Source organism: Caloenas nicobarica, chromosome Z (genome assembly GCF_036013445.1).
Source record: "Caloenas nicobarica isolate bCalNic1 chromosome Z, bCalNic1.hap1, whole genome shotgun sequence".
In the NCBI taxonomy this organism is placed as follows: Eukaryota; Metazoa; Chordata; class Aves; order Columbiformes; family Columbidae; genus Caloenas; species Caloenas nicobarica.
This window is the reverse complement of record NC_088284.1, coordinates 53,204,166-53,348,344: the sequence shown is the minus strand read 5'-3', so window position 1 is coordinate 53,348,344 and position 144,179 is coordinate 53,204,166. Positions and strand designations below refer to the sequence as shown.

At 41.2% G+C, this 144,179-nt stretch overlaps 1 protein-coding gene and 1 pseudogene across 1 annotated transcript; both read left to right on the top strand.

Moving 5' to 3' along the window:
- The first annotated feature begins 33,212 nt into the window (after positions 1 to 33,212).
- DAPK1 (death associated protein kinase 1) lies at positions 33,213 to 123,396 on the top strand. Its single transcript, XM_065656186.1, has 26 exons — positions 33,213 to 33,265; positions 33,681 to 33,831; positions 74,547 to 74,768; positions 84,479 to 84,617; positions 86,562 to 86,691; positions 86,975 to 87,023; positions 87,171 to 87,197; positions 87,619 to 87,771; positions 87,915 to 87,960; positions 89,296 to 89,385; positions 90,647 to 90,739; positions 92,285 to 92,404; positions 93,788 to 93,886; positions 94,704 to 94,802; positions 95,968 to 96,066; positions 97,571 to 97,768; positions 98,720 to 98,917; positions 102,261 to 102,359; positions 106,184 to 106,261; positions 109,000 to 109,222; positions 111,623 to 111,811; positions 113,598 to 113,795; positions 116,062 to 116,197; positions 118,655 to 118,775; positions 120,295 to 120,483; positions 121,101 to 123,396. The coding sequence occupies exons 2-26, from the start codon at positions 33,770 to 33,772 to the stop codon at positions 122,331 to 122,333; spliced, it is 4,290 nt and encodes a 1,429-aa protein (XP_065512258.1). The 5' UTR covers positions 33,213 to 33,265; positions 33,681 to 33,769; the 3' UTR covers positions 122,334 to 123,396.
- Positions 123,397 to 129,777: 6,381 nt separating this feature from the next.
- LOC136001293 (histone-lysine N-methyltransferase SETMAR-like) lies at positions 129,778 to 130,807 on the top strand (annotated as a pseudogene).
- The last annotated feature ends 13,372 nt before the right edge of the window (positions 130,808 to 144,179 follow it).

The window sequence follows — 144,179 nt, the reverse complement described above, 5'->3', positions numbered from 1 at the left end:
TCATCGTTATTCTGAACTGGCTGCTTTAGTTTTAAGTAAATTATTTTTTTAAAATATAACCTGTGATTTCAAAAGATTTTTTTCCTTTCATGTCTTACCTGCTTAATGAGACAAAAAGATAGGCATAACAGTAGATTTCTTGAGATCCTGAGACAGAAAAATACTGTGAGATACTGTGTTGGCTATGTCTTCTGAGGACTTATTGTATACAGCGTAGCGTGAAGCACTCTCACTAGGAGACTGTGTGACCAGTCTTGGTTTTGCGTGCTGAGCAGAGCAGATTGAAGGTTTTCCACAGACTTTTTCTGTCACTGGAGCATTAGATATTAAACTAAGCCCTGATTTCCCTGAAATAAATTCAATTTCTGTGTTAAACACTGAAAATACTAGCTCTTAGACACTCTCATCTATATACCCGCAGGAGGGATATTTTTAATGGACATCCACATTTTTCCTGGGTACAAAAACCCTGTTCTGGTTTTGAACCTTAAAATATAAGAGGTTCTTTCATATCTTTACCACAGGCAGCTGAGTTTCTGCACCTCCCAATTTCTGTGGAAAATATTAGCTATAGTTATAGTCTATGTCTTTTTCCTTCCTCCTCTTGCTTAAAGACTTTTTAGTTGTTCTTCCTACTCTTCTTTATCCTGAAATATGTGGTACCTTGCAGGGTGCTTTAGTAGCAGAGCAGAAGAAGTTCAGTAGAAAGACCGAACTGCATGCATGTAGCAGTCTACAGTGCTTTTTAAGCAAGTAAGAAAAAGCATCTTTCCAGAAATAAGAAAGATCATTTAGCTGAGAAGTCTATTCTGTCTTGAAGGGAAATCAGTATTTAAGGAAGGAACAGAGCTACATTTCTGTGGGGTGGAGCGGTGACATTGTCCTGTACGCTTCAAAAATACCTTTACAAGATGTTTCTCTGCAAAAATGCCCATGAAGAACAGTGTCTTTACCTTACACTAGCCCTGTACACAATTGCAGTACACAGGCTGCATCCCTCAAAGCAAGAATGCCCAGGTACAAGTGGAAAATGCTACAGAAATTCCATTTGTCAACATAAATCGTCAGAGAAAATATGTCGTATTAAAACAATTTCAGTAATGCAAAGTGACTTTTTCCCAAGGTTCATTTCTCAAGGTTGTTTCAAAAGCCATTAAACAAGGATACTCTTTTTCTCTTCCAGTACTGGAAAGCGTAAATTTCCAGTAAGCCATGCATTGAGAAATCCACTTAGAGAGATCATTAGGAGCAAAATACACAAGTGTTCTTGGACAGCAGCCGTGCCATGCAAGTATAGGTGATATATATCTAAGTCAAACTGTAAAAAGGAATTTCTAGTTTCACTGAAGTTCTTCAAAAGTATCAGAATGAAATTTGGAAACAGATTTTCCGGGTTTGATATAAACAATAATTATATCTCAGAAAGGAACCAGCCAAATAACAAGAAAAAAGCTTGTAAAAACCCTAGCGATAATAGGAAAAAACTGTGTGTGTATCACATCACATATCTTATCATATTATATTATACTATATTAATTATCTGAAAGCAGACTCTGGACCGTATGACCTCGCCAGCTGCCTACAGTTAGAGATGGAATGACTCAACTCAGTGATCACTTTGAGAGCAGAATAGCTATAGGAGATCCTGTACAGAATAATAGATATTAATGACCAGAAAAGGGGACAGTTTAACAAACATACTTTGATGTTCTTGCTTGGGCAGAACAAATCAAATGCAGTAAGGTATGGCTGACTCATTTCCAAGGGAAGTATGCAGTCTTAGAGATCTGTAGCAAAGGTTGTATTTTGAAACCAAGAATTCTCAAGTTTATGTAGCTACAGCTGACAACAGCTAACTGATCCAGTAACCTGGATCTTGCTTGCTGGAATTGTCATGTTTTTCACTTTAAAGAAGTTGCAGTTAATGAAATTAGACTTTAACCTTTGATATTCCACTTACATTAAAGATTCCTCAAAGTCCTATGAGGAGGAAGGCACAATTTATTGGTTAAAAACCTACATGGTCTGATTTGCAGTTCAGCTAAAGAATTTTATGCCACCCACTTTCACACTGTAACAGCACAATTAGCATACCTTGCAATGAAGCACATAGACCATAAAATGAAGCCAGAGAAAACAACAATGCTACCTAAAAATATGCAAGTATTGAGGAGTGTGGGCCCACTGAAAAGACTGACATAATAGAAACATGCCCCTCCAGTAGTCTCATGGCTTAAAAATTACTTGCATATCATCAGCTGCCATTGCCAATGGCAAAGATATGTTACCAAGACATTTCAGTTGTCCTTTTTTATTCTCTTATTGCCTTTAGGCCATTTAAGAAGCCTTCAGTATAAAATTAAACAAAAACAAGCTTTGGCCCATATAATAGCAGACTGCACTTTGTAAATGTTGCACAAATATCCTTTGATTAACCCATACAGCAGACTTCAGAGGCAAGTAATAACTTGTATCATTTGCTGTTCAAGAATGTGCAGAATCTGAGCAGGACATTTTAATTCCTAGCTGAGGACTTTGGTCTCCACTTTGCAGATTCACAGTCATATATCCAGTTTGTCAAGGCTAGAGATGCTCATACAAGAATTCCACACATTAATTCTCAGAAACTTAAGGAAATTTTGCATGTAGAGCACCAAATGAGTGTGCAAGGCTGCTTATGACTTGCTTTAAGTCTAGATTGTGATACACAAGATATGAACACCAGCATTCCTATAGCATTTTTGTGTGTATTTCATTATCTTTCTGAGCTGACAAGCATTTTAGCCACTATTTTGCAAATGGAAAAAAGAGCTCTGTCTCTCCAATAAATGGCAATTAGTGGTGTTTCTAAAAGAGGAAAAGTATCAGCTATAAATAGTCTAAAATGCTCTTCACCTTGATTTGTAACCTTTATCCTCAGCATATACAGCTGTTCTTTTCACCTCCCTTGTGCTCTGTCATGGGAAGAGAAGAAACGAGAGTATCTTTATGTTTCAGGAAATTTGCAGTAAGGTTCCCCAAGGCAGTTGGCTAGCCAGTGTGGAATATTAAAAACAAACCACGATGTGACACACGGAACAGATTCAATAGCTTTTGTCAGCTGTGGAACAGGCTGTGACTAAAGCCTACTACAGAGATCCTGTTGAAGGACTGGCAGAAAGTTTTTCCTTGGAGCTGGGCAGTAGGATTACAAGAGACGCAACCACAGCAGAGTAGTTTACCATTTTGGTAGCCGTTTCAAACCTGAGTTAGGTTTCACTTTGTCAAAAAAAGCCTTCTTTACATCTATAGTAGTACATAAAATTGGCCAGGGACCATTCTCTGGCCTTGAAGACCGGAGGCATGGCTTGGCTTAAATCCTTACAGCTAAGCCCTCTTATTTTCCAGAGTAGTTTATCTTCATCTGTACAGCCCCTTGAGAACATTTAGTGTCCTATGATTATTCCAAGGCATGCCAAGACACTGCTTTGGAAAGGGCTAGCTGGTGGCAGCCAGAACCATGCCTTGGATCTCAGACCAATGTTCATTCTAGACACACATGCCCCAGCCTTTTTATGTGTACTGAATTGGGGGTAACGTTTTTGACCCAGGTCCCACTCTGTAAGTGAATATAGTATATAGAGTGGATGCAGTATATATAGTGAACATCATATATAATTCTCTTTTTTAATCCTTTTATTAAAATATTTTAAAGTGTAAGCTAAAAAACTAAGCCTAAGAAGGAGCAACACCTACTAATCTTTCCGTTCATAACCTTTACAGTCAGACTGAAGGTCATAAAACTGGCAACAAGGGCTTTTCAAAGTATCTCCCCAGGGTAGGAGCTATTTGGCTTTAAAGAGCAAAAGTGGATAACTTCCCCTGTTAAAAAACCTCAAGACGATCTTGCACAATTTTGATGTGTTAAATCAGAATTTTGTGGACACATACAAGCTTTCAGATGGGGATATGAGTACCTGTGTAAAAAATTCCAGCTTTCGGAAAATGGGCATATTTCCCTCACCTTTTGCAAGTCCTTAGAAATAGTCTCTAGGTCTTCAAGGTTAAAAAAGTCTTATAGGACTAGACCAGACCGGAAGGGAAGGGAAGGGAAGGGAAAGGAACAGAAGAGAATAGGATAGAATAGGATAGGATAGAATGGAATAGAATAGGATAGGATAGAATGGAATAGAATAGAATAGAATAGAATAGAATAGAATAGAATAGAATAGAATAGAATAGAATAGAATAGAATAGAATAGAATAGAATAGAATAGAATAGAATAGAATAGAATAGAATATTTATGTTGGAAGGGACCTACAATGATCATCTGGTCCAACTGCCTGACCAATTCAGGGCTGACCAAAAGTTAAAGCATATTATGAAGGTCATTTTCCAAATGCTACTTGAACACTGACAGGCTTGGGACATCAACCACCTCTCTAGGAAGCCTGTGCCAGTGTTTGACCACCCTCTTGGTAAGGAAATGCTTCCTCATGTCCAGTCTAAACCTCTCCTTGCACAGTTTTGAACCCTTCCCACACATCCCATCACTGGATCCCAGGAAACAGAGCTCAGCACCTCCCTCTCCACGTCTCCTCCTCAGGAAGCTGTGGAGAGAAATGAGATTGTCCCTCAACTGCCTTTTCTTCAAACTAGAGAAGCCCAAAGCCCTCAGCAGCTCCTCACAGTTCAGTTCATGCCTCCCAGCCCTTGCACCAGCTTTGTTCCCCTCCTCTGGACACATTCAAGGACCTTCACATCTTCTTATGCCATGGTGCCCAGAACTGCACACAGCAGTCAATGTGAGGCTGCACCAATGCTGAATACATCAGGGTAATCACCTCTTTTGTCTGGCTGGTTACACTGTGTTTGATGCCCTCAGGATGCAGTTTGCCCTCCTGGCTGCCAGGGCACAGGCTCTCCCTTGTCTGCTTTCTCAGCAGCACCTTCAAGCAGGAAGAAAGGACAGTGAGAGATCAGAACCTCCTCCAAATGCAAGAGCATGAGCAGCCAATCTTGTGGAAGATGAAGTTCGGTTCAGGAGCAATGTTGTACCAGTGCCGACTGGTACTGAGCTGCTGCCAACCAGCACCCCCAGGTCTCTTTCTACACGGCTGCTCTCCAGCCACCCCTCTCCCAATTTATACTTGTGCCTGGCATCACTCGATCCTATGTGCAGTATCTGGCATTTGGACTTGTTAAATTTCGTCCCATTAATCACTGACCAGTGCTCCAGTCTAATAGCTCCCTCTGCAAGGCCTCTTGTCCCTCAAGAGCGTCAACAGCACCTCCCGTTTTGTGTTGTCAGCAAACCTGCTAATGGTGCATTCAACTCCTTCATCCAGGTCATGGGTAAACCTGTTGAACAGAACTGGCCCCAGAACTGAGCCCTGAGGAACACTGCTGGTGACCGGTCACCAGCCAGATGTAGCCCCATTCACAGCTACCCCTGGAGCCCTGCCTTTCAGCCAGTTCTTCTCCGAGTGCACCATGTACCTTGCTCATCCCACAGCTGGACAACTTGTCTGGAATCATGCTGTGAGGGATAGTATTGAAAGCCTTACAATCAAACCATCTGGAGGGCTAGGAATATAGGACTACACTGGACTGACTTTTCAAACATATTTTTCTGAATTAGCAAAACAAAGAAACCCTCATGATTCATCATCCATCATGTTTTGTTAGGTTTTTCTCCTGACGTTGTGCTGGGAGCAGGGTCTGGCAATATTTTTCTCAAGGTGCTTAGCTTTGATTTTTTTTCTCAAGGAGCTGTTTAATATCTGGCTGCCCTTTCTTGTTTTCCTTCTATATTACTGACCAAACAGATGCTCTCAGCCAATCTAAACATTCAGATAGATTTTTATTGGTGTTGATTCTGAGAGGAGAGATGGTATATGTCCGTATGATTCAAGAACAAACAGGAGTTGATTTGATCTCAGGCATTAACCAAGGCACTTCGAGAACTGCTGAAACACAGGACTCCAGAGAATGTCTCTGTAGGAAATAGAAAAGCCTTCACCGATGATGTAATAGAAATGGCTTTTCAACATTAGCAGTGGACTTTCTTCATCAGCACTGTTCTCCATTCTTCCTTTACATTTCTGATCAAGCTGTCAGAAAGCAGCAGGTTTCTTTCGTATCTTCCTTTCAGAATAAGATTCCTGTTCTCCTATGAACTCGTCATCTGCAAAACAAATTCCCTGACTGAAGGTACGAGATGATTAAGCTACTCACGAAAGAAGGGCTTAAAAGCATAAATAGCACCTTTTGTTGTGTCCCTCTGACCAACATTGTGGAAGCTTCTGGCAATATAAATTTCAATAACATACCATAGCACCTGGTATATTCTATTTATGAGAGCCATCATTCTTCACAGTGAAATAGGCAGATGAAAAATTGTTCCAGAAAAGAAGTTCAAGGTATTTTTCAATGCCTTTGGTGTCTGCTCCAGAGTCCCATTGCAAGGATTATGCTAAACAGGCCCAGTAAAACCCTGAGAAAGAGAACACAAGATCAAGCTCAGTGTTCATACAGAAAATAATGGCAACCCTGCACCAGCGATCCAAGAAACTATGCAAGCCATTAAAACAAGGCATTCCATAATGTTTGACTCTTGCTGATCTTTTTTCCCTCTTTGCTAGGACTGGTCTAACAGAAGCTCATGAATGTTTGAAGTATTGCTCTTCTACCAGTTTCTCCACAGCTTTCTCTTTGTAACCCAAGTTCTTCTGATATTCAGGTCCTCTGTCATGAGATATACCACATGCCTGGAGAGGAAGAGTAACACAACAGTCTTGGCCCAGCACTTTCTACTGGAGCCCATGTGAGCATAGCTCCTGATATGCCTTGCATGGCTGCAAAACAGAATGTGTTGTGGTCCCGTGTTGCCCCGGGTAGCCAGCCTGCCCTGTTGATGGTCTGCTGCGTTTGGCAGCGTTCACAGAACAGGAAAGAGAGTATGACTCTGCAAGTATAAAAACGACTCTGGCCAAGGCAGCAAATATTTCTGTCTATCTGCACCTTTCCAGAAATTAGCTGGTGTTCATATGGGATACAGGGAACCTTGTACATCATAAAAGGCAAGGTCCCGGACATGGAGACAGCTTCCAAAGTAAAGAATATGGAACAGGAAATATGGGAAATGGAGGAAGAGGAGCACGCATGGTATTGAAGTCATGGTTTAGGACAAGGCAGGAGATTGTGGGTAAGTGTATGGGGTCTGAGACCAAACGCTTAGTTTGGGAAGATGCGGCATATGTAGCTAGGGCTGATAGATAGTATTTGCTTTTTTTCACAAATATCTGTGCAAGTTACATGCCTTAGCAGCAAGGGTTGTTTGTCAGCAGGGAAGTAGCCCTTGAAAGGATTTTGCTCCCGTGAGGTTTTGTCTAACTTTTCTCCCATTGTTGTGGACAATGACCCAAATCAGGAGAGATTATGAGCACTGCAGTGTGACACCCTGTAAAATCACAGTGATTTAATGAGAAAGTAGTCTACGAAATGCAAAAATAGAATAGTGACAGTACAAGTAGAAAGTAAAGCAGTGTCCTTTAATCTAACTGGAGATGACTACATGCTCAAGCTACATGTTCTGCAGAAAAAGCAATTTATACCATGTAAAGCAGAAGCACTTATGTTGAAAGCAAATTATTTGTATAGCTTTCATCTCTCTGCAACTTCAGACCTTTCTTGCACTTTTATCGCCTTACTCTTCTGAATTACTTTCTGTCCAGTAGGGTTTTTCCAGACCAGATCTGTCATAATAACATTTTGTATTGACGCGTACAAAGAATTTAGTTTTTGTGATAATATCTCTTAAAGGCAAAGCACACACAATGCTGCGTTTTTTTTCCTTCTGCCTGCATTTTTTAGCAACAAATAAAATGCTAGACACAAGTATGAGACTGGTAGGTCTTTAAGGGAGAAATCCCTAACCCAGTGAACATCTTAGTCCTTGCATCTATCTATTAAACAATGAAGTACAACATGTGTTGTAGCTTATGGTTGCAATTCTATGTGGAAGAAAACCTCTTGTAGAATATTACACAGAAATTTCCAGGTAAAATACAGGAGCCTGTAACTCCATGATTTTTTTTTTAAAGCAATCAAGCCAAAATACCTAGCCAAGAGACAGGCAAATGTGTGCCTGAACCAAGTGGTCACTCTAAAAGTGGAAAAGTTAAAACTGGGCCAGAATGCAAAGTTAAGTGGTGAAAAGGCACAGCCATAGTTACTGTTACCATGGTTTCTGCTCAGCTCAGAAGGGAAGCTCTCACAAGGCTTTCACACCTCCAGGCACGCTGTGTCAGGACAGTCAGGGAACTGCTACAACTCTTGGGACACTGCCAGCCAGACTCTGACACCTTGGTTTCTGCTCCCTCTCCCATCTTGTAAAATTACACATTTCCTATGGCCTATTTCCTATGGCCTGCTGCTGGTGTTGATATCATTAGGGCAGAAGAACCACCGTCCTCAGAAGTGCCACGTGATGGCTGACGATGTGGTTCGCCTTCTGTCGTTGTTTTGTGTGCATCTTCTGTGCTTTATGAAGGAGAGATAAATGGCTCCTACAGCAGTTTGCAGTAATCCGTGCTAGCGTACAACAACCTCCAAGGAAGGACAGGACCACAAAACAAGAGCAGACCTCAGCTAGTCTTTCAGAATAAAAAGGCACAGTCCAGGGTTTAATTTCTAATGTAAAGCGTAATCCCTGTGTTATGAGCTGGGTGAGTGGGGACAGAGCCCAGTGAGGGTTCCCTGTGCTAACAGAGACCCACACAGGGACATCCACCCAGCCAAGCACCTTTAACAGGCTTGAGGAGCGCATAGCAAAAGCTGGATTGTGTGCCCATGTTTCCAGCATGCCCACGTTTCCAGCCTGGTTTGTAGGCAGCCCGCTCAGATCAATCTGCATGGCTCTTCCTGCAGCTCAGGGAGGTGGGAGCAGGTTGTGGGTCCTCTCTGGTACTCCCCAGCTCCCTGAAATGTGCACAGACCTTTTTGCTGGGCTGAGTTCTAGGTTTGGCTATTTGTAATTTTGGCTTTCTGGCCTTCCAGAGAAAAGGCTGGAAGGTCTGAGGTGTTTCAGTTATGCAGTCTCTTTGAGTTTTTAAGAGAGGATTATTCTTACCTGCTTTTTTTTTTTTTCTTCGAGTCAGCATTCTCTGGCAATATTAATAAAATGAATACACTTCTCTTCCCACATCTTAACAAAGTCTGACTTCAAAATATGACCTTGTTACAGGCAAATGCCTTCCAGAATGCAAGCTACTAGCAAACACAAGTGAGAGCAATAGGAATCAGACCAGTTTTTAGAGCCAGGGCTCCCAAACTTCAATTCATGTGGGACTGCTTCCTGGATAATAGGCAGAGTGAGCACCACATAACAGAGTTAATTTGTAGCACAGCACCTTTTATTTAATGTTATACTTCAATGAAAATGTTCATTAGCAAGCCAGATGTAAATGCTTCTTTGCATGCTAGTGAAAGGTTGAGAAGTTTTTGAGGAGAATTTAGGTGGGTAGGCAAATGGAGTTTACCCAGTTTGATCCCTAATGCTGCTGCATCTGTCAAAGTAGATGGGAGGGAACTGCAGGGTCTATTTCATGGCTATTATTAAAGCATGGCAGGAAACAGGAGATCCTCTTCTCTTATCGTATTAGCATGTAAAGTTGAGTAGGTTCCTTGCAGGGGATTTTTTTTTTTAATTACAATATGCTCACTTACAATTTTCCAGCCTTTTTTTTTTTTTTTTTGCTCAGTATAGGCAAACAGCATCCTGGGGGCAAAGTAAATTTCCCCAGCATCTTGGCTGACAAAACGGATACTCCATTATAAAATAAGATCCCGAAAGGGAGTGTTTCTCTACATTTTGATTGCCACAAATACTGTTCACAATATGCTGGTTACAACCATCACCATGTCCTCTCTTAAAGAGAAAGAAAGCAAGTAAAAGAATACTTTGCTCAGTATCCTCCAATAACTCTGCAGGCTGCAGGAGGGCGGCTGAGGAAGCAGGACATGGGACAGTGACAAATACAGCAAGAATCCTTGAAATAGAAGGATGGCAATGGCAGAAGAGCTGGTCCTGTCCTGTGCAATAACACGCTGCATTTGTCAGCATACATTGCTGGACCAGTGGTGTCTGCACAGCTGCTGCCGTATTTCTCTTCTTGACCTTGCACAGGGAACAAACTTGGCTCTCGAACTTCTGTAAGAATAACAAAAATGTCTCTGTCTGCATTAACTGTGTATCTTAAAATAAATTCATCCCTTTGATTATGGTAGAAGATGTTGTTTCCAGGAGGGAGAAAATAAGATGTCTTGCTTATTTTATAACTGAAGATCTGTGATAACAGGGAAATACAAACAGCTCTAAGCAGGCCCTAATATGCTATTACATTTTTGGAAAAATGACTATGTAGGAAATTCACTATCATTTTAATTGAAAGACACTGTTTTTCCTGATGGCAGCTGCACTATATGTACTTACGGATCAAAAAATACCCATGTTTTAGGGTTAAAAGATTCTACTAGCTTCACTTTTCATGAAAAATTATCTTACCTCAACAGAAAAAAAAATCTCTTGAATGTGTCACCTTTTGATATCAAACTCTGTTGAAAAATCTCAGTGGACAATATTTGAACCTATGTAAAATGCCCATTCTAGCCTTTTTTTTTTTTAAACTGTAACTTGTGCTTCCCTGTAGAGATTTATGTGCAGCAAATCTCAAAAAATAGAAAGAAATAAGTATGCCTAAATACTAGCTCAGATACAGTACTATTCTGTTTCTAGTGTGATTATTGGAATGCCAGAATAAAAGCATTTACTTAATTCGATAGGAGTATTGACTATCAAGGTAGAGGGCGCGACACAGGAAACAGAAGCAGCATTTGGCTGTGTAACTCATTCTTACTCAAATATCCTTCTGGAAAAAGGAATAATCAATAACTCGGAGGAGAATATCAATTGTTCAAAGGTAAATTAACTCAGCATCAGTCTCTTATAGTTTTAAAAGCAAGCTTGATACAATTAATTAAATATTCACACTCCAAAGCAAGAACTTGTGAAGAGAGTTGAAGGAATGCATGCCAATGAACACTAATGGAATTCAAAGCATTTTCTCTGATAGAAACTGATAATCCTACCATCTTTAATGGCAGGGTTATAAACAGAGACAGAATTGCACAGCTGGTACCTTATGATAACAGTCAGACTGAACGATGGAGGATCAGATAAACTCCATTTGCAGAAGAGGGGCCCGAAAGCGAAGAAAAGTAAAAAACCTACCTGGTGTCTTTGTAGTAACCGTGCTTGCAAAGAGAAACCTTAAAGCTGGTGGTTGCACAGACTGTTTGGACCCCAAAAGAGAACGTGCAAAGGGTTGATGCTCCACGTTATTTGCTTCCCTCTAACAGACAGTGTCCACAAGACAGGTAAGGACCAAAGGACCAAAGGGCTCATTCTCTCAGTTCCTTATACAGGAAGGAGGCAAGAAGAACTGCTTACTGGGAGCAGGGAGAAGGAGGCAGAGTGAATAGAAAATGTTGTAGGTCTAGAGAGAAATAGCCCTTCCTTGGTTGAAGAAGTACTTTAAAGCATGGAATGAGGAGTACTGTGGACCCCTAGTCTTTTGCATCCTTCTCACTTTTTAATGTATGGACATCAGAGCACTGTTTTTATAAAAACAAAGCCATCTCCAGTGAGCTGTGATTCAGGCAAAATCTCAGAATCTTACTGCTATTAAGGATTTTCTGAATTCAAGCAGTAGAAAATAAAACAGTGCTTATGTAAGAGTTTTCCAGTTTTACATCAGGCTTATTAATGAAATGTTCTATTTACTAAAAGTAGCAATTACAGGGCAATAATCCACCACTTAGTAGAGATCAACCTGACTCTGTCCTTATGTTTTGTTTCTATTCACTTGCTCTGACTTCCACCCAGGAAAAAGTGTAAAGGCTTTCTTATTTCAGGTACCAATGTTCTTCCAATTACGTGTTTATACAATGAAATGCATAGAAAGACAGTATTCGAAAGTTTGGTTACTTGCAAATAACACTCAGTATGTTTAGGAAGATCCCACATAAGCACATAATAACTGATAATAACTGTCTAGTTTATTACATTAGTCTACTAAATAGTCATTCTATCCTGACAGTAGGCAGACTATTGTATCCATGTGTTTTCAATATGTAAGAATATAACTGAAATCATACCTGAAGTGAATCCTGGTTTATTGTGAACTGTTTCTGTCATATTCAGCAACCTTTGCTTTAGATTTTTGGAAATAAATATTTAGTATGAAATTATGGCATGAAATATCCACACAAAAGTTGCCACTTCATGATAGTCCAACCACTGTTTTCCAACCTTTGCATCAACAATACTGTAGGAAATGTTTTGGACTTATGTATATTTTTGGTGTATTTCATGTACTTTCAGAACAGCTGAACGCCATTAACGTGTACCCTTTCATAAACCTGCACAGCAAGCCAGTGAAGAAAATAACAGCTCTGAATCTCCAAGATAAATCCTCACTCAAGAACATCTGGAACTTGTCCTGGGCAGTTTGTACACATGCTTTGCTGTCCAGCTATCCCTTTTCTGCCTGTTAAGTCTGCAGTGGGATCCACAGTTACTTTGCACTGCCGAGGTCATTGGCTAAGAAAGCTAACACTTTCTGAGACCTGCTCATGTAGCCTTAAACCGACCCTCAGCTTTGGACTTGTGGCAGGAGATTTTCTCTCTTGTCTTTGTCAGGACCTGTGAGGAAGGGGAGTGCTAGTTACACTGCTGTGCTTTGCTTCTTGGGCATTTTTAAGGTAGCAAATACCTCCTGCTGCACAACCAACTGGACGTGCAGGGCAGCAGGCTTGCTTTTCAAGGCAGTGACTCCCATCCCTTCCCTCCAGGGAGGCTCCGGAGTGCCTGTTTGCAAGCATCAAGGAAACACACAAGGCAAACGTTTTACAGAAGGCCTCACTGACCTAGCAGTGCAGCTTTTCTGGTCGAGGTTAACCCTACATGATCAAATGTATAATAATTTGCAAAAAAGCAAGTCTTGTTCCACCTTCATTTGTGCCCTAAGCTACCAAACAAGAACTCATGCAGAGTTCTTTTAGAAAGAGCGAACAGTTTTTCATAAAAGGCGTGCCTCGATATGTCAGAAGATCTTAGGAAACGGTAAGTGAGCAGTTTATTTCTGCCTGCCTGCATAAAAGATCTGCACTCAGGGCTGTGCTTCACATTCTTTCAGACCCGTACAAGCACAGTGGTGGTTTGGTTTTTTTCTCTTATCAAAGGAAGCACAAATTCAACACCAGGTTTTAAGCTGTGGGCTTTAGGCCATGACCATTTTTGAAACATACTGTGAATTGTAACAACAGAAAAGATTATGCCTTCTCCTTCTGCAAACCTGAGTTGAAGTCTTTCCCTAGGCTACAAGCAAACATGAACATGGGGTTCTGATCCTGTTTTTCCTCTTTTGCATACATCACAGAGCTGTTGCAAACTAGCCTGACTTGCAACTTCTGTCAAAGGGACCAAAAGCCAGAAAAGAAAGGCAGTTTGTAGTGGGCAGGATGCAGCTGTAGTGAAATGCCCTGAGGGAGGGAAAGTGGGCAAGGAGGCTGAAGGTATAGTAGAAGGGACGTACAAAGTAATTGCTTGTTCTGTGCCTTCCATCGTAAATGTTTAGTCCTTTTCACCGTTGAATAACCAATTTTAATACTTCAGTCAACATCCAAACCTGAACAATCTGTGCTGGCAGCAAATACTGCAAACTAGTTTAGATTACAGAAATTACAGAGAACTTACTTTCAAATTTTGCCTGGTAGCATTTAACTATTGCAAATATGAAATCATGTGACAAACATGAAACCATCTGAACACTAAAAGAAACTTGTTAGCAATTTGCCTGAGAGCATCAGTGCTTAGCCTTGATTCTTTATGTTCTGGGCAAACTACAGGGTTAGGACCCATGTCTGGCCATGCAGAAGCTATGTATGCATCAAATTGGATGTGCACTGCTTCGTAAGTGACTCTGCCATTTTGAAAAGGGAAAAAAGCTGCTAGATTATGCATTCTGCAATTTATTTGACTCTTGGTTTCATGTTCTGGAAAAATCTAAACTCGGGAATATACATGCAACTATTAGGCCCAACGCTCAAACCTTTTCAGGTTTCTGTGTCCCAGCTGATTTCAGTTACACACCTGAAATACACTGGAATGGGAATCTGGAAGCCACAAGAGCAGAATTATTCTGAGGAGGAGTAAATGGTATTTGATAAGGAGTAAATGGTATTTGATGGGAAGTTTAGAGGGAAGAAAAAATGCCATAGTAAGCAATTTTTAGCCCTTTGCCCACCACCAGAACTTTCCCTCTCAGAATCTCACACTCGTCAGGAGAGAACAGACTGAGCTCATGGGAATGGCTCTTCTCCTTATTTCTTACCCACCAAGGTGGATTAAAGGCTGCTAGAAGTATGTTTCACTCTTTTGTAACATTGTGTTTCTTTGTAAGTAATCACTGGTGTTGCCATGGGGATGGTATACAAGGGTGAATGAGAGCAAAAGAGATCCTTAAATCCAGAAAGTAAAATCTCTTGCTAAGGTATCCATCACAAGTTTGAAAAACATGCTGTGCCTTTCCCCATCACTACCACTTGTTTCTCTGTTCTGTAAAAATGCAAACCAACTGCAGGATTGCATCTTGGGTCAATAGTCAATAGTGAAGACAGAATATGCTAAATATTTTCTTTAAAAGGCTGTTATCCTGAACTGGGTAAACAAATCTGATGGTATAACACTAGAAGCAACAGACGGGAGCAGGATGACCCAGTTTCTGGAGAAACAACTGCTTTCTTCATATTGTGCAATCTCATCAAGACACACCTGGGGTATCATTTCTTGGAAGTCAAACCAACTACTGGCCATGATAATCCCATGGGCAGGATGGGAATCATGTGCCCCCAACCAGCACCAACAAACCTTTGTCAGCCTGGAGGCCAAGGCTAAGCACAAACACTTTCACTGGAGATCTCTCCTTCCCCAGCTGTTAGGTCTTCAGACTGTATTGCCACCTTGCTGCGCTCGACCTGGAAAGATATATAAATAACTCAGACATAGAACAAAGTAGCATCTAGCAATACGCAGACATGTGCAGGGGTTTGAGCAAACCTCTAAATGAAGTCAATAGATCCCAGTGTCACTACAGCCCAGACAGCTAATTGTGTCTTATTTTCCATTGCACACATTTAAATAGGTCTTACACTTCCCTGTAGGCACTCCTCAGTCACTGACTGTTTCCCCAGCAGGAAGCAGAACCTTTGTGGCATACAGATTATCTATGTTTACACAGTCACACAACTTAATTACTGACCACAACAGCGTTTCTTTCAACTGACTACCTTTCTTACATGCATTCCCCTTCTTCAGCAGGATGGTTTATGTGTTATGTGTATTAAGACGTCTTCTGTCAGCCTGGGACATAGGACTTCTTGAGCCTGGATCACTATCCAGAGGCTAATGAATGGCCCACAGTTTCCTAGGGTGTCAGCTTCCTTTCCACCTCCTCAGAAGCAAATACATATGTCTCAAATCATCTCCATGGAAGACTGTTCCATTGCCCTTTCCCACTTCTCTGCTTCTTGTATCACATAGTTGTCAGCTCAGAAGGGTACGGTGCCATCCCCTGTGATTCTGTGAAGTTCAGATCCATCACAAGACAACAGAGCGTGGGAAGTCTGCTGTAAATAGAAAGGCACTGAGTTCAGTGCTAGTGAATAACTCTGCAGTTGTAAAGTATTTGTCCGAAAACAACAACTAAGATTAGCTTTCACAGGAGGAAAGGACAGGGTGACTCACCATTGAAAGGCAAAGGTACTAATCAAAGGCAACTTCAGCAGCCCTGAAATGCAGTTTCCTCAGCGAGCGATATTCTTTCCTGCTGGGAGAGAAGTATAGAGCCTAACATACTCTACCTCCTTTAGAAGTGAACTGCATCTCCCAGTCTGAACTACACTGAAAGCAGAAGTAAATACAATGTAAAAAGTGTAGTTCAACTGAATGGAGAAGGAAGCAGCAGTTGTGTGTTGAAGTAAAGGATATAAGCTGTATAACAGCTATCTGCGGTGGTAGTTTCCCCTAATTTCTAAGTGCCCTGAATCAAACAATGGAAAAACTTTACTTATCAAGCCTAACTCCAAGGAGAAGTGCTCTGCTCCAACAGCCCTGTGAACAGGCATCAGGGGTCTGTTACCAGCAAACCTTCTCCTACAGGCTAGAAGGCCATTACATCTTCCAGGTCTAGAAACAGGCAACAACCACAGTCTCAGCCTGGAAAAGAAAGACCTTTCCAGCTCCATCCTTCCCACTTCCTCACCCTACCTAATGAATGAAAGCAGATACTTGTTTTCGTGAGGGAAGGCTTGTCAGCTTTTCCTAAGTGTCAAAAATACATGAATTATTTCTGTTACTGCAGCCATTAGATACACTTTCCACTAGCACCTGCTCAAAACAATCAAGAAGGGCAAATGTCTGAATTAGAAAGAATGGGAGAGGGACATTACCATTCTTTTTTCTTCACAGAAGTTCTACTGGGGCCTTTTAAGACCTACGTAGGAAGCTCTGCTGAGGAGGGTGATGTCAGGGTTGAACCCTGGCACCCACAGTTACTACTTCTGTTATCGTGTTCTTTTGTCAAGAATCTATACAGGAAGGGGCTCTCTCTTTTATGTTCTGCAAACTGGATGGTGTTGTGGAAACACCAGAAGTAATCTTTTATGCCAAGAACATTGTGTTAGCTGTTGATCTTTTCTCTTCTTATGCTGGAGGCGCCAACTTTGTTCTTACATGAACGCTCACATGAAAACATGAGGTTCGATGTTCTGATTCATTTATGAATGCCGAACTGAGATTGATCTTTGTGTCCTTTACTACTACATCTGAGGCAAGGAATTCCCCAAAAAACAATTTTGCTGTCAAAACATGTATAACCACTATGGAAATCTGCCTCATTTGATGGATTTGCTTTTGTTACCAGCTTCCTGGATACCATCTACTTTGTTCATGAGACAAAATTTTTTCCATGGTCCCACCTTGTGAATATCACCAGTATAAGCACCTGTTCATCTGATTTCCATTTATCTGTCAGTGGCATTGCTCCTGTGTTTCCCTTTAGATTCATAAGGAGCCAGCTGCTACAGTGTACCCTCAATCTGTGATCAAGGACACCTGCTTCATATGAGGCAAATAGGTTTTCAAGAGCTGTAAACACATTATAGCTTCAGAGTGACTGTCAAATGTCAGGAGAAAAAGAAGGTCAGGTATATAGTACTGCTGAGCACTGCCAGGTCACTCTAATGAGCCCTGTTAACAGAAGTAATCAGAGATCAGGAATTCATCATTATCTTCTGGAAATAATGACAGGAACAGCAGGATTAAAATAGGAAAGGACACAACATGCTTTGTATGAGGTTTTTCCCAGAAAATCTGGACAGATGCCCTCAGTCTTTTTTCTAATTTCTAGTGTCACTGAAAAGAGGAAGAGGATCCCAGCCAAAGCTTCAGGTTCCTTGACAGACCAAGGGCAGTTTGTAACTGATGGTCTAAGGCTGGAGGAAGGGAGCACAGGGCTGTACCAGGCTGCAGCTCTGCCCTGGTCTGCAGGAGGGACCAGGCAGCTCACTGAGCCTCAGCTGCCTGGACAGAGCCCAGCTGCCGGGGGTGGCCGAGGTGGAAAGAGCTTCTAGCAACCAAAAATTGGAGGGTATGGGAAACTAAGCAAGATGAAGAGAGTCAAATGGGGTAAAAGAGAGGTGAGAACAAATATACTATAGAAATAAAAGAATAAAGGATAACATGAAGGAGACTTATACTGTATTAGGCTCCTCTAGATAGTGCACCTGTAATTCCAGAGTGAAGAAATCCCAGCCGAGTCAGGAAGAATACATGTTCCTCCCTGGAAGACTTCTGCCACCTTTACCAGTTCCTCAGGGTGTCCCTACCTTGCTGAGAAATGAGAAAGGTAGTTCAGACTGTAAGGAACTACAGTTTACCTTCCACAGCTACCTACAATATTTAATAAATAAAAATGATGCAGTAGATATAACAGACACCTCCATGTAGGTAGAATTGCATAAGCAAAATGTTTCTTTTACCAGTTTCACATTGAGGTGAGGGGGAAAGAACTGCTAAAAAAACAGAGCTGTGACTACACCAGAGTGCTCAGCAGTGAAGAATGTTGGTATTTCCCTGGAAGCAAAACACTCAGACACAATCACCGCATTACTCACATCTTTGGCCTCTCTGTTAACACCACAAATGAAAGTGTGAAGTGTGGAGGTGGCTTGTACACTATATAATGGCAGGACCAAAGTTTAACTTCCCATAGGCCAGCTGGCCTGAAATCCTGGAACTGAGGTTAATGCTTGCATATGTGGAGCCACCACCTATCTGTGCACAGGAATGCATAGGGCAATCTTTCTTGTAGCACTGACAAGAGCATCTATATTTCTCTTTGGGTTCTATAGTTGTGGTCTGATTTTTCTTTTTTGACCTAGAGTGATATTGTGTGATCTTCATCTTTACAGTTCATTTCTGAACTCCTGCAATTTAGCGCTACTGTCTGCAGTATCAAATGTAGGTTCTTGTCGAAAGGCTGCATTTTGAATCAAGATTACAAATGTTCAAGTTCCCGGCAACCACAAAATATTCTTCATCCAGAGAAGGATGTACAAGCATCTCTGAAGCTCTTCCGTATTTACAGGACTTTTCACTTGGTAAGGTTATGAGCTTTTAAGTTAGCACTAGCTTTCTCTTTGCAGTAGTATTTGTGTTGCCATAGATCAGAACCAGTAACTTACATTTTAAAAGGCTCTATTGGCTTGTGAAATCTTAAAAGATATTTAATGTAATACTCAAGATAGTCACTCAGCCCCTCTTTTATTTCAGAGAAGTCAGCATGTTTTTATTGTCCTATACAGAACTTCAAGAGTTTAATGGATGTTCTTCCTTTTCAGGCCAATACCATCTAACTGCAGTGGCTTTAAGAACTGGTTATTTTCCATTTTGAACAAATGCATGAACTAATACTAATGACAGCAGAGAAAATGAAATAAGTAGGGATTTATGGCTAGCGAGTCCTGTTCTGCTTGGTCATAGTGATGATGCACTCTTTCTCTCCTTGTTCTCCTCTCTGTGCAATATTTGACACTACGGTAGATTATCTTTTCACAGGAAAACTGTTAATGAAAGCATTTTCTCTTGCACAGAAATTTCAGGGCCAAATGGAAACAATAGCTTGGCCAAAAGTTATAAGTCCAAAAACTTGCACTGCAGTTATTCTTCTACACGTCATTGTCTTTCTGTGTTCCTACACAAGAGCAAATGCTAGCACCACCTTCTTTGTGTTTACTTGCCAAAGCAGAGGGTGAAAAAAAGCCTCATTACATCAATATCACCCCTTTGCTTGCTCGGTGGGTCTGGTTTCGACTCAAGTCTCTGTTCCCTAATCCTACTGCAAACGGGCAGGAAGGAGGGAGGAATTGGGGCCTGGTGAGAAGTGTGTAGATGTAAAGGCACCTTCTTCAGCCTGAGAAGATGGCAGTGAGCATAAGCAAAGTAAATCACTTATTGTCAGGCACTGAAGGAATTTGTGTTCTCCTGAGCCACCTCCTTCTCAGTGGTGCATGAAGCGTGACCTGGTGAGCAGAAAGAGGAAGGCCAGCCACACAGCATTACTCTGTGCAAGCACAGTAACTCCTTAAATTCTTTCTTAGAAAAGCACACTTGGGAAGGATTGTTTTAAGTGATATTTCCTTGTTTTCTGTGCTATTGAAAAACTAAGCCTTTTCATTATTACAACTGCGTAGATGTCAGAAAACTCAGTGGGTGCTAATGCCTGTACAGGCACCTGGCACAAAGCAGTCCCCGACACAAAGAGCTCGGTACAAAAGGAGACGATCCTTCCCCGGTAACTCTCGTTGGAGCTGATGGAACTGTTTCTGCAGTCCTTCTCTTCACTGCAGTGAAGAGTGGAAGGGCAGGCCCCATGCTAGCGGTGTTTTTTATATAAACAAGTCACAGAGGAGCAAAGATCGTGATTCATGGAGGTTGCTATGATACCTTAGTGGGGTAGACTCAGTGTCATTCACAGGAGTACAATCCCTGAATGTACAGTAGGATTTCCTTCTGCAGCCCACAGGCAGAGATGATTCCAGCACTTACACTGCAGTATGTATGAAAACCCACCAATCTAATAATATGTCCATTTGCTGACCTCTAAGCAGCACCCAATGCTGCAGTAGTGTAGCCATGCCATATAGCGTGGAATATGTTGCTGATTTGGAGTTTAAAATGAGAATGAGGATCCCATTTCTTTTCTCCTTTCTACCAGGGTAAAGCTGCAATGAATCCCCCCCATTACAGCAGCAGTGCTGGGTAAGTGCACCACCATAATGGAATTCAGGTTTTGGATTGCCTTGTGGTCCCAGAGGAATGCGAGCTATGTAAGGCAGACTAAATGGTAACTTTTAGTAGTCCAAGAAATGGATGGTGCTTTCTAACCCTTAAGGTCTACTTCCAGTGCCCCAGTAGCTCACAACTCAGCATTTATGGGAAATTCCTATGGATTTTAATAGGGAATGAGAAGCTTTCTATAGAATGCTTAGAACAACCCAGAGAGCATTACAACAGGTAATTCTCCATTAAAACCTATTAGCTCCTAAATCTATCTGGAATCTTGCTGACTTCTTCCCTGTTCAATTCAATAAAGCTTTTCCATAGAAAAATCCTGTACCTTTATTGCAGCCTACACAGATATAAGACAGAGTAAGTCTGTATTGTTTAACAGGAGGTAAAATTGCTACTTTTCTTTTCTGTTATATACAAGGTGGGAAGTCTCTGCTGCATAAATTCCAACCATTTGATACGGAACAAAAATCAGTTCATAATAAACACAGCTTGTTTCAAAAAAATATCATTGTAAATTAGGCTTAACTAACAGGAAACTAAAAGTACTCCACAGTATTCACCGAGTTCTCTCCAATAACTATCAGCCTTCGAAGAATACAGAGGGTAGATTTATGCCTGCCACAAAATTATTGCTTAGGGTAGAGTAATAGAGCAGTTGAATTTAGCTTCTGGTCATTAGTATTAAAAAAAAAAAAAAAAAAAAAAAAAAAAAAAAAAAAAAGAGGAAAAACCATTCCAGAAAAAACAGTATGAAGTTACTGTTCGAACACACAGAAAACCGTGCTCATTTTAAGCTCCATTAGCAACACAAAGGGATAGAAGAAGCTGCCAGCAGCCTGCTGCCACTAGCAGCAGTGCCAAGGCTCCAGATCACTTCAGAGGGGCTTGTGAGCAGGAAAACTGGTAGTGGTGTTGTGTAAGCAAGAAGAGCAAAGAAATATTGAAGATAGATGCCAGGCCAAAAAGAAGCACAAGATTGCCTCTGTTCTTTACACAGCAAGAGCTCTGAGACCGATTTTAACTACTTTGGTGTCACAAAAACATAATTCAGTCACTCTCCATCCAGATATAAGTGTTGTGGTTTCTGTAAACAGTAATTATGTGGTGGAAGCTTTGTCTGCTGGACAGCATCTTTCGACAGCAAATTGATAATTTATAGGCAAGACACTTGAGGAGGAAAGCAAAAACTGGTCTCAGAAAATTTCTCAGCACCACTGCTCCTTACAGGTGGATCTGCCAGCCAGAGTGCCACATCTCAGTACAACCTAAGAAGACTTCCCTCCTTCTCCTCTCTTCTCATCTCAGGACACACAACATATGCTAAGGTTTGTTTGCAGCCTCGTTTGACAGAAAAGATGAGGAACTGGGTGCTGCAGAACTGAGTAAGGTCAATGCCAACCACAAATTCCCATAAGTAACAGAGGTCCCCAGCCAGCTTCCCAAAATGGTCCAAAGGTGAACAATGCCTGGCCACCTAATTTCGTATACATGTATGCTAAATATAGTCAAAGTATGGGACAAGAGTTTTTCAGCACCTTCCAACTTGGTAGGTGCTTCTAAACTGACTTTTAAATAGAACAGCATCCTTGTCTCCTCCTGTATGCACATTGGAGGGAAAAGCCCTTAGGTTCCCCTCTCTGTGTTTACCTTGTCTTCTGTCAAAATGAGTCCCTGATTCTCTTTCATTTCTTTTCTGTTTCTTTTTTTAAATTTTGAGTTTGGTTGGTTTGCGTTTTGTGCAAACTAGTCATACAGAGAGAAATTGCTTTGTTTGATTCAATGCCTCTTGCTGTAGGCATGCTGCCTGTCTTCACTAAATTTGTAATTTGGCTATCGATGTTATTGATGTTCCCAGAGGTTTTGTGCATGCAGCTCAGGGTATCTCACCGCAGCAGTAATTTCTTTGGCAAGTATAATATGTCAGAAACAAGGTGTGAAAAATTAATTTTAATATCATATGAAAAGCCTGCAGATATTGTAAAATACATGATCAATATAATGGAAAAAAATGTAATTATGCCTGCTGTAGAGCTAAAGTAGTGTAAACATGGGTGCGTAATTGAAATGAACATCATGTCTGAGCGGAGAACGAGCAAATGTGATTACCATAGTGCAAGCGTTAGGAAAACAGGGTGGCATGAACCCTAAAAGAACAAAATGAGGATGTCATGAGGGTAAATGGAGGAGCAGATCTTGGGTACGAGCTAATCCTTGGCTAATCTAGCTAGTAACTCCTAGTTGTCGTTCAAACCCTGAAGAGAGAAAGAAACTCAGAACTGGTCACTCACTATTTCTTGTACCAGCAGCTTGTCTCCAGCAGACTCAAACTGGTGATCCCAGGGGTTTGGCAGGCGACGCTGGCATGGAGCCACGCAGCATTCATCTGGCTCCTGGATTGCTTTTTTGGCCTTCTGACAAAAGCTGTTACTTCTTCCTGCAGAGGGGTGATTAGCACTGCTCCTTCATTTAATGTTACTGCAGAGTTTAAAACCTTTCTCATGCAGAAAATGTAGAAGATTGCTTCCTTGAGCACCGCTTCACCAGCCCAAGCCACTGCAGTTCCCAAAGTGAAACGCTGCGGGCAGAGTGTCTTGTAATGGCCATCAAAACCTACTTCAGCGGCTTTAAGTAAGAGTAATTATTTTCATTAATTCTTTATTTACATGGAATAGAAAATGGTGCGGACTGAATTCTGACCTCAGTTACATCTTGTTAAATCTGGAGGAACAGTTTGATATCTGTAAACGGAATTCAAGTGTGGTCTGTAGACTGAACACACCACAAGGATTTTTGCTGTGACTTCACACCAAGCCAATAAAGCTAACACAATAAGACTTTATTTCATTTAGGGCAAATGTCCGTGGGCCACAAACACTTATTTTTCATGCTTACAAACATTTCAGTAATAACACAAATGAATAAAATACAAGCAAAAAGGATAAAAGGTTTGTTAAAAATCATATTTCTGCTTTTGTAATACATTGTATTGAACAGTATTAAAAAAAAAAAATCTGTTCTTTGTTGCCATAGCAATAGATTCCCAGGGTGAAATTATATCATACTGCCTTTCTTCTAGGTTTCTGCAATGTGCAATCACCACCCACTCTCCTTCATTACCGTCAATAATCAGCAAACCCTCCCCACCCCCATCCTCTATTCATCTGCATGTTTTGGGGTGGAGGACGTAATTGTTGTTGTTTTGACAGGCATAGGGAAGGCAAGTGAATTCTCAGCGTGCTAAGGAAGCACAGGAGATGCTGTCTGAACTGTCTCCAGCCCAGTCCCAGTGCCCTCCGACGAGTGCCGTGAGCGCTGGTCCACCCACAGCCCCGCACCTTTCCCGCACACGTGCGGTTGCCGGTGCCAGCGACACAACACTGCACGGCGATCTGCTGGCAGGGGTGGGAGCAAGCACCCACGCTAGCCTGGCATTGCCAAGGCCATGTCCGGTTTGAAGGAGAACCCTGATTTCCAGAAGTAAAATGCTATTGCATTAACTCAGTGTGCCACCTCACCCTTGCACCGCAACCACTTCAAAGTGAACATGTCTGTAGCAGATCAACAGGCCAAGCTGAGCTCACAGAACATGCACCGTGGTCTGAAGAACACAATGTAATGTAGTTCAACAGGCTAATACCGGGAAAAAAAAAAAAAAATTCTGGCCTTCGTGTAGTTATTCTGAAATAATGTACAGTTACCACTCTCTCACTGAGTATCTAGCCCTGCATTTAGCTACGTGGATATTTCTCCAAGGTTAGATTCACACATGCTTTTTTAACACTACATCCCCAAAATCAAAGCAACTGGTTAAGTTAAACAGATAATTCATGTTAAACACTCACCTTATTTTAATTATCCTGGTCCCATTGCTTTAGAGGACCCGGCCAATTTATTCTATTGATTTACACTAGCTGAAGAATTAGCCCTGGGTAGCTTTATGACATCTAATATTACTGAACATTTTTCTCTTTATTTCAAACAGAGGCTAGTGTTCTCTATTGTTTCTTCACATTCTCACCACTTAGAAAAAGCAATGCAACTGCAAACCTGCCAAGAGCACTGAAGGTACATGAGCTTCCTCCTCCTTCAGTTCCAGCCCTTTTTCTTCAGCACTGCTTTCGCTCTAGGGTCAGAGGTCCCAGTCACTCGGCTGAGCCACCAACCCACCCACCCCCCTTGCTGAGATTCAGAGCTGCCTCTCCCCTTGAGCAACATTCACAGGGTTTTCAATAGTAATTTCTAGTTTCTAATACGAACTGCTTGGTATGTCTTTGTTGTTCTTTCCCACATCCTGACTAGATCTTTCTCTCCTTAGCCAGCTTGCAAAATATTTTTGTTTTCTAAATATTGGTATTCTTTTGCAGAATAAAAATTGATTTTTCTAATAAAAATAAAAGTTTCTACTTGGCTAAACAGAATGTACTGCGGGAAAAAGAAGTGTTTTGCACAGTTCATGCATTAGGTCTTTCCAACAGCATGATAGCTGAAAGTCTAAAGAAAAAAAGAGCTGCGTGACAAACTCTTTCTCCTTGCCTGTCACTTAAATTAGCTACTAAATATGGTTTCAGGTACAAGACACGTCATTGTTAATGCGTGCCTTTGTTAATTCAGGAACACGATGTTTTGAGTGCTTACTCCCCATTTACTAATTCTTTATGGATACAGCAGTATCTGTTTAAGCAATATGCATATAAATACTGTATCTTTTTTATAATGTGAGTATAAATTAATCATATGCTACTTTTATGCGGAGAATACTAAAATAACATTCTGTATTTTAATGGACAAACCCATGCTGCTCTGTCTTAAAGTCAGAAGACTCTGGATTTGAAAAGCAGTACCTTTATTTAAGCATTTAATTAAGAATTTCACCCTTTGTTCTGCAGGGTGCTGCATGCTCGGATGCTCACTCAGCAGAGTAATTACCAATTCTGCAGCCTGCACCTATGTGAGCAGTGGTCTGCTCCACCGGATTCAGAGTACACAATGCTGTGCCTAGCATCCGGACCTCCAGATCTGCTTTGCCAAATCTCAGCTATGGATTCCTGCAAGAATTTTCCATCCTAATGGCTGACCGTGGCAATCACTAAGAAAAAGTACATTGCTTTTTGGCAACAACAGCAGTAGCACCACTTGTCACACCTGCTCTGTTTGTGGCTGATAAGCCTCGAGGGTATTTGGAGAAGGAAGGTCTTTGACTCAGGATGTAAAATCCTACTGAGACAGTTAAGTACATAGGCATACAGCAGTCTGCTTTTCATTTGAAAATCACACAGAAGAAAAATAATCACCAAAACACAGAACAAATAATCTATCCATCCTTGTAGCTGAACTCATTAAGTAACTTGTTCAGATTTATCTGTGATAAAATAATAAATCAATTAAAGGGATACAATATGAAATTAATTTAAGGCATACTGGGAGGGATTAATTCAGCTGGGAAAATGGATTCTACCCCCCTTTTAACATACTCTGCATCATACTACATGTGAATTGCTTGCTGTTTGCTGTCCACATCACAGTGGCATCCTGCCTTGCTTTGGAAATTACTATTTTGGCCCAGAGCCCTTCCTCCACCACGTTTACTCCCAGTTTACTCCCAGCAAAGATGTGCTATCAGGGAAACTGTCACAACTCCCTTATCCTCAGCAGGCTATTGTAGCCATCCATAGCAAGGTGGGACTTAGGTTGTGTTACCTTGAGCTAACAAAGCAACTAGGGGAAATAAAGGGAGGGCCAGGGAACCAAAATTCAGCAGGCAATGGCTGGGCATCACAACCATTACTCTTTACACCTGGTGAATTTAGAGATCAACCTCAGAAACTGGCATTTCATCAGGACAGGTTTTTCTATATACCACAGGGAACTTCAGGTGACCGGATTACAGTACTTGAACAATATACAGTATCTCTTAATCAGCCAGCCAAGATTAAGTGTCACTTACACAACAGAAGCCTCTTGTACTTTTCTCCATAACCTTTAGCTTGATGAATCCACCAGTTTGCAAAAGCTTAGTTGTGCTCCACTCTATCAATCTGCATGGCGTGCACACAGAAGCACTCTGCAGGATCTATGTGTCGTGGGCAGTACCTGGGCAAAGGAATCACATGCAAAAGAAAGTGAGCACAAACTTCAAATTTCTCTGCAGAAATTACAGCACAAATGTTTCATTGCCTGCTGTACATGTAGGCAAGATAGGCAGATGGAATGTATGTGCATGAAACATGCCAACATGATTACTCTATCTTGCAAACACCTCGATGACAACTCCATGCAGACATACTTGTAGGTTCATGCTTAGGGATGTTTTGGTTTTGGAAATGCCCAAATACACTGAGCAAATGCTGCAGAACAGTCAAACAGATTTTTTTTTTTTTTTTAAAATATGTTAATAATTTCACACACAGGAATTTCACCAACAGCTGGAGAGTGCTACTCTCTTAACACTCCCCCTATATCTGGTCAGGGTGCCAGGCAGCTGATAAGTTCATCCCATCTCATTATTTTCAGACTGCTGCTCTTGGTTCCCCAGTATTTTGAGGAACCTGTATCATGTACTAATCCAACAAAAGAAATCTCCTACACTTTCACCTTTAAGTATCTCCTGCTGTATCTGTTCTGGTTTAGCACTAGTCAAGACTCGCACTATGAACTATTCTCCTACAAAAACTGTGATAGGCATGTGCAAGCATCAGTATGAAGACAGAGTTTTGGGTCAGCACAGTGTACAGATTTTGAGATTCCCTTGGTAAATGTTCTTTCAGAACAGAAGATGCTATAATGCTCGCTGTAGTAATGAGTTATTTAACGTGGACTCCACACCACCTTATCTGGCATGCCATAACTACTGAGATAGGAAAAATCTGGGGCAGCAGTTAGAACCATTAATGACATTACAGTCAGATTTTCACAGTGCATCCTCAAAGGGAAGACCATCACACAGGTGTCTTGGCTCACGGGAGCTGACAGAGGCAGTCTTAGGGACTAACTGGAACAAAGAGTTAAGCGTTAGGATACTGTGCAAGTCAGACTGATCCCACAGACATTCTGCATGTACACTTCAGTCACATTTAGCTAAAAAGAAAAATTCCTTCCATAATTAATGGGTTTGGGGTTAAACGCTATATCCAGCCTGCACTTCCAATGCCTTATCTGAAAAATGATTACACTAAATACTACTCAGCATTTATTTCTAAGGATAAAGCTATGACTGCCATATTACTGTACCATGCCAAAGGAATTTGAACCCATAAGTGGCTTTGCCAGGCAGCGAGCCAAGGCCGAGCATCAGCAAGAACGTTTCCCTTCTAACAGCTGACATCGGCAGAGAAGCGGTGTGAGAGGTTCGGCTGATTACAGCACCAAAAGATGCCGCCACAGGCGCTGTCCCACCGGCCTCCTCTGCCCTCGACGTGGCTTTCTCTAAAGCTGGTTCTTATCCCTGGCAAGTGCAGTGAGTGCCTGTTCCGCATCTACGAGCATAATTACTTAACAACCCTCACTGCCACAGAGGTGTAGCAAAGGATAATTAAAGCAACCGATGTTTGCAAAGCTTTCGGGGAGTGTTAAATGAAAGTCGTTATATAAATTTAATTACTCTTATCAACTTTTTTTTTCCTTTTATATATCCACTTTGATTTTTTTGTTTGCCTCATGATTCAGATTGTAGAGCATCTCTCAGAAAAAGAAAAAAGAAGAAATAGACATAAAGACAGGACAGCAAGTGCTACCTCATCCTGTCATAAATTACCTCTGGAAGCTTACCTATCTGAGTAAATACGTTTTCATAGTATCATATATTACTGATACGTCTGCTGAACTTTTACATTTCAAAGCTGAGCGATGGGAATTCCAGTGCACGTTGTGCAAGAAGGTGATGCAAAGCCTGTTGTTTGATGATAGTAAATGCTGAAAATTGTTGTTATTAAACATGTGTATCACAATACTGAGAAGTCAGTCAAGTTCAAAGTTTATAGCACAATATACTGTACAAATAAGCCCTTCAGTTTCCCTGGAAAATTTTTGAAGTGGTTTGAAAATTACAAAGGACTTCCAGCAAGTGCTTTCTTCATTTCTTCTTTCAAATGTAGGTTTGGAGCATTCTTTGGTCTGACTGAAGCAAATTAACCAAACATGCTGTTACGTGTTTGATTGGTTTTGTTTTCACAGAAAGCCAAACTCTTTGAGCTCAGAATTAAAAAGCAAAAGTCCAAATCACTTTCTCATGCTACTTTAGAATATATATTTTGTCTCCTGGATTATGCATTGTTATATGCAACATAAAGATATTTTATATTATTAGAAGTAATATTTTAACTAAATGTAAAAAATTACACATTTACCGTACTGAAATTACACGTTAACAAAATCTTTGTCAAAATGTTTTGACTTGGAGTAAACCTTCTTTTACAGAGAGAAACAGTTCTGCTAAAAATTTAATCATTTGCAGTTTGTCTTCTATTAAGTAAGTACACAATAACACAAAGACCAAATCTACATGAGCAAATAGTTACGGGAAATCTAAGTCAAAGAGAGGTAATTGATATTTAGTTCTGATTGTGGTTAGTGGTTATCCTTACATCATTAGTCAGAGGCTTTCATAATCTTAATTCAGCTGCAGGGAAAGACTGATCCACTGCAGATGTGAGTCTTTCTTTTTCCACTGACTGCTTGACTTCTCCAGTGGAGAAGAGCTGCCTTGCGAGGGCATTGTCACAGAAGGAATGGCATTCGGCTTCGTAACCCAGACTCCAGAAGCGCTGTGCCCATGACTCTGGGTCTGGGCTTTGATTCAGGGAGATGCTGAAACATACGTGTTCAAGCCTCCACGTCATTCAGAGAATCTGCTGTTCACTGGTCCAAGTCAGGCACCCAATTGCCTTGCCAAATGGAGGCTTCATGCGGGGATGTACGTGATATGGGCCCCTGATGAATAAACACATGAATTGGCAGATTCTAGATTAGCTGTAACTCTCTTGGGAGATTAAACACATTTTGGTTTTTGTTGGTTTTGTCTGTGGGGTTTTTTTTTGGGGGGGTTGTGTGTGTGTGGGGAGGGTTTTTTTGTTTTATGAGGAATTGACATAAATACCTAGAGAATGTAAGAGGCACTAGTTTCTCTGTGGTGCTTTCAGGAGAGCGATGCTGGTAATTTTCCATAAATTTGAGCTTCTATGTGGCTTCCTAACACAGCAATTAAATGAATTTTAACAATTTTTAACACAATAGTGGGGGTTTTTATTGATTTAAATGCTAAGGAATGATTTTTCCAGCCTGCAAAATTTACTCTGCACCAGTTAGCTGAGTCTAGTGACAGTGCTAGAAGTATTGTCTTGTGAAGCTACAGATCCTGCCTCCTTTCTTTGTCAGCAGCTTCAGGCCTTTGTGAAAGACATCGATGGATTCAGTCTCTTTCCTGAGGGATATGTGCCCTAATCATGAAAGTCACTGGCAAATCTGGAGCTCCTTTTGTAGGAAAAATGCTTTGCATTTACCAAAACTGAGTGGCTCTGTGACACTAATGGTCACACTCCCATCCTGGTGTCATCCCGCGTTGTCTCTGATATGGAAGAGCAGCTTTCAGGGGCAGTAACTAGTTTGCCTTGTGAGAAATTAAACTAGCTATGAAAAACCTGTGAATCAGCACAGAGAACATCACACACAACCCATGAAATTGCTTTTACAGTCATATTAAAAAAAATACGCTCTCTTAAAAAGAAAACTATCCACAGAAGAAATAATAGCCAGCATAAGTAATTTATGTTCTTTGCCATAATTAGTATCTTACATTATTAGGAGAGATACCTTACCTGGATGACAGAAACAAACCAGACAGTGATCTTGGAAAGATTTATCCTGATACGATACACTTAATATGCTTCCTTGTCTGTTAACTTTATGTAGAAATGGCTGTGTATATTCAGTAGCAAAGTGGCTGAAGAGTGCTATAAATCACTTCAGTTGCAGAAGTAACATAGCTTTCCTTTCACTTAACACTGCTTATGGATACAGATGTTTTCTGCAACTTTGAATTCTTTGTAATATTTATTGAGAAACAGAAGGCTTGTTTTTCTACATAGCAAAATATACATGAACCACTTGATGTTGTAAGCTGACATGCACCAATCACTCTTTTGAAAACACATTTGCTGTTATTAATCTTGCTCCTGATCCTCTTTCACACTGAAATAATCTTACTGACATTAGTATAACTCCTGATTTACAACAGTATAAGTAATGGGTTACTTTCACTTTATTTTCTGTTATGTTACAATAAACAAAAACCAGCTTGAAATCACAGTACCACGAAATCATGGAGATTTTGCTACTGAGTTTATTAGGGTTGGATTTCATTCAATGTGCTATCAAACCTCTAAACATAAACCACAATCACAATTGCTGAATCACAACCAACAGCAATTTAAAATTATTCTTCCCATTCACTACACGTGTGATCCAACACCATTGTCATGGAAGTTAACGAGCATTTTGAAAGCATAGCAATGGGGCTGGGTTTTCACCTGGAGTAAATGTTCCCAGACTGCAAGACGAGTGCCACCGGGAGGAGGCAAGCCCTTTCAAAGCGGACTGCATCAAACACAACCAGTCGAGTATTTCTCTGAACGAACAGGAACAGTGCTTCAGTTGGCAAATGTCTTCTTTTGCACCCGCGTGTGTCACGGCACGCTGCGGCTGTCTTGAGCGGAGCGTGACCCCTCCTCATGCACACGACACGGTGATGTGCTGCTGCTGCTGCTGCACACAAGGGTATTCAAACACAACTCCCAGGCCCACCGAGGGGCCTGAACAACAAAATTCTGGCATCCCAGACCTAGATGGACAGGTGGCAGGAGCAAGACTTCTCCCTTCTGATATACCTAGCAAATGAAAGGGAAAACAGAAATATTTTAAGTAATGCAGTTTTCGGTTGACCCTATGCATCTCGGTAATTATCTCAGTTATGCTGTAATGATTCCAATGTGGGCCTGCTCTTACTTGAATCAATAATGAGATTTCAATTGCTTCAGCTAAATCAGGGGTGGGTCATAAGGAGTAATTCTGAATTGCATGTTTGAGAAATGCTTGCAGTGCAAAACACATACAACAGATGTTTCTCTTGTATGAGCTCAGGACCATCATAAAAAATACCAAAACAAAGAAGTGAAAAACATCTGAAGGTCAAGCAAGGTTAGAGTGTTTCAAATTTCATGGTCTGGCTCCAGCAATTGTCTTCATTTCCGGCAAAGGAATCAAAATGAACTTTTGAACCTATATCCAGCATTTGTTAAAAACCTTGAGCTATGTTGAAAATCCAGCAACCTAGAAGTGTGTGAGCCATGACTTCAAAAACCTGAGATAAATACATAGAAGATGGGCTGTAGACAAGGCAGAGCATCATACCCCTGCATGTCTGGCTATAAATCAGACGGGCAGACGCATAGTTCTGGCTGTAACCCAGTCTGAGGAGACACCACTATGCTGCCCTCTTTGGAGATGGCTTTACATAACTTCACATCCAGCCATCCATTCAAATTCTCTCCGTTATACAGATGACATCAGTGGAGGTACAAAATTTTCTGACACTTGCCCAAGGTCGCACCATGACTCACTCTGAAAATTTCAGGGCTTCTGTACTTCTTGCCCTGTACCTGAAGAAGGCCAGGCTCCCTCAAGTGCTAAATCAAGTAAGTGTAAAATCACACAACCGCGTTGAACTTTTTTTCACCTTTGATGAGCAATTCTCTTTCTGAGAGACCTCAGAATTTAAAAGCCGTTCTGTTACCCCACATCATGCACTCACTCGAAGCTGAACAGCACAGATAGGAGGAAAGTAGAGCAACTAGGAAAAAACTCGCTTCCAAAATGTAAGCAGTGGTTGAAGCTCCAACTTGGCACGGGACCAATACTACCGAAAACATCGCTCACTGGGAAAGCAGAACCTGAGCAGCAGCACATGCAAAAATAGGAAACGCTAAACCAAATACAAGGTGCGACACTCTGCAGAAACAGAATCACAGAATGTTAGGGATTGGAAGGGACCTTGAAAGATCATCTAGGCCAATCCCTCCGCCGGAGCAGGAACACCTAGATGAGGTTACACATTAATTAACAATTTAATATACCTCGTATTTTGAAAAACGATCGTCGTTGTTCGCTGGCGCTAAGAGAATACCTGCGGACTGTACTTAATCGCTTACTTCGCGAAGTGCCTGCAAGCAGGGCGGGTGCCCGGGGCTCCCCGCGGCGGGCACGCTCCCGCGGGGCCGGGACGCCCCGCAGCGCCCGGGGCAGCACCTCCGCACGGCCGCAGCGGCCGCGGGCACCCGCCGCTGCCCACGGGGCCCGGGGCAGGCCCTGCCGCAGCGGACGCGGGGCCTGCGGGGGGTGCCCGTCCCGCGGAGGCCGCTTTTTGGCAGAGCAGGACGGCGGGAGGCGAGCAAGGACCGCCCGCCCCCGGGCTGCCCGCAGCCCCGCCTCACCCTGCCGGGGCCGGGGCGCGGCCGCCGAGCGGGCCGGGGAGAAGGCGCGGGCGGGCGCGGCCGGCGGGAGCGCACACAATGGCGGCGCCGGGACCCGCCCCCAGGCCCGCTGCCGGGCGGGGCGGGGCGCACCTGGCGGCGGGGCAGGGCCGGGCAGAGCCGGGCGGGCCGCGGCGGAGGGCGGGGGGCGGCGGGCGGCTTCCCATTGGCCGGGCGGCGGAGCCCCGCGCGGCGGCGTCGCGCAGTGTCTGCGCGCCGGGCGGGAGCGGCAGCGGCCGCGGCGCTGTCGCCGCCTCACAGGTCGCGGAGTGGCCGCGGCGCCAGCAGCGGGTGAGGGGCGAGGGAGCGGGCGGGGGGAGCGGCCCCGCGAGCCTCGGGCCGGCGGCGGGGGGGGGGCTGAATCCCCGCCTCGGCATCCTGCCCTCGCCCGGGGTCAGGTGCGGGGATGCCCGGGGGCTCCTGCCGCAGCCCCGGCGGCACGTCCCGGTTCACCGGGCAACGGAGCCACGGAGGAATGCGGCGGGCGGCTGGGCGCCGGCGGCCGTCGCGGCGACTGGGCGGCGGTGCGGCTGCCGGGGAAGGGGCGGGGGGCGCCGCTTTCTTCTCCCGCCGCCCGGGCGGGGGCAGGGAGGCGCCCTCCGGCCCGCGGTGCCGCTTCCTCCGCGGGGGGAAGGGCGAGGGGCGGCAGCAGCGGGGGCGCCGCCCGGCCGCGGCACCGGGCGTTCATCTCCGCGCTGCTCCGCAGGGCGCGCAGCCGAGCGCGGGGCGGCTCCGGGGCGCTGGCGATGAGGGCGCCGAGCAGGGACTGAAGCCGGCGGCGGCGAGGCGGCCACCATGACGGTGTTCAGGCAGGAGAACCTGGAGGAGCACTACGAGACGGGCGAGGACCTCGGCAGGTGGGTGCGGGCCGGCGGCGGGTTTGGGCGGGAGGAGCCGCCGCCGGAGATGCCCCCGCGTTGCCTTTCCACCCCTCCGAGCGGCCCGAAGACAGGAAAGGGAGTTGGGTTTTAAGCTACGGCGTGTTTGCGCTTTTAAGACGAGTGTGATGGGGTTGTGGATTTGGGCGGTTCCGAGCTGGTACCTTCTCGGCGTGGTGCCCGTCCGGGTGCGGTGCGGCGGTACCTGCTGCTCGGGGCCGCGGCGGGTGGGAACGGCGGCTGCTGCGGCGGGGGGAGTAACTGGGAACGTGGTGGGTGGGTTTGTAGGACAGAAGTTTGCTTTGTGTTGGTGGTGAGGGGCTCCGTTATGTGTTGCGTGTCGGTTTTGCTTTGGTAACACGATTGAAGAAGAGAGAGAAACTGTTTGGGCAGTGGCGAAGATCGCTGTCGGAGCTGCAGTCGGCTCGGGGTTGTGTTTCAGGCGCTGCAGATGAAGTGCTGCCTGCTTGAACCTTGGTTCTTGAGTGCCATACAGTGATCTCCTCCGAGCTCAAGCTGTTTGGCGTGCCTTGTTTTTTCAGTGCTTTCCCTGTTTTAAACCTGTTAGTTTGACACTGAATTGTGTTATGTGCGAGTCCTTTTATCTTCCTTCCCCCTCATTCCAGGGGAATCTGATGGCATTTGAGCACACCAGTATGGCAGAGTCCTTTTCTAGTGTTCATCTCGGCGATTTCAAAGCTTAGGATCAGTGTTTAATTACCACTGGGCAGTGTATGTGGGGCAGATCATCTCATGTCTGCTTGGGTGTCCCTTTCAGGTGGAGGTTCCTGTAGCAGAAAGCATGGCAAACAAGGTACTGTCATAGACAGGAACTTAGAAATACAACACTGTTTCTTAGGAAAAACAAAACCAACACATTATCAGAAAGTTTATTGGATTGTGTTTAAAATACACTTCACCCCACTTATGTACAAGCTTGCTGCCATGACTTGTACAGGTACATGATGGATGTGTTATTTTTATATAGTGTTCTGGGTTGGCTTTTTCATACACCTGGAACGACAGGCTGTGTTGGACAGTGAAGTTATATTAACTTATTGGATGTCTTATTAGAAAGACATGTTATCATGCTAAACTCTTAAGTTTAGGTTGTGTGGTCTAAATATTCTGTTTGGACACATAAAATTGTTGGATTTGATTTCCATCCTTCTAGGCAACAACACGTAAAGTGTTCTGAAATTCAGTTGTAGGTTTCTGGATTCTTGATCAGAGAACCATACTTGTGCTTACAGATCACAAATCACAAATCATATGTGATTTACTTTATAGAAAAAAATACAGATCTAGAAGTCACCTGTTGTGGGTTTTTTTAAGGTTCTTCAGGGAGATAGTGATGTCAGCATGGTAATTGAGAAAGTGTTAAGGTTTATATAACCTCTCTTGTATTTATTTTGAAGTGTCAATGCAGTGTTAGGTCCCCAATACATATTTGTGAAATAGAACAATTGCCCTTAGGCCAGTTACATAAGAAATATTTAAATATATGGGGATTTTTCCAAACAAACAAGCTTTGGAAGTCACATGTTAGCTTCAGAACACTGTAGTGAAGACCAAGTGTTTCATTTTTACAGTACATGGAAGTGCAAACACTGAATAATGTTACATAGTTAAAAACACCAAAGGAAAAAAAATTCAAATTGCCAGAATATTATGTAATGGAGTTCAGTAAAAAACAGGTATATTAATGTGATCAGTTACAGACAAAGTATTACAGTACAGAGTTTGTTTTTATTCATCTTAATGCTATGTAAGTTTGGCATGCAATGTAAACCTATAACATTTTAAGAGTTTAAAAGTGTTGATCTCTACTCTTGTTTTTTTTCTTGAAAAAAAAAAAAGAAGTAGAGAAAACTGGGCAGTAAAACATTGTGAAGTGTTTGTCAGGGCTTTTGCTTTAAAAATGGAATGCAGTTATTTAAAAGGGCCACAGCTTTCACTCAGCATCACTTTGAGAAAACAGGATTATGCCACTGCCAAGTGTTGCCATAAAAGCATAGGAGTAAGCAAATCTCAGGATAGTTGTTGTATGATTTAGTTCAGTGGTGGTTTTAACATCTTTTTAAACTTAAATCTCCAGGGTTGATGAAATACTCTCTTGTAAATCACATCACTTTCCATTCCTCCTTTACCCCTTAGGTAGGTTTCTCACCGTTGTGTTTGCATATAAATGTAGTTGCAAATGCCAACCCTGAGGCTCAAACTCAGAAAGCAGTGAATATTTAAAACACCTTTGACTTTAACATTTCTTATGTTTGTTTGGGAACCTGAATTGTGATTTAATACTTTAGGTAAGTAATGATGAAAGGTTTCATTTTGCAAAGTCAAATTATTTTTCCCCTTCTTAAGGAATACGGCTTCTATTTCCTCTTACTTAGCTGCAGCTGTGCAGCAAACAAGCTGAATAAATTAACAGATTAGGTTTTTTTGACAGAGGGATGTGTGTGAATGGATCCTGAAGTTCCTAGGCCAACCTGCATTTTGAGAAAACTCGGTAAAGATGCAAATACTCAAAAATCTTAATAATCTTCACTATTTTCCCTTGTAAATTATTTAGCAGTCTTTACTGCCTTATATTCTGTCAGTAACAGGAATAACAAATTATTTGAATAAGAAGGTGGTCTAAGAAAGATTTCTTGCAGAAAGACAACTTTGGGTTGTATAAATGAAAGTTTTTATTAAAACTGATAAAGGTTGTTTAAATATTGCTTAACGTAAAACCTGGAGTTGTTGGAAACAAGGAGAAGGGATAATGGTGTGCCTGGGCTGAAAAAAATACACTACTACTTTTTCTGGTGTTTCACAGTGCTTTTGCACAAAAAGTAATAAATAGTCCTCATGCTTTTACCAAAATATTTCGTTCCATTCTTTGGTTTGTTTTGATTTACGCCTGGGGAGAATAAGAAAAAAGGAATTTGGGATTGTGGATACTGACAGGATCACCCTTATTGGTCTTGCCTGTGTGTGATATCTTCTGACATGTTCATGGCTGATCAGGTTGGTTTATCTTAAGCTTTTGTACCAAAACAGTCTTGTAAGACTTGTGGATCGAATGTTGTCTTCAGCACAGAACATATAAGAAGGTTGTGCTCTTGATCACCATGCACTTTGCACTGCATAACACTTTTTTTCTGCCTTACATATTTGAAGTGATGTGTATTACTTGCATTGTTCAGATGCAGGCTACGTGCAGATTTAAGGAATCATCTAACCATGAAATTTCAAGGGGTGGTAGAGATCATCATGAAAGAGCAACAAATCTATTAAAGCTATTTTGTTCATTTTCATTCTGCCAGCAGTTCCAGGTGGTGTGACTGTGCATTTTAAATACCCTGCTGCAGTGCGTTTACTTCAGTCTGCCCGAAAGACAGGAATTCAAGTTCATTAGTATTAAAAACCTCACCACGGTAAGCACGCAAGTAAAGACCTTGGAAACAGATCAAACTAATCAAAATATTTTTTCACCCTTCTGCGACTGGCCTTACTTGAGAGTTACCACAGTACTGTGAGAAATGCAGCATTGCTTAAATAATTGCAGGGAGAGGTACCCAAACAAAGCTATGTTATAGATACATACTGTGTCTATTTGTATGAACTGAAGGGATTTAGTTCCTGGTCTTACAAACAGCTCCCTACGCCCCATTTGTTGTTTTGTTTTTTTTTCTTTAAACTTTTATGGGCTTTCTACAATATGTGCGGATTGTTGAAATAAAGTTTTGTGATTGAAGAATGGTATTTTGCATTGCACTGTGGTTTGCAATTTTTAGATTCCTACTGATTCAAAAAGTAGGAAGAGGTATCTAACGATTTTAAACTTCAAGCTTGTTTGGACCTGTTCGACTCAACAGGGAAACACTTGCAACTTGTTGAATAAAAGCTGTGAGGAATCTTGTCAATTTTGGAAACCAGTGCTTGGTAGCTCACTAGGCAGAGACGCTAACAGTAAAAAGCAGTAAGTTAACTCTGCTATCTAAGATATCTAATTGCTTTATCAGTTGTGAGAGAAAAATGCATAGGGAAACATGCTGAAGATGCTGATAAGAAAGAAGGAGGAGTTGTGCCAATGTGTATTTACAATCTGAAAAATGTTCTTTTACCTTTGAGTGTTGACTGAAAAGAGACTTCTATTTTTTTTTCCGCCCCAGACGCTAGAAACGGATTTCTGTAGTAAGCAGGGAGTACGTAGGCAGCACATACAGAGATATATATATATATATATATTTATATTTATATTTATATATATGTGTGTGCACACATTATTCACATATCAGTTTTCAGACATGCTGCTTTTTAGAACTGTGAAGGCTGTCCATCATCTGTCCACACACAACTGTAACTACATTGTGCTCCTGTATTAGGAGGAAGATAAAAACCCTGAACAAAAAATACTTGGATGGCAACTAGAATTTTAGCTTTGTGGCACTTTGGAGGCTTGACAACCTAAAGTAATCTTGCTGGCTAGCCGATGTACTAAAATTGTGTGAGTGTTGTCAAGCTCTGTAGTGAGATGTATGGGATGTGAAATTCTTTTGAGATGATACTTCCTTTCAAAATAGTCACATTTAAAACCCCTGCCAACAGTCTTTAATAATGTTTTAGTGTAACATTTCTTACTATGAATTATCAGATTAGAAAGTCGTATCGGAGGGGAAGGAACAGTGTGAAAGGTGGTCTGGTAGGGCTAAAAGTATTGAATGTAAGGTATAAAATTTCTAACTGTGATACACTGAAATTTCTAGTTTTTGTTTCCCTTGCCTCATCTCCATTGCTCCATTAAAAGGCATGTGTTAACCTTCTTCTTCATACAGAGATAAAATGGTTAAGTACTGAAGATGCAGAAGGTGCAAACCTCTGCAGTAGCATTTCCTGCGTCATTCGTACCAGCAAAACGATAAATACTGCAAGTATGGAATTCACTGTTTCTATAACTACATGTATGCAAATTCCATTAGAACATAATAATTAATTACAGTAAGTTGAGTTTTTCAGGGACAAGGACCTGGGAAGGAACCCTGAAAACGCTGGCCACAAAGCCACTGCTTGAGCAGGAAACTTGGTTGGTTGGTGGGTTTGTGTGCCTTTTTTTTTTTTTCTTTTTCTTTTCCCAGAGTTGAACATTATGAAATTCAGATTACAGCAAAGAACCCTTTCTGTGCTGTTTGTGAGCGATGTAAATGTTGTATCAGTCGTGTCCGCTCTCAGAGAAGTTGGTTATTCCATGCTTGTTCTGCAAGTCCTGGCCCTGGCGGTTGCGTGGGTACTGAAAAAGGTCTCTTAACTGAAAAGCATGGTGGGAGGAATTATTCTTCTGTGTCTCAAGTCACTTTACCTCCCAGCCGTGCCTCAAAATGCCTCCTTTTTGAAACGCATAATAACCTGCAAGCTGCTGATTGCGCAGGCTGCAAGAGGCTGTCACCACACAGTGCCACTGGTGACAATTACTGCCTTATAAAATGTGCTGAGAGGTGCGCTGCATGTAAAGCACCAGGGGTGCAGATGTTTTTTGGGTATAACTGCTTGGTCCTGCTAAGTTTATTTCTCACTCTGGGGGAGAATAATGCCTGCTTTGTAGATCTTTTAAAATGATGTGTAATTAAAACTAGAGCTTGCTGATTATTCTGTGCCTTTAGTTTAGATGCATGGATCTCTGTAAATCTAAACTCATCAGGAAGCAGATAAAAATGCTCGTCTTTGATTTCCCTTCTAGCCAGGCTCAGTAAGGCATGCTCAGTGCTGCAGCTGCTATGTTAGGGGTGTGCTGAAACTTTAATTCCATCTTTCCAGGCTTTGCTGCTTTGTCCTCTTTGTTTATAGATTTTTGGAGGGGGTTTTTTGTTTGGTTGGTTGTTTTTTTCTTCTTTTTTTTCCTTCCCATTATCTCCCTTTGCAGATATTAAAATATGTCACTTCCTCTGCTGGAGCTGTGCGTACTGGACAGAAATTGGCCCCTTTAGCTTAGGAAAACAGAGGCTGAGGCTGGGTTTTTATGAGAGCTGTGTGCCAAGCTCAGTCCATGCTGTTGGTGGCTGAAAGGAGCAGTAAGACTTTCCCCAGCTGTTTCTGTGTGTAGTGTTGGTGGTTGTTTTTGTTTTCTGATGCAGCGGTGCTGTCAAAGGGAAAAAAAAAAAAACACCTTATATCTAATCTATGGCAGCAGTGCACACTGAGATCAACTGGAAGCAGTGTGAAATCTCAGCCTGTGTGCAGTTGTGATTGCCTCCATAAATCGGCCTCAAGTTAAATATATAGGAGGGACACAGATAAAGAGTTGCATCACGACAAAGGCCGAAGAACATAAACTGACAACAGGGAAGTTCAGGTGGAAATTGGGAGAACGATGGATGATGCAGTGGCTCTGGAATAATCTTGATGAATTGTTGTTCCAGTTGATCACAAGTATTCAAAGGCGTATCAGTTTTTGGAGGAAATTGCGTATTTCCTGTGAGACCCACAGCTGGGCTTAACGACCGGGTGTCCTGTTTTTAACTGGTTTAGTTGGTGAACCTGTGCAACTCATTGGTACAAATTTATATTCTGAAGAAAATGTGCCAGTTAAAGAAGTGGCTCAGTGGTTTCTGTTTCCTGGATGGTAGTGCCTTGCCCAGGAGCTCTGTCTCAAATAAGACTGTTGTTTCTCAAACTGTATTTTTACCCCACTGCAGGAAGATCGGTGACACAAAGGAGGATTATCCAGCACACCTGAAAAGTGTTCATCAAATTACCGTGCAGTGTAGTAGATCCTACTTAACCATCGCTATTTCGTGGCTGAGCTAGGCAGAAACTGAAAGAAGTGCGGACAAAGCCTAAAGATTTCAAGCCTAAACTATTTCATTGCGTGTCTTCGTTATGCAGTGAATTTTGGAGTGACGTAAATGGTGTGGAATTTAGTAGAACAGGGCACAAGGGGCTGCGCAAAGGAGTCTAGCACAGGTAGTGTAGTTAAACTCTGAGATCTCATCACTTAGGGGGTGACACAGCACAAGTGGAACCTGTGCGTGTGTTGGTCAGTTGTTGGGTGGCATTCCTGTTATGGAACAGGCTAATACCAGAGGTGAATTATAGGGGTGGGTATCTTCCTATTACCTTCTACAGTATGTTGCTACGTTGTCCTTTACATGATACTCACAGCTCTCATCCCTCTAACTCAAAGAGATTGGAACTGTTTTTTTCTAAAGTGAAGAAGAGACACCAAGGTGGTGAAGCTGTGGGAAGAAGCTTTTTAAGAGAGGGGACTTAACACTTATGATCACAGATGCATCTGCAGGCTGGAAATTGAAAGGTTGCTTGCCTCCAGTAGAGTGAAGCAACTCCAGTAGACTTGGCTTTGAAATGAAGCCAATGTGAACAGGGAACCTAAATTATATCAAGACTGAGCTTGTAAACTTAAAGGAAAGGATTGCATGCTACTGTCCTGGGGAAGGAAGAAGCCGGTAAGGATACACTCATTGTAAATACCTTTGATCCATTTTAACTCTCTCTTTCAGAGTCTCCAGGCATACTGTAGCCCTTGAGGATGTTGTTCTTTTGTACTAAAGGTATTATATTTTTAGCATGTTTGGTGGCTTTTTTGGTTGTGGCACACATTGATGTTGGGAACAATGTCTTGTAACAGGTGTGTTTCACCCAAATCCAGAATAGTTCACATGGTTTAAGATTGCTTTAAAACACTGAGTAATCCACATGATGGCCTGTAACGTTATACTCTTGGTTTTGATGCTTTATTTCCTTCCCCTTATTCCTTCCTGATTACAGAAGCAGATGTGACAGAGTTTCCGCTTCAAGAGGCAATACTGCTCAGGAGGAAACATCATTGCAGGGCTGCCCGGACCATGTGCATGCATTGACCACTAGCAGCAGGGCCCTCGCAGTGCACTGGTGGACCACTCTTTACTGGAGCAAGTCCTCCCTAGTACCATCTGTCTCCAGGTGCAAGTCCATTTGTTTGTTAGGAAGCTTAGATGGTCTTGCCCGTAAAGAAAAATATCTCTTACTGGGTGGTCACAAGCATAAGAGGACATATCCAAAGCTTGGAAGAGTTCACAGTCAGTGTAAATTATAATTGTGGGTACAACCTGATTGAAGGGTATAGTTAAATTGAATTTTCTGTTGAACTATGCAGAGGAGTGAGCATTCGGAAAGGAAGAAGATTGCTTTGGGCAGCAACATTCTGGCTTTGTGCTTCTTGCTGAAACAGGATGCTAAGTTAGCCTGTAACCAAACTGGCATACTGGAAATATTTGATTTCCACTTTATTTGTGAGCAATTATACTGTGTTTCTAAGTTTTCACGAGTCACTTGAGGAGCCTTGCTTTCTGTCTGGTATGTAGACAGGCCTCTGGGCTCTTGTCTGTTTTGGTGTTCTCTCAGGTATCAGTAAGTAGTTGTTAAGACTTGAGGTGCTGGGTGGATGTACCTGTAGAAGTGTTTGCTGAGTACCTGCTCATGTGCCATGGGAGCTGATAGTGGAGGGACGTTTTCCCCGGGTCACACAGTCTGTTGAGGCTGTGGTGGTTTGAAATTGTTGTTCTTACAGGACAGAGAAAGGATGTTCATTTTCTGGAGTCTTGTGACTTTTAACTGTCTTGTGATTACATAGAAGCAGTCTCTCATCTCTTATTTCTCTGTTTTCTGAAACTTTTAGTCTTGTTGTCTACAGCTTAAGAGGATTTGGCTTCATTGCTGAGATGGTCCTTTGTAATCCTGTATCTCTAAATGAGACTGAGAAAGCCAGTGCTTAAAACCTGGAATCATATGTACTCTGTGTGTTGTGTGTTATTTGGTACTGCCCTTACTATGCTTAGTTATATAGGTATAACTAGGTGGAACTAACTTTTATGTTGATAATATTGTATTCTGTTCTGGCATGGTTTACACCTAAATTGTTCTGCCAAGTTTGACAGAGATTGAGGTGTGGGCTTTTTTACTCTTCATCCACAGAGAAAAATAATATTAGTGAGTGTTTTACTTGGGTCTAACAAGGTTCTGGCCAAGAACTCAGCACTTTCAACAAAACTGGCTGTTTATTAGTTCCTAAGGAAAAACAGTACACGGGAGTCTTGGATAGTAGTAAATTTTAGCTTTCTTTTGATATCTTTCTTCTTGCTGACTCTGATTCCTTCATTGGGACACTCGTCTCCTGTTACCTTTAATGAAGGTGATGCAGATGTAATTCCAGGGATGGATATTTCACCTTGTCACATTCTGCTTTCTTTACCTTTTTGTGTTTTTGTGTGTGTGTGTGTTGGTGTTTTTAGGTTGACTGGGTCGGGGCAGGTGGCGGGGCGGGGGCGGGTGGTCGGCTGCTATCATATATTTCAAACACTTTGGTGTGGGAGTTAGGACTTTTTTGGTATGTTATCTGTCTGGCAGTATTTCCTGATCTCCATGAGCAGGGCCATCTGCGCAGAACTGCTGTTGATTCCCTGGGGAAGGAAAGCGCATCAGGGAATAGCTTAGTTCCTTATGTCTCATCTTTTCTCATTGCTTTTTATTTGAAAGGGCCTTCTGATACTATTTACTTCACATTCCTGCCTAAAAGAAGGATGGCTTTTCCTTCTTTTGTTATAACATCAGTTACAACATCAACCGGAGGACGAACCATTCCAAATTGTATCTTGTAAAGCTGGTCCGGTTGTGCTGGGTGCTGGCCCAACACGCCAGCCCGCGCGGTAAAGCCCGTGTGCTCGGTGGCCGGCTGGGACCGCGTGGAAGAGCTGCTCTGAACTGGGATGCAAAACCTCACTGTCGATCAACCCTGGACAACGAAACTGGTGACTGCACAGTCTGAGTATGTTTTCCCTCGGCTGCAGCCGTGGGGTAGCCAGACAAGCCATCCTTTGCGGGGAGGTCATAGGGTACACCCTGGGATAATTTATTTTTTAAAGTGCTCTAAATTCCTAAGTGCCCAAGCTTGTCTGCAAGAGTGAGTAGTTGTGAATAAAGGCTGAAGAGCTGGGGAAGCGGACAATTATTTGGCTGTGAATAGCAGCTTGTAAAACCACAACGTATATGGACAGTTGCTAAGGCACTTGGTATGAGATTTATGTATGTGATACAAACCGTGCTTTGTTTGTAATGCTGCGTCTTCTTAAAAAGCTGTCATCTTCGGTCAAGGAAAAACAGTATTTTCATCACTGGCTCGATCTTTCTGGCTTAAATAATGTGTTTATAGATCGTATTGCTTGGTGAATTTCTCATGTATTTAGCTAGCATCAAATTAATAATTGGAGGACAAAAACCCAGAAATTACCTCACGCAAAAAGTGACTTTGCTGTCTTATGTGGAGTATAAGCTTGAGGTACGTTTTTCCGTGTGTTCTGGTAGGTTAGTGAGATGCTTGTGGACTTCACAGTGATTGTTCATACCTGATGGGAAGTAATGAAATGTGGCGAAATCCATTCCACACCTTTAACTGTATTGTTTCTTGGGAAAGCTGAGTCATGACTAGTTTGGGGCTCTGCTTCTGCTTTTCAGTGGTTAGATTTTACTCTTTTTCTAGCAAGTGTTTGGTGAATGATCCATACCCCATTACCACATTAAATGTTTTTTCAAATATACTGAAAAAGCAACATTTTCTTCCATTAGCATAATTTAATATATCTAACCCGTGCAGCTGTGCTGCGAATGTCATACATTTGTGTATTTTTATTTGTGGCCATTCAATGTAGTTATTTTCCAGAGTCACATTCTGCATAGAAATGCTGCCTAGGGGCACATTGTTACTGCTCATTAAGATCATAGGTCATATGCTATAAAACAGGGAGGTTCTGAAAATGTGAAATAAAGAGAAGCTGCTCATTATGATGAAAGAGTGAATGGCGTAACTGAGATCTGATAAGCATTATCACTGGGCTCTTCCTCCCCAAGCTGAAGGACAAACACCCACTTTGGGTGTGCTGCAGAAGAGAAGCAGAAAACTCAAAACATTTTATTTATGAAACAATAGCAACAACAGTCTCTGGCATCACCAAAACTGAATTTTTGTTCTGTTCATTTGTTTTAATATTCAGCCCAGACTCCTGGTTTAAGAATTTTTGAGCAACTGGTGACTGAGCTTTTATGTTCAGTTCTGAGTCAGATGTACATCACATACATCTTTTAACATTTAGCAAGACTGGCTGATGATTTAATGTTAATTGCTGAGCTGGTTCACAAATCTCATGAAAAGCCCAAATGAAGGGGAAAATGAAGTACTTGAAGAACAACAGAAGCATTAAGACTTGAACTCTGACGTCAAGTACTGGCATGGTATATTATGTTCTTTATTTATACGGGTATGTACTTAGGCATTGATCATTAAGTACCTGTGTGTGCAAGCTGCTTTTTAATACTGTAAATGGCAGTAAGGGTAGCACTTGCCTTGAAAATCTGCATTTCTCTGCATTATCCCACCTTCTTTCTGGCTTTTTCTTTCCATCATAGATGTAGTTATTGAACTGTTCACAAGCGTGAGCACTCTGCTATTCATATTATAAGATGTTTTCTGAAAAGGCTTTAGCAGATGTCGATGTGTACAGACCAAATGGTTTTCAGCAAGCTCCAGCCCAAGCATCATTAATAGGAAATGGCTGACATCCAGCTGCCTTGGAAGTTTTACAGCCATACGTATTCCCCCAGCTTATAAAATAAATACCACTACATCTCGGCACAGACTTCACATTGGTATTTCAGACCACCCTATCTATGAGTAGACTTCTGTGTGAAGCATTTTCTTGAGTAATTGCTTGAGTAAATAAGATACTACCTGGTTCTTCGCATTCTGTAATCTTATAATCACTTAAGTGCTTGTGTTGAGGGACTTGGGGCATGGGACCTTCTCATGTTTTCACTTTTTTTTTGTTTTTACAATCTCTAGGTTTTACAGGGATGATATATGTGTGTATAGACTGAGTTAACTTTCATACTGGTTGTGTACGTCTTATGTTTGTCACAATATAACTGACACCACATTGATGATTTCCCCCCCCCCCCCCCCCCCAACTGCATATTGACAAAGGACCAGCTCCAAAGTCCTCTAGAACAGGTTACTACCTTTCCCCTTTTGTTACAGTGTTATCAATGCACAGGTCAAAGCTCAGTGACTTGGAAGTGTTCATTGCAGGGGAACCACAGAATACCAAGGTTTGGTCAATCTGACACTACACTTGTGTGTTTTGTGACCTGTGGAGAGATAGTGGGAATGTGAAAGTGTGGTTGAGCACTGCTGTCGCCTGTGTACTAGGAAGCTAAGAGCTCTTGAGCTTTGCAGTATGGCTTAGTTTCATATTAAAAATACAAATTAAAAAAAAAAAAAAGGAAGATGGAACATACCATGGAGAAGACTGTGCATAAATTAAAGTTTTCAAACTGTATGTATAATACCTGTGCACTTAAGCCATCTCACGATGACATATATTAGAATACATTTGAAAGTGAAAAGTAATCGTATGGTAAAATGAGTTTTCAACAAGGACCTGTGAAAAATTTTTTATCTCTCAAGCAGTGAGGAGTTTTGCAGCTCTTAAAGAGACTAAGTCACAGCACTTAGATGTTATGCTTTTGCTTACAAAGGAATAGCCAACAGCTTCCCCTTCCCTCCCCCAATAATGTTGTAATTGCTGTTCCTGCCTAGGCAATTACTGGATCAGAGAGCAGAAAAAAAAAAAAAAATAGTGTCTGGCCATTGCTCAGCCTCTTGTATAAAGTTTCAGTGATGTTGATAACTTGCATTTCTTGTCTCGTCTACTGGCACAGTGACAAGCACGCATGTCTGGTGTTACTCAGACTGTACAAGTGAATGCTGGATAGATAATATGAAACCGAAGACAGAGCTGAATTGTTTATATACACACAGGAAGCAGGGAAGGTTTTGTCTGTGCCTGTCTGGTGTTTGCCTCTCACCCAACTATACTAACCGTTCAAAGCACTATAAAAAGCAGGAAAGAGAATTTAGTCTTTGGCTACTTTCAGACTTAAATACTTTAGTCAACTTCTTATAGCAATCTGTAAAGTCGTTAATATGTCTTTGTTTTGTATCTGCAGTAATTCCTGGGTTTTCAGGAGGACAGGATCATGAAACCTTCAGTAAAGCTACCAGCTTTTTCAGTGTGCCTTCTCTTCTGAACATCTGCTGCCAGCATAGGCCCAGAGTACTTTATTCATTCGAATTTGCATTCCAAAGCCCAGATCTGAATAGGAGAAAAAAATCCAACATCAGAATTCCTGCTCATGCAAGAGAAACTGTTTTAAAAAAGCAGAATTACAGAAGTATGTAAAAGCATGTAATATCTTTTTGTTCTGGTTAACAGCAACAAAAATCTGCTTATTTGCCAGACTATTAAGCCACATCAATCCATTGATAAAAGTGTAATTTAGAGTGAACAAGACAGTACTGGTGAGCACATTGATGTAAAGTAGTTCCTTTTTTTTTTTTCTATGTGCAGCTTGTAAGTTGGAACAACATTTTTTCTATTTGTACACCGATGCTAGTTTTTCAGAGCCAAGAATGTTCTTTTCATACACTACAAAAGTTCTAGCAACAGTGCAACTCCTCATCCTGGCAAGGGCTTTGTACATGCTTGAGAATTAAAATAAATCGTTCTACTCCTTTTCTGTCTCATCTCCTCCCCTGCAAGCTTTCATTCCTTGACCTGCAGCTGCACTATAACTAATTTTCAAGAGCACGATTTGACCTAATTGCTTAGCAGAGTATGACCATGGAGAAATCACATATATTGTCTGCTGACCTTGTGGTCATAACTTCTTTAAAGTCATGTGCTCCTTTGAGAGAAGACAACCACATTGATGGGAGGGAAGGCGGTGTGCTGGCGCTCTCTGAGGAGGATTTAGCAGCGAGCAGCAAAATCTCTCCTTTCTCTTCCATTGTCTGAAATCCCATTGTTAGTGCCACCTTTTCTTCTTGAAAACCCTTATGCTTCATGCTGCATGGCACTTAAGAAAGAAGGCAGCAACTCTTGAATCGGTGCCTGGTTGAATCATGAATCCGTATTTTCTCCAAATGAAAAACACCTGGTCGTGCATTCCTGCACGTTGTTCCTTAGAAGGCTTACGTGCAGGCACAGCGGAAATTTGAAATGCTCTGATGATTTGGAAACAGGTAAATAATAAGAGACTACAAGACAAAGTAAAGAGGAGATGCAGTGGTATCTGTTAGGTCCTTTGTCCTGGAAACCTTCAAAGCACAAGTCAAATACAAAATACACAAAAAAAAGCAAAAGTAGTGGGAAGAGAGGGAGTGCAACTGGCTCCTGTCCATGTGGTGCCTTCCTTACCTGCACCTCGCTGAAACCCTCAGCCATCTTTTCAGTACTGGTGGTACTGTCTCTCTAGCTATCAGGGCCATCTCTAAAAAAAAAAAAAAAAAACCTCGAAGCCATAGACTGCCACAGAGCGAGTCCTTGGTCTGTTGAAACCTGCATTTCCTGCCACTGTTGGTCACAGCGATGAATGCGCATCTGTGCTGTGAAAACTCTTAACATGCTTCTGGTTCAAGCTGAGCATAACGGTAACATAAATGAGAGTCAAGTGAAGAGATGTTTTCTCTGACTCCTTTGTGAGGCAGATGGAAATAATTTCTGAATTCCTTGCGTGTGTCTACCGGTACTGAAACCAGTCCCAAATTAAGTGGGGATGCGGGAGTTTTTCTGGCCTGTGGAATAGCGTAGTGACAGTAAAATCTGCTTGCTAATAAGAAAGAACTTCAGAGTCAAGTGTGAATTTTTTAAGGGTTATTGAAGTTAATGGTATGCAAAGTATGGTGCAAGGAAAAAACATCAGTGTTTCCTAGCTGCTGTTGGATTCTGTAGCTAAATAAATTAATTGTGAGCTATTAATTTTTGTCTTTTCCTGGAGGACTGATTGCGCATCTGTACCAGACTTCTCTATCATTGTGCATCTCCTGCTTAATTCAGAGCTTGTCTGTTCTAGCACTTGGTAGTATCTTTCATGCTTTTTGCTCTTGCTTTTTGAGAGGAGAAAGAAAGTTGAGGTGGGGGAACTCTTCTGACGGTCATTTTCAGTTAAAAATTAGAAAGCAAACTACATTGATTTGTTTGTTTGTTTGTTTGTGTTCCGGTATTAGTAATCCCATTTTTCTGTCTTTTTTGGTAACAACTTTAAAAAATATATATATTTTGGGGAGGGTGGGAGGAGGAAGGTAACTGATATTTCAAATGTCACATGTGAACTGTATGACATGTGTTGTGAGGGATGCATTTCAAATTAATATTCTTTTTATGCAATTTTATGGGCCTGTAATTTATGCTGTAAAGTTTTACAGCCCAGGGTCCTTGACTATACAACATTAAGTCCTCCTGTATTAGGTAGGTCTTTTGGAGGTAATGAGAGTTAAAGGTAAATGAGAATGTATTTGTGAGGGATGTTACTCATTTTTTTCTTAAAAACAAGGGTGGAGGGGAAGAGGAAAAAGACTTTGTGTGCCTGTTTGTGGGGACATACAGGATGTATGGTCTTTTGGTTCCTGTACTTGTTTTTTCTTCCATTTTTACCCCACACATAGATTGTATTATAATTTACATGTTTTGAGAGGTCTTGTGTTTAGTCAGCTGCATAAAATGGCGTAATAATAAAGTTCTGTTCCCTCACCCAATTCTCTTTCTCGTTTTGGGGGATTATGAGTTTTTAAAAGCCTTTTAAGCTATCTCATTTGAACGCAGCTTTCTTATATCTACTAAGTGATGATATCTTTAATAATGTTTCTGTGCTTTTTGTGCATTCTCAAGAATGACAAACTCTGCTGACAAAAGAGATATTGCACAGAAGCAGTTTCTCAGCTACAGTTACAGCTGAAACACTGGAAAAAATAAGATAACGTGATGCTTCTTGAACTGAGAATTGAATCCATTCTTTAGGGAAAGGGATGAGCTTTATGGATGTGATATTTAATACCACTCTGGTACTGGTTATAAAATGTGCATGCATGTGTTTGGGTGGCAGGTACCTGCATGGAGGTAGCCGATAATGCACATTTTTCACATGCACCAGGTAGCCTTATGCTGGCGAGCAGGCGTGCTCTAGTTTTACAGTAGGTGTATGTGATGGCTGTGTGCTTTTGCACCGTGGAACAGGGTGCTTGCTCTGACAAAACCAAAGCAGAGCTGGAAGTGTTGGGTGTTGCTGCCTACCTTACCTTTTCAATCGCTTTCCCGTGTTTCAAGGCTGCACAGAGAGAGGCTGGTTAATCTTCGGAAAGCTTAGACCGGGTTGTTAAGTATATTTGACAGCTTGATTATATGTATAGCTTTGTTTGGATCAATTGTTTTCTACCCTTTCTTCTCCATTCTCTCTTTCTCATTGTATCAAGGTTCAGTTGTTTCCATATGCCATTAGAAACAACACAGCACTGCATTCTGGCCTATGTCTTGGGTGTTATCTGGATTTGCGTTTGTTTTTTGTCCTTGCCAGCTAGTGTCTTGCTTCCTGCTGCCTGTCGGATTTTTTTCCTTTATTTTATCTCCAAGTCTCAAAATCTACCATGCTATCCTTGATCACTTAAACATGCAGAAGCTGGGATTTTTCAGGATATTCATAGTCATAAAAGGATGGCAACATCTTCAGTTTCAGTCTGCGTCTTAATTTGTCATCTGCTCTTAGCCTTTGTCCAGCATCCTGACTGGACCATCTGCCTCAGAAAGTTGGTTTTTTGTGATTACAGGCTCACCTTGATACGTGGTGAACTCTCATAAATTGATTTTTCTGTTTTTTTGGTTTTTTGGTTTTTTTTAGTGCAGTCATGGCCGTTTTAACAGAACGTTGCTGGAATACTGTTACTTTGGCTTAAAAAGCTGTCAAAACAATAATGAGACTGGGATCATTAGTATCAGAAGACATCTTACAGTGAATTCTTGCATTCATCTTAGTTAACGTTGCTAATTTTTAATATTTATCTTGCTTATGCATATGTAACTGTGATAGAAAGTTTCGTTGCTCTGTAGCCATTTAGAATTTTTATTCTGAAAATTGTGCGGTAACTGTTTTGTAAATAGGGTAGGAAGATGTTGAGAAAAGACTTAGCGTAATTGTCTTAACATTTTTTGTCTTCAAGTACTTTTGAGAGGGGCCACTAAAGGTCAGTTTACTGTCTCTTGCAATTTGCAATAGCTGCATAGTTTTTAAGCTCTTTTTTAGGTGTTTATGATGTGCAGTCTTTTGCGTTTTGGGTTAGAGGAGGTTACTCTGAATCTGTTTGAAGAACTGTTTCACAGATGGGTCTGTAATGTGACCTTATTATCTGCTTATAATGAAGCAACTATTGGATTAATAATTTTTTTTCTTTGAAGACACAAAAGTTGGTCCTGCATACAGTCTCACTGTTGTCCGTACAAACCTTCCTGCTGAAATTCCCAAGCTTCCAAGCTGCACAACAATACTTTTCTGGGACAAGACTGCATAGTAAACGACTAGGTATTTGTTATATTATGTGTTTCTGCTGGATTTTAGGTTACAGGGACAAATATAGGTTTAGACCATTCTCCTCACTTGAAGTGGCCTCCACAGCCATTGCAATGTGACCCTTTTTTTTTTTTTTTCCTGTGGAATTTGGATGTAGTTTGCCAGCAGTGAAAGCTGCTCTAAATGTTTGGTATTAACTGCACTTCTTAACATATGTAGTTTGGTGCTACTGCTGGAAAGTTAGTCTAACAAAGTGTAATGATTTCAATTCTGTCCTCTCAGCTTCATAATTCAGGGAGGAAGTCATCTGCAGGCAAAATTTTCAGACCTCTTTTGGGTTTTTTTGGTCTGTATTGATTCAAAACAGTAAGCTTATATTTCATTTTAGGTAATCCATATCTGTAAATGCCTTACATAAAAATCAAATTTGACATTTCCAAAATAGTATCCCAAATGTAGTGAACTAGCTATAATTTATTTCAGTTTTGTGTCTTAATCTGACAGTAATTATTTTCTGTAGTTGGAAGAAACTGAGCACTGTGGAATAGTACTGGAGCTTCTGACTGAACACCACGTAAGTGTTAGTAAATCTCTCCTTAGTCACATCATATTGCATGACAAAAAAACCTCACCTTTGGCTTCAGGGGAGCTCATATGCCACCTCTAAAATATTTCCTCTGACTTCTCTGTCTAGTGTTAATGATTGGCATATGGCTGGCCAAGCAGAGGGCTTGTATTAGAGGTTTTGCTATCATGAATGAAAACTGAGGGAGCAGAAAATGAGAACTCCATAAGTATTTGTAAGCAACCTTTCCTTGTTTTATTTTCAAATAGTATAAAATAAGTTGAAAACAATATCGGATATATTTATGTTCTCGTCTGCCTACTTTTCTAAGGTCTCTCCTGCCTCTTTTAAAGTATTGTCTTTCCAAGTCTAGCTGCAGGATAGAGGGCAATGTTGGCTTGAAGAATTTCAGCTCTTTGCTACTTCGTCCTAGGGCACGTGCTACCACTTTCCTCCATGACTTGTGTGAACACTTTTCTTAAAAACTATCTTTTAAACTGAATCATTGGGCTTTAATGGTTAGAAGTAAAACATGATTTTTATGAGATCAGTTGAAGAAGAGGTGTGACAACAGGAACAAGTAGTTGGGCATGCAGGTGGATAGATAAGGTGTACAAAACCACTTTTGCACCAGTTTCACCATGAGATGGAGGAGGAACATGTTGGAGACCTCCTTCTGCAGTGCTGTGTGCTGCAGAATTATCACTGTGCCAGCAATCCAGCTGAACAGACATGTAAAGTGTATGATGTTACTGTGAAGATTAGTTAAACTGAATTATGGAAAAATACTATGTTGGGAAGATGATGATAAATTGCATAGACTAGTTTCCTGTTGTTGTTCTTCATAATACTGCTTTTTAAACTAATTTTATGTGCTCTCCTGATTTACCGAAGATGTTTGTTTAATGTGTGGCCTATATAAGCTCTAACTTTGGAGCAGAGCTTTAGAAGTCAAAACAGCTACTACTTTCCTTGCTTTCATTTTTAGAGTTCCAGTGTTGGCCTTCTTTGTGTTGCCCTGATGGTGTTGACTGAAGGTTATTTCTTCTGCTGGTCATGTGGCAGATGAGGAAAAGAGTTACAGCATTATAGCACAAAAAAATCATGTGAGGCTAGAAAAAGAGTGCCTATTTCTTGGTGGTGGTGTTGTTTCCATGTGGTTGTGGGTTTTCTGTAACATCTTCAGAAGAGGGCCATGTCCCTTGTGCTCACTGTAATTGCAGTGCCCTCTGTTCTTGTGGTCATGAGAAAGCTGTGTTTGTGCATAGGTAGTGCTAGTGGTAGCATCTATAGCCGCCTCAGCAAAGATCACGTTGTCTTTCACGTGGGTGCAGCTTCAAGCCGTTCTGTCATCTAGTTTCCTCTTATTGTCACTTTCCCACCGTCGTCTTTCAGCACCACGGTGAAATGTTTGTGTGCAGGGTTGTTTACAGCTGTGTGGTAACTTTTCAGCTTCCCATAAAGCTGCTGCTGTGTTACATCTTCCAAAAGGACATGGATATTTGAGGAACCTTTGTTGGGAGGGGTTTGTACTCGCCGTGAAGACAGTTTGTGTCTGCATCCCTAGCAAAAGTAGTGTCTGGACGCTTGCAGCAATGCCTGTGCTTCTCCTGTTCACTACCAAGTGGAAGCCTGAACCCACACACCTATCAGGATTTCACCTTGTTTATTCAAATATTCTTTGAGACAAAGCTTGAGATAAACTTCCTCTGATCCTGAAGGGTTTTTTATTTCTGTGCTTTGAGAAAGCTTTCAAAAAGAGCAATAAATATCTTAGGTTGTACCAAGTGAGTGTGTTGAGTGACAGTGAATTTAAGTCTCAGAGGTGTTATAAAAGAGGCAAGGTTCGCTGGTATGTCTCTTGTTGTTGCCAAGGTAATGAAAAGCAATTCAGAAGCTTTTCTGCATCTTCGGGTGTGATTGTACGGTTCCAGATGGGAAGGTGTTTGGGGATTCCGTGTTCCGTTTGACAAGACTTCCATGTCAAGCCTACAAGTTGATTTTTGACTGCTAACCCCACAATAGTTGCTGTGTGCTATGGCAGCTGAGCTCTGCTCTCGGTCTCTGTCACCACCAACACGCTGTCACTTCAACCTTGTTCCTGCCAGCTAGAAAGCCTTACAGTTACTCTTGGAGTAACACCTGTGCAAACTCCTTAATTGCGAGAAAAAATTCACTGGTGTCACTCTAGGAAATAGAAAGAGAGCTGTCTTTATTTGGTGAGACAGTGCTTTTCTACTTCTGGCAATCCTTTTTAGTTTTGACTTTCTTTTTATTTCCCTAAAACTCGCGTTGCTTCTGGCACATCGTTGGTGTTCAGCTGTGAGGAAGCTGTGATGCCAAACTGGCTCTTGCTATCAGTATGAGAGAAACACCTGCCCTGTGTGAGAAGGTGGACTTGACATGCAACTCTTGCTTTGCCGATGCAAACTCAGGTGCCCCCACGTTTTCTGGATAGGCTACCAAGACCACAGCTGGCTTTCGTTAATTTTTTCGTGACCACTGAGGAGTGTGCCACATATGTTTGCTCGTATCTTGGCACAGTGGATGTACTGTACAGGTTTCCATAACAAACCAGTCTTTCCTGCAGTGACAGTCCCATCCAGAATGCTGTTTGCACACCGTCACGCTTGCATTGACATGTGAAGCGTTTCACCTCCAAGCGCGAGACAGCTGAGGGCAGTGGAAGAAACCAAGACTTTCTGGGGACGTGGGCTTTATCTCTTCGAGCAAATGTGGTTTGGCTTTTGGCCCCACACTCTTGAACTACATAGTGATAGAGACGTTCTCCCTGTTGTGGGAGCTGCGTGCTGCCCCAGGGCCAAGCGCCACGGTCACGCCGGAGCAGCCATGCCAGTGGAAAGCTGCCCATGGGACACGCACCGAACGCTGGTTGCATTCCCCAGTGCTCTCTGTGGTCACCCCAGCAGGAGGGAGCAATTTGGGGATGGTACCGACCCCATCTGTGTGCCACCTCTTTGCTGCTGTTGGAGCGGTCTGCCACAGGACCCCCAGGGGTGACACTGGCTCCAGCAGCTCTCCATCCACATTTCGGCAGCATTTTCTGGCACCCAGCATTTTGGCACTTGGTGAAATCGAGTGAGCAGCCAAAACAGTTTTGGGAACACTGGTGGGGTAGAGGGGATAGCAGGACTCTGATTTGAAAGGGAGAGTTTTGCACACTGAGCAACTGAGAAGCAGAAACATGGGGTGTTCTTGAGACAGGTTACTGAGATGACATGAGCAGAGAGGGAGCCATCCTATGGAACACCGGGCTGTCCCCCAGTTTCACAGATCTGCATTTGAGTGCTGACCTACGGGGCAGCCACTGCTGCCTTCTCTGTCTGGGCATGAGACCTTTATGGGAGGTTAAACAAGAAAATGCTGCTCACCAGACTCTGCCTCTGGCAGCACAGGTTTTCTTGCCAAGTACAATAAGGCCATCTTAAAAGACCTCTTTCCCCACAACAAAAAAAGGACAATTAAAATTTTTTGTTCTTCGTCAAACTATTCTGCAAGGTCAGCTGTGGCAAATGCACCACCACGCTGATCTCTTGCTCTGTTGTAGTTCCTCATTGACACTTTTTCCCCTTGTAAAGAGCCGAGAGAAGCCCCCCATCAGCGTGATTTTTTTCTATCTGATGCTTTAACATGAAAAAGAACAAAATGAAGCATGACACTGGGGGAGAGCGCATTGTGCTGGCCTCCCTGAGACAATTTGTATTCAGCTGAAGAGCTGGTGGCAGGAGAGGCAGGCTGCGTTCAGCTCCATGGCACAGGGGTACGTGCACAGAGCTGTCGAGGTGCGTGGTCATCAAACATAACAGGTTTTTTTACAGATTTGTGCTTCTGTGAAAGAAACCATAGCAGTCCCTGCTACAAGAAACCAGTCAGTGCTAAGAGAAACCTTATTCCATGTAACATTTCAAGTAGATGCAACTTATGCAGATAAATGCTGCTTTATGACAGAAAAAAAGGAAGGAAATGCATAAATGGAATGCGTTCTTGAGGCCAAAATAAAATGCCTCTGTGAACTGGCTTTGTAACAAAATATGCAGCAAAAATCAGTTTCAGCTCTGCTTTCAATACTGGAGCTTGAGTAATTTCTGTCTGTTTCCTTGGGGAATACACCTTTGTCAAGATGGCAATAGATACAAGAAAATTTCAGGAATTAGTGTTGTTTAATATTTGAAGTCTTTACTTGAAAAGTCTGTATCTAGAAAATCAAAGATCAAAGTAAGCTATGGCTTGTGAACTGAAGTACTTCAGGATTGTCTGTCATTTTTTTCTGTATGCAAAAATACATAGTAACTAGAACAAATATATCTTCCATAAGGCAGGCTGTCTCTTGTGGGCAACTTTTTGTATTAGAATACCATGTAATACAGAAACATCTGACCAGAACTTTCCAAGGAGAGCTTTGATGCAGAGTTCAAAATTAATCAAAAGCCCTTCATACCCCTCCAGCAGGTCAAGACTACTCCTCCCTAAGCTTGCGAAATCTATTAAAGAGTTAACACTTTTGGGAAGTGAATTTCTTGTGGTATTTTTCGGGAAGTCATGGCAGCAAAGGGGGTGCAGGAAAATACCTCTTGAAGGATGGAGGGAGAAGTGCTGTGCAGGGAAGGCTCATTGGAAATACTGAAATGCTGCTGGGCAACTGGTTCTGCTTTTTCCCAGGGCCCTGCCTGTGTTCAGCTGGGATGCAGGGAGGCCCCAAGTAGAGGCGAGGTGAGGAACTGAATCTGGGGAGCGCACTGCTGGTGGTAGCAGTGGGGAAGAAGCATAAATGCCCTACTTGCTTGTTTGTAACTCTCCAGAGCAGAGCACGGCTGAGGGATAGACTCAGATACTGCTCTCTGTCAGGGTGCTACCCTGTCTTTTGCCAGCTTGAACTGGACAATACCAGCTTTCTGGAAAAATACTCTTGTTAAAGCTCCATTTACAAAGTCATTTGTGAATTCAGAAATAGTCGCTTTATTTTGGAGCTGTGTTTAGATGTGCTTCATCCCTTAACCAAGTGTCTCCAGGTTATACCACTTGTTTTATTTCTGGTGTAGCATTGCATACCCATAATACATAAAGCAAGAGGGTGGAAGGGGGCAAGGCGAGGTTATGTATGACTGTTTCCAGTTCTGCAGTGCAAAAGTCTACAGAAATGCCTCTTCATTAAGACCATAATTTCTAAAATGTTTCCTGCAGTTTGCTCTCTCCTTTCCTCTCAGCCTTTGTAGCTGAAGAAAGGATTTCAAGCGCAGTGTGCAGTGACTGTTATGCTGATGTCCATGCAACTGCATTTTTATTCTGATGTCTAACTATTCGTCTGTGTAGAAAGAGCTGTGTCACTGAAAGCTGGAACTGATGCATGTGAGTCTTTTGTAGACTGGCTGAATGATTGTAGGAAGTGAAACTTTTCCAGTGCAATGTTAGTGATTATAAATACACAACTGCTTTGAATAGCAAATCTCCTGGCATCCTGTTAGTCAAAAACAAACTTAGAAAAAAGCTCTCTGTTTTGGCACAGCAGCTGAATTTTAAGAAACAAATCTTTTTAGTAATACTGGTATGGAGTTGGAACTCTTCTTTTTTTCCTTTTTTTTTCCTCCTCCATTGTATTCTTGTTGTCGATATTACTTGAGCATACTGCTTTTATTAATTTGAGTATATGCACTGCATTTCTTACAAGAGTCTCTGACTTTTCCTTCGACGTAATAGTTTTCGTAACTTTCATGAAGGTCGTCAAAGTAGGCATGTGGACTTTGGACTGCTTCAAAATACTGACTGTTGAAGTAAGAAATCGAGCTGTTATTAGGTCAAAGCTTACAGGAGCGGGTTTCTATGTGCAACATCCACTTGCAGAAGCGTGGCTGAAGTAGAGGAGGCATTCCACACCTGGAGAAGATCACCGAGAGATGGCTGCTGCTTGGAAAAGGCAGTGGTCTGCACTCACATTGCCTTGCAGCATGACCTCAGTCCTGCTGTGCACAAGCAAGGTGCTTTCTCTAGCAAATTTAAGCTTAGGAGCTATGCAGTAGATAAGTATTTCATCCCAAGTCCATCTTGGAGTGAAAATAAGGCACCACTTGCCAGCTCAAGGAACCTTAGCCCATAAGTAGGTTGTATTAATATTAGAAGCATGAAAGAGCCCCAGATCATGGGATTGAGGTAAGTTCTGGCTGTTACAGAGTACTGCTGTCTCCAGAGATTGTTTAGTTCAGATGACCTTAAATCTGGATCACTACATCTTCCCTAATCTTCCTTAAGGCACAGTAATTTTTGTACCTACATTGAGTAAAATACAGATTTAAAGCATTTGGAAAAACATGCATTTTTAAAAATGAGCTGGTTTATGTGAAGTATAAAGCTATAACATGATGACATATCTAGACTTAATCCATTTCTTTATTTCAAAAGAAGATTAACTCAACTGCCTGCAAGTGTAGAAAAAATGTTTACGCTCAGCATAGCAGCACTAACACTGAAAATGAAGCTTTTAATGCTCTTTTCTTAACTAAATGCATATTGTTGGCTTTTTCGTGATGGGTCAAAGTAAGTGCTTATAGGCAGAAAGCATGTTAAAAACTGTGCAAGGAAAAAGATGTTTTTTGAGAGGAAGTGGATGCCATTAATAATGTGGAACACTTTTAGACAACTAAAGAGAGCCCACAGATAAATAAAATGATGATGCATCTGATTCTCTTACTAATTTGATACAAGCTTTTTAATTTTAAGTGATCTTTTGTTACTTCTCATTTTTAGGTTCTGTAAAAGTTAGCTAATCAGACCTCCAAAGACTTGATGTTTTCTCCTCTTCTCAAATTCCGTCTGTAAGTCTAACTGGAAGCCTCATTCTTGTTCTACGAGGAGCACTCATGCAAATAAAATGCACACTTAACCTGAGCCTCTAATTATTCAGCAGTCATGTTCCAAATTTGGAGTCTCTAATGCTGCACAACAGCACTTTCAAATCCTACCAAAGGAAGAAAACACTGTGTTTTTAATGAAGGGAGCAAAGCGGCTGGTTTTGGCATCAGTGGTTTTCATCCATTGCTTCTGAAAGTACACTGTGATTGTTTTTGTAGCACAAAATCCTAAACCAAAATATTTCCATGTTAAACAAAACCAATACCAATGTAACAAAGAGCAGCAATCTGTTTGGCATGTTTCAGCACTTCTACATTTCCACACAAAAATGCATAGATTGAGTTGCTAATTCACAGGTTTTGTTTTCCCTGGAAGGAAGGGGGTTGGAGAGTTATGTGTTATGTTAGAGAGTCGTGGAGGTTTGGGTAGAAATGGCTAAAAAAGAGCTTGTCACTGTTTTATCCATCTAGCTATTGAATCTGTACTGTGCACTCAGATTCGGCCCCAGCCCTTTCTGTCTTTGGAGTAACTTCTAAAAAATATCTTGGTGCTGTAAGTTAGAGCTATATGCAGTAACCCAAAGAAATATTAATTTGCTGTGTTTTCAGATAATTATTCTGTTTAGTACAGTTATTGTGAGACTGTTGATACCAGTACCTAGAATGATTGGGAGTGAGAGAGAAAGGATGTAAAAAGCCTGAAGCAAACCAGTAGAAATTACGTTTACATCTTTGGAAGAGTAGTGGATTGAAATTGGTAAAGAGATGTGAAACTTCATGCGTAACAGAATTCTTCGAAGTGAAACATCTTGTCAAATACAGGAACTTCAGCTGTTTTATACTTCAAATAGGCCAGTGCTTAAAATGGACTGTCCTGAGCCCAAAAGCAAATGGATGGGTAAATGTCCAAGAATTTCCTACTAAAATACCATTCCCTAAGGAACAGAATTTTTTTTTTTTGTGCATGTGAGATGGGGCGGAGGGAAGAATACAAGGGTGGGTGCGAAGGCAGATACTTTCTGTATTGACACTGGTTACGTAGCAGGATTTGTAGATTAATCCTTTTGCCAATGCTGCAGATTGATCGTAACCACATGATGTGCCATCTGCCACTTAGCTGTTAAGTTAAATTTAGATTTTTGTGCATATATGTTTTTATTTTTTATTCCTTAAAACGCTTGTTGCAAGTGTTATTCAGCTATCTAAATAAAAGACTAAATAGTTTTGAAAGCAGATTAGTATTTTTAATGAGGTATGTAGCAACTTTAAATATATAACTAACATTTTACTTCTTATTCCTTTATTTAGATTATAGTAAAGAATTTGAGACAGTGTTTTGACTTGAACATGCTATGAGTGCACCTGTTTTCGTACATCCGTAGTTGAAAACTTTGTAGTTTCTGACTAACTGTTTCTCTCTGTAATAAATAAGCTCTACTTAGTGTTAAAGGTACTTGGAAAGCGTGAATGCCATGTTTGGGGTGCAGCTTTCTGTTTCGTCCAGAAAGGAAACATAATGGTCAGGGTTGTGTTTGTCTTTTCCCAGGTATGTTTCTTTATTGTGCTATGCCGTTTTATTGTAAAGGTAAGCTAGGCAAGTTGGAAAGAAACCTAAGTGTTGTGCTCGGGGCTCAGTATATGCAGCAAGAGGGTGTTTGGAGAAGGGCATCTCTCCTAGGGGAGACTTTGTGGGGAGCACTGATTAATTTCTTTAATTGTGCCACAGGAAGAGACCTGAGCGCCTGGCCATCCCACTGGAGTCAAGTGAATATGTAAGGACAGGGAAAAGCAATAAAAAAGCGAACAGAGTTGGAAGGAGTGAGGAGGAATTTGTAGTTTTTCCAAGTTATGGACACCATGGCTTAAATGCCTGGATCTAGTGAAGTACAGGAGAGGTGGACTGGAGAGTGCAGAGGCTGGAAACTAAGGTGGAGATCTTAAAAATCTGGATTTAAGGGGGCTCAGTGAGTAAAATACAGTGAGCTGAGAGTCGTGAAAATAACAAGAAAGAATGAGAAGAACACCTTTTAAAATATATTAGAAGCACACAGCGAATGGGATGAAGAGTGCTGAAGGTGGTAAAGAATAGAGATAAAAAGCCTATGAATCCATGCAACTGATTAAAAAAAAAAAAATCAGTGTTTCAAAAAAGGCAAAGGGCAAACAAGCAGTGTTTCATGTGTATTGTGAAACTTTGGCCAAGAAAGACTACGAGCAGCACAGCAAAACGAGCGGTGCACGTTGCACGGTGTTGCCACAGCGGGCCACCTGGTGACAGCAAGCCTCGTTAATCAGATGTATCGTAACCAGGAAATAATTCATGGCTGGCGTGAAATAAAGGAAAAGAGGGTGAGTAGTAGGAGCTGCCATGCTCTGAACTCTCTTAAATATTGGACCTGTCAGTTTTATTCCTCCTGCCATTATTTCTAGTCAGGATGTGGAGTAAATTCATGAGGCGGTTGCAGCTGTATGTTTAAAGCCATGAAACATTTTATTCAAAGGTCTTGACTGGTAAGCAGACACAGTATTACATTTAACAAATGGGAGCTATTTCCAGGAGTCTTCAAGTGTTTCCCAAAATGGTTGTACTGGTGCTGAAAAGGTAAATAGTACCCAGAGAAAAAGTTTGAAGACTTCTGCGTGAATGCTTAATTCTTCTAAAGTATCCGTCAGTATTAATGACACATTTACATCATGTTTTGTATGAGATTGTTCCGCATCGTGTCTCGATCATAAGATAATGATTTAATGTGTGGGGTTTTTTCGGTTATTTTTCATTCGAATTGTGTAAATCCATCTTTTATTGGCTATGAAAAAGAAAAATATAAGGGTTATTTTTAATTTAGTTAATGAATTAATTTAATTTAAGAAATTTGAAGACAGCATGAGAAAACAGAACTTAAATTAATTTTACAGTTACCTAAATTGAGGGAAATTGAGTCACAATTTTTCTTTCCCTTAAAAAAAGATGAAAAATCGATAAAAATGATAAGCTGAATTTAAGACTAATGTAGGATATATGAAACACACAACTTAGGCAGCTTCAGAGGTTAAGCTTAAGGACTGTGCAGAGGCTTTAAGATGTATCTTTCTTACAAAGCATTTTCTTCTGAGCAGGCAGCTTTTGAAGGACTTACTGAAATCTTTATTACACCATTGAGTTATCTGCCAATTTGCGTTTACGAATGTTAACTTTTATGTCAAGTCCTAAGTGTACTTTTTGTTTAATATTTTTAAACAATGATGAAATGCTGTCATAAGCTTTGACAGTGTCTCACAATTACATGCTTTGTGTGGCAATTGAGTTTAGATAACAAATATTTGTTAAAGTATTGTATATACAAGAGACTCTTATTTGGTTTGTACAGAGCTTTTGGTTCTCTACTGTAACTCCCGTATTCTTCTTCCTCGTTATTTTGAACTAAGATCAATGGTGTCTTCAAATAGAGACAAATGCTTGTTCAGTTCAGATAAAGTCTTCAGACGTGATGTTCTTAGTGTGATTTGTTTGTATTAAATTTGCTATACATGTTTCTGTTTTAATGCTTGGTTATAACTTAATATCTTTGCCTTTACTTTGGGTAATTAAAATGTTCTTTAACAACATTTACTTTTTACTATACAGTAATGTGTAATGCATCATGACTCAGGTACTTATCTAAACTTCCCTTTAAAGTGGTGAAGTAAACCAGAGTTCAGTTACATCTAATTAAATATAGAGGAGGCGAACTACGTAAGGAAAATACAAATGGTCTCTGTTTCAAACAGAACCTATGCTGTTTGTTGGGTTTTTTTTCTTTTTCGAAGTGTTTGCATTACAGTTTTCACATTTAATCACACAATAAAGCTTCTCTGACTTTGCTTTTTGTAATTCCTTCCACTCTTCTCCCTGCTCCGAGGTCATATGGTAGCATTCAGGAATCGTGCATAGATTTATTTGCAGCTTCGTGGGGAAACCTGGTATTACCCAGTCAGAACACATTTTGCACACTGAAATCCTGCTCAGTTTAGAGCCCTGACTTAAAACAAGGCCTTCCTTAAAGGGAAGAAGGCTAAAAGCGTTCTCCTTGGATAAGAGAGGGTGCAGGATGCAAATGTTGCAGGCTTTCTGCCTCTTTTGATTTCTTTTTCAGGGTGCTGTATTTCTAATTAAACCTGTTCCAAGGACAGTAATTCGGCTATTGCTGACAAAGATAGAATATATTGAATATCTATCTACTCACTTCATGGTATACTGTATATAAAACAAACTATGAACAAAATACCATGCAGTTGTGTTTTATTTTTCTATCCTGTTTTTACAATGCTCTTGTTGTGATGTATAGAGAGATACTGACATATTTATACGTACACAGAGAGTGGGTGAAAGCATTTACCTATATCACAAGTAAACAGGAGAGAAAGCTGTTGTTTCGGTTTGGTGGTTTTGGGTTTTTTTAACTCATCCTTTGTTCAACTTGACAAAATTAATCCTAATGATCACAATATTATGTTTTTTCTAAACTTGTTCCTAAATGTGAACGGTTCTTCAGTCATTTGCAGTTGAAGTTTATAGTCAGATCATTGATATGTAGGACCCACTTTAATCATCTCCGCATGATGGACTGTACTGGTTAATAAGTGCTTTTCAGCCCAGCAAATGTATGCGCAGGTGTGTGCACGCGTGTATGCTCCAGCAGTTTAACTTGTTTGGCATTAACTATGTTGGAAAAACTTTATAATTGTTCTCTGAGTAGAATAGGAAAATCCCAAGCAGGTCAGCCCCTTTCCTTTAGGTGAGGGTGCTTGGGAAGGGCCATGGGAAGGTCTACTGGTGTGCTGGGTCTTTCGACATGTGGGCACAGGATGCTAAAAACGTTCCAAATCTGGCTGTCTTTTCTTCATCCCCTTTGAGCCAGCCAGAGCAATCTGATTAATCTGCTCATGCTTAACAGTAATTACTGTTCTGGGCAGCTGTGTTCAGTGAGATGCAATCTTGACTGAATCTGTACATGGATAATATTAGGTCTGTGTAGTGGTCTGTGAAGGTCTGCCTTTCTAAATGTGTGGCCCAGAAAGTGATGTAATACTATAACAAATAAGTGGTGTAATACTATAATCAGCTGGTATCATGAAGACACTTTGTAGCATAATCTTCCATTCAGTACTGGATACACATGCATACCTGTACACAGACAAAGAAGTAGTCTCCTCTGTTTCTACCTTTCTAATCCATCATGCCATGTAATTATTCTTCTATTTTTTTTTTCACACATGATTCAAAGCATGTAAGCATAAACAGTAAACAATGTGGTATCTTTCTTGTGCTCTGTCATAGATGAAGTTCTTTATCATGCTGTTACGTCCTCCCTGAGGACTAGTGACTCCTCTGGGTTTCTAGGAAAACAATTAAGAGACTGAAAAGTCACTTTTCTGTAAGCTTAGTAAACACCTGGAGAAGTCTGTTGGCGAACTAATGAAATTGCAGAAAGCAGCAGAACAACAGAGACCTCCAGTTTCATCAGCATAATGTGCTGAGGTTGACAGCATGAGAGGATTTCTGCAGGACGTAAATAAATAGCTGAAATGGCACAATGAGTTGCTTTTAAAATAACCAAACAACAAAAATATGAGGCATGAGCTTATGGGAGAAAAGATCAGATCGGACAAAATCCCTGCTTCTGTGATTCTTCACTTTCTGGCCCATCCTGCAACCTGATTTCAGTTATACAAAGGTATGGTAGGTACTTTAGTCTGTGCATATGATGGAGCTAACTGCATATGAGAGAGTGCTGGGGGTGGAAATCGCCTCCTCAGTTGGCCTTCCCCACTGCAGTTCTCTTATGGAAAGACAGAGGTGTCCACAGTCTGCTTTTTTGGGGGGAGACAAATGGCTCTGTGGCTCAATTGCAGTTTGTTTCACTGGCTAATCTAATAGTACTATGTAAGGTTTTGTTGTGGTTTGGGTTTTTTTTTTTGCTTGGATTAGTATAACTTTAAAAAGTAAAGCAGTCAAACAAAAATAGTAAAAGCACTTGTACCTTAATAAATTTCATTTTCAGAGTTGAGTAGTGAATACCAAATTTTTTAAATAGAAAAAAAAAAAGTGCCTAAGTGTCAGAGACATACCAAGACATCTTATTACTCTGATGTCAGCATGTTTTCCCTATTCCTATCCCTGCTTCCATTAAACTTTATCTTTTGAATACAGTCCTCAGAAGATGGCATGGAGAATTCCCCTGTTCTTGCTCTAGTGTGGCAATAAACACTAGAAAATTGGTCCCTGGGGGTTACTTGATGTCAGAGAGGCACCCCGAAAGTCAATTTAGACAGGTGATAAGCTCCCAACAGACTTTATGCTAACCAGAACTGTTTAGCAAAGAACCAGCTAGAAACAGGGTTTATCCAAAATTATTCAGCACTCCAACAGATTGTAAAAGACAGGTTCCAGTTAGGAGTTCAGTTATTACGCAGTGATTCAAACTTAAGGGATCAGATTCCCAAAACCCTAGAGTGATTATTCCAAATGTGCATCTTCCCACTCTTACAAAGTGAGGTCTCTCAAGGGTGCCCAGAAGATCACTTATGAGTTCATCAAGGTGCCTCAGTCCTCAAGGGATGTTTCTTAGGTGGCCAGTCTAAGGAGGAGAATTTTTGACTGCAGACCCACTGCTCTGAGGAAGATGAACTGAATGGGGGCCTCTGGTGGGCTCCATTTATACCCCAGTTTAATCTGGTCTGTGGTAATTTATGGTAGTGGTCCAGAAACATCTCTCAACCAAGGCATTTCAGTGGTCCATCAGCCTAGAAGCTCCTGTTGCTTTCAGGGCATGGCAGGAGGGGGGGTGGCATAGGGAACTGGGGAAGTGCATCTGCTACACATCCACCTCATGACCACAGTCAGTATTCAGCTGGTCCCTCTGGAGTGGTGGTACAGTCACCTCTTGCCTTCAGAGTTAGAAGGGAGCACAGTTTCAGTGAGTCTTACTGCTCACTGCAAATCATCATTTCCCACTTATCTTCCAACTATTACAAATACTATCAGTAGTCAATAATACAATATCAATCGATAGTTAATCAACAATAGAGTTGTAACAACAGTCATTGACGCCTATAGGAAGCATTCTGTGGTTGTAGAAGGCCGGTTGGCCCTCCAGGCAAGGAAAAACCAAACATAAAAACTTTACCCAACCAAATAGTCCCCTGTGTGGCAACAATTGCTTCTGAAACCTTTGCTGCTGTCTTCATTTTGTGAATTTGGTCCTGCAGTGGCATTGATACATTTGAGATGTGGACGCATCACTTACCTGTTGACATGTCCAAGACTTTGCATAATCACGTAATTGCATCTGGCTACTGCTGGTTCTTCTACCACATTTATGCTATTATTCTGCATTATCTCTTGCAACACATTAAATAGCTCCTCGGCCTTGATAACGTTTAAAGGCAAAGATTCCTTGTCCAGTTTCATGCATTGTCACTTTCAGAAGAGAAGAGATTTGAGTCATAGCAGTAGTGACAGAAGCAGAGGTAGTACAATTTTAGAGAATCCCCTTTATGGCTGTACAAGGTTAGTTCTGTATCTGTAAGTTCCATTATGTCAGAACCCAGTTCATTACCATCACTGTGCACATGAATAACTTTAAACTTGTTTCAGTGGTTTTCTGAGACAGTTTCTTTATCTGGACAGTTACAATAGCTACCCATGACTTCTTCAGAAAACCATGTCATCTCTGGATTTGGCAATTAATATTTCCAGTCTCTGCTGCAGTATCAGGGCTTTTGTTGTACTTCAACATGTCCGTGTTTGCTGCTGTCACCACGGCTAGAAGGAGTGACAGAGGGTGATCCATTTCTCCATTATCCTGTTAGAAAACACAAAACTTGCCTTGGGCTTTGAAACAGGCCTTTTGGTTAGAAGTCTGACTTTACCTACCAGACACTAATGTGGAGTTTTCCCACTCCCCTCCAGAGCTTCCTAGGCATTTAAGCCTCTGGGTTTTGTCAGGGTCATTGGCACAAAGCTGACAGAGGGCAGCTTCACTATAACAGGTTGTCCCACGTATATTTTTAGTGGAGGCTGATCCTTTCCTGCGTATGTGTTTTCTCTAGTACCCCAATGTGCCAAATAGCTGTTGCAACTCTGCTTTGCTGTGTGGAGTCTGCTCCTTCTCAACAGCAGATAGGTCGTCACCAGGTACTGCAACAGATCCTGCTATCCTCCAAGCCCTTAGGAATTTAGCTTCCTGGCCGGGACGTTGGCATTCACAAGATGGAATATCTAATTCATTATTTGTCAATAGGTTCCAGATAATCTCAGCTACCCGCCCAACCTGTTCCTTATTGTCTCCGACCACCAAGATGTCATCCATATATTGATATATGTGAATGCCCAAGGTTATTTTCACAGTGTTGAGGAGTAGAACTAGAATGTTGTGGGCAATAGTGGGAAAGTGTCTGTACCATTGTGCGAGCTGGTTGAAAGTGTATTGTGACCCTTCCCAGGTAAAGGCAAACTGGAGTTTGTCCACCTCCCTTAGGGGAATCATGGAAAACATATCTTTGACATAACTAAGGCAGCCATCCACAGATGGGTTGCTGCTTGTATTGCAGTCACCACTGAAGTTATGTTTGGGACAGCAGCTGTTAGGGGTGCAGTGTTACTATTCAGTTCTCGATAATTGATAGTTAAGCACCACCACCGCTTGCGAACTGGCCAAGCCGGAGACCTATATGGAGAATGAGTGCAGCTTCTTATCTGTCTGTTTTTCAAGATCGTTAATTATGTCTGTAATGCCCCGTTTTGCTGCATTTGGCGGAGGGTATTGTGGAGTGCAGGTTGTTTTGAATGGCGGCAGTCCAGGGACAAACTGAAAGATCCTGATGATCCTAACACCCTTGTTAGGCTGCAGACCTGTGGGAACAAATTGCAAAGTCCTAAAACCAGCAGCTTCTTCAGGCTGTAGCAGCATGGGAGTGAACTGCAAGATCCTAATGTGAGTAGCTTCCACTCTGCAACTCCTGTATTAATACCAAAAAAGCCCACCTCTCTTTGTCAGTGGACCATTGGCAAGAATTTACCCTGTGGCATGAGTGGCCCACGTCCCAACCTGTGGCTTCTAGTTTAACTCATTTTGTTCCCCCTGCATAGGCATGAAGGGTTCAAGTTCCCCTTCCTGAGGGGCACGGGGGGGCAATTCATTCCCTCCTGGATCATAAATTTGACCTGGTCTACCTCGAGGAGAGGTTCAAGCTCCCAAGGCAGGGGAGGGCGAATGCCGGCACTACTTCTGTGTTCCCAGGAGCCATCCATGGACCAGCATTCGGGGTACCCCTAAGGCTAATGCCTCACACCACAGGTTGCCTGGCTCTGGGCTGCTGGTCCAGTCTGACCAGCCATGCAAGGGTTCAGTTTCCCAGGACAGGGGTGGCCATCCAGCGTGGAGCTCGCAGCTGGGCTGCTGGATCCTGCTGCCCCTGTCTGTACCACCTGCATCATCCCATTACTTCGCACGCCTGTGAGTAACTATATTAAATGATGTCCCTGCCCTCACGAGCATGTGCACAGGTGGCTTTTGTATGCACCAGCACGATCTCAGTCCTTTGTTCCAACATGTCTGCCCCCTCTCTCTTTGCATTTCTACCTTTACAAGGTCTATCTCCGCTTGTCTATTAGAATTATCCTGTTCCAGTTGCTCATGGTATTAATACAGGTCCCGTGCCTGTTTTAAACAGACACACAGGACAGCACACGTGGTTGTGACCACACTAGGATCAAACCATCTTTCTTTCACTCATTGTATATGGGGAAGGAAGGATTACAGCTTTGACTCTATAATTTCTTAATTTTTGATATTCAGCCAACTATGCCAATTTAAATGTCACAGAGGCACCCCGAAAGTCAATTTAAACAGGCAATAAGCTCCAAACAGGCTTCATTCTAACCAGAACTGTTGGGTGGAGAACCAACTAGAAACAGGGTTTATCCAAAATTATTCAGCACTCTGACAACTTTATAAAATGCAGGTTCGGATGCTGGTTTGGAGTTCAGTTGCTACACAGCTGATTCAAACTCAAGGGATCAGATCCGAAAACTCTAGAGTGATGATTCCAAATGCACATCTTTGCACTCTTACAAAGTGGGGACTCTCAAGGTGTCCCCTCCCACTCAGTGGAGGGAGGGCAGAGTTAACTTTTAAATACTCAGTGCGGCAACCAAGAGTAATGACAATTACTTGAGAATTTCAATTAAATCATGAATTTACTTAAAACTCAGCAGAATTACAGCGAATAGTGGCTTGGCCAAAGTTTGTAACTATATCATAAAACTTAAGACTTCAACAACAAAACTCACAACAATATTACCCTTATGTTCCCAGAATAAAGTTAGAAGGAGAGATAGATTAAGATATCACAAAAGAGAGATAAGATTTCACCACTCCAAAGGTCAGTCGATCCAGCAACAATCTGTGTAGTTCTCAAGTTGGTTGGTGCGATGAAACTTTACACAATGCCACACACCTGCTGTCCCAAGTGGGAAGTTTTTTTTAAACTTTAGTTCATTTGCATAGGAGAGGGCGGCTCATCTCCCTCTGCTCATTCCTCATGCAAATTAAAGAGATTGTTCCAGAAATTGGTCAGTGGTTCCCAGAAGTGAGTTGGTTGGTCCTCTAAGGGTAACTGGTGATTGGTGGTTTCCGCTACCACCAGGTCAGTGATCGCTCCATGACCCTGCTTTTATGCAAGCCCAATTAATGAGGCAGGCCTCAAGGAAGAGATACCGCTAATGCCTTTATCTCAAAGATTGATGCCTTTGTTTTGCAAATAATAAGTAGGCCTCAAGGAAAAGATACCAGCCTGCCTCCGCAGCACTTATCTCTTCTTCCCTGGCAGAAGTTGCAAAACCAGCTCTTTAAGACATAACAAGGTACACACCATGTCCATCACACAAGGGAACCCGGGTGATTGCTTACCAATAAGGCAGGATGTCTCAGTCCTCAGGCAACATGCCTTAGATGGCCAGTCTAAGTAAGAGAGTCTTCTGCTGCAGACCCACTGCTGTGAGGAAGGCCAACTCAATGGTGGCCTCTGGTGGGCTCCATTTATACCCTAGTTCAATCTGAGCTGTGGTAATTTATGGTAGTGGTCCAGAAACTTCTCTCAGCCAAGGCATTTCAGTGGTCCAGGGCCCTCTCTGTTGACCAAGGGGTACGTGCATGACCATAGTGGTACATTAGCATAGAAGTTCCCATTGCTTTTGGGGCAGGGGAGTGCGTCTGCCCCACTTGAGCACGTGTGTGTCCAGCTTGGACGTCTTTTGGAGGGTTCTTTGGGTAAGAGTTTCATTTCACACAGAAGGAACTAGCTGGTGCAGAGGGCTGGGAGTTGAGAGGAATACAGGGTATCTGCCACCCATAATCACTGTGATCATCCTTCTGGAAAAAAATGAGAGGACTTTTTGTTTTTTTCCCTTTGATTTTAAAATGTCAGTCTCCATAGTTAAAATTGTAGTTAAAATTCATGCCAACGAGTTTTGGGATCCTAAGCCAGGACTGATAAAAAGTGGAGTATAGGAGCTTCATTGGTGATTCCATCACCTCTCTGCATAATTTTTGCATATACGTATATATATCTATGTACTGTAAAGAGCGGCATGTGTCATGATTTAAAAAAAGATGGAGAAATGTAATGATTAGGTAATGGGATAAGCACTTTTTCTGAAGCAAGTCTGAAAAATCACTGGATGTGGTGATATCACGTCAATTGTCCCAAAAAGCATATATTTAGGATAGTAATTATCTGCTAGTTGAGTAAGAATTACAAGATCACAAAACAAATTACTGTTATTAGCAGAAGTATTTGTTCTCACGTCAAGCCGTCATCCTGCTGTTTAATATGATTCTGCCATGTGGAAAAAAACCTGATGTCAGATACTTTATTAAGTCCAAGTTTATGATTTACCTTTTTTTTCAGTGTCTTCTAAAACGGCGATAATTATTTTGACCCCATCCACTTTAAATCAAACCTACAAAAGCAAGGGAACTTAAAAACCTGAGGGGCTTTTCTGGCTTTAAGGATGCTGGGATCTGAAATGGTAGGATCTGTGGGAGAATATTACTGGATATCAATGTATTGGCCCATACAGAGCTGACCTACAAGAGCTCTTTGCTGCAGTTTCTACAGGTTAAAGCCTGGTAAATACCCTTTTATTTATACCTCTCACCTGCTTTTAGAACAGGAGTTTAACAGAGTTGTAAGATGATGTGGCTTACGGATCTGACGCACAAAATAGCCCCTTTGATTGCAGCTTAAGTGTGATCTGCATGTACAGCATTTAATAACAAACAGCTAATTGTGGGGTTTTGCACTGAGTACCACAACAGCAACAATAAGAAGGTTGTTTGGTGTATAACCGACGCTTACTCTAGATACCTGTTAGTTGATAACTTTCTTGTAGTCTTGAGCAATGTCAAACATTTCTGGAGCCTGAGATCGTAGTAAGCCGTGGATGGGACCAATACATAAAGTCAGGTGGTTTTAAACAATGTCTTTTGATAACACTTTTATATTGAGTTGTGATAGATAAGGACATCCTTCAAACAGGTGGTTGTAGTTGGAGAAAAAAGTAAAAGACTGAAAAAATTAAGCTCCATAGCTCAGAAGAGGAGGAGAGAGGAGATCTTCTTGTCTTACCTGGTTCCCTTTGTTTCAGTGGGTCAGCCTCATGCTATAATGTCATTGCCAAAATAAGATTAAACAGCCTTAGCCTTAAAGGCATTGGAAGCACCAAGTGGCTTTGAGGAGTAGTGTAATTCAAATACAGATAATACTGTGGAAAAATCATCTTTCTTTAGCTTACAGGTCCACAGCCAGTGCATGTTTGAAAGTGCAGAATGTTTTTCATTTAGAAAGATTACTAAAATGCATTACTCCCTTCAGTGAAGAAGTGCTAAGGGAAAATATCTATTACGGGCTAAAGATGAGAAGTTCAAATATCAGAATTTTTCAAAAGTCAACGATTCTCAGTGAAACTCCTAGTCAACTTTTATAATTAAATCCTCTTGCATTTCAAAATGTATTGTATGTTGCCATACTTCAGAGTTACTTTTCAGTCCCAGCCTCTCCAGAGCTGATTTTAGTCTTTTGGGATTTGTTGTTTTTCAGTCTTTTGGGTTTTGTTGTTGTTTGTTTTGGTGTGCATTTGGTTTTGTTTATAAATGAAACAGTAGCTTTTGCCAAACTTACAAGGTGAGCATCAATAATACAGTGGTTAGCCACATACCATTCAGGCCCATGGATGAACTGTAAGCAGAAATATTTTTCTTACTCTATCAGGCAGTTTAGGCTTCCAGTCTGGAAGCCAGCCAGGTGACCAAAAGGCAAGCAACGGCTTTTTACTTCCTTCTGGTGCGTGAACTTGCATAGCTGTTTGGAGTTGTGGCAATGCCATAAAGTCTGTGTACTGCCCGACTTGGCAGTTTCCCTGGGACTGTGAACTTTTGGAAAAGCTGATTGCTTTTTAAATAAAGCTGAATATCTCTGTGGACATCTGCCTGTTGCGGGGGAGAAAGTGAGGGCATCACTCCTTTCCACCCCTGTCAAGCGAGGGCCAGAAGATGCTGTTTGCACCTCTCCGCAGCAGTGCGAATGCCTGAGTGCAAGCTTCGCTCTGGCTGGCTGTCCCACGGTGCAGAACTGTTCAGACCTTGGAAGTCAAGTTGTAGAGTTGAACTGAACCAGGCAGAGGGGGTCGATGTACCTTGTCTAGCCCTCTGGTGCCAGTTTAGGATAACACAGATCTTCCAGATGTACTGTGCCTTATCTCCCAGTCCCATATGAATGTCTTTGGTGTCCAAGCGCATCTGAGATAGGACTAGGTGACCAAGCCTAGGCAAGTGAAGCAGGTCTTCCAGCCTCTGTCTGATGGGGAATAGGTTGTGGTCCAGTCTAAAGCACTGCTCTTTCCACTGCAGTTAGTAATAATAACATGTTGGGCCCTGTCTGGTGACCCTGGCCCTTGACAGCTTTGTGTGGAGTTGTGAGTGGTGGGTGAGAATTTAAGGCAAGGGTTTTTTTCATGCAGTATCAAGTCATCTCACAAGTTCTTAACCTGATTTCATGAAATAATGAAGAATGAAACTTGAATGGTGATCATGACATTGGAATCAAACCTCAAAAAAGACTGTTGACTGCTTCTCTCAGTTTACTTCTCTCACTGCCTGTGGCTGCATTCAGAGGCGTCCCAGCTCGTGGTGGCTATTCTAGAGTCCCTTTCTAAGAGTCCTTAGGAGAGGATCCATGTCTGCCCTGTCTTCTGCAGGTAACAGTCATTTAGCCCTGCCCAACTGCATGTCCCTGTTCAAGACAATTTGCCACTCAGGGTTCTGTATGGGGTCAGCATAGTAATTGTGGCAGTGGTAACCCAACAGCGTATTCCTAGCTGATCATCCCACTAAATTCAAAAATCATGAGTGTGGTTTTCCCTTACAGCATTTTATTATCTTTGTTTGTTGCTTACCACTGTTGCTGATCAGTTATCATCTTCTATTTTCTATCTGTCATGCATTCCTTAATTGCTTAATTACTTTGGTGTATTTGGCACATGTTCATTCTCCAGTAATAAAGTAGTATTGTGCATTGAATTCATGCGTGAGATGTGTAGCTTTGAGTGATTCCCACTTGGCACTTTGTCATTATGTGATACCCTTTTTGTGGGTGATGCATCTTCCTAGAGATCTCTCCGTCAGTTGTAATTAATTAACCACTAGTACAGGTTAGCCCCTCTTCCAGGTACTGGGTGAAATTACATGTGCCTACATGTTAAATTGCTGTGTAGATGGTCAAGCCTACTAGGCTTAGCTTTGATTTGACCGCTATTCTGAGTCTACTTTAGGGGACACCACTTCTGCAGTTAACAGGGTAGGCTATCTTAAGAAAATTTTTGCATTGGTATCATCTTCTATTTCTGCGAATTCTTCATACAGTGAAACAAACCAAGAACAGAATTGCCAGAGAATCCTCCGCGAGAGATGAAGAAAACTTAAGAGGAAAACTCTGCAATATTAGAAATCCTGTTCTTGCTCTAACTCAGCATGAGAGTCCCGGAGATTTCTGATCTGAGTCAGTGTGTACCTCTAGTAGCCACAGCCTTGTACGTCAATGATAACGTACTGGAGTCAGCAGCTTCCTGGAGTTTCTTCTGGTTTGTAACACAATCACAGGATTTTCTTCCTCAGTGCCTCTGTATTTTTTTCACCTTCAAACTCTTCCTACTTAGCAAGATGATACAGTAACTGTAATTCTTTATATTACTGTATTTAGTTAGTGCTTTAAAAACCAAAGCTGTGCCTTGAAACCCAACATTGTTTTAAAAACTTCTAAAAAAACAAACTCGATGATAGAATAAGGTTAATATTGATAGATCATGTAGATTGGAAGAAATTAAGGACTGTCTATCCTGCAGAAGAAAAAAAAACCCACCTCAGCATTCTGGAGAAATCCAGAAACCTTACCTTTCCTGGGTAATCTCCGAGCACATATTTGTCCAAAATCCACTGATCTACACAAGGTGTTATCTTTTACTTACGGATATGCTGAAAGCTGTATGTATGTACGTTTGTGTGATGTAAAAGCGATAATCTTATCTTACCTTTTCTGCCTCCGCTATGTTTTTCTTCAGGTATTATTCTAGGTTGCCTAAAAAGCAGTAATGTGCTTTAGCCGAGTTGATAATTCAGAGGTACAGCTGTTTTCCCCCACCGTAGTAAATAGAGGCTACTCTTAACTCTAAACTTCCTTGAACTGAACACTCATCACTCATCTTCATTCTTTCCCTCCTTTTTTTTTTTTCTTCTTTTCAGTGGGCAGTTTGCAGTAGTGAAAAAATGCCGTGAGAAAAGCACTGGTCAACAATTTGCAGCAAAATTCATCAAGAAACGGAGAACGAAATCAAGCCGGCGTGGAGTGAGCCGGGAAGATATTGAGCGCGAAGTTGGCATACTGAAAGAGATTCGACATCCTAATGTGATCACCCTGCATGATGTTTATGAGAACAAAACTGATGTCATTCTTATTCTGGAACTGTAAGTAGCTCTAGAGACCTGAAAAGGAGTAGCAGAATGTTTGTTTGTTTTTAAAAAAATGGACACTTTCTCTGAGAATCAGAGTGATTTAATGTCTGTTCTTTAACCACCCCAAAAGGAGATAGATAATAGCCTGAGAATTCTTTAAGTCGGAGTGGTAACTTTCTGATTTCTACACATAATTTTCACTGTAAATGTACTACAAAGCTTAAAAAAAAATCCAGCATATTTAGGAATTTTTTCCTCCTTGTTACTTTAAACACTGTTGATGTTATTGGTCCAGAAGAATAGCCTGGAGCTAGATAAACTGGTTTTAAAACAAGAGCAGCGTGAAACAGAGATTCTAAGTGGAGTACAGCAAATTTTTCTGTGTTATATGTCGGTGTAAAGTAAAGTAGCATCGCTGAATGCTTTTTCTCTTTTCTTAACCCACATAACAGAGAACAGAATTTTCCCAGTTCTGTCCTGTTGAAATGTGAACAACTTTCATATCCTTGTTTTAGTTCACATTTTTCAACCAAGGTTATTGCTAATGGATTGAGGTAAATACATCGACAGAGAATACTTCTGCATTGTTTCAAATCTGACTTCAAGTTCCTCAAAGGTTGCAAGTTTACAAGTTAAGCATTACTCACCCATTACAGTTTGGTAGCATCTGCTGATGGGACATGCATGTCTTTACATAGTTTGCATGCCTGACACTGTATTATTGCCATACTTGCTCTGTATCATTTATATGTGCTATGTGCTTTAGAATGTGTATTTTGTGCAAACAGATGATTTGGTACCAGAATGCTGGGCAGCACTTTTGTCATTTCCTTGCCTGTTTTTGTGATTTTTCTTACGTAGTTTATGTCTTCCTGTATGCTAGCTTTCGTAAGTGATATTTCCACTTACCTTATAAAGTTACTTTAGTGTTGCATGCTTTCAGTAACATGTAGATTTACAGTATAGAGTGAAAAGAAAACTGGGAAGTAGCTTTTGGAGTTTCATCTTTTCTATGGTTTATACATGCACGACACTGCTTTGTCACGTTACAACATCCTTTTACACTCCTTAGTCCAGCACGTGATGGTTTACTGTAATATTTGTTGTAGTCTGAGTTGAGGTTTTTTTAGTTCTAGAAGTATACACTTACATTAGTTTGTCAGCTTTGGGTAACTTAAGCTGATATTTTTTTTAAAAGCTAAATTATCATCCTTTATGAAGTAAAGCTTCCTTAAATTCCTGTCAGAGTATCTGCTGCTCCTGGTTTTTGTTCAGAACTGTTTAAACGTGTTGTGAATACACAGCAGAATTACTGTGATGCTGCTTTCTCTCCGCATTTGGTACTAGCTCTCACATCCTTCCTGTCTGTGACCTTACTGTCAGCGTATCGCTGCTTCTGCAGTGCTTGCTTTCTGCTCTGTAGTCAGTCCAGACTAAGTCAGGCTGGTGTCTGGACTTGAAAGCTGGACAGTGGTAGGAGGAATGGGGCCGTTTTCCCCCTTGCACGTGGGATAGGAGCTCTTTTGGCAGCAAGGTTGCTGTGTGTGTCTGTGTGTACCCACTAACGTTCATCAAATGGAAGCAGATATTGCTTCTGACAGTGTGTTTTAGTGTTTTTATTATAAGCTCAGCAAACGACTTGTGTTCCAATATCGCTAATTGTTTTGCCCGTGTCATTTCAGTTGAAGATTATTTTTTTCACTTTTCCAAACTGCTATGCGAGTCTTAGTTAGAGGGCAGAAGATGAAAAGATGACATGTTAGCAATCCCTTTGTAAACTGAATATACTAATTGCTGTGAAGTCTTGTAATTCTCAAAATCACTGTGATATTATGTAAAGCTATTGTAGAGGCAAAAGATTGGAGTTTTAATTGTATGCTTAGACACTTAAATATGTAATCCCTTTTTTCTGACATTCTAATATTCACATTTTGCCTAGGGAGCTACTCCCTTGACATTCTTTTTTTCTTACAGAAAAATTTCAAACAAAGAGAAAGAAGGCTGAAAGCTCATAAAATAACCTGTTTTGCTGTCCTCAGAATCCATCCTAAGTGACCATTTTCCTTTCTGTTTAGAATGTAGCATTTTTCCTGGGACTTGTGTTCCTTTATGACTACAAGATGCGCCAGTAGACCCCATACAGACAGGATTTTGTGTAACTTAATTTTTCTGGCATTTAGAAAACTAAAAATCAACATTCCAGCTACGTATGAGATATTCGTAATACAACAAAAACCCAGAAGAAGCACTGATTTTGTATTAGTAAGTAAGTGTATTAACGCAAGCAGTGGTGAGGAAAAGTATCTCTGGTGTCTCTTCTTGACAGAAGCTGCAGCCCACAGATGTCCAGCCACTGCAGCTGCCCCTTCAGTACCTGCCAGATTTTACCATTCTGAGTCTCAGGGCAACGGTGTCTGTTGCCTGTTCGCTATTGATTTTTCTCTCTTGGTTCAGCAAGAGGTTTGCAGTATTGCATGCAGCCTCCTAAGCATTTTTCTGCATTATCAATCAGCTGTTTCTCAGAGGTGAACCACAGACTGCAGAAGTCTTCAATTCATTCCCCTGCAGCAAATGTTATGTCAGCCAGCAATGTATTCAAGGTGGTGATCTGTATGCAGTAACATGTGGGTAGTTAGCTAATTAATGCAGTGGCAAGGTCCTCACAACGCTGAATGCAAATCAAAACTGCTTATCAAAAACTTTATCCACATAGGTGTTTGGAGGTTTTTCTCTCAACTACTTTGTGTCAGGAAACTGACCTACAAAAAAAATATTACAAACCATTTAATTCCTGAAACTTTAAAAATAAAATGCTTCCTTAAAATGTTCAGCAGTCACACACAAGCATGACGTATCCTTGAAAATCCTTACTTCATTACAGTCTTTTGGTATATTTAGAGAAATCAGGCATATTTTCGTATTTCTAGGTCTTTCTTAGTGGCAAGTGTCTCCTTGGTTTGGAAATAACCTTTGAAATTCCCACTCTGTGGACTCTTTCTTCATCTTGCAATGAATGCTGTGCATATTACATATGAACTGGAAGACACTGCTTCTTCCTCATCTAACTTAAAACCATAATAGTTTGGGGTTTTTTTCCTCCTATCACACAAATAATTAGTCAGAATTTTGTAGTACTTTTTTTCCAGCTGCAGTAACTAGTCTCTTTTAGATGTTAGCAATGCTAAGCTATTCCCAGTGAGCTGTGCTGAAGCCATCATTTTATCAGACTTCACAGACTAGAAAACAGACGCCTCTGTCGCGCAGTGATAATTATTTTCTTTCCTCAGGCATGTTTTGCACCTACTTGTTTCCCCCTTTGCTGGTGTTGGATACATAGTCTCTGTCTCTTCTGTTTTGTTTTTCCTTCCACTTTATTACGTCTTCATTGAGACTGCAGACCTACAAAATATACTCAGTGGTGTGGTACTTTGTAAAGCCTTGGTTATGGTTTCTCAACGCAGCTGCAAAGAATAAACACCCTTATCCTAAATTATATAGTAGTTCCTTAGAATGCTCAAAAGTAATGCAGGTGGTCTTGCCTTTTAAAATACCTTGTTAGCAATAGCTGACTTTTCACTGGGAAGCTATGGCTGGAATTAGCTATTCATACTTTTCTCTGCAAAAAATATACTTTCATTTCTGAATTAGAAAGCTTAATTGAAGACAATTAGCTCTTGTAGCATAGTTCTGAGTGATGAATATCTGGTTTTGAAAAATATTTTTAAAAAAGGGGGAGAAGAATGCTTTGAAAGTCTTAGCTCAGAAGGACAGGAACGACATTCATCTACAAGTGATTGTGCATTAAATGCTAGGTTTTATGGGTTTTTTTAAAGTTAATTTCTGTATACATGCTTTAAAACTTAGTCCTGTACATCCCAGTGTCTCAGAGAGAGTTGCCACCTTATTGGTACCTTCATAATATTAAAACAGAACAGAGCAAGGAGAGGATGATAGATCCTTGTATAAAAATTCTGAGGATGTCATGAGTTGCTCATTGAAAAGTGGATAAGAGCAAATAATGATGAACTCTTTAAACTCCTGTCTTGTTGGGGAGTTAATTTAATTCTTTACATTTATAATAGCTTGGTTTTCAGAGAGTCTTGAAGTCTGCACAGAGTTTCTTCAGTTTTAGTTGTCTTTTGATAGAAATAGGTCTGAGGGTTTTGTTAATTTTACCTGTAAGTCATAAGAAAGTTGTTCTCAAGCGACCTTATACTGAATTTTGAAAGGAGGATTGAATCTTTGGTGCTTACTGGCATGTTACAGCAGGTAAGCAAGATCTGTGGTGCTAGTTTGTAGATGCTGTGCCACCTTTTGAGTTCAAAACTGCACAATTCATAAAGGCTGTGAAATGAAGTGGATGTAAAACCCCTTAACCTTAAATAAAACAGAAGTAGCAATATTTCAGTCTAGTCTTGGGCTGACAACTTCTGTTTTGAAATAATGCAAGGAGTCACACAAGAGCTATTTGACCACAGAAACGTTAGGGAAAATACTTCTTTTGCAAGTTGACAGAAGAAATGTTTGGATTAGAGAAGAATTCAGATAATTTATCAAATTGAATCTGCTTTATGAAATTGAATAAATTGGTTCTGGAATTCTTCTTTGGCTTTACTAGTTCATGTTTTTTGGAAATCTAAGCAAGGTAAATTACAGGTTGTGAGCTTCACCTGACTAGGTTAGGTTTCTTCAAACAAGGGGTTTGGGCTTAGGTTTTGGAGTTTGTGGCTTTTTAACTTCATCAGAAATCCTTAGATAAACATTAATTATAATTTAATGTATTACAATATGAGCAGTGTGATCAACATCACATGTGATTGAGTCATTACAAGGTGACCACACTGACTTTGAAGGTTAATTGGCTCTAAGTTCCCTGTTTAGGTTCCCATAATGACTTCCTCTGAGATCTGGTGATCAGTTCCATTTCACAGTTAAGCATAGTTAAGAAAGCCTGGCAACTTGCAAAAGCATGATGCAAAAATATTTTTTCCACAGGTGTGATGTATTTTGTTTCCCAGAGGGAGATACGTGGGTTGCAGATGCATCTGTGAGCCTGCCTTTGGGAAGGCTGGGAAATGTTTTTATCACTACTGTATTTTATAAGGAAGAATGCAGTAGACCCAAAGCTTTATTTTACTGTATCAGTTCAGGAAAGCTAGCACCTCGGCCTAGAAATATCAAGGAAGCAACACATACTAGCTTTGCTCTTAGTTAAAATGTTTATACAAAATATTTCTAGAAACATATGCTCTGCTATTTGAAAGCAATATAAAATGTAGTCATGTCGTGACACTGAAAATAGATTTACTCAGCCCTTATGGCTTTCTGTGTTATACTATAGTCAATAAAATAGTGTGTCCTTTAGGATTAAGATGTGACCTCCATCAGTCACAAATTATTATTTTATTGAGCAAAATATTTGAACAACCTATTATGACTGCAAAATTTTGACTTAGTTTAAAGGTAAACAGGTTTTATACAGGAACATTAAATCATTAGTGCTTTAAAGGAAATGGTATGTGAAGTCAAACATAGAAGCAGCTGTAAAGGAATTTAGCTGTGTATCATGGTTTAGCCCCAGCCAGCAACTGGAACCACACAGCCACTTGGTCACTCCTCCCTTCCCTGGTGGGATGGGGGGAAGAATTGGGAAAAACAAGGTGAAACTCATGGGTTGGGGTAAAACCAGCTTAACAGTACAGCAAAGGAAGAGATAAACAACAACAATAATAACAGCAGAAGAATATACAAAGTGAGGGATATGAAATGTAATCGGTCGCCAACCTGGAAAACTGATACTCAGTCCACTCCCGAGCAGCAATTGTGAGCATCGGTCCTATGCGGCTGATCCTGGAAGACCAGAGACGCAGACTGCGCTTTGCACTCGAACACAATCATGCCAAACAGGTGGTCCTGGAAAAAAAGAGAAAAAATTGGAAAAGCCATCTCCGGCTGTATACCGAGCATGACAGTAATGGTAGGCAATAGCTCATTGGCCAACCCGGGTGTCAGTCTGGGTGCTGTCCTACTATTCTCCCTCCCAGCTTCTATGCACACCTGCAGCTGGAAAGTTGAAAAAGTCTTTGGTCTCCTTGCCAATAGCCAAAACATCAGTGAGTCCTCATACTCTTTTCATACCAACTTCAGAACAGGGAAGCTGAATCGAGAGAACCTCTGTGCTTCCAGAGGATACTAGATACAGACACCCAAAAGTGCTCTACAGAAGAAACAGCAGTGCTTGGTGAACCTCTTGCCTCTCCTCCCTTCAGGAGGCAATCTGTATCCAGCCAGTGGCTGCTGACAGCCTGTTAGATGCTGGCTGCGTGGGCCCCTTTCTAGACCCAAAAGGCAGGCTGGGGTTGATTTTGCACAGCTTTGGAAACACACACAATGATCTGGTTTCCGTCAGATTGCAACAGGGTTTGTGCACCAGCAACCCCAAAACTAGCTTAAAAACAGGACTGGGACATTGTAATGGAGATGGAACCAATGTACTTCTTGGGAGTAGGTGATGTTAAAAAAGATGAGCTGTAGGATCTGATGTGTGGAGTTCTCTGCCCCTTCTCCTCTTGGTGTGTGAGAGGGGATATGCACAGGTTCATTGGTGGAATGGGCCTTTTGGCTTGGCTTCTGGCTCCGCCTCTGAAGGTGACCATGGGACAGTAAAATGTGCGGTGTTTACTGTGGGGCTGTGTTATCCTGGCTGAAGCACAAGACTAGCCTTGAAAACCAAACAGCATTTTAGGAGGTTCGTGAAGACTTCATTAGCTTGCCCTGTATTACTTGCTTGAAGTAACTGCCTTGCAGTGATACCATGATTTTCTCTGTACCCGCGGTGGTACAACTTAATACCAGACCTGCCAGAGTCAGCAGGAAGGTAGGATATACACAGCCTTCTGACGAGCATGAAGAGGAAGCTCAGAAACACAGCCTGCATTACTGAGCTCCCGTGGGGACATGAGTCACAGCCCTTCTCGTTTTGGAAGGGCCTTGGAAGCCACCTGAAGCAGACGGACCTTTCTGGGAAGCCAGACTTGTGCTTGCCAGCCGTGGCAGCACCCAGAGGCAGAACACGGGATTCCGAGCTTACCCCTGCAGCTGAGCTGGTACCAGCAGGAGAAGCCGCAATGTCCCAGTCTTGAGGTGAATCCCCGTAGGATCTCACCCTAGGCAGTTAGGGGTGAGGTGCCTAATGTAAAGGGGTGCAGTAAAATCCCATAGACCAGAGGTATAGCTGCTTCTGCAACAAAGCTTGGAGCGTGTTATTAATGCATCCAGTCCCTGCTCGCTCACCTACTCCTTAAGCAAGGGCTGCCATGTCACTTAGGGTGACAGTACTTAAGCACACAACACTTTGGAAAAATCTACCACATTTGCTAATTAACTTCCAATTGTAAGGAAAAAATGCACTTTTTTTTTAACCCATTAGCTTCTCTGGACCTCAGTTTCAAGATTTGCAAGCACTAGGTGTATATCATAGAATGTCCTGAGTTGGAAGAGACTCATGAGGATCATCGAGTCCAACTCCTGTCCCTGTATATGACAACTCCACAGTTCACACCATGTGTCTGAGGGTGTTGTCCAGTCTCTTCTTGAACACTGGTAGGCTTAAATATATTACCTGCGAAATGCAGGTAGCATTTTATTTCATGCTATTATAAGGCCTGTGATATAAAAGAAATGTCATTACAACTAACTTGTGGCAAAGACAAGAGAATATTACTTAGCAGTGCTGGAGAAGAGCTGCATACGATCTCATGCAATTAACTGTTCACAAATGTGACATCTTTGAGTTGCATAAAAACACATGTACATCGAACTTGTAATTTCATGCGGTCTAAGCTTTCAGGGTATGAAATTGCACAAAACGGAATGATTGCAGATAAGCTACTAAAGATGAAGAGACTGTTTTTATTTTACACAAATACAGATACATTTCTTTGTTAGATATCTCAAAAATAAGTAAATTTTGGCAACTAAATCTTTCTTTTGGATCTGAAAGAAACATGTCTAATCAATGCTGCTGTTCGTAGATGACAAGTGAGTTTCACAGAGGCTGTGTATCTTTAGGATGCCAACAAGAAGAAGAGCAAGTTGTAGCCGCCATAAAACATACCCATACCTGTGTGACGCTGCCTCAGTCTGTTTCAGACCGCAGAGTGGGCAGCAGCATTGCAAGCTGGCACTGCGAGAAGTGCAGGCTCTGAGTGCCTCTGTTGCACGTATGATGGCTGATGAACATTTTCCACATCAGCCGGTGCTTTCTTTCACTGTTCCACAGCACGAGCGATCTGCTTGAAAAGCAGACGGGAAAACTGTGTGTTTGACGTGGTCTTCCAGCCTCTTCCTCAGCCAAGGGTCTGGCCCCACCGGCTCACCAAACCGTGCCACTTGTCCCAGGGCCGAACCGTGTGGAGTGGGTAAAGGTGCTGGGTTTCGCTGGATTTTGCTGCCAGGGCTGGGAAGGGAGCTGGGGTGAGTCTGTCTGCTCTGCTGGCGAGGCTGCACACCGGTTAACAGCCTCCCGGCAACTGCAGCAAACATCCACGTGGAAACACACGAAAACAAGTTCTATGTGATGTGTAAGGCTCTTAGCCCAGTAGCTGGAAATGAAGAGAAATGCCACCATCGCATCACCATCCAGGCTTCTGTCCATCATTGCGGAGTGCTGCAGAGGTACAGACCTCAGCTTGAAAACCCTTTGCTATTTTTTTCCATCAGAATATGCACGTGTATCAATTTGTAAGATGTTTCTGACCAGCCTCTGTAAAATAATGAGCTGCATTTGATCTTTAGGAATTTCATTTTACTGTCTCTGCAACAACAAAAAAAATGACCTCTTCTGCCATTCTATAATTCTTATATTTAATGGCACTTTGTTTCAATAGTTGCTTTCAGGCAGAAAATACTACAACACAAATAATACCCAAGCAATACTCACATTATCATCTAGGCAGCTCAGTGAAAGCTCCAAGGACTCATTAAAATACACTTTTTATGCAATTTGCATTACAATAATGCAGATTAAGTCTCTTCAAAAGTAGATGTGATAAAGAAGTCAAATGTATTTCCAGAAATTTGCCCAGACTGTTTAGCTATTGTTATATGTCCATCCCCTTAGTTTTCATAATCAGAACTTTAGATAGTGAACAGGTTATTATTTTCCATGCAGAAAGGCAACATAAATTAGGGTGTAATTCCTGATTTTTTTTAATATAAATGCAATGCAAAATACAGGGGATAACATGACCACCTCTGTGGTCTCTAAGACATTTCTAGGTATAAATGCTGCTTTTATAAACAGCAAAAACAGTTCACCACAGTGGACAGTCATCTCAATATATGTCCTTAGACTGAAAGGAGATTGGTTGTGTTTTAAGAATAGCTGTAGTTCGTGTTGCCTGTTCACTTCAGTATCTCTTTTTCTGTTGACAATTATCATCACTCCTGCCAGACTGCTGACTGAGCTGAGAAAAGAGTCGTCTTCAGTTTCTCTTTCTCAAATGCAAAAGTCTAGATGTGCTTATGAACCTTCTTCGTTTCTTTCCTCTCTTCTTTCTGCCTGTGCAGCTAAAACACATGCTGGAAATACTCTGAAGTACAGTAGTGGTTTTTCGTTGTAGCAAAGGGTTTGTGATGTTAGAGTACAAATATAACATATGTGCTGAAGGAACCTGTTGGTTAAAGCAAGCTCATCAATAACTCTGCTTCTGCTCTCCAAGTGTTGCAGGTGGAGAGCTCTTCGACTTCTTGGCTGAGAAGGAATCTCTCACGGAGGAGGAAGCCACAGAATTTCTCAAACAGATACTTAATGGTGTTCAGTATCTCCACTCTCTGCAAATTGCCCACTTTGACCTTAAGGTGTGTTGAGCAGATAAAAACTTGGACAACTGTACGCAACATCCATTAAAGTCCTTTGTAACATCGGCCACAAATCTGCCATCGTGCAGATCTTGGCCATATTTCTGTTTTGCTAACTTGTGTAGACAGGAGAGACCTCAGCCGCTGAAAAGAAATTACTGAACTGTAAATAGTTCGCATCTGCTTTTAATCTAAGATTCTTTGTGGAAAATGGCAACTTCTGATGAAATTAAATCATTCTGAGGAGGCAGTCTTGAAATAAAAATTATGATTATGATTTTATGGAATGCAAGTGGGACCTGGATGAAATGTTCTGAAGAGGATGCCTTTATTCAACCTGTTGTTTTTGGTTTTTTTTTCTATTGTACACATTTTATGTTCACATGAACGTTATTTATAGGTACTAAATTGAAACAGTACAGAGTTAAGTACAAAGACTCTATGGAGCAGACAGAGCAGATAATGTCCTCATCTTTTTTTGGTTTTGAGACTTTTTTGTTTGCTTTTGGAAAAAGTGTTCGTCATGTCCTTTTGGTAATGAAAAGAGAGCTTTTGTATCTAAACTCAGTTATTGCTTTTTAATGTTTCGATTTCAGAATGTTTTCCTCCATAAGATCTTTTTTCAGAGGCAGGCAGCCGAACATTCCCTGAAGTCTGCTGAAGTCAGCAGCTGTATCTATAGTAGGAAAAGGAGGCATAATTATTATAATGCGATGCAGTTCTGAAAGAGGTGTTGTGTTCTGGGGATAGGGTAGGGAAGGGAATGGTTTTTCAGTGTAAGCATACGTTTTCCAGTCTTATCCTCATTACCTGCAGTAATATATTTGGTCGTTGTATGACAGTCAGCAAGAGAAAATAATTATGAATCTAGTAAGAAATAACATTTCCTACAATATGAAATGTAAATTTTTGCTAGTGTTCTTGTAATAAAACAAAACATCTTATGCTGAATACCAAGAATATGTGAATTGAAGTATCCAGCAAGAATTGAAGTATGCAGAACAATAAAAGTACACGATTGAAATGTAGGGAGCAAAGGAAGAAAATTATATTTGCACATATCAGCCCCTGTAAGTGGAGAAGAGAGGTAGAAGAGGGGTGATGACGAAGAGCTGTCCTTAATGACTACAAGAGTGGAGTTAACAATGTGAGCAGGATGGCTGTAGCTCCAGGAACTCTTCAGCACACGCCAGCTCAAGGACATGGCAAGTTATGGAGACTTAAGTTGCTGGTTCTGTACGCTAGGTACAGTGACCAAGTGCAGAAGCAGGCTCCTTTGATAATCTTGACTTTTTATCTTCTTTGTTCTGTTTCTGCAAATCTTTGTTGTAAAATAATCCGAAGTCCATATTTTAAAATAAAGCTAAAAAATACGTGATAACCTGCTCTTTGTACTTTTTTAAAGTGTGTTGAGCTTTAAAAGGTGGGAGCTGGATTGCTCCTGTAGTTTATCTTGGAGATCCAAAGGCATCAAGCTATACCTCCCTGATTGCTTGTGCAGTGTGAAAGAAACCTCTTTCAGGGAGTAATGTTAACCAAGCCCAAATACTAGTTTATAGGACTTTTTTTCTTGCAAGTTCCCAGCACTGCTCAGATGGCCATAGCAGAGGCCTGTGGTCTTTCCTGAAGACAGCACGTTTCACTTAGGGCCAGTCCACATGAAAACTGCAACTGTTGTATCTGCAAGAGGTACCAGAGGTAGAATCTTGGCCCTGTGAAAATGATAGCACTCTATCACCAACATGAAATCCTAATTTACTATAGTTAATTTTTAGTGCATGTTAGCTCGTAATAGGAAAAGACAAGATTTTTGTGCTGAAGACACAATTCAAGCGGCTTAAGAAGCTAAAGAGGAGTGTTCACTGTTAAAGAATGCTGGTATGTGTCAGACATTTCATATCTCTGTATAATCTCTTTCTCTCTCTCCCTTCCTCCTTGTCAAAGCCTGAAAACATAATGTTGTTGGACAGGAATGTACCAAAGCCTCGAATCAAGATTATTGACTTTGGTTTAGCGCACAAAATTGACTTCGGAAATGAATTCAAAAATATCTTCGGAACGCCAGAGTTTGTTGGTGAGAAAACTGTTGTTTCTTCAAGTTGTTCTTTCTCAGTCTGTGAAGCAGTGTATGTGGCTGAGCTTGGTTTGGCTGATTTACAGATTATGTAATTTGTGTGTAATTCACAACATTTTGAAATTTGAATAAGCAATTTGTAGCATTCAGTTCCAACTTAAGACTTACATTAAGGTGTGTTTATCTATCAGCATCTTAGCTTATTATCTCTGAAATATATAGGCTCAGAGTGACATAGATCTGTTCTTTGACTAGGTACTGATCTTCCTGCTTTCTCCTTTAGCTCCTGAAATAGTAAATTATGAGCCTCTTGGTCTTGAAGCAGATATGTGGTAAGTTATTGGATCTTACTTGAAATAAATACCTCGTAATTATTCTTATGTTCTAACCTTTTTTTTTTCTCTCCTCTCTCTCCCTCCATCTGTTTCTCTTCCCTTTCTCTCATGCCCCCTTTTTTTTTTTTCCCCTCTTCACTCCAGGAGCATTGGTGTAATAACTTACATTCTGTAAGTACCAAAATCTATGGGTGATTCTTAAAAATGCTGGTTTTTTAATACTGATTCTATCTTCTGGGTTTTTGGTGGTGTCTGTACAAGTCAAACCATTTTGATTGCACAGCATGATTCAGGTTGAATGATCATAAAAGCAGTAGTATAATTATTGACAGAATGGCCATTAATGAGGATTGAGATAGCATGAGAAGCTGTCTTCAAATCTGTAGGTGATTTTCCACAGTGGCTTTATCTTAATCAATATTCTTTGAAATTACAGCAAAGTTTTTTGCCCTGCTAGATCACATCTTCCTGAAAGTACCTTTGCAGTCTTAGAGCAGAAAAGAAAAATGTTCACTTTCTGCTGTTACTTGATCAGAGAGGGTTGAAACAGCAGTGTTACAACTTGTAATGAAAGCAATATTCTGTCTTGCAGTCTAAGTGGTGCATCACCATTTCTTGGAGAAACCAAACAGGAAACATTAGCAAATGTGTCTGCTGTGAATTATGAATTTGAAGAAGAGTTCTTCAGTAATACTAGTGCCCTGGCTAAAGATTTTATACGAAGACTTCTAGTAAAGGATCCAAAGTGAGTTGTTTCGCTTGTGTATGCATCGTTCAGCCTATGTCTGTAGTATTTCAAAGTGCGTGATATTTTGAGATGTTAGTTTAAGAAACATAGAGCAGTATTTATTTTTTACTATCTGAAATAGTTCTTTTATTCTATTAAAGGAAGAGAATGACTATTCAAGACAGTTTGCTGCATCCTTGGATCAAGGTTAGCATGTAATTCATTCTCTGTCTTGTTTTTAATCATTCTTCATTTCATACTTAGCTTTCACTTTTCAAGTTCCTTAACAAGGAAAACTGACATATTTGTTTAATGTAACTTACTGTTTTGGAAAGCTGTCTGTAACGAAAACTAACACATGCAGAATGTGGACTTCATTAACATATCCTCTGTACGAGTCAGCAGTAAGGAAGTAGCCCACAATTGAGATTAAAACCATGCTCAGGCAGACAAGCTAATCTTCAAGGAGCACTGGACTGATAAAAACACATTCTTTGAACCCAGGGCAATTTTCTGTCACATTTTCAGTCTTCTAATCTCCTTATTTAGGTTGGAAAAAAGGGTCATCTCTGTCCCCTCCTTCCACTTTAGACTGAAGAAATCAGTTGATGCGGGGTGGTGGTCCCCTTCTTCTTTCAGTGTCTCAACGTGTTTGGTTTGGATTGAGCTGTTGTGGTGTTACTAGGTTGAGAGGGAGCAATTGCATATCACATTTTGATGGTGAATAGTAAACCTCTTCAGTGCCATTGATTCCCCGGGTCTCAGGGATGCACAGTGGATATTTGATCCCATTCCACTTCCCAGAGAACCAGTTAGCAGAATATTTATCTATGCCACAGCTGCTCCAGTTCACAGTTTTAGCATCTCAGGTCAGACTTTTCTACACCAATGGGCCAAAGTATAGATTTCTTCCTCCTACCCCACCGGTCATGTCCTCTTTTCCTCCTTCCCATCACTACTTTTACCAGCATTTTTCCATAAAAATTACTTCAAGTATGGGGTCAAATAATGTAAAATTTGGTATAAGCCACTGGTAACTGGTGCTTAGTATTGGCCTATGAGGAAGTTCAAAGGGTGCACAAGTAGGGGGTTTGTCATTTTTTTGTGGTCCCAGCAGCATCCAGCTGATTACACTGAGCCTGAAACAAAGTTTGGCTGCATTTGAAATCAGCCAGGAAATCTTCCCAGAAGACAGGACTTATCCAATGCCTCTGTCACAGGGAGTTGAAGGACAAAGCTGAATGTTCTTCTGGCTTTTTTGTTTATAATGAAAGAAATTATCTTAGTATTGCAAGAAATACTCTAAGGTCTGATTTCCTTTAGGGCATTTTCTCAAGAAATTCTACCTGTATAGCCCCCTAGTCTGTAAATGTTAAAATCATGTGCTTAAAATTACTTTATTATTACAGTATGATTAGAATACTATTATAATGTAACTGGAAGTCATCACTGAAGGACAGGCATATAGGAAGATGCTTTATGAAGGTTCTGGTAGTAATTGTGGGATATTTCACAACAGCTTTATTTTTGTTTTACACATAGCCTAAAGACACCCAGCAAGCACTTAGTAGAAAAGCATCTGCAGTGAATATGGAGAAATTCAAAAAGTTTGCAGCACGACGAAAATGGAAAGTAAGTCATTCAATACTTCTACAAAATGCTGGTGACCCACAAATTCAGTAGCATTACCTGCTCCATGGAAACATCAGTGCCTTTGAGAGTGGAGAAGAAGGAAGAAGAAACTTACTCCTCTGCCATTTGGAATAAATTAGGTGCTTGAGTATGGCAGTATTGGAGGCTTCTTTGTTAGTGATCTGCATACAAATGCTTGTGTGTAGATTGTTTTATGCATCTAGCTGTATGCTGTCATCATCTGTCTTGGCAATGTTTCAGAGAAAAGGCATTTCCGAGTGTAGGTACATGTACAGGAATCCCAGTAAATCAAACATCCCTGAAGCAGGCCTCACAAAATTAACTATTCCAGTAGTTAATCCACAGAGTAGGAAGGAAACACTAGTCTCTTTTGCAAAGGAGACTAGTCCGAGACTACCAACCTGTTTAGAAGGTTGGCACCACTTAATCTTTCCAGAACTGGGGCAAGGTATTAGCTGAAAGCTTTGATCTGTGCAAGGAGCCATCAAGATGGTTGTCCCTCCTCCTTCAGTGTGCATGTTGGGGAATTCACACTGAAGCTAAGCAGGGGCGGTACTGCTGTATGAGGAATCTGTTTATCATGAAGAGAGGTGAAATGTGAGACAGCAAAAGTCACTACTACTAGAAAAGGAGTTTTATTTGTTGCCAAGAAACAGGATGATTTTGCTAAGCTATGGACCAAGGCACAAAATACACAGCTGTGCAGTACAATTTTTTTGCTGCAGGTTAGTGTTCATTAGGTGAACATCTATGGTATTTATAAAACTAAAGTACTAGTCTGCTGCCCTAGAGTGAAATGATAGGTCTAGGAATTTCTTAAACTGTTTTGTAACATGTCATTTAAAGGAATGCTCTCGGCTAATGTACACGCAGTTCAGGTTTTCTGTGTGTAAATACTTTAAAATATGTATGTTTAAATGTTTTCAATGCAAACAACAGGATATAATACAAATCTGTTTTGCTTTGTATTTGAACAGCTTGGTGAAATAGTAGCAATCCAAAAATGTTATGTAGCTTTGCTTAGTACATATGAATAGCCTATTTGGATTATAAATGTTAAAAGAGATTGAAGGTTCAAATGCGATATAAAAATGAGATGGAAGGTATTGAAGACAAACACCAGTTTGTTTTGCTAATGTGACAGTATTCCTTTAAAATCTCTGCAGCAGCATCTTGCCACAAGTATTCTGGTTGTATTTTTTTCTTTACATATAGCTTTTTTCTTTTTATTTTTAAAAAGCAATCAGTGCGCTTGATATCCTTGTGCCAAAGATTATCAAGATCTTTCTTGTCCAGAAGTAACATGAGCGTCGCTAGGAGTGATGATACTCTGGTAAGTGTGTGTTTACACGCTTAGAATGCTTTTACTACATCTGAAACGTAACATTTTCTGAAATGATTCTAACAGAAATGTTGGGCTATTGAAAATGTGCATAATTAATTAATTTCATGAGGCAACAGGGATCAGTTGTCCATAGTCTGATCTTCTGCATGACACAAACCTTGAAATGTAATTTATTAATTACCATGGCGGAGCTGATCGCACGTTCCAGAAAGCCATCTTATCTTGGTTTTGAAGCATGATTCAGGAGGATTTTTTCTACTGTAGCTATTATAATGTGAAAAAGTTGCTTCTGAATTTCTCATGGCTGTGTGTAGTGTAAAATAATAATGCATTTTTTAACAGAATATTCAAAATCACTGAGATCCTGTTAGATCTGATGAATGCTAGACAGTAGTATCACAACAAGCAGTTGTTTAAGGAAGAAATTTTAAAGTTGGCCAGTATTCAGTTTGTGGTATTATATATGTCTACCAGATTTAAGTAATCAAGAGCAATTGCTGTATGCTTTGTAATTACAAGTGCTCATAAATCCAAAAGCATTTGTATTTAGCTTACTCTCCAGGTTTTAACATATGCTTCACAAATTCCCTGTGATCAGCAAAGTAGGGATGTTAATATGTTTAGAGCTGAGTAACATCATCTTCTCTGTACAGTAATAGGCTCAAACTTCAAAAATTCTGTAAAGCCCTTTTTATCCATATTACCTGCCCTGAGTCCATCCTGTGCCACTCTGCACTCTTGTTTCCACTTTTCCTCCTCTTATCGTTTTGCTCCCATACTCTTTGTTCTCTTGGTCTCTCTCTCCCTCCTTTCCCTGCTTCCCAAACCCCAGCTATAAGTATGCCTTTTAACACTGGATGAGCATTTCACACCAGTGTTGCACCAGCAAGGATTGTACTGATGCTGATGTTCTAAAAAATCTGAAACCTTGGGAGAGGGGAGGTGGGAGTGATCCAAAAATTTAGCTCACTGAATTTCAGTTCTTTCACATTTTAGTGCATGAGAGAAAAATAAAGTTACACCTGCAGAGGTATCTAAGCTCATTACTTATGTTCTAGATTTTAACTGGTCCATTTGAACAGATGAAAGTTTGGTCCAAATTATGTCTCCTGTGTCATATTCCTGGATGGTGCGAAACTTGATACTCCCATTTGGGTTTTTTTGATGTCACACATATGTTTGGAATTAGTTTCATTTTATGCAAGTATTGCATCTATTGAAAGTGCTAGGAGGAAAAAGAAAATACATGTAATAAAAGAAACCTATTTGCACCCTCAATGAGTAATAGATTCGTGTGTAAGAAGAGGGAAGTATATTGTGCTAGAAAAAGTGCAGGGGTCTTTGGTGTGGGTTTTCAAATAATATGCATATGCGTTAGCCGTATGCTTCATGAAGGATTATGATTTGCAGCTGAAGCACTCTAAAAGACTGAAAATTCTACTTTAAAAATTTTTTAGATGTCTTGGCAGCTGTTGAGATAAGGATTTTTTCCTTGAAGCTAACAATTTCTCTTCTTTCTCCTTTAATTACAAGGATGAGGAAGATTCTTTTGTGATGAAAGCTATTATTCATGCCATCAATGATGACAATGTTCCTGGGTTACAGCACCTTCTGGGATCTCTGACAAATTACGATGTCAATCAACCCAACAAGGTAGTGTGGGTCTGTGTTGAGGTGCGTGGGGGACTAGCTATCACCCTGTTGAAAAGAGCAATGTGGTTGTAAAATAGAAATGTAACACCTGAAATGAAAAGGAAAAGACAAGTGGATGCAAAATAATTCTGCCTTTCTTTAGAAGTTTTAACGTGTTCTGTGTTCAGTCTTCTCAAACTACCTGAAAATGGAGCCCACAATGTTGTGGGGTTTTTGTGGTTTATTTTTTTTGCCTAGGCCTTTGAAAAACTATTAAATCAAATTTATTGTCAAGAACTGTGGTATATGAGCCTTTGCTTTTGTTTGCAGGTGTTTTTTTTCTTGTAGCAGATGAAGGTGGCAGAATAAGGAGGAATAAACAGACTGCCAAAACTGACTTAGCAAAGCACTGTTAGAAACAAAAGACCCATATTGCAGAAGCTGGTTATGTAAACATGAAGTTAGATGGTGTAGTTCATTTTCATAATGAAATGAATTGCCTACTAGAGCATTTCAGTGCACTGCTGCTGTAGTGATGGAACTGAGACCGAGAGACTGAAGTTCTATTGCTGGTTCTGCTGTTTAACCTTGGATAAATAATCTCTGCTCTAATTTTTCACTCTTTTGAATAGTTATATTGGCTTTCGTTATATAGTATAGGACATTTCAAAAAGATGGACCCAATTTGAAATTACCATATACAAGTGCAACTATTGTCTCGATGTTGTCCATACAGCAGGTGGAGAGAACATAGAGCTTTTATAAAAAGGTTACTAAAACTTGGTAACTCATTAAATCGTTTGTAGATTTTTGTATAATTGTGAGATGTTGCCATCGTGAAATTGGGTCCATTGTTTTGAAATACCCTGTACTTTGAGAAATATTCATGAAGAGCATTATAAAAGTAAAGCATCTCTTATTTTACTGTGGTGGAGTCTTGAACCTTTCAAGAAATTTCTGTAGTTTTTTGTTTTAATGGTGTAGTTCTATTTAACTTCCCCATATGAGGCTGGTGGCTTGTGTATTTGAGGTGGTGTGGCAAACGCTTTAGGTAATCTGGCTTAAAATGTAGATACAAAGAAATTTCAAAGGGGAACATCCTTGCCAAACTGGGCTAATGAGAGTTTAACGTTAGTAGTCCTAATTTGAAAAGCATGCCTTTAGTGTATGGTGTATCATTTATTAAATGTGAATTCACCTCAAAAATATGAAAGATTGCTGTGCAATAAATTTCTTTGGACAAAGGGACTAATTAATTTCCATATCATGTTCCCCGAAGGCTTAATTAGAAACTGGAAATCCAGAGTCAGTCCCTCTGGCGTCAATGCCTGTCTTCTATTCCACTATCTTTTCTTAATCCTTCAAAAATTAAATGTATCGTTCTTGCTTGTATTTCATTGTTAGCATGGAACACCTCCGCTACTGATTGCTGCTGGCTGTGGAAACATTCAGATGCTTCAGTTGCTTTTAAAGCGCGGTTCCCGTATTGATGTTCAAGATAAGGTCAGTGTTCTGCTTTGTCACCATTCCGAATATTTTTTTCAGTACAGTTAGCAGACGAGAAGCAGTTCAGACCAAGTTTTATTGGAAATGAAAAAATTCTGAGCTGTAGAGCCTGTTTTCTGTCTTCCACAGCAAAAAGATAAAAGCAATTCTTTAATAGTGTCATTTATTACCAGTGCAGATTTTGATCACTTTATTAGCTGAAGTAATTTGAATGATACTAATCTTAAAATGTAATTCATGCTTACAAAATTGCCTCAATTAGTTTGAATTAGTGATTGCCCTAAAACACAGTGGTGAACTTGCTTTAATATGGAATGATAAATGCACATTTTAGTGATGGGAAATCATAGTATCAGAATGTCACAACTAGAACTCATATGTGATGGAGGGTGTGCTTTGCAATAAGTTTTTTTTCCAAATGTATTCTAACAATCTGGGGTTCATTTAGAGCAAACTTGGAAGTAATGTCTGCTTCTGTGTCTAACAGATGGTAAAGTAAGCAGCAAAAAGGTTTTTATCTCAGGACTGTTCTTTCCAAAAAACTCCCTTACCGAGAGGAAGAGGATTATCCTTGCAGACAGTTAGTGATCTTGCTAATCATCTTTGCGTAGGGAGGTTTTTGTTGTCGTTGTTGATATGTGGGGTTGTACAACCAATTTTAAGTGTTTTTTAAAAAAGGTAAATATGTACATATATGCTTGAGTAGCTGTTCAATATAGCTGTGTACATCTAAGTGCATATATGTGCCTCAGTTGAAAATTTAGAATTAGGATTCTGTATTGATCAATAACTTGCAATCACGTATTTTTGACAGGCTGGATCTAATGCAATCTATTGGGCTTCTCGACATGGTCATGTAGAAACGCTGAAATTTCTCAATGACAATAAATGTCCTTTGGATGTTAAGGATAAGGTAAGAAAAAAAATATTTTCATTTTTCTTGCAGAGAGCCTTTTTTTGTAACCTCATCTTAGCGAAGATAGAGGTCTTTCAATTGAAATGGTTTTCAGCTGTGCCATAATTCCAGGATTGTGACTGGATTTAGTGTGGTTGTATAAGGTGACATATAGGGCTGTGATAACACAGCTTTAAAGTAGCTGGATGTACTGATTATTTTCCTGACAAATGTTAACCAAGCGTGCATATTAAATGTGGTGAGTACACGGTGGGTAGGTGGGGAAGTACAAATCTAAATTAATTTTCACTTGGAGACAAGATTTCTGATTGGAGCTCAGGGTAAAATCGTGATTCTGTTTTTTCATTCCTCTTGCTCAAAAATCACTTTTGTCTGACAAGTAAATTTGACTGTTATTGAGTATAATGAAGCCTAACAATTTATAGCTGATGAGCACTTACCTTTTCTCTAGCAGTGTTACTTGAGCAACATCTGCCCTAGAAACTAGTTGCTGTTAAAATCTTATACTGTAGTGATGTTTTTATCCTAGCCAAAGCTCCAGTACAGAGGCAGTTATACTTGTGAAACACAGTTTGCTTTATTGAGGGAACTAGTGCGAGGCAATGTGCATGAGCAGAAGTAGTGTTCAACTCGCGATAGGGCTACTAGGAAACAGGTTACTCTCTTAATAAAAATACTGTTTCTTTTTCATATAATTTCAACAAAAGGTTGCAAATAATAACATGTAATCACCGAAATATGTCAGGATATACCAAGGTGTTAGGCCAACTGCTTACATCTGTATACACAGGGTGGTGGAGTGTATATGGAAATAGTGTAAATAGAAATAGGACATCTGTTTCAACACTGGTTGCACACGCAGCTGCCTCCTCATATTGCTCAGGAATCCCGTTGTGTCTGTGACCTGGACCAAACTAAGTAGGAAAACAAGTTCTGAAAAAGGAAGGTCTTTGGAGACGTACCTTGTCAGGTGTTGGTGTGTCTGTCACGTTCAGCTATGGTTTGCGCGTGGGAGATCTCTGCTGACCGCAGCTGTGCCACCAGGTTGTGGGGAGGGAGGGAGGAGACCCCTTGCAGCACACAGGCATTCACGCTGTACACAGCGCCGTGTATCTTGGGGTGACATATGGAATTACACCACCATGTTCTTCTGTAATTGCAGTCTGGGGAGACCTCTCTCCACGTCGCAGCTCGGTATGGGCATGTGGATGTGGTTCAGTTTCTCTGTAGCATTGGATCCAATCCAAACTTTCAAGACAAGGTGAGTCATGGGCACTCTCTTTTTTTTCTGTCAATAAGGCTTTAGTATGAGTGGTCAAAACTCTTCATGTTGCCTTGCAGCCTCTGGCATGTTTGCATTTGAAAAAAGTAGCAGAATTATGGAGGTTTTGATACCTCTTAATAGATGAAGACTATGCAAAAAAAAGTGTACATGAACCAACTACTGTTATAAAACACAGGTTGTCTCGAAAATGAAAGCTTTAAGCTGGAGAAACTCAACATCACAAAGGTATGGGTGGTGGTATATGCTCTCTGAGTTCAACTAAAGCTTTTTATTAGTTTTTGCCTTGACGTCATCTTGGTTTTAGTCATCACAGGACTTTTCTGAAGTGTTAAGCACTCATTTTTGGAAATGAGAGGAGGGCTCAGGAGGGCTTCTTTAGAGCTCTGAACTCCTCTAAGAAAACAGGAAAGAAAAGGCTTGACAGAAAAAAAAATCCATTTGACCCAAATTTAACTGTGTGTGTGAGTTCCACAAGCCTCTCCAAGTGCTGCATCCTTTAGGACTACCTTTATATTGTTCATGCAGCAGCAGGCCAAGGGACCACAGGACGTGCTATTTGACTATTTCTTTTTCCTCAGTTTTTACAGAAATCTTGAATACAGTCCAAGTGCCCTGATGTTATAATATTAGCACGGATTGTCTCCTGGTGTATATTTGCCAGGTACAGAAAGGTATCCCATTTTTTAGTCTCTGATAGAATGACTTTTTTGGTGGGTTTTAATCCTCCCTGCTTTTCAGTGGGCTACTTTCAATAGCGTATTTTTGTAAAACACTAGACTTCCTTAATGATGTCCCACATAACTTTTACAAAGTACAAGGAGATTGAAGGTGAATATTTTGAAGCTTCCTGGGTTCAAGCAAAAAGCAAATTAGAACTTCAGTCACAACTAAACTCAAAATGGTTGCAATTTCAAAGGCTTGTTGTGTTCTGCATTTAAAGGACTTGGGTTTCTAAGTATCCAGGTCACTGCCTATACTCTTGACTCATTATCAGGTGTTTTTTGAACATGGTAGTCGGAGTGATCTGCCTCAAACTGCAAGTCTAGTGGGATTTGCATCTCCGTGGTGACCGAACTGTTTTAAACACTGGATTAGTCCCTCAGCACACAGGATGTAGAAGTTGCATGTGAATAAGGATCAGTTTTCAGGTCAGAGAACCAAGGTAGTTAGCTTCAAGAGCATGAAGACATTTATACTAAAGTTGCTGACATCCAAGGTGTTTGGTAGTTTTATGGTGAAAAATACTGACTCTCAGGATCCAGGTAATGCTGAAAATCTAGTGCTTGGTGTATTGGCAGGAGTTATTCTTGCTTTGAGAATGTCAGTATTAGAAATTACAACATCCTTTTAAAGGGCTTACCTAGTAGACTGTCTTTTTTTCTTTCATGTCATCTTTCTGTCTTTCTAAGTTAAGCTGAGGAATTCTTCCTCCTGGCATTTGGTTCAGGTCTGTTGGGTTTTTTTATTTTCCATTTGATAGGAAGAAGAAACCCCACTGCATTGTGCTGCTTGGCATGGCTACTACTCTGTTGCCAAAGCACTCTGTGAAGCAGGTTGCAATGTGAACATTAAAAACAAAGAAGGGGAGACTCCGCTCCTGACAGCATCTGCTAGGGGTTACCATGATATTGTTGAATGCTTGGCGGAACACGGGGCTGACCTTGATGCAACAGACAAGGTTAGTTTGAGTTGGTTTTGATCACAAATTACGTCCAGAGATCAGAGGTGTCACAGAGCCATTTCTTTGAATTGCTTCATTTTAATGCTGCAAGCCAGTGTTGTTTCCATGATGTGGGTTTTCTGAGCGGTTCACACAGAGACTATTTATGACACCAGTAAGTCTTTAAAGTTGCCCACGGATTATTCTTCCACGTTTGGGTTTTTGCTGATTCATTATCACCTTATCAATTATCACCTTATGAGTAACACTATATGAAAATGTCAGGAACGTTGGGTTCTGTACTTGGCAGCAAACTATTAACTTTAAAGAAAAAGGATAAATTTACTGTTTGCCTTTGATTCTTATGGGTTAGATAAATCACACCTATTTCCACCCATTTCTGTTCTGTTGCTTGGACTTCTGGTATGCTTGTTCTTTTAGCTACCTTTATTGCTGATAGTTACTAAATAGTTATTAAAGCAAATTCAGAAAAGTACTTTTACTTCTAAAAGAGTTAAATTGTTTTTTCCAGTCACATTGTCTCTTTAAGCTGTTCCACAAAGAGAGGAAGCTCTCTCTCTAAAGTTACTTATCACTGAACAGATTGCATGACTTTGGCATCACTAACTTCTGTCAATAAACACTAGAGAAGTTTACACTGTGCAGCTGGTTGTTAGAATTGTTCACTCTCCCACCTCCTAGGGAAGTTATCAGTAGAGAATGTGTATTTGCATTTCATCCGTTCTACTGCAAAGCCCAGTGGCTTAATAGAAATTTGCTTTCATCCCATAGCTGATTTGTTCTGACAAATACTGTGCATCTCCCTGCCTCCACCCTCAAAATAAAAATAGAAAACATTGTGATTCTTGAGGCTAGGAGATGCACTCGGTTACATGAAATGATTGTGACTCTGCAACATGCTTTGATGTTTAGCATTTTTGTATCTCACAAGTTACCTTGTGATTTCAGGATGGCCACATAGCCCTCCACCTTGCTGTGAGAAGATGTCAAATAGAAGTAGTTAAAACTCTCATCAGTCAAGGATGTTTTGTAGATTTCCAAGACAGACATGGCAACACCCCCTTGCATGTGGCCTGCAAAGATGGGAATGTTCCTATTGTGATGGCACTCTGTGAAGCAAGTTGTAATTTGGATGTCACTAATAAGGTAAATGGAATACGGGTACTGAACTACTTGGTTTAATAACTCACCTGTTGATCAGATGACCTTTTCCAGTTCTCTGATATGAAAAATGTGTTTCCTTTTTTTACCTCTTGAAGTGGCCAAGGGCAAAGCATTAAATGACTCACCTCACAAATTTACCTGTTTCAGTTGAATGGGTGGTTAAAGATATATGAAGAAAGAGCCCAAGTGAATTTCGCCACGCAATTCTAATGTTGAAGTATATGCCAACCTCTTTCCCTAGCTGCGTAGCTTTGCTTTGTGCAGATTACATGTAGGCGCTGAACAACAGGTGAAACGCATTGCTGCTGGTCTTGGTTTGATGTGATTTAATAACAGTAATTTATATACGGAAATGAAGACTGGTACTTTTTTGTGAAAAATCTGCTTTGAATTCTTCCAAATTATGTGAAAAGATCTGCACTGTCATCTAACAAGGGATTTAACTCAACTGCAGATTTTATTCTCTATTATAAAAATAAGTGTCATATTGGCTGGTTTATATTTTTCTGCATTGAGTTGATTTATTAAAATAAATCCCAATCAATCATTTATCTCAGTAGAATAGCTTTAATTTATCTAATAAACAAAGTGTCACTGGAAGGGTACAGGACACCTCAGAATTAAAATGTTAAATGTAAAATTATTTTCAAAAATCGAAGTCATTAGCCTGAGTAAAATGCTTTTTGGGTACCTTCTCATCATCATTTCACAGCCACGTGACAATTGCAGGAACACTTTGGTAAATGTTATAACCCTAAAAATGTTGATTCCAGTACATACCACTGGATTACTGCTAAAAATGTGAACTGTCCAAAATTGTTGTAAGTGCTTTTCCAAAGAGAATGTAGTATGTAGAATGTAGTATGTAGAATGTAGAATGTAGCCGGTTTGTAAACTTCGACATACTGGTGCCATGTTTGCTTCTTCTGTTGTGCTAGTGCTGCAGTATATGAGATAACTGAATGTGGTGCTTTACAGGTTTAACATCCTGGCTTACCTCCTAGAGGTCTTTAAGAGAAAAGTAAGCTGTTTCAGGAAACTTTGCTTTGGTTAGTTTGAACAGGTCGAGGTCAGCCCTTGGATTCTGCTGACAGGCAATGGGGCTTAGGCTTGATATTTAGCTCTGAGGGTCTTTCTCTGCCCTGCGTAATTCTTACATACTACAAAGATTAGACTTTATTCAGAGGAGTCTTTATGTTGCTGTCTGCAGCTTGTTTCATTCAGGTATTCTAGCTCCTATGTTTTTTCTGGAAAAGTACATATTCTGCCAATAACATTTTGTTAACTAACACTTTGATTTATTACCAAAGCACTGACCTTCTCTGTATTATCCAGCTAAAGAAAGTTGTGAGGCTTTCGTCTTGAGGGTTGTCCAGTGCAATCAGTTTTGATTTTAATAGTTAAAATTATCAGCTGCCAAGTGAAAAAACTTACAGTAATGAGCTCCCCAGTCCTGCCTCTGACCTTAAACCTGATTGACTAGGCAATTAAATCCAGATCCACAGATAAGAACACATTTTGAGGAAAGTGAGTTAATGCAGCACAAGTCTGGTTTAGCATCTGTTTTTATAACAGGGAGCGCTGAGCTGGGATCAGTGGCCACAAGCACCCGGTGGGAAAGATAATCAGTGTTCCAGTGTTCAGTGGGGTTGGGATCATGGCCACAGAAGCCGTGGTTAAAGTCTGTGTCCCGTTATTTTTTTAGGAGTCGTGTATGCTAAAGTGATACTTAGAATGCTCTTTATTTGAAAGGTTAAGTTTGGGTCTAATCAAATAAAGAATCTCTATTTCTGCTGGTCCTCTTCAGCCCTGTAATGGGAGTACATTAACACAACAGCAGCTTATCCTTGGTCCTCACATCTGGCATTGTCCCACATATACATAATACCAGTTGGAGGCACCATTTATTTCTTCCACAGACTGCAGTAGAAGATTATACACATTTATTTAGAATCGTAGAATCACAGAATCATTTAGGTTGGAAAAGACCCTCAAGATCATAAAGTCCAAGTGTAAACCTAACACTGCCAAGTCCACCACCAAACCATGTCCCTAAGTGCCACATCCGCACATCTTCTAAACACCTCCGGGAATGGTGACTCCACCACTTCCCTGGGCAGCCTGTTCCAATGCCTGACAACCCTTTCTGTGAATGATTTTTTCCTAATATCCAACGTTAAACCTCCCCTGGCACAACTTGAGGCCATTTCCTCTCGTCCTGTCACTTGTTACTCAGGAGAAGAGACCAACACCCACCATGCTACACCCTCCTTTCAGGTAGTTGTAGACAGCGATCAGGTCTCCCCTCAGCCTCCTTTTCTCCAGGCTGAACAGCCCCAGCTCCCTCAGCCGCTCCTCATCAGACTTGTGCTCCAGGCCCCTCACCAGCTTCATTGCCCTTCTCTGCACTCTCTCCAGCACCTCAGTGTCTTTCCTGGAGGACAATCCCTGCCCTGGTCCTGCTGGCCACACTATCCCTGATACACAGCAGGATGCTATCTGCATTGAGGTGTAGAGTTTTGAGGCGCTGGAACATCTTTTCAGTTTCCAGTTGTCCGAAATTTAGCTTTGCTTTCAAATACTCTTTCATTAATTAATTTCGTGAGTTTGCTTCTGAATGTAGGATTGAAATGGGGAGAGCAGTATTGAAAGCATGAAAATATGTGAAGTAATGGTAAGAGGAGTTGTAACCAGAGAATACATAGTAGTGATATTTACAACAGTAGCTCTGATCATGAAAAACAAGAAGTAGATGCCATGAGGACCTGTTTTCAGTGGAAATATTCAGGGGGAAAAGCAAAAATTGGGAAGCAATACTTACAGCACTTTCCCTATGTCACTGAAAGCACAGATTCTTTCAGGCTGACTTATTGCGTTCGTCCCTTTTATTCCTTTGAGTGAAAGGGAGGAGACTGCAGGTGCATAATCTTCAGCAATACTTAGATTGAAATAGAATCCAGAGCTTTAAAGGTTAAAGACTTAGTGTTGCTTAACTGGTTCATATTTAATTAAGCAGAATGCAATTAAATTTATTGGGAATTAGAAAGACATTCTCAAGTGTAGCCAAAAAACTTTAAAAGATTCCTCCACAGTTGTTGGGGATTTACCTATAAAATTGTTTCCCATTTTTTAAGTAGTTAATCTAGCCTTTGTTTTTAAATGAGGTTTAAGCACTTGTGCTTAAGCTGTAATCGAAAGTATTTTTTCTTACAGTTTTGCAAGACCTTTGCTGTATATGTAATTGTACAATATGTTTGATTATTAGTAATGAAATTTGGAGTGAAGTTCTTTGGCTAACACGATGACACTTTTTTCCCCATGTTAGTATGGAAGAACACCTCTACATCTGGCAGCAAACAATGGCATTCTTGATGTTGTCCGGTTCCTGTGTCTTACTGGTGCCAACGTAGAAGCTTTAACCTGTGTAAGTATTGAGAGATACTGTTATGCTTCTTGCTTCTTTGATGTATGATAGTAGGAAACTCATTCATCCCTTAGAGGAGAGGGAAAAAAGGACAATGGTTTAATATAATTACATTTTGAAATTTAAGGAAAAAAAAATGTTAGGCTGTTATATGTCCATGGTGTGAAAAGCAATCCCTGTTGTCCACTTGTTCCCTTCTTACAGCTGCATTTGAAACTGATTAAAGCACAGTACAGCTACCACTTCATCTACAATTAAGAATTTCTTCACCCAAGAATTACTGGTAGCACTGCGTTTTCTGTAGGCGCAGTGCACCGCTGTCATTAAGATATACGTCATTTCACATCACATACAGTTACCATACAAATGTATTGTATATATCTTAAATATTTTTCTTGCTTTCAGGGAATTAAAAAGTTTTTATTTTCATTGTGGGAGATCTGTGGGTGCATGGATGAGTGAACTAGCATGCAACTATCCTTGTAAAACAAATAATTTATGACAGATCAGTCAGCACCACTGCCTCCAGTTAGCACCACTGAAGGTATTTTTCATTCTCACTAAGGTGAGAAACGTCCTTCTCCTAGCTGACATGTCCACAGCAGGAATGAAGTGTCTTTTGCCATGCACACCTCATACATACATTATAGGCATCATACACACCATTACCTGTGTTTTATTTTCAGACGCATTGAATCAGTTTACATTGCTATCACCATAACAAATGCATTCTGCTCAGAAGTAACTATTACTCTATTGAAATTATGTTGTGATTAGATTTTAGTTGAGTCCAAGTTTTTCAAAGCTTCTCCTTACAAGGTATCCCTGAGATGGCTGAAATGGAGGGAAGAAGGAGAAAACTTCTGTTTCATTTTCTTTACCCATTTGATAGAAAATATGAAAATTGTTGTTGATTTTCTGTACATTTAGCTCTCTGTTTTTTTCCACTGTCGATCTCATGCAACAGGAGGCTTGAACAAGCTTAGCATCTAAAAATGACTTTTTGATAACTACTAGATTGTAGATTGCCATGTCCCCTATTAATAATAAAGAAATGTGCATGCAGTGGACTTTGTGGGATGTTCTAGAGATTTTTGTTTGTCACCTGGTTTAGTCCCTTCTTTTTTTCTTTTTTTTTTTTTTTTAAATTTTTTTTTTTAGTATGTGCCATTGTGTCTCTGTATTTTCAGTACTACATACTCTAGAGATAAGATAGAACAAATAGATGATTGGATGGTTCTGGAGCTGTGTCACTTATTTTATGCTATGATGGCTTTGTTGGTATAATTGCCTTCGTGGACACTGTCTTTCCAAGATAAAAGTACTTTTTATCTCTTTAGTTTAGATGAGTTTGAAGGAGATACTGAGGTAAATTGTGCTGATACTAAATCTGGCAGACTGAATATACATAACCATCCATTACTACAACTGTGTTGTGGCAGAGAGAAGGGAAAGGGAGGAGAGGAAGAAAGGAAGTGTATGTGGTGATTTTAAAAACATTTCAGTTTTGCATTAGTTTGCTAAGTGCATTTTAAACTGTTCTGAAAAGTCTTATTAACAGCTCTTTCTGAGCCAGCGCAGTAGAATTAATTACGTTTTTCTTCTCTCTGAATGCTGTTTCTCAGGAGCTAACTTTTTCAGCACTGTTCAGTAACTGGGCTGCAGTATGATTTCCCTGTCTCCTGCCCAGGCTAAAGCACATTTTATGACTAGTTTGATTTTGAATTTGATTGCGTGAATGTTATAAAGTGACTTTAGGAAGCCTGGTGTTCCTGGCATATGGAATCATTTCCAGTGTTTGAATATTCCCCCAAAATTATATTGTGCTCACATGCTACTTGGCACCACATTCTTGGCTTCTCCTCACAGAAGTTTCTAAAATTGTACCAAGTTTAAAATTGTCAGATTGCTTAAACATGTTGAATGATGATGCTTGCAAATGGCCAGCTAAACTCATGACCAGCTCTTGCAGACACAGCTGTCTGATTTGCAACAAAGGATCCAGTCAGCAATTGCAACGAAATATTAGCACCAGGTGTGAAATACGCTTTCATGGATCCTGTAACCAAGCCCTTTTCAGATACCAGCTATGCTTACACACTGCCATTCCAGTGTATAGATACGCTGTACTTTTCAAGAAGGCTTGAATAGGAAAATAACTTACTGAAACCCATTTTCTATATTGCATGTGTATGCAAATTATATTTCTTGTTGTGCTCTACCGTTCTGCAGTGGACATCCAGAGAATTAAACATCCTCATCTTGTTCACAGTTTTGGACAAAAAAGGGAACTTTGTTCTGTTAACATCTTTTTCATGGAAGCAAATGCTTTTTCTACTTGTTATCTCAATCAATAAATTGAGCTTCCAGATCTGAGCCTAATTTTCAACAGACATGCGAACTGAACTGCTAGCATCTGTCAATTGTAAACATCTCAAAATGCTTTTTTGAGGGTAGATTTGGCCTAGAGTTCTTTCTGCTGTACTTGGTGCTTGTTGCTAATGCTCTGGAGTATCCCTCACCTACTCATAGGCCTTTCTGCTTATCATGTTTACTCCGTGGTCTGATGACCATAGACTTCAAAAATGATGCTTGTCAGGCAACACCCTTGCTGTGGTGTTGCTCCATAAGGGAAGGTGAGCTCGGAGCTGAGAGCAGACAGGAAGACAAACAGCGACATTGTCCTCACCAACAAGGGCCTGGTCGTCCCATAGTACCCAAGCAAGGCAAGCAGAGCAGGTCCAGTGATGGCCACCAGCTTCAGCCAAGTGTTTGGGTCACCAGCCAATTCCGTAACAATTAAGCAGGTCTGAGGTTAAGTCAAGGTCAGGAATTGGGCTTGCTGGCCATGGTCAGCCAAGGGTATAGTGGTCGTGAGGCAAGTCCATAGTGAAGAAACAGATTCAAGGAAGTCAGGGGCCTGTTCAGTGGGATACATGGCCACACGGAGGCATGTAGCTGTAATGTTGCTCAGGTGAGGACCAAGGGCAAAGTAGGTGTGCTGACCCTAACCTCCCAATCCCAGTTAATCCCAAGTTCCTGCTGTGTGGAAGAGTGGTCTCCTGGCTGGGCAGCTAGCCTGCCATCAGGAGAACTGCTTGAATACTTCTTCTTGGCTTCTGTAGGTGGACACTCAATTGTCAAAGATATTTATTTCATATGTAGGGATAATAATTACAGAAACCTCAGGAACTACTTAAGACTATGCAGATTTCACATGAAAAGCTAGTAAGGTCAAAGATAGAAACTCAAGAAAAAGATCTTAGTTTTCCAGTACTACTTCTTAATAAGTGAAAGCTCTTATCTGAGGGAGTGAAAGAAGCAAAGTGCTCATAAATTAGTTCCCTGTAACCAAAATATAAAACAACACAATGGCATTAATGTTGTAAGAGTGAAAGTAGTGAGCAATTTTTCTTTCAGCCTGTTTAATAGTAAACTGCTGACCTGTGAAACATGGGTAATTAAATGGCAAGACCAGAATGCTGAAGGCAGCTTTGCTTCTTTTATACTTGCTGACGCAATTTCAACCACATCCCTTACAATGTTCTTGCTTTCTGGAAACCTCCAGTGGCTCACATGCCACTGTCATTCTTTATCCATTAATAAACAAAAGTTATCTGCTATTCATGTGAGCGAATATGCTGATGTGTCCCCTTTTCGTGAACTGTTTAAACTTTTAGATCTGTTCAGCATGTAATAGCTAGCAGTTACTTGCATCTGACAGCAATTCTGTTATTGCCTTGAGCAGTTGAGCTATGTTGCACATGATTTTTTTATTGTGGGCAAAAGGAACGAACTGCTGCTAAAAATTTGTGTTTTAACAGGATGGGAAAACAGCAGAAGACCTCGCCAGAGCAGAGCAGCATGAACATGTAGCCAGTCTGCTTGCAAGACTTAAAAAGGTTGGGAATACATTCATTTTAACTGAGGTTTTTGTGGTTTTGAGATGCCAAGGAAAGTTTGACCATGGAAAATCATACAATAAGATATTCATCAAAGCCATTTTAAATAGCTGATGCAAAAATCCTTAGTGGAATGCTGGAATGATGTCTTCCCCCCCCTGCTTCATTTTTAGGATGAAATAATGCCCTCAGTTAAAGCTAGTATGTACATATTAGGAAAAATGGCTAAGCCTGTCTGCACCATTGATTTATTTTATCCTATCTCTGACAATGCCTAGCAAAGCATTTAAGGTGTTTAGAAGAAACTGGAAAAGAAACTATTAAGAATTAGTGCATCTCACAAGAGGACTTATTTCCCTACCATCACCATTTTATTTAGACTGAGGTTATGAAGTATGAGGGGTTTGTGCCCCTTCTGGAAGCTCTAATACCACGTGGCATAGTTACCTAAGTTCTCAGTGTCTTTTTCTAGTTCTGCTATTTCAGTATCTCCAAATCCCCTTACAACCAGAACACAAAGCTGATCTGGGCTTGTTGTAAGGCAGCAAATCTGACACATCTGATATGCATTGATTATTCTGGATAGGCAGTATCACTCATGCCATGAAGTTTCAGGAGCCACTTGCCTGGAGAATCCAGGCAACAGCCAGACCAATTAAAACAGTCCTGTTTTAATTATGCTAATGGGTCTGTGGAAAACTGAAATAAATGACCGCTTAGGAGTTGCAATAGAATATGGTGTGTACCAGACATTTCCAAGGTGAAGCAGAATCATGTCCTTTAGTCATTCAGTAAATCTATAATTCTAAAATTGTGAAAGGTATTGGTGAAGATGTCAGAAAGTGCCAAAGTTCTGATTTCCTTTGTAATGGTATCTTTTGTAAATGTTTGTTGTAACAGGATCTGTTTGCACAGTTATATGCCCATACCAAACCCTTGCCTGTTCCTGCATGCGGGTGGATACATTTGTGTTTTAGTCATTGTATAAATATGGAATTAATATTAATTGACCTAGAACAAAAGGGAGGAGATCAGATAAATCTCTTCTGAAAGAGACGTTAGTAGCTGTAACTCTGTTCTTGATAGCAGAGTATAACTTAATTATTGAAGACCTGCCTATATATGTGGGGAAAACGTATGACAATTATATACTTCATCAGAGTATAGTTTGCAACTGAGAATCTGATCAATTGAAATTAATAAACTACATCAAACTGCTGAAAATACTGCAGTACTGCTCAAAATAGTCAATATCTAGTAGAGAACATACCTGACACTTGTTCTACTTTCAATATCTGTGGAGGGTTTTGTCCCTTATAGGACACACATGAGGAACCTCCTGTCATAGTGACTCTTGCAGAGGATTCAGTATGAGCCATGAGGAGGTGCAGTATTTACATTGTGACTAACTTATTTAATAAATGCCTGTTAGCGAGGAAGGAACTAAATTATATGCACTACTATTTGTGTCAAATTTCTCAGCTTAATTGCTGCATGCTTATAATTTTGGGGGGCTGTAGGTGCTCGTTTAATGACTCATCCTACATTTTAAACTCAGTACAAATGTAGAACAGATCCACTCATCTGCAAATGAGGGAATGAAGGATGAAGCTACGGCCTTTGCCCTTCCACCTTTCTGCTATCTCCATGTTTCCTTAAAACAGGTCTTTCTGTGGTGGGAGACACTTGATAGTTTGCTGGCTGGCACTGCATCCGTTTGTTGAGTTGGTCTTCCAAACTCAGCTTGTGTGGGAAATAACAGCATCCATGTCTGATTGCCTCTTGTTGGGCAAAGAGAAAAGACATTTTATTTGTTCATTTTCGACTCTGTCTTTGGCTGGAAGAGAAGGAGTATCCTTCAGATACCACAAGACAAGATACAGAGGGGTAATGTGGGAGCCCAAAGTGGAAAGCTTTTCTGTAGGAGATGTGATTGGGTTTGAGAAAGGCCTATGTGGGAGGGTGAGACTGCAGCTGTGGAAGAGACAGTGAATGCACACAGGGCAAACTGTGAGAGGAAAATTAAGTAGGGAGGCAGATCTATTTAGGCCTGAGAGTAAAGAGGGAAAACAGCCTGGAAGGTGTACACTTATAGTAGAGGGGTAGAAAAATGGGAAGTGAATAGTATGGGAGAAGTCTTTTAAGGTAAAGAAGAGTAAGTGTTTGGGGAAAGGAGAGGTAAGAGTGGTCTGGGAAAAGCAGTATTTATCTTGCAAAGAACTGAAGTGGAAATAAACAGAGAACTTGGTGGAAGGAGTGGGAAGAGTACAATTCTCCTAAATACAAGAACTCCAGAAAAGGTAACATAAAGAAGGAGGGAAATGCACATTAAGTTTTCAGATTGCTCAGGTGGTAGCCATCACTGCAAAATTCTTAAATGCTGCACATATAAATTCTGGATATTGCTTATGCTACTGAAAAAGGCTAGCTTTTCCACCTTTGCCCTCTCCATCAGAGGTCAAAATGATCCCATTTACTGATGTTGAGCCTAAAGTCACATGTGACTTGCATGAAGACTCAAGGTGGCTCTTGAGAGCAAGCAGTCAGCTGTGCCTTGTCTACCTGTCCGTTCCCTTCTGCCAGTAGCTGATAACTTGAATGATGAGGCAGATGAGAGAACTAATCCAGATGAACACCAACCTGGCAAGAAAGCGTTATCTAAACCTTAGGGTTTTGAATTTGCTATGAGGCAGAAGTTCCCTGCCACATGTTAATTTCTTTTTCACTTTGAATTTTAGGATACGCACCGGGGGCTTTTCATCCAGCAGCTGCGGCACACGCAAAATCCGCAGCCTCGGATCAAACTGAAGCTGTTCGGATACTCTGGTGCTGGGAAGACAACCCTTGTGGAGTCTCTCAAGTGTGGCCTGATACGAAGCTTTTTCCGAAGACGTAGGCCTAGACTTTCCTCAACAAACTCAACCAGATTCCCCCCATCTCCTTTGTCTTCCAAGCCTTCAGGTGTGTCTTCAAAGATGTAACATTTGAATGAGAAAACATTTTTCTCTTAATCTGTGTAGCTCCTAAGGAAGAGCTGTTGGGTGCACTACAAAAGGCAGGACAGGCTTAGTTTGTAAGAAACCAAAGCAAAGCAGAGAGGGTATTGGCTTCTCTGTGCGCAGGCTCATACCTAAAATAAGAGTGAAGAAAAACATGGGTGTGGAGGGTGTAGGAGTAGTTAAGGTTTTGTTTACTCATATGCTGCATAAGTGAACTTGAACAGTGGAGGACGGGACTTCTGAACAGTGTTGTTTATTTTTCACAAAAAGTCCTAGGCTAGAAATGCCATTATCATTGTCAGATTCCACCATCATGATTTTGGGGGTTGTTTTGTCAGCCTTTTTGTTTCAGCGACTTTAATGAACTTTGTGCAAAATTGAAACAGTTGCTGCATCTTTATGTGATATTTAAGTGGTATTGGAGGATTCAGAACTGCCTCTGTTGCCTTGGAGTGCTTTTCCATAAGGTACAGAAGTGGATTAGCCCAGTTAGAGGTGTCTACAATTGTCTCCAAACAAGGTGAAACTGGAGATTTTCTAAACTGAAGTATATGTGTGCAAATAATAGGGAAACTTTCCCGTGTAGCACCAATTGACCTGTATGAAGTGGGAAGAGCTCCAAGGTGTGGAGGGACTACCTAGGTTTACATTTCAACATGTGCCCAGCTTTGGAAGAACCCACAGTTGTGGCAAAAGAACACTGAGTAGTGAACTGTTTGTCCAGGTCCCTCTTCTGACACTGAAAGGCTGCGCCACGTACACAAGCTAAATCATCACTTTCAGAAGCTCAACTTTGAACTGATGTTTAGAAGTAGCCTTACTACTTAAGTTTTAGGTGGAGTCAGGGTTACCTTTTTGTTTAGAAACACTTGGATAATACTTGCAGGTTTAGGTTTCATTCATTTTTTTAGTAATGTCAGAACATGGCTAGCAGTAGATTTCATGTCTACTTTCTCTCTAGTCACCTGACAAAGGTACGAGGTACTCAGGGAGTGCCTTAACAAGACAAGAGATACCTGGCACAAGGACTGTTATTGTGGTTGCTCTTCACCTAGCACAAGGGGCTCACATCTGTGACAAAAGAATAAAGAAATTTATTACATGAAACATTGATTTATTTATCTTACATTACTGTGCCACACAAGGGGAGATAAGTCACTCAAGGCACTTCCTAGAGGCAGGTGCAACAAAGTTTTGACTCAAGACAGGTTTGGGTTTTTTTAATATGTATATATTGGTTGGTACTAGAACCAGAGGATAGATGTTATGTGTTCATACCATCATAAAATCAGACAAGACTGCCAGTCACATTGGCAAATAATCATAGAAATAGTGGTGAGTTTGAAGCATGCACTTGAAAATAGCTTACCTAGATATAAATCCATAAACTTGTGCAGTTCTGTGCAAACAAAGCCAGTATGCCGTTGTTTTAATGTTTGTATTTTTTTGTTTCTGTTTGTTTCAGTATCTGTTCTTTTTGGATGAAAATTAGCACATAACATGTAAATAATGTTGTGGGTTGAATCTGTGAATCAGATAAACATTTAAACCAGCACAGTTTGGTCTATACTTGATCATGTGCTGAGGGCTGTTTAAATTCAGTAAAAATAAGTGTGTCAAGTCACCATGTATTTATTTACAAGAGCCTAAAAATTTAAATATTGCACTAGAAGATCAGATATGATAGTTTTACAGCTGACAGATAAGTTTCTTTCTGTATTAGAACCTAAATATTGGAATTCAGCTTCTAGTGGAGGAAAGAAGTGCTTACTTTTCCCACTAGATGGTGCAAGTGCATTTAAAGCCCTTCATTTCTCATTTACTCTTAGGGAATCTGAATTACACATGAACTAAACAAATTACTTATTAGAAAAATAATTTTGATTAAGGGCCCGCTCTTCTCCCCCACCTCACGAGAAACAGTTGTTACACAGTGATATTTTTATCCTTACGTACAAGAATCAATTGTATGGAAATGTAGTATTTCCATGCCAATAAAAATAAGCACGCTATAAAATCACTGCTCTTAGCTAAAAAGCAGTATATCTTTTCCACATTGAAGAACTTTAACTATTGAAAGCTTTCATTCCCAAATAATGCGTTTATCTTCTCTGCTTCCCACCCAGCGATATATCTGCTAAAAGGCAAGAAGTGCTATATGGGGTCACTCTAATTAATTTTCCTTTTCATCCTTCAGAATAAGGATGTAGTTGTGTATGCTCACAGCTTGGTAGACATCTCCTTTCTTTGAAGAGCAGTTTGGTTTTCTTAATCAGCTTTTACGCCTTTCATACTTATTCTGAAATGACCAGGTTGTGATTTTCATATGGTTTGTAATCTCATTTTCCTCTCCCTGACCCAGTTTCAGTAAGCATTACGAATCTTTATCCTGGTTGTGAGAACGTCAGCGTGAGAAGCCGTAGTATGATGTTTGAGCCAGGCCTGACCAAAGGGGTGTTAGAAGCTTTCGTTTCACCTGCGCATCACCCGCACTTCTCTGCTGATGACCAGTCCACCAAGGCCATTGACATTCAAAATGCCTACTTGCATGGTAAGCAGCGCCCTGGGACAGCATGCCTTAATGCTGCCGGACAGTTAATGCCATGTTGCTTGTTTCTAAAAAGAAATTTTAAAAAAATCTGACTTTGTATGGCAGTGACTGTGGTTGAGAATCCAACACTGGTGGGGTTTGGTTTTTTTGAGCAGAAAGTAAATCTGCATGAAGTTCTGTACCTATAATACACATAGGAATCGCATGTGTCAGGTCCGTACAGTATCACATATAAATGTTTTTGAGATGAGTAAGTGGGACAGGAGGAAAGAGGGATTTGGTATAATAGGAGTGAGTTGGCAGACTGGCTGCTAGGGTGAAGCCTCCTTCACCTATACCGTATGTTGTTTGGGAATTTTATCAGATTTAATCTAGTCTCATATACCAAAGTGTCCGCACCATTTAAGTGGTTCCCAGCTGTATGAAGGGCCCACCATTCTCGCCTCGTGACAGGGCTGGAGCATGTTTGGTGAGTCCTGGAGCTCACCAAACGTGGTGAGGGGAACTTCTGGTTTTGCTTTTTCTTTTTGTAAGGAAGCTAACTGCTTTGCACTTGAAACGAGTTAGCAGTAAGAGGGGTCATCAGAGAAGTTGTCATAAGTACGTATGTGGTGTTTGACTATGAAGACCATACAAAATGGTGGGTATACACCACCAGCCATCCTAACAGATGTTAAGGTCTCTCCCAGTAGGATCCCTTCTTAATAGAGAAAATGTTTTGCATGCCGTAGCTGCAATTTTGAGGCCGAGTTAGGATTAATCAAGATTTTACTTTAGAGAGAGAAACCTGTTTATGAATGCAGGATATGCACACTAGCACATGCAGTGACAAAACATTTGTCCTAGATGCTGAAGGGTTTGGCATGTAGCTAAAGCTTGTTCTTTGTCTAGGCTTATTTCCTCTTTCAGTATAATTTGAAACCAAGTCAGATTCTGCAGTGAAACAGAGTTGTGCAACAGACTGTCAGAAGAGGTTTCTTTTCTTTTTCTGTCCTGTCTTGGTATAGAAAGAAAATGTGCACATGGGTGAACTCTAGATAGCTGTACTTATAACAGCAGATTGGAGGTTTCTGGCTTCTTTTCTTCTAGAAGTCTGAGGTGCATCTTAATCAGCTTTCATTTAAATAGAGGTAGTACAAGTGCATCAGACTTCGCCCTTATCAAATGGTGAGTCTGGGAAGTGGCATACAGTGCAACACACTAATACTGTTCTCACTTGAAGCTAAAGGAGACAGCAAAAAGCAGCATGGTGCTCTTGGGATCATTAACGTACTGATTCTTCAGTCCTGATTTAACAATGTGATGTGAATACTACAATTCTGTAAAGCAAAGTGGCTTCTTTGAGAACGCTCTTCAGCTGTTTTTAATACCAGCAGTGGCATGTTAAGAAGAAAAATTAATAAAAATGAGGTTTTGCAGGTAAGCAGGAAAAGAATGGGGGACATTATTGTTGTTTTTCAAGGAAATTAGAAGATCTGTTGCTCTTGTGCAAGGCAAAGGCCAATTTAATGTGTAAAGCTGCATGCATTTGACACACAGGTGCTTCCATGTGGCATCCAGCTGGCTGTCCTAGAGAAGTGAATGTGAGAGAGGAACAACAGATTGTGAGGACCCAATTTCTCTTTGTTCATGATGGCATTTGCAGTCTTCCTTTCTCACATGCATACAGTTTATTTTTGTGAAAGTTTAAATCAAATTAACTTCTTTGTTTGTCTTTCCATGGTGGAAAGATGCTTTGTGCTTACTGACAAAGTGTGATTTCTTCATCTGTTTGTCTGTTTTTCAGGAGTTGGTGATTTCAGCATCTGGGAATTCTCTGGGAATCCTGTATATTTCTGCTGTTACGATTATTTTGCTGCGAATGATCCCACTGCAATTCACATAGTACTTTTTAGTCTTGAGGAGCCTTATGAAATCCAGTTAAACCAAGTGACCTTTTGGCTTAGTTTCCTGAAATCATTAGTGCCAGTTGAGGAGCCAATAGGTATGTTCTTCTGCCTGTTAATGTTCTTGTGTTTCTCTGCAACTTTGTACATCCCCTGTGTTGAGTGCTGTTATGTGTCTTCATCCATATGCATTCAAACAAACTTTACACGGAGTTTCTTAGAGAAAGGGAATTCTATCTGTGGAACAAGTGTGAAGAGTTGTACACACCGCTTAGTCCAATTGGAAAGGGTCATGAGGTACAGTGCATCCTCTTGCAGCACTGGGATTTACACCTGTAAATGGCAGGCAAAGAAGTTTTATGTCAGATAAGCTGAGTGGAAAAGTGTTTCAGAGGGTTGGATGCATTTAAAAACAGGTTTAGACACACTGCTTAAATTCTGCTTATGTCTAACCCCAATTAACAGTTTGCCAGAAAAAATTAGTCTTGTCAGTAAGAACAGGACAGAATTATTTTGTGCAGTGACATTACCTCTCAGTGCATGCTGCTTCAGTATGTTTAACCAGAGCTGTATTTGAAATTCAAATATGTTAACCTTTGGTGCATCAGGGTGCACAAAAAACGTTAGTAAATTTCACTTTGTATATTCTCAGATTTTGCACAGGTTTTAAGTAAGTTTGCTTGGTTTATGTTCAAGCTTTCTAGCAAACTGAAAGTTACTTGGCAGACAAACAATTTAAATACCTTTTTTTTTTCATTAAAAGGTCTGTAGATCTAGGTGTAGAGACCGTGTAACTTGTTCGTGTTTGTAGCTGAGCCTTGGTCTGCAGACGGTGACAGTTTCATGGATGAACCAAGCTCTGACACGTCTTGGTGCTGTCATCTGAAATGTTATTCCAGCCAGTGGATCTAACTCAGCATTCATGGACATTTATAATGCTGCTAGGGACCCACCAGATGAGCATATCAAATACTTACATAGTGCATGGAGTATTTTCCCTCTCTTTTTGTCTGCTCTATTCTATATGCCTTATCTCAGCCAGATAATGATGAGCCAAGGCCTTCAGTTTGCAGTTAAGGCATCTGCATGTCTTTCGTTTTCCATTTTAGGTCAAATCACAAGGTTAACAATATGAGCATTTGGATCTAACCAACATGAAATTTCTTCTGAAAGTAAAACCACAGAAATTTGCATAAAAGTATCAAGGCTGAAAATAAGGTTGATTTGCAATTGCTGAAAGCATTTCACGGCTCTTCAGTCAAGCAAGGAAACTTAGTTCTTTGTTTGACCAAGTTAGAATTTGAGTTAATTGTTCTTCTTGCTGATCTAATTATCAGCATTATTTAAATAATTGGCTTAAATTAGTGTATGTACTAGTCAGCTCAATTTGGATACCTATGCATTTTTGTACTATTACAAGTATCTCAAGTAATATGTAGTAACTTATTTAGCAGAAAACTTAAACTTTTGGCATTTCCAGTTATTTTGTCTTAAGTCCTTCAGCTGCCAAAAAAAAAAAATTACAATTTTGAAATATTTACCTTGAAGTGCTATGCAGAGATTTGGGAAGATCTGGCTTTTTATGAATGAATCAAGATTCTTTAGCTCTTAATTGATGAAAACTTCAGTGATGTAAGCATATTTCTCCCATGTGACATTTTGTCAGGCAAAAGCAGCAGGATTATATGTACTGTCTTTTTAAAAAATAGTCTAATGATGTCTCCTCTTTTCTGGAAGATCAGTTTGAGAAAAGATTGAAAACTGTGTGTTCCATACTGTCACCTCATTCATGCCATTTGTATCTTTTTTTTTCTCCTCATTCTTTTTCATGGTTTCTGCCAGGCTTTCCTACTTAACTCTCACCTAAGTGAGAGGTCGTTGTTTGTGTAAGTACTGCAAAATAGCATTCATACCAACATATGAATGTTGTAGACATTTTGTGTTCTCCTTATAATCCTCTGCTTTGCACCTGTAGTATTAAGGACCATCCAAAGATAATGAGAAACCCTTTTAAGATGCTGTTATTTGTAATCGTTTTTCCTCACGCTATTATAGCTTGTAGTTAATAGTGTTCTTGATTAATGCTTTTGTTAAAACAATAAAGTGATGTAATATCAATGTGTCTGATAATAATCAAAGAGCCTAGCTATTCAAATTGGACATGATATAGATAAGGCTATAGGCAGATAACAGCCAAAGCACCAGGGGTATAAGCACAGTACGGCTATGCTTAGAGTTGGTAAATCCAATGCAAAGGAATTGGTATGAAGAATGTAAAATGTACCGCTGCTTTCCTGGCTCAGTAAGACAGCCATCTCTGCAGGCTTGTCTCTTAGTGATGGAGTGCTCTTGCTTTTCCTCTAGCATTTGGTGGAAAGCTGAAAAGTCCCCTGCGTGTCGTTTTGGTCGCCACACACGCTGACATAGTGAATCTTCCTCGCCCTGTTGGAGAGTTTTGGTATGACAAAGACATGTCATTGTTGAAAGAAATCAGGAACAGGTGAGTGGGGAGTTTATGTAGTGTTTAAACATGTCAGTTGGAAAGCGGAAATGCTAAAATACATAGAAATAAGTAAAAGGTTTTTATGTGGCTTAAGTTTTATGATATTGTGATACTTTGAGTATGTTCAGCAAGCTTATGTTATGGAAAAATTGAAAAAAATTACCAATATTACAGTTAGCAAGCTGCCTTAAGCAAGCTAAGTTTGAGAGCAGCTATACTGAGGGATATGGGACAGGCAAAGAGTAAAGTCAGGACCCTGAATTTTAGGGAAACAAACTTCCATCTTTTCAAGGAGTTAGTCAGTACAATCCCCTAGGAAACTGCCCTCAGGGACAAAGGAGCAGATCTAGCAGATCTTTAAAGATGCTTTCCATCGAGCACAAGAGCTCTCGATCCCCAGGTGTAAGACATGGGGTAAGGAGGGCAAGAGGCCAACATGGCTGAGTGGAGACCTGCTGGTCAAACTAAAGAGCAAGAAGGAAACGCAAAGGCGGTGGAAGCAGGGACAGGTGTCCTGGGAAAAGCATAGAGACACTGCCCGGTTGTGCAGAGGTGAGGTCAGGAAGGCCAAGGTGCAGCTGGAGCTGAACTTCGCAAGGGACACAAAGAATTAACAAGAAGGGCTTCTACGGGTATGTCAACCAGAAAAGGAAGGTTAAAGAAAGTGTACTCCCCTGATGAGCAAGATTGGAAAGCTGGTAACAACAGACGGTGAGAAGGCTGAGGTACTTGGTAACATCTTTGCCTCAGTCTTCACTGGCAAGCTCCCTTCCCACACCTCTCCAGTGAATGAACTACAAGACAGGGACTGGGGGAGCAAAGTCCCTCCCAGTGTAAGAGACGATCAGGTTTGCGACCACCTGAGGAGCCTGAACACACATAAGTCTATGGGACCTGATCATACACATCCCAGAGTCCTGAGGCAATTGGCTGATGTAGCTGCCAAGCCACTCTCCATGATATTTGAGAAGTCACGGCAGTCAAGTGAAGTCCCTGGTGACTGGAAAAAGAGAAATATCACACCCATTTTTGAAAACGGTAGAAAGGAGGACCCTGGGAACTACTGACCTGTCAGCCCCACTGTGTGCCTGTGAAGATCATAGAACAGATCCTCCTAGAAGCTCTGCTAAGGCACATGGAGGACAGGGAGGTGATTTGAGACAGCCAGCATGGCTTCACCAAGGGCAAGTCCTGCCTGACCAACCTAGTGGCCTTCTGTGATGGAGTAACTACATCAGTGGACAAAGGAAGAGCTACGGATGATGTCTGTCTGGACTTCTGTAAAGCCCTTGACATGGTCCCCCACAACATCCTTCTCTCTAAATTAGAGAGGTATGGATTTGATGGGTGGACTGTTCGGTGGTTGAGGAACTGGCTGATTCGTCACACCCAGAGAGTAGCAGTCAGTGGCAAAATGTCTGAATGGACACCAGGAATAAATGGTGTCCCTCAGGGGTCCGTACGGGGACCAGTACTGTTTAATATGTTCATCAGTGACATAGACAGTGGGATCGAGTGAACCCTCAGCAAGTTTGTGGATGACACCAAGCTGAGGGGTGCAGTTGACATGCCTGAGGGACAGGGTGCCATCCAGAGCGACCTGGACAAGCTCGAGAAGTGGGCCCATGTGAACCTCATGAGGTTCAACAAGGCCAAGTACAGGGTCCTGTACCTGGGTTGGGGGAACCCCCAGTATGAATGCAGGCTGGGGGACGAAGGGATTGAGAGCAGCCCTGCCGAGAAGGACTTGGGGGTACTGGTAGATGAAAAATCAAACGTGAGCCAGAAATGTGCACTTGCAGCCCAGAAGGCCAATTGTATCCTGGGCTGCATCAAAAGAAGTGTGATCAGAAGGTCGAGGGAGGTGATTCTGCCTCTCTCCTTTTGGGACAAGCTGAGAGAGTTGGGTCGTTCAGCTTGCAGAAGTAAAGGCTCCAGAGAGACCTTATTGCGGCCTTTCAGTACTTAAAAGGTGCCTATGAGAAAGATGGGGACAGATTTTTTAATAGAGCCTGTTACGACAGCACAAGGTGTGATGGTTTTAAAGTAAAGCACAGGAGGCTCAGGCTAGATGTAAGGAAGAAATTTTTTACTGTGTGGGTGGTGAAACTCTGTCCCAGGTTGCCCAGAGAGGGGGTACATGCTGCATCCCTGGAGACATTCAAGGTCAGGCTGGATGGGGCTCCGAGCAACCTGATCTAGTTGAAGATGTCCCTACTCATTGCCGGGGGATTGGACTAGATGAACTTTGAAGGTCCTTTCCAACACAAACTATTCTGTGATTCTGTAATGTCTGTCATAGTAAAACATCGTAGCATAATCAGTCGTTAAACTTTTTCATTATTCCTGGAAGAAAAATACCTCTTGTGTTATTTAAGACTGAAGTACAGCTGGATTAAGACATAAAACTGGATTTGGGACCAAGTAAATAACTGCTCACCTTTTCCCTTTTAGATTTGGAAATGATCTGCAGATTTCAGACAAGTTATTTGTCTTGGATGCTGGAGCATCTGGGTCTAAAGATATGAAGCTTCTCCGAAATCACTTGCAAGAAATAAGAAGCCAGATAATTTCTGTAAGTAACGACCAATGGTCTGGTTTGGGCCAGCAAAAATGTGAAAATCTCCTGTAATAATTTACTGTAAATTTAGCACTTATATTGTGAAACCTAAGGAAACAAGTGCTATATCAATTTTTTGGGAGCATGCATGACAGACCTGGTGATAAACAAACTCCTGACATCAAAGATTCAGTCAGCATTTTCAAAATTGTAAGTGTTTTGCACAGATCACCAAAATGATCTCTCTTGAAACGAAACAATTTGAGAATTTCAGTTCAAAGTTATAGTTTTGTATTTTGAATTGACAGTAATTAGATTCCAGTGTTGACCCTTCTTTTTTTTATTTTTAATCCTTTTTTATCAATGTATTATTACAGAGAAACAGAATATATTTCAGGCAGATAAGTTTTTCATTGAAAAAACACCAGAGTAGAACAGTTCCCTCAACTGTTAGAAAGATAATTCCCAATATAGATCTGTGAACTGAATATCTGTTAACTTTTTATCACACTTTTTTAGTGAGAAATGTGTGCTTGGAGTTGCATTTATGTGTGTAGGTATATGTATATGAGACTAAAGGTAAACCAGGCATGGTTTGATGTCATCAGCGTCAATCTACGAGACTTCCATACTGAGGGTGAGCCAAGTCAAGTTGTTTTGTAGCCTGTGCTAAATAGATTTAAATTTCTTCATACCAAAGGCCCTCTTTACTTGTGTGACATACCAGCAAGACTTTCTGCAGCTACTTCTGATATGTTTTTTTTTTTAATGAATTAAAAATGAATTTATTACTGAGTTCATTCTGTAGGATGAGGAAAATCTTTGGGTTTTATACAAAATTCAGCCTATTTTACATTCCAAATGGTCTCTTGATTGAATAAGCTTTTCTTCTCTGGCAAAACTATCATAGCCATGGTCACCAGCTCAAAATTTAGAGGACTTTGCTGCATAAGAAGTGTGTGCTGTGGCTTGAGAGTTTAGGATGAAGACATCAGTAATGTCCAAGACAATCAACAGATAAAAGTACCATCTTTACCTCTTCTGGTACTCTGCTGTCCCACTTGTTCAAGTAAACTGATCCTGTACAGATACTGATGAGTACAGATTTTAATTAAATGTTGATAATATCTGAAATAAACTTTAACTTCTAGATGCATGAAGTCAATTGATACATCTTGAAGTCACTGTTTCAGGTCATCAGCACATTTGACAAGGCAGGATTATATAAACCCAAATTTGTTCCACATGTCAGGATTCCCTTGGTAATCATAGCGATGCTTGGAAAGTCTGCTTATTTCAGTGGAAAAGTTGTTTCTGGAATTCACTTCACGAAGAAAAGTTAGATCTTAGAGCGAGTAAATGCTAGATGGAAGAGTAAGGTCCATCACAAGGGGAACTCTTTAGATGTGGATGTACATCATGAATGCATTAGGCCTTGCAATCTCCATTCAAACAAACAAACCAAAAAGCGCAACAGTACTATTATTGTCAGCAGAGTAGAATTACAAATGAATGTTTTCTGTGCTTTTTTAAGACTTGCCCAGCTATGACTCACCTGTGTGAAAAAATAATCTCCACACTGCCTTCATGGAGAAAAATGAATGGACCCAACCAGCTCATGTCCTTGCAGCAGTTTGTGTACGATGTACAGGAACAGCTTAATCCCCTAGCAAGTGAAGATGACCTACGGCATATTGCACAGCAGTTGCATAGCATAGGAGAAGTAAGTGTTTCTATCTGAATTGCATACCTTTATTACCAAGGCACTGCTTTCATGGAGTATTGCTTAATTAAGGATTTAAGCAAGTGCCTGTAGTTATTTTTTTCTCCTCCCTCTTACCCTTATCGTAAGAAGAAGGGACTGATTAATAATGTTTTTTGTTATCTTTATTGTCTTGTGGCTCCTATTTCATTCAAGATTATTTCTTTGAGACAGGAAGAATTAGTTTATTGCTATACTTGTAAGAATATAAGATACCCAGAAAGGATAAGTATGCTATCATCTTAAATGAGGTAGTGTCTAACATGTTCACTGCACATGAGAAATTTGTGTATCCATTAGAAATGGAATCATAGAATAACACCTTTGCATAAACAGCTTGCAGGGCATGGCTGGGCTTTACAGCTGTTGGGCTTTAATGGCTTTGTTAGTAGTGGAAATCAAGAGCAAGATCTGCTCTTTGTTCTGAATACTTGCAAGAAATTAAAATGCACTGTTTGTTTTTCTCTTGTCAGCAGTGTTAATTAAATGATTGGGTCAGTAAGTTAGGAAGGAGAAAACATGGGATGTCATCATGTACTTCACGAGATGTAAATAGTAACTTTCTTATTTATAAACAGATTAACATTATGCAGAGTGAAACTGTCCAAGATGTTGTGCTTCTGGATCCTCGCTGGCTCTGTTCAAATGTCCTTGGAAAAATCCTGTCCGTGGAGAACCCAAAAGCCCTGCATCACTATAGAGGTCGGTACACCATAGACGACATCCAGCGTCTGGTGACAGATAGTGATGTGGAAGAACTGATACAGATTTTGGATGCCATGGATATTTGTGCAAGGGACCTTAGCAGTGGAGCAATGGTGGATATTCCTGCTCTCATAAAGACTGACAATCTCCACAGGTCTTGGACAGATGAGGAGGATGAGGTGATGATTTATGGTGGTGTTAGAATCGTTCCTGTGGAACATCTTACCCCATTTCCTTGTGGAATTTTTCATAAAGTTCAGGTGAATCTCTGCAGGTGGATTCATCAGCAAAGCACAGAGGGAGATGCTGACATACGTCTGTGGGTAAATGGATCAAAGATTATGAATCGTGGAACTGAGCTTTTAGTGCTGTTGGTCAACCATGGTCAGGGTATAGAGGTTCAAGTTAGAGGACTGGAAACAGAGAAGATCAAGTGTTGCTTACTCCTGGATTCTGTATGCAGCACTATCGATAACTTAATGGCCACAACCTTACCAGGCCTTCTGACTGGGAAATACTACCTTAGTCCTCAGCAGCTGAGGGAACATCATGAACCAGTGATGGTCTACCAGCCTAGAGACTTCTTCCGTGCACAGAGTCAAAAGGAGACATCACTGACCAACACTATGGGGGGATATAAAGAGAGCTTTAGCAGTATACTGTGTTTTGGGTCTCTCGATGTCTACTCCCAGGGAAGCCTAGGGATGGATATTCATGTTTCTGATCTGAATCTGCTTACCAGAAGAAAACTAAGTCGACTTCTGGATCCACCTGATCCTATGGGCAAAGACTGGTGCCTTCTGGCCATGAACCTGGGCCTCCCTGATCTTGTTGCAAAGTACAATACAAATAATGGAACACAAAATGACTTTATCTCAAGCCCAGTCCATGCCCTTCTGCAGGAGTGGAGTAATGCTCCTGAGAGCACTGTAGGTATCCTAATGTCTAAGCTGAGGGAGTTGGGTCGCAGAGATGCAGCAGACTTTTTACTGAAAGCATCTTCTGTATTCAAAATAAATTTAGATGCTAATGGTCAAGAGGCATATGCTTCCAGTTGCAACAGTGGCACATCTTACAACTCGATTAGCTCTGTAGTGTCACGGTAAGAGCAGGTGTTTTGCATGGACATCTTTTCAAACAGCAGAAATGATAAAAGATACAATACAGGAGTTTCTGTGCATTTTCACTTATGGGGTTTTACATCAAGGGATCTTTATCCTTCTCCAGCACCACCTTTTTGTGCATAAACTTTCTACTTCTAACTGTGAATTGTTGCTCTTTATCTATTAAAAAGGCTGGTGTACTTCTAGTGTTTTAAAATTATTCCTGATACATAATGTGCTGCTTAATAATGCCATTTTAACTGGAAAGTCTTAACTTTTGGATTACGTACTGCAACTGTTTTATAAAATATTTAGATTCTCCCTATAAAAGGTAGGGGGAGAGGAATAGCACATATTACCTGAAATGTGTATTTCTTACACCTATTTTTTTTCTTTGCATTGTGTCCTCTGGTTAATTTTTTTTTAATATATTTGTAAGGAGAGAAACCCACCATTTGTGGTCAATCTGACTGAATTTAAGCCCAGTTTATAGCTGAAAAAGCGAGTGCCTTTTGCAGAAGGGAGGGTGCAGTTGATTTGAATGACCCTGCTGGAGTTACAAGAACACGCTACCTCTGTTTCACTTAAATTGTCTGCATGCTTATTGCAAGTGGTGCTTGCCTTTTAATTTTTCCTGCACTTCTAAGACATTGGTGATGACTCACGCAGAGCATTCTTGTGCCAGTAATATGGGTATAGACATGTGATATCTAATCAGCTTCAATTACAGTCAAATCATAATGTGAAAAATCTCTTAAGCTTGCCAATTATCATGCTTCATTATTTCCATGCACCTCAGGTAAAAGTTCATATCATTATAGAGTTCAAAAAACAAAAGTGTTGAATACTGCAGAATAATATTGTATAGCTGTCAGTTGTAATTTGTGTATAACAAAGGTTTTCTACTATTAGATCCTGCATTACTTACTTCCTGTACTTGAAAACTTCGATGGGGATAAAAACAAAAAGGAAGCAAGGTTTCTTGCAGTGATAATTTTAAAATTGATATGAGGGAATATGACCCTTTCTCTGTTTAAAAAAAAAAAAAGCATGTAATTTTAATGGTGCAATGTGTGTTTGTTTATATATATTGTATGTACATATATTAATACTATTTTTTTCCTTAATCTTACAATGTAGTAAAATTTTAAACGATTTTTCTACAAATAAACTGTTGCTTGTTGCATCCTTGTCATTAATATTCTATACCTGAAAAACACCAAAACTTCCTTTTTCCTTATGGTTGCAATCATGGAGAGGCAGTGCCTGGCTTCTGAAGTCCTGGGAACGTCCTGTTTCACTTCAGGAGGATTTCTCAGTGTGCTGGAAGAATATTTATCTGTTTACTGCAGAGGCAGTCCCCCTGCAGCAGGGGGATTTGCAGTCATTCACAACTGGCAAGCCAAAGCAGTTTTCTACATCGTTTTTTCCACAGCAGATGCAAGACTGCCATTGGGAATCCTCCAGATGATGCTGTGCTGCAGAGGGAGAGAATGCTGCCTTAGAGCCCGTGCTGGGGTAATGGTCCTTTGCGTTGACCATCCCCTCGTCACACAAGGACTGTGCTGCTGCTGTTGCTGCTGCTGCTTGTTTGAACCCCTAATGTCCCTCACAGACAGCTGCACAGTCTCTGCACAGCACTCGGTGCATGCAGCGCTGCTCAGTACCTCCTCTCTGTGTGTGCTGCGAAGGAATTAAACAGACTCTTCTCTAAAATGCCACTTGCCTTTCCCCGCTGGCTTTCTTTGCATATTTTACCCTTGTTTTATTAAATCTTTCCCTGGGCATCGCTGGGCTCCTACGTTAAATATTTTTTAGAAGTCTAGTCCTTAGTGAGAAGTGTATTTGATGAGCAGTCCTACCCTGGCGTGTCTCTGCTCTGATATTCTGCCGCTGACGAACTGAGTTCTGCATCTCCCACTGCTGCTTGAAGTTGCTCAGCGAGGAGCCCGGATTTGCCTGTCTTACTTCATGGCCACCACCACGCTTCGCTCTCTAAGCCATGGATGTGAAACTTTCTGGTTTTCTAGCTGGTTTCTTCAGGCCTGTTCCTCAGGCATCAAACTTGGAGTTACCCTCACTCAGTCTGTGCAACTGCAGTGGAGAGGGACTTGGTATCACAAGTCCTATGAGAGCAGGGGCTACTGTGAGATGCGTTTCTCATGCAGGGCTGTCAGTGGTGTCTGTCTGGGATTTAATTCACCACTGTGCTGCTTGTGGTGGAGTGGCAAGATTTTGAGATGCCAGGTAGCTCCTCCCCAACCTGCCTCTAAATGCTTTATGTGTGCTGAAGATGCACGGTTGACTTACCAACACTGATGTAATCATCTTTTTCTTTGGGTTTTTTTGTGTTTGTTTTGGTTTGACTTGGTTTTGGTTTGGTTTGAGGTTTTGCGGGGGGGAGGGGGCTGTCTTTTTTTTTTTTTTTTGTCTTTTTTTTTTTTTTTTTAACTCCCAACAGCATGTTCCTGACAATTCTCTACTTCCATTTACTGTAAAATGCAGCCCTGGGAGTACAAATTACTTAGCAGATACTATGACGGATCTTTGAGTGGCAGTCACAGCCTATTGCATCATTTACAGTTTTCATGGCAATAGGTTCAGGAAAGTGAATCACGGTCATAGGATAGTCTTGGATTGCTTTCCTGTAAATCATCTGCCACTGAAAAACAAAGCAAACCGAAAAGTTGTCCTAAATGAAAATTTTGACCAAAAAAGGTTAGCAAAGTGAAACAAGTCGGCATCGCTTCAGTTGCTTCGCTTCTATTGATTTCCTGTTCTGTTTTGTGAATGTAACTAGGAGCAGAGCTTTATTCCACTTTTTTAGAACTGTGTTTAAAATGCACTGATCCTGCCTGACTCACTCCAGAAGCTGAGGAAATGCCAAGTCTTTGCAAGATCAAAAAAGTTTAGCCATAAATGTAAGTTATCTCTAGTTTGTGCAAGGAACATGCTAAGCTGAGCCCCTGTCATTGAAATAAGTGGAGCTGGATACTAAGCGTTAGGAGACTCTTTGTAGTGCTTCTTTGTAGCATCAGAGCAGAGCTTCTGAGACACCATTTTGAGGATAAATCAGATTAGCCCCAATGTTCATTTTGTCTTCAAAATCCATAATGCAGACACACTGAAGTTTGCAGCACAGTTGCTCAAGGCCAAGGTGCCCTACAGATGATCTTGCAGTTTAAAAATGTTACGTTACAAACATCTGGACTCAAATTCTGGAGAAATTTTCTGAATATCAGGAGGAAGCAAACATTTTGGTGCAAACCATTTTTCCAAGTCTTTTCTCCCTGGCATGCAGCAGCATGCATAGGATGGGAAAGTGCTTCATATGCTATTTGTATGAGGTTTTACTGGTTTTACTCTCTGGGAGTTTTGCTTCTGACCTGACTGGTGAGTTTGGAAAGCCACAAGAGATCAGTGGCTACATGCAAATGATTTTGAGGATGGCACAAGAAGGGCATCCAGAGGTGACCTTGGGTGGAGGTGGATCTATGTGATTCTTCTTGCCTTAAGAGGATGTAAACTGGAGACAGCCACAGGTTTTGGGATCCTTGTTATTCAGGAGATTGAGAAAGAGTTATGAAACTACAGGGGTTTAGCAACTCCCAAGTGTCAAAAGATTGACAGTGCAAAGAGGCTTAGAAAGGAGCCAGAGCACCGTTTCCTAAACGGTCGGGTCTCTAGAGAGAGCCGCGGTGAAGCTGTCAGACCTGGCTGTGCTGGAGCCAGCCCCAGGGCCTAAACCTGTGCTGCCTGCTTGGCCCACTCCAAGGACAAGTCACCTGTTAGTGCATTGCAACCTTTGTATTCCATTCCATCGTTTAAAACAGCCGCCTCAATTTCAATCACATCACTATTCCAGCTTTGCTCATGAAACAGAGGAGTAATACCCAAGTTGTAACTCCAAACAAATCAAGCATGCTGTTGGCTGAAACCTCTCTTTAGGCCAGAGGAGGTGGAGCAGTGCAGCGTCTTCTTTGAAGGTGGCCTGAAAGGACTATGTAGAATACTAAAATTTATTTCTATTTGTCTTTTTGTTTGTTAAATTCAGTCCAGTGGGTCACAGCATTAAACAGAACCACAGATTCACTCCCATCCTTTCAGTCTTCGTCTGACTTGCAAAGCAGGGAACTAGGTAGAAAAGAGGAAGAAAATCAGTTTTTACAATGCCTGAGGTACTTGGTTACAGTCAAGCCACTGAGACTTTGCAGGTAGAAGTGTTTGGATCTCCAAAAGTCAGGTGAGCTGTAGACAGAAGAGGACTGATGGTATTCCTCTGTGTAGCTATGCCACTTATCATAACAAGCTTTACAGGAATAGTAGGGCCAGCAGCTGATGCTGCCTCAAAGCCAGATGAGGATCTCAGCGGACCTGCTTCAGGTTTACATTAACCAAATTGATTTAGCATTTCTGCACTAGCCAGACTACCCTGGGTGAGGCCCAGATCCAAAATGTGCATATTTAAAGATCGTTCTTCAGAATTCAACTAGGCTGCTGAGTCAGTTGGATGTGCCTTAAAATTCGCAGCCCTGCCCTGAGACAAGGCAAACCTGGACGGTCTTGCCAAAACTCTGGGTCCTGCTGTCACTAAGCGGAGGTCGCCTCCACATTTGCATGAGTGCATAAGGGCTGGGTGAGACATCAGCATGTGGTGCACAAAGAGGGGAGAATAAAGTTGTGCTTTTCAAAACTGTTCTCAGAGAAACACGGGAGAGAAGGCAGGGCTCTTGCATCAAAGGGGTTAGGTTGCTCGTGTGCTGTTAAAAGATCACATGTGCATGACTCTTTTGAGTCGCTGTGGGCTTCACTTTTTGAGCTGGCCATTGAATTGTAAAATCTGCAACTTCAGCCTGGCCACAAATAAGTATACTTTTATCATTAGAGTCTGGTTTTCCCTAGAGATTAAGCAGACTCATTTGCACACCCCTATATAGGGCTGCTTACAAGCCAAAATACATACAGCAGAGTGAATCAGCTAAGCAAAGGGTGTGCAGAGAGAAGGGTTATCTGCTGGGAACTTTGGGATAACAACAGCAAATCCTGCTATCACTAAATTTACTTATAAAGCACTGCAACTTTGTAGCATTCGCATCTTTTTTTAGTTCTTTCTGTTGGTTGCAAATGTGAAAAAAAAAATCTGCAGAGTGCTGAGTGCAACCAACTGCTGCTAAGCCAAAGCTTTTATTACTGTGGAAAACAGAGGGTCTTGAATTTTATGCTGAAGGCAATGTGTCAGTGCACATGAAAGCCAGAGCCAAACCCAGATGAGTTGCAGGACAGAACCAGGTCCTACTTTACTAAGCCTACAGTGTGTATTATTTCATCATTCCTAAAGCACATATTGGCAGAAGCAGCAGGAAAGAGATTACTTTGGAGGTGTTTCCACCCATTAAAGGCTTTGCTAGTTAGGGTTAGGTTTGTCAATTTGGTTATATATGAGGAGTTAAACCACCATCCTCCAAAACCAGAACTCTTTGAATTAAAGCTTTCTGCAGACCCCTGAGGATTGTGTTGACAACTGGAGAATGTTGTAGCAGTGAGCCTGGAAATTATGGAAGGGGGTGAGTCACCGTGACCAAATTAGCAACAGATAGGATGGGCTAAAATTCCTGGGTTGCTCACAGTCAGAAGGAAATATCACTTGCAGCTGTTAGACCTGGCAGTCAAGGGCCAGCTAAGGTCTTGGTGGAAGCCTGAGGTCTGCAGCACACCTGCAGTACCTGTCTGCTTACAGAGTGTTTAAGATGATGGATTAACACAATTTCCATGTGTGCTTCAGGAACTGAATTGAGGCCCAGAGGTTGGAAGTGCTACTGGGGAGACTTTCTGACCTTTTTGTCCCAGATACTATTAGCCAGCTGAGAAATGCTTTGCGAGAAATGCTTTGCTGCCTTCTCAGGAAACTACAAGAAGGAACCTCATCCACTGGTGTCAGTTTGGATGTACAGAATGGGTGTAAAGAATGAGCACAAAGCCACCAAGTGACCTCCTCGTTTGCCATTCATTCTCCAAGGACCAATGTTTGTTTGTACTCAATGAAATAGGGAGAGCATCTTCCCAAGAGTGGCAGAAGGTCAGGGAGTGTTACAGGATGAACCACTTCCCCAGCTGTGACTTCATGCTACGCAGTTATCGTATTTCTTACTGTCATGGCTAGGAAAGCTCTATAGGAACTGCGGTAGCCACCAAAGAAAGGTCTAAGTCACAAGGAGAAATTCTGACTTACTTTGTATATTTTACTCCACTAAGGATATTCAGTTATTTAAATATTCCAGTCTTCCGTGCCAGTGCAGTAGTTTCACAATTCTCCTACCAGACCTGCCTTTCTGCTTTAAATCACTCATGTCAGGACAAAGTGCTGCATCCCTGACCTGAAATGTCGTCTGCAGCGCCAGGTGAGCCAGGAGTTTGTGGAGGAAGAGCACAGGTCAAAGCCAGTGGACCTGGTGGCTCCTGTCGCTGGCCAGATAAATGTCTATTTTTGTTATGGTCACAGGGCCTCTCTCTACTGTCAGTAAAACTATGCTCCTGACTCCACCACAATTCAGCTGTGCAGTGTGGATGGTGATCTCTTTGGATTTCTTGTGGCATTAGCAGCAAACACATATATTAAGGAGAACAGTGGGGAGACTGTCTTACTCTTTTCTTTATGGTGTGATCGACTTGAAGCATCGTTCACATTCCACCTGTGATCTCAGGAACAGGCATTGTGGGCACCTGAAACTGAGGTTTGACATTTTTGTGTGTTTGTATAAAGCACAGCACCACTGCATTAAGCAGTAAGGGCAGTAAGGACATTCCTGCCTCATGCCCTGTTTGTTCAGCTCCACTTTTTTATTTTCAGAAGTGAAGCTGGTTTCTATACAAGTGCTGGAAACCACTTGTTTTCAGCAAGCACTTATCGTCTCCACGTCTGGTCCACATTGTTTCTAGGATATGGTTTCAATGAAACTTTTAAAAGAAAAATTTTCCCCGATGGAGAAACAAACCCTTTGGCAGCAATTTTCTATTCATTGAAGCTACTAATAGAGACCGCCGCTAACTGTTACTTTGACTGGTAAGTGAAGTAACATGCAAACTGTTTCTGTCATTAGAAAAACTACTCTCAAAACCTGATAGAAGAACATTCTTTAATCCACTATCAGTCTGGAGCTACAAATCCTTGTTATGCATCTGCACAGTAACTACCACAGCAGAGTCATGACTTCTGTACACCTCGGCATAATAGACAGAAATGAATGATGGCTGCCCTCCCTAACAGGTATTTAGAGGCTCGGTGCAAAAAGAATTGTGGTTTTTGCATTGTTGAAATTTGCCATTTGAGATTGGACACATTCTTAAATAAATGTGATTATCTTATACATCATTTTAATGCGCTTTTCTCGCTTTATGTTTTTTTGCTACTGACTTATTACATGCTGTTATTCTGTATTTATTTTAGACGATGGAAATTATGTTAGACAAAAAGCAAACTCAAGCGATTTTCTTATTCAAGTTCAAAATGGGTCGTAAAGCAGCGGAGACAACTGGCAACACCAACAATGCATTTGGCCCAGGAACTGCTAACGAATGTACAGTGCAGTGCTGGTTCAAGAAGTTTCGCAAAGGAGACGAGAGCCTTGAAGATGAGCGTAGTGGCCGGCCAGCAGAAGCTGACAACGACCAATGGAGAGCAATCATCGAAGGTGATCCTCTTACAACTACATGAGAAGTTGCCAAAGAACTCAATGTCAACCATTCTATGGTCATGCGGCATTTGAAGCAAATTGGAAAATTGAAAAAGCTCAATAAGTGGGTGCCCCATGAGCTGCCTGAAATTTAAAAAAAAAAAAAAAAAAAAAGTAGTTTCGAAGTATCGTCTTCTTCTACGGAACAACAATGAACCATTTCTTGATCGCGTTGTGACGTGTAATGAAAAGTGGATTTTATACGACAACTGGTGAGGACCAGCTCAGTGGTTGGACTGAGAAGAACTCCCAAAGCACTTCCCAAAGCCAAATTTGTACCAAAAAAAGGTCATGGTCACTGTTTGGTGGTCTGCTGCTGGTCTGATCCGCTACGGCTTTCTGAATCATAGTGAAACCATTACATCTGAGAAGGATGCTCAGCAAATCAATGAGATGCACCGAAAACTGAAACACCCACAGGCAGTGAACAGAAGGGGCCCAGTTCTTCTCCACAACAATGCCTGACCGTACCTCACACAACCAATGCTTCCGAAGTTGAATGCATTTGGCTACCAAGTTTTGCCTCATCCATCATATTCACCTGACCTCTCTCTAACTGGCTACCACTTCTTCGAGCATGTCAACAACTTTTTGCAGGGAAAACACTTCCACAGCAAGCAGGATGCAGAAAATGCTTCCCAAAGGTTTGCCGAATCCCAGAGCACTGATTTTTATGCTACAGGAATAAACAATCTTGTTTCGCATTGGCAAAAACGTGTTGATTGTAATGGTTCCTATTTTGATTAATAAAGATCTGTTTGAGCCTAGTTATAATGATTTAAAATTCATGGTCCAAAACTGCAATTACTTTTGCACCTGCCTAATAGATCCACACATGCTCAGTAGATGTGAAACTTGTGGTTCCTTCTCTTCGTGGTCAGACCTACAAGCACCACTTACATCGTTGCAACCTTATTGTTAATATCCACCAGGCCCAGAGCCACATTTTGTCTAAGCTGAAATCAAGATTTCCATTTATAGCTTGGAGGAACTGACCTGGAGACCTGGTCTCAGTCTTACTCAAGGGCTTGCATTTCTCTGCTTATCCTTTTACTCCTGTTATCTGCCTGCAACTCCACATGTTTATCCATCTGAGATAAGCCTCAAAACGTAAAGTGTGCAAACAGCACAAACAATGATTTTGAGAAGCTGTAAGATCAGCTATAAGATCAGTAAAATCATTTCAGTTGCAAAAACGAGCTGATTTAATTCTCTTTTTGCAACTGCCAAGTAAAATAATTTGTCTTTTTTGAACACAGGGAATGTTGCAGAGTCTAGAAAGCTTGTAGTGTAAGAGATTTGGGCTATATTCTGAAATACGACTATTAAGAAATTGACCTGAAATTGCTCACTGGAAACATCCAAGAGCACTGTTTCTCTCCAAGCAGGAGTCTGATGTCTCTCTCCTCTGCTTGGTAGAAACGTTTCTTGTCTTTGCCCAGCAGAAGGGTCTCTATATTGGACAACGGTTGGCCAACAGAATAACCAGCAAATACGTTCATCTCCTCACGAATATTATTATCACATGTGGCTCCGCGTCACTATCAATGCTTGATGGTGCTCCCCAACACTTAAAATCCCAGCTAGAGACATACTGTGCAGGTGCGCATTTTTGTCATTCAGACAAGGCCTCCATTAGCACTACCAACAATAGCGACTTCTTGATGTGCTGTGTTGCCATCAGGCAGGGTGTGGCGGTAGGTTATTAAACTGCCTCTGCCACTTAGTTTTCATCTGACACATGCTTAATTGTGAGGATGTCCTTCCTCTTGACCTTTGAATCAGTCCTACAGTTGATGAGGGATGATGTCCAAATTGTGTTACAGTAAAAATTATTTACAGCTATAGTGCTATGGTAGAGCCAAGATCAGATTCTTGACGTGTTGTCTCCTCACGTTTCCCAGCATTAGCCAGAGGTGGCACCATCTTATTCCCAATGGGAAGAGACGTGGTAGTTGTTGTGGCCTAGGGACTGTCCTGGACTCCCCTGTGAAGAGATGAGGCCTGCAGTGTAAGCCATAAGTGAGAGGCTTTATTGAGTGTTGTCACCTTGGGCTATTTCTATTAATTAAATGAAAGGAGGTTGGTGATGGGAGTAGAACAGAAATGTAATAAATAAGGAAATCTGTGAAATCAGTGGCTTCTTGACCTTGCCCTATGGTTGGGGATGTTAAGTACAGCTGTTGATAGAAGATGCAGTGTTCAAAAGCCAGGGACTGAAAATAGAGGCTAGAGTCAAAAAAACGTTGGCGTTCTTGCACAAGGAACAAATTTCACAAGCTATCCGGCTTTGCTGTATCACAATTAGCTATAGTCCTTTCTCCTAACATTTAGTCCACTGAGGCAACAAACTTCAGGGATGACTTCAGGTATGACAAGCCATATGTGCTCCTCCTAACCTCTGCTACCTGAAGCCTATTTGTGACTGCCAGCTCTGAGGAGCCAAGTCAATTAAATATTAGAGGGAATGGGAATGTAATAATTAAGTGTTGAAAAAGCCAGATTAGAAAGTCTATTGATGGCATTCACCTTTGCAAAACATCTACACTGCTTGCTGTAGGGAGCAGAAACAGTTTTAAAACAGCAGCAGGAGGCAGCGACAAATCCTTTGCGTTAGCCCCCGAGACACAAACAGGGTCTTAGGAGAGAGAGGTCCTGGTTCATCTGTAGTCATAGTAAACAAGAGTTGAGTGCACCTGAGAAATAAGATTAAACACTTTCAAAAGGCAGTCCATGTTCTGGTACATGTTCCTGGAGAGCCCCGTACATCCAGTTCTGGCAGAGGCCATTTGCATCAATTGCAAGAGGGAGTCCAATTCTGCCAGCTTTGTAAGCGCCATGTTCACCTTTATCTAAGATGTCTTGGAAAAGAAACACAGTAGAGGTTAGTGGGAAACAGTAAACAAACTCCACATGCAGCAGCTAATGTAACTACGTGTTTGGGGTAGAGAGAGGAGAGCAGGTGCTCTCCTGGCTGATGGCCACAGCTCAAAGCCTTAATCCAAGTATTTTGGTCAGGAGGCTGTTAGCAACTGCTAATCAAATCTGTTTAAGGCTGACACCTCTTATTTATGGGTAGTTGCTGCATATGTGCTTGTAACTGCACCCAGGACAGCTGATAGGGGTTAGATACACTGCTGCAACAACTTCTGTGTTTTGCTTTGTCTTCTTTTTATCTTTAATCTAGAATATTTTTGCAACAATGGAGAGAGATAAACAAAGAATTTTTATATGTAAGGTAGGTGAATTTGATGTTGGCTGGTCTGCACCCCTGCTCAGTTTGACACAGGAGAAACTTGGTAACCAAGTTCTGCTATATCTCAAATCAGCACTCCGGTCTCGACACTGAAAGATTTGATGGTGCGTTTTCCTAAGTATTTTAAGCTAATCTAAAGCTGTGTTCTTCTGAAAGGGGAAGTCCTGTCCTCCCCACACTTGCACTGCAGCCTTCTGGGCTTGCACTGGTACCCATGTGTGCTCAGCCAGTTCAGCACACTGATCCAGCAGGAAGCTATCACTTTGTGTTGTAGGCTTTGTCTGCAGCCTTAGGAGCTTGCTGCTGTGGCGTAGAGCAGGAATGAGAAGTCACAGGGGAGGGGAAGGGCCAGGCTGCCTTTTTTCACCAGTAATGCTTGTTCAAATACACCTCAGCTGCTTGAGAAACCACACCCATAAATAGTTTCGAACACTGTAAAGGTTTGACTTCAATATTTGTTTTAGTTAAAAGCATTTTCACAAGCCCTGATAAAACTCTGGACAGATGTCAGTGGCCCTTGGCAGAAAGGATGCTTTAAAAAGATTGCACTAAGCTAAAATAGTAGTTTACCCCCTTCTATGGAATAGGCAAGGATCCCAAAGGCTGAAACACCAGCAAACAGGAGATGTGAGAGCCTCTGTGCTGGGGAGGTTTAACCAGGAAAGCCAGCCCTGAGGAATGATTACAGCTGCTCTTCTGTGGACAGGAGGGCAGTACAGCAAATACAATGCTGTGGCATGGAGTGAGCACTCCTGATTCATGGCAATCCCTGAAGTACTGAGCATTGCCATTTGTTTTACTCCTGTGAGTGAATGAAGAATGCTAACCATAGCCCTTTCCTTCTCTCCTCAACCTCTCTTTGAGTATGGCTAATTCTAGTGCATCTGGTGATGAAGGCAAGGTTAGTACTGAAGCATGCAAAAGGGATTCCTGAGGCATTGCTGAAGTCACAGAGTTCATCCTTGACTCAGCCCTCTGCAGTGTGCAAGCAGATCATAGCGCTGCCCTGCTTGCAAGGGCTGGGCTGAGGCTCAGCACAGGGGATGTTCCTGAAAGTGGTTGAAGTCTCAGTGCTGCAGTAGCGGTATGCCTGCAGATGGCTATTGCTTTTACTAAACTCCTTAGAGCTGTGCAGGGCATACTGTGGTCACACAGCACTGCCACAGAGATGCAGATGTTGGTCGTACCACCCTGGCTCAGTGGGACCTGGGCATTATGTGCCATAACTAAACAAATGCTAGGAGGAGAGAGGCTAGCTGGAGATGTGGATGGAAAAACATGCAACATGAAGAAAAAATACAGTACTACTTGCCATTAAACATTTCTGAGTCAAACTAATTTGTGTGTCATCTGACCCCTTTCATCTCTTTCATTATACCCAGCAGACATTTTTAGTCTATGGGAATTTTGATGTGTTGTTTTCCTTTCAGTCAAAAGAGAAAAAACCCCTGGTTCTACAGATATGTAGCAGCTGCAGTAAATGCTGCTTCATAAACAACATAATGAGCAAATAGAACTAAAAATCAAAGCACAGTTACAAAGCAAGGCTCAATGTTCTGTTTCTTGCACACCAAATATTACTGTTGATTTCAGGACCTGAGTCTCGATCACTCTGCCTGGGAAAGCATTAAAAAACCAACCAAACAAACCATGCTGATTCTGTAAGTGAATTGTGAAGCACTTTGCCTAGTATTTCAACAAGCACTGACAAATTTACAGGATGGTCTATGATCCTGCTTCTGAAGAACAGTGTTCATTTAATCCATCCGTTCTGCACCCTCAAAGCAGCAGAGACTGCTGCGCTGTGCCTGACACATGGCACAGGTTGTCCGCAGGGGCCACGGTCCAGGACCAGCCTTCCTAGGATGGCACCACCCCAAGGGCTAGAGCAGAGGACAACTTGGTCCCCAGTGCCAGGTCAGGTGTGACCAAGGATGAGGGTATTGCTTTTGGACAGTGAGTTCCCCAGGTACTGCAGCTGGACACCAGGCTCTGGACAGTATCACAGCTAAACCGCTTCCATAGATTAGGGTCAGTTTTCCCCAAGTGGTCCATGTAAAGAAGTTACAGTGTCTCTCCTCTAGCCCCCCAATCCTGCTTGTAGGGAAAAGGGTTTTTCCTGTGTAACAGCATCAGCTGCAGATATACCAATCATGCAGCCTCCTCCCGGCTCTCCTTGCCCTGTGGTGTTTTCTGCATTGGCTCTAGATGATCAGGAAGGTTTATACATTGGGAAGGTCGCACTGCCTGTGAATGGGAGAGGATGTCCTTTTGTGCAACTTCCAGAGTCTACCTGTCTCTAAGTAGTCTGTATATGTAATAAAAGGGAGTACAGAAAGCTGTTGCTGGTCCTATTTACCTGTAGGTTTTGTCTTTTGTTTATTAGGTGTGGAAAAAGTAATTAATTTAGCAGGGCTTTGGGAATCTGTATTTGTAAATTATTTTCCTCTTCACTTACAAAGCAAATGTAAGAACCCATGAAAATAAATAAGTAGGAAGGACTGGGCTGTGCTACGGAGAAAGGCTGTTGAGTTTAGGACAAGCAAGGGATCTGTCATTGCTTCAGGTGTGGATAACACTGGCTCTCACACACTCGGTTCCAAAGGTACAAACCTTACCTTTCCAGCAGGAAAAAAAAATACACTGGCTAGGATCTGAGATACATCCTCATTGACTTAAGAGATTGAAATTCATTTACCTTGTCTGAAATGGAAATGAAAAGAAACAAAAACTCCTTCAAGTGAAAAAGTCAGGTGAGAAGGGCAAAATGTCAGCAAGAAGTTTTCCCACAGGAAGTAGTTCTTCCAGGCTTTCAGACCAGTGGTTTTGTATTTGAATAAACTGCTTTTTTTTTCTTTTTTTCCTTTTTTTTTCCTCCTAAGTGTTTAAGCTTGTTTTAAACTGTTCAAAACTAGCTCTGGTAGTTGAGTACAAGGAAAAACCGACAAGAGAACATGTGTAGTGCTAAGCAGAGGAGTCATCCACTCAACCTGTGTAAAGATTTTTCACTGCACTTCAAAGTATTTTAAGCACTCGTAGGAAAAAAACACTGAACACCCTTGAGGACTGAACCGACAAGTCTCTGCATTGGGGATTTTGTTGGAGGCAGAGGTCTTCTTAAAGGAAATAATCTTTGGACACTTCTTTTCCCAATCTCATTTTTTCTTGGTAATACAGGCAGTGAGACAGGCATTTTCACTAACATGATATTTAGCAGCGGTCTGAAAGCAGGAGTGGGAGTGCAGTCCCATACTCTGAAGCCTCCATGCTGTGTTTCTCTAAAGAAACGGGACCCTGATTTTTTTATTCCCCCAGAAGAGCTGTTTTTCCAGTGTTATCACATGCAGGTGCCCACAGGAATATCAAGAGTTTCTAAAAGCAGATACCCAAGCTGCCTTCTGACAGCCAGGCAGTGATCATCAACAGCAAAGCAGTGACCATCTCTGACCTCTTCCCAGCTGTAAGAATTTGCTTATCAGTAGCGCTGAGAGAATAACAGGCACGTCTCTCAGCAAGGACTGCTGTAAGGAGGCTGCCAGGAGGTGCCTGCAGCCTACAGACACAGAGGCAGACGCTGTCGCTGGCAATCTAGCACAGACACAGATAAGAAAGTTCAGACTTGTCAACAAGAAGGAGCAGGAGATGGTGTAAGGGACTTTCTGAGGGCATCCTCAAAGAGCTCTCATGTGACATGATACACACCAGGTAAGAGTGCAATGTAATTGCCATTACCACATTAAAGAGAAGACAGGCTGCAAGAGGATACAGGGAGCTATGCAACTGTGCAAACCCCTGTTTGTCATGAGTCAGTTATAAGCAAGCTGCACCTTGCAGTGGTAAGATGCTCCAGCCACCTCTTGCACAAACCCTACTCTAAGTTAATGCAGTCCCAGAGCCAGGAGCACCCCTGTTGCTTGTTTTCTCTTTCTTAAATGTTAGAATAGTATTTGGTGTTGCTTTTACACTAAAAGTCACCCAGACTAAAACTGCAGGTGCTGCACTTCAGTGTGAATCATAGCATAAATATCGCCACAGTCACTGCTCACCACAAGCAGGTTGATTTCAAAATGACTGTTGCAACATTCCTCCTTTCTTTGGTTGTTTTACAATCCTTCCTCAACTCCTGTCAGTACGCTTGTCTCTGGGAGGTGAGGGAGAGGGTCTCATTTCACCCCTGGTCACTCTTGGAGGCACAATCTGTTCAATTCACCTGTAAAAGAAGGTGAGGTGTCTCTCATCTGACCATTCTGTAAGATAAACAAATGTGGTGATTTCACGTGGTCAGGTTTTTTCGCAACGTAACCACATATCTATTACATCCAATTTCCTGCACAGCCTGTATGTGATGCATTGTGGTAAAATAAGGGGAGGTGTTGGGTGCAGGGAGACACTCGAATGCACCGCTGCATTGGCCTAAGTCTCTGCCTGGGGACATTGCATTGCACAGCCACCAAAACACAGACCACAATGTGCCCTGACCCCATCTCCTCCCCTCACTGACCTCCGTCCATCTGTGCAGGGGCTCCTGTTGAGGTACGAAGGGCATTGCAGCAGGAGTTCTGTGCCTGAGCAGGAGGGACATATCTCTCATCAGAGAACCTACAGTCATCGCACTGTCCCTTTGCAACATGGTGTCTTCAGCCTATGTTGGCCAGGGTAAGAATCTGGTAAACGAGCGCAAATCAAAAAATTATGTATGTCGTGACCTATTTAATGGGAAAAAGACTTTGTCAACCCAAGCTACTGGCAGAACTTGTTTAATTGCTGTAGCTGCTAGCCAAATAAGTCATGTGTGGACACCGGAGTTTGAAGTCACCAAGCTAGCAGGGCCCTACTCAATACACTGTGTATGTCTCTGTAAATGCCTGGCTGGATGGGACTGTATTGAGGCACATGGTACTTCTGCAGCAACAAAGAGTCTGGGAGTTGTTTCATCTTTCAAAGGGAAAGCATAGTGCCTTACTTTCTCCAGCACTCTGGGTGTTCCATCCACTCATGCTAGTGGGTGTGAATTCACCCTCTTCTGCTCAGGGTCCATGCTGAAGGCAGCCCTATAGAGAAGTCTTGTCCTCCACACCATTTGCTGCCTCATGCTGTCCTTTCAGTTACTCTCTCCATGTCAATAGACAGCTGGGCTTTTCTGACAGGGGAAACAACTTGAGATGTAGGAAAGCAAGAGTTTGCAAGGATGTTCGCAGCACAGTAGATTACTTATTTAGTCAAAGAGGGAAAAAGGAAAAAAACCTCAACATCTAATACATCTATTCCAGCCTGAGGAAGCTCAGAAGAAAACAAGCTCTTCAACTGACAAAAGAAAACTCTACGGAGGCTATAGGAGAAGAAAGCACATAAAGAAAGGCTCAAACACAAGTGAAAAAAAGGCTGTAACAAGGTCCATGTAAAACAGCAGCTCTGATTTTCTGCTCTCGCCTATCTCCATGTAATGTGAGCGAGCACTAACCTGTTCTGTGAGTGGCATTGCTTCATCAATTCTACCTAAAGAAAATGCTCAGTTCATGATGCTCAGAGCCTTCTCCTCCCCACAAATAAGTTCTGAGGGAAGAAAACCAGGAGAGTTTGGAACACAGAGTGAGGAGCGTCCCTCCAGCATGAAACGCGTTGTCCACAAACAGCAATGCCACCAACATTGATTCACCACATTCAAGCCCTCAGTTTGGATTCTTTGGGCACTGAATGTTTGTAACTATGAAATATTGTTGTAACACTTGTACAGGTTGGAAAAAACCACTAATGATTCTTATACTCTGCATTGCAGAGAGTAACACCTGCAAAAACTGCTGCACAAACTCAACGGCGGCTTTGGGGCAGGGAGAAAATTTCTTCTCACTAGTTCCACTTGGCCTCTATAGCATACAATATGCTTACACAACTGGTAGGAAGTTGCTGATTTCTCAAGTTAGGTGTTTCCACAGCAAAAAAAAATGTCAGGTTACTCTCCATCTAGTCCTCTGAAAAATACCATCTTAAATTACACACTGTTCAAAACACTCATTCTTCAGTAAGACTGCATATGTGTGCCCCATAATTAATTTTTACTTTGCAGTCTTCATAAAATTTAGTTCTACAGTGCTGGAAAAAAAAAACAGGATCACTGCATTACTAGTGGACAAAAGACTTAGTGTTGTCAGCTATTCCCTGAGCAAAAAGAATTCATTCCGCCATCCCACAGAAGCAGACAGCTTAGGTATTTAGGGCTCAACCCTGCAAACATTTAAATGTGTGTGTGTGTGTGTAGTTTATTCATGTGAGTGAATTCACAGAATTTTATGAAATCACCTTTGTGGATAATATTATGGGGCATGTTTTTTCACTGTCTTAGGAACTGGGATGGCCGTATGTTCCTGCCAAGTATTTTAGAAGTGGCATCTAAAGAACTGGGAAAGTGTTCTGTTTTTAAAATTCATATTAAATAATGGATTCTTCGTGTAATATGTTGAACTTTCGTGCTGATCTTTCCAGTCTAACTGCTTTTCTAAGATGTTTGGTTAGAAAAATTATTGATGTTTATTCTCATTGTTGGTTTCTGCTACTGATGAGAAGTACATTGTCAAATCATACTTGGCAGTCACAGGGTGTTCAATCTTTACAGTGCTTTCACTTACCCAAAGACTTCACATATTCAAAACCAGTCAAATGGAAAACCAAAACTCATCCTGCCTTTGCCTCCTCCTTTGTCTGCAATCTGCCTGCTTGCCATGTCAAGGCTTAGTCTTCCTAGACAAGGAAACTGCACTGCCCTTTTCCTTCAAGATGCTTCAGTTTCTTTACAAAAGAAGCACAGGTAGAAATGTGTTCCCTCTGGCTCTTTATAGCTACAATTCATCATTTCAATAATCTGTCTGTCTTCTGTAATGACACAGAGGCAGCTCTAGGATCTTCTGCAAGCAAATGAGAGAACCGGCTGTGGAGACAGCTGGGCAACATAGATGGCAGAAAAAAATGGTGGGAGGGCAGAGCTGATGAATTCTCATTATCACTGGATCTCTCTTCTGTCTCCTTTTCCTCCTTTCCTCTTCATACCTCTTGCCATCCCCACTGAGGAAGAGAGAGGTGTGCCACAAACAGTCTGGAGCTGTGTGTGCTCGGATGGGGAAGCACCAGCAGCTGCCAAGCAATATTTTCTGGTAGCTGTGGTCTGCCTGGCTTTCCCCCAGTGGAGGCTTGCTTTGGTTGTCTTCTCTCCTACCAAACTGGCACCTTCTAGGCAGGTCAGAGATTTCTCCTCCCTTTCACACCTCACTTGCAATGGCCAATGTGCTCAAAAGATACAGGAGGAGGGAAATAGACACACAGATGATATGATGCCCTAGGTCTCATACTCCTAGGGGGAAAAAACACAGAAGATATCAATGGTCTGACTAAGGGAGAATGTCTGCATCGCCTACCTAGCAAAATTCTTACAGCTGCTCTGTGAGCTCAGCCTACATAAGGATGCAGGATAAGGCACTGTGCGCTTTGCTGTGGCTGACACAAAACTGCTTATTTTCTTGTCTTTCTGAAACAGGAAAATGGAAAAAACTAGTTGTGCTGAATTTCTGTTTGCACCCTCTGTTCATAAGAAGATCCTGCTTTGTGCCACACTCAGCAATTTAGTGAGAAAAACCCTGGGGTTAGTAACTTCAAAAAGCTGTTGGAGAAATGTGAGGTAACCCTGGCTGTTCCCAGAACCAGTGGGAGGGAGGAACAAAATGGAAACTTGGGGGAAAAACAACACCAACAGGCAGGTGAATGATGCAGGTGCATGACTGCAAGTACAAAACCAAAGGTGAGGAGAAGGTTGTCCAGGAACTTGAGGATAAACTGTTCTATTATGACATATCTCACCTACTCAGCGTTCAAAAAGAGCCAGCCACAGCCCCACTATCTGCAGTCTTATCAGAATTAAAAAACACTGAACACTGCAGCTCGGTTTCTATGAAAGTACCTTTGCTGTAGTATGTGAGAACAAGTAACGAGCATCCTCCTGACTTCCTCTGCTTGAGGAGGAGAACAGCAATGACACAGCCAAGACGTCACTAGACTCTGATATTTCCATTCTGTTGTTTCCTCCTCCTGGCCTGTAGTGAATTCAGGATGCAGAATTGCATCTCAGCTAATGAATTACAAATCCTGTTGATGATTTCTTGTAGTCTTTCCAATGTTTTGCATGAAACAAATGGTTCTGGGACTTTTTCAAATAACATGCTAACATTTTACCTTTAAAAAAAGAAAAAGAAAAATCAGCTTGAGAATTGGCTTTCATCTTCTGCCCCTAAAGTTTAGGCAACCTTGCAGTGACACATAAGCTGACTTGGCAGCACGATGTGTTTGCCTCTGCATCCAGGCTTTAGCTAGGAAAATAGATAGGAAAGCTGTGTGGAGATTTTATAGAGACACGAGTCCCAAATTATTTTCACGACTGATCCCCTAACCCTTCAAAGAACTTAATTAACAAAGCATTGTTAGTTAATGTTCATGGAAGAGGAAGGCATTTTACGTGGACTTGTGCAAAGCATTTGACACTGTCCTGCACAACATCCTTGTCTCTGTATTAGAGAGACATGGATTTGCTGGATAGACCACTCTGTGGATAAGGAATTGCTTAGATGGTTGCACTCAAAGACGTGTGGTCAATGGCTTGATGTCCAAGCAGAGACCAGTGATGAGTGACGTTCCTCAGGGGTTGGTATTGGTACAAGCACTGTTTTAACATCTTTGTCAGTGACATGGACAGTGGGATCAAGTGCACCCTCAGCAAGTGTGCCAATGACACCAAGCTGTGTGGTGCAGTCACCACTCTGGATGTCATCCAGAGGGACCTTTACAGATTTGATAGGTTGGCCTATGCAAACCTCAAAGTTCAACAAGGCCGAGTGCAAAGTCCTGCATATGGGTCAGGGCAATCCCAAGCACAAATACAGGCTGGACAGAGAATGGATTGAGAGCAGCCCTGACAAGAAGGATTTGGGGATGTTGGTTGACGAGAAGTTCAACGTGACCTGTCAATGTGCGCTTGCAGCCCAGAAAGCCAACCTGATACTGGGCTGCATCAAAAGAAGCATGACCAGCAGGTCGAGGGAGGTGACTTTCCTCCTCTGCTTTGCTTCCATGAGAGTCCGCCTGGAGTAGTGCATCCAGCTCTGGAGTCCTCAGTGCAGGAGAAGACATTCACCTGTTGGAGTGGATCCATAGAAGGGCCACAAAGATGATCAGGGGCTGGAGTACCTCTCCTGTGAAGACAGGCCGAGAGAGTTGGGCTTGTTCAGGCTGCAGAGGAGAACACTCCAGGGAGACCTTATAACAGCCTTCCAGTACCTAAAGGGTACCTACAAGAAAGCTGGAGAGCGACTTTTTACAAGGGCATGTAGTGATAGGACAAGGGGTAATGGTTTTAAACTCAAACACAGTAGATTGAGATTAGATATAAGGAATAAATTCTTCACCATCAGGGTGAGGCACTGGAAGAGGCTGCCCAGAGAAATTGTGGATGCCCCATCCCTGGAAGTGTTGAAGGCCAGGTTGGATGGGGCTCTGGGCAACCTGGCCTAGTGGAATGTGTCCCTGCCCATAGCAGCGGGGTTGGACTAGGTGGTCTTTCAGGTCCCTTCCAATCCAAACCACTCTATGATTCTGTGATTCTATGATTCCATAATTCAATCAGTGCAAAGCATTACGTTTAGTAGTGATATTACTACAGTGAGGTATTTTGTTATCTTCTTTTTTTAGTTCTGATTATCTTCAATCAAGATTTAGCCAAAAACATACAATGTGCATTAACACAGTATCTAGAGTGGTTGCTGCCCTCTGCTTCTCTCAAACAATAGTGATAAGGTAAGGCTGACACTTAATGAAACTGAGTTTTACAGAGTGAATGGTCTTGCTGATAAAGGTTGGGTGCAGGAGGGAGGAAGAGCTTATTTTTGCTCTTTTTTGTTTTGAAGAAGTTGAGGCATAAAAGAGCGCTATAAAGGATACCAACTGACCTGATGGGTGGAAGAGAAAAAGCCAGGGAAAATGTTAAGAACTCTCACGGATTCTACTTAAGCCAACTATCAGTCACTTCTGGCAACTCTGTCCTTTGTCTTCATTTTCACTCCACAAGAGGAGCCCTCAGCACGCAACTTGTCACAAGGAAAGGTTAAGGGACAGACAACTGGCGGCAGAAGGGCCTCTGGCTGAGGAGGAGGACTTCTGCCTCACCAAGGTTATCACAGAAGGAGCAAACAACCTCGGCAGAGCTGGGGTTGTACGAGATCATCTGCAAGGCACAAAATCCTCCCACAGCCCAAGCGAAAAGGGCATGTTCTGGCCAGAGCTAACACATGCAGGTTGTGCTAGCTATTCTGGGATCATTTCAAAACATGTGCATTACAATTCCTGTTGAAAAGCAAGCATAGAAAGCCAGCCAGTTATCCGAGTCTGAATTTTCTAAACTATTTTTTAAAGAAAATCTGAACCCACCAGCCTTTTTTGGATAGCTTTTTAGAAGTTGATTTAATGTTTTCAATCTCCTTCAGACAAACCAGGCAACTGAAGACTTGAACAATATGCAATGTTTTATGTAGTTTTTAAACGTAGTCAAATACAGAAAAAGGTTTGGTCCAGTCTCAGCTGGACTTTGTCAGTTCTGCTTGGCTTGCCTTTCAGTGAGAAGCAAAGAAGAGGAGGGGAAAACAGCTTTCTACAAGAAATGAGAAATCTTCTAGCCAGCTCGATCAATTCTAATCTGGTATTTGATTAGAGAATTCTGTAGAGTTAGTTTCAACTACTGCTTCAAGGGGAGAATTTTTTAATACTATTATGAAGGAGCATTTTAATGGAAATGATTGTAGTATACTAAATGCAGAACATCGTATACAATAC

Bases quoted from the DNA above. Each gene is read 5' to 3' on its own strand.
- DAPK1 (XM_065656186.1), top strand. From the start codon at position 33,770: ATGACGGTGTTCAGGCAGGAGAACCTGGAGGAGCACTACGAGACGGGC. The intron at 74,769-84,478 runs GTAAGTAGCTCT...CTGCTCTCCAAG, and splicing joins GTCATTCTTATTCTGGAACT to TGTTGCAGGTGGAGAGCTCT. The intron at 113,796-116,061 runs GTATGTTCTTCT...CTTTTCCTCTAG, and splicing joins GCCAGTTGAGGAGCCAATAG to CATTTGGTGGAAAGCTGAAA.